General features: G+C 36.6%; 1 protein-coding gene across 1 annotated transcript; it reads left to right on the top strand.

Moving 5' to 3' along the window:
* Nucleotides 1–25,414: 25,414 nt before the first annotated feature.
* Nucleotides 25,415–132,056, top strand: MAN2A1 (mannosidase alpha class 2A member 1). The gene is made up of 22 exons (XM_030968006.1): nt 25,415–25,549; nt 37,894–38,154; nt 45,536–45,680; nt 53,721–53,892; nt 55,640–55,767; nt 57,127–57,300; nt 58,234–58,420; nt 63,898–64,075; nt 68,093–68,295; nt 72,242–72,427; nt 73,752–73,866; nt 76,658–76,725; nt 93,422–93,587; nt 95,468–95,698; nt 95,784–95,906; nt 102,634–102,748; nt 106,285–106,418; nt 107,514–107,655; nt 110,527–110,660; nt 123,573–123,767; nt 128,227–128,337; nt 128,679–132,056. Exons 1-22 carry the CDS (start codon nt 25,415–25,417, stop codon nt 128,829–128,831), a joined length of 3,456 nt encoding a protein of 1,151 aa, XP_030823866.1. The 3' UTR covers nt 128,832–132,056.
* Nucleotides 132,057–144,179: the final 12,123 nt, after the last annotated feature.

Below are 144,179 nucleotides of genomic sequence, written 5' to 3'. Positions count from 1 at the left end.
TACCTTGGGATCAAACTATTCTCTCCTTTATTGTTGTAATCCATCAAGATGAATGATGAACTGTATTCAACAATTAGAAGGATTGTTTAAAATATCTTGTTCTTCTAGTAAGAGAGAGGAAATTGAGTGCAGAAAGAAGAGAATCGTGGCATGTGATATACTGAGAACAATGAGTTTAATTTTCTCTCACTTTTTCTAGGTGCCTATATCACTTGCATCAATATATGAAATGAAAGAAATATTCTGAGTCCTACATAGATTACTGCCTATATTTCAGTTCTGAGAAATAAGGATCTGAGGGGAAAATTTTAAACATGTTTAATGTGATGAATGTTGAAAAATGTCTGAAGCCCCTGAATTGTTTGCTCAGAGTCAATATCACTAAGGCATAGCAGCACATAGAAGATTTATGGGACTGTAATAGAAAATTAAACCTAAATTGATTCAACAAATTACTGCATATAAGAACAAGCTGAATAATTTAAAAAATCAATGTGAATAATTTGAGTAACTGGAGAGTATAAAGGAAAATTGTTTCATAGGTTAATGTTTATTGCACATCTATTTAGTGACTATCTTAAAGCAACAGTTATGGAATTAAAATATGAATATTTCTAAGTGCATGACAGGAGAAAATGTAAGAAAAAAAAGGCATATAATTCTCAAATTTCTGAGAACTGTGCTATACTGTGCTAATATCTGAACAACATTTTTGAAGAGGATCATAAACAAATTAAGTTTCTTACTATCTTTCATGCTCCTTCTGTGCAGTAAGAGAAACATTGTAAATGCCATCTTAAAAATGTCCTGGGATGTAAGATCATTTGAATTAAAAAATATTGGACTCTATGCAAGCATTAGCATAATTTTAGTAACAAAAGTGTAAAAAAAAATTCTTATAATCCTTGCATTTGTTCATTCATTTCTTGTAAAGCAATTGAATTTTTAAAGTACTTTAGGAATCAACTGCAGAGTAGGAAAAACAAAATGAGACTCATTTTGTAAACACAGGAAAACTATAAAAATAATAATTATAAAAATGTGTCTTTATTTCCTGAAAAGATAGCTATAATGCTTAGACAAACAAAATTGAGATAGTTTTGTATTTTAGAAAAAATATTAAAAATATATTTGCCATCATAAAACTCTACATGTGTTCTGACCACAAGTTGCCAGGTGATTGCTTTTATTTTCTAGTCCTTATTCTCTAGGATTATCTAAGGCCCACTTAAGAAGGAATGCTATATCTTCTGTGCACATTGATTGATTTAAATAATTTTATTATTTTTGTACACTTGATCAGCTAATTCAGGGTGTTTTGTATCTCCTGAACTTAAAGGCTGATATTGTCCCTTTTGTGCACCCTCCAGAAAGAAAGGAAAATCAAGCCAAATCATCTTTCTCACTTTTTTTTTTCCCCCTGTGGAGCAACCACATGGAATTTGTGTGCGCTGTGCTTTTAATGTTTGGGAAAACCAAAGGAAAATAATTAGAAAGCTTTATAGCACTCTAATTTATTGATGAAAATTCATTATGAATTCCTGAAGGGGGAAATAAAGGTGTCTCACTGTTATGCTTGAACTCTTTAATTTGCTGATTTAGTGGGGAAAAAAAAAAAAAAATCTATCCCTATAGATTCTTTTTTTTTGTGGTTTTTTTTTTGTTTTTTTTTGTTGGTTTTTTGTGTGTGTGTGTGTGTGTGTGTGTTTTGTTTTGTATTGTTTTGTATTTGTTTTTTGACATTTGTTCTGAAAGAAACTCTGTAAAGGCTGCTTTGAAGGGAAGACCTTTAGGGGTAAGGGGCAATGTTTATTTTCAGTGAAAAATTTCTCGACGTGTAACCACTTATTTTTTTTCTAAATAACTTAAAATGAGTAAGACATTTACAGCCCAAACAGACCAGTCATTTCAGGAATGAAACATTGCATCTGTTTTTCTGGATTCTGTCCACTGCATAGAAGCCTTATTTTTCCATAGAAATATGGTTCATGTTGGGATCCATTATTCAAGATGCTTTCTGAACATGGTGACACACTGTGGATTAGGCGAAAAATAGCTATCTTTAATAACATTTATCTCCCTGAAAGTCCTTTCATATTGATTGTTTCTCCCTGCAGCTTGGCCAGTTTCCACTCCTTTTCCCTTTCACATCTACCATGCAGCAACAAGAAAAGAAATGCATTGAGGAGATGGATAGAGTAGGTTTTTTTGAGATTGAAGCTTTTGTTGCCATTGCACAAGAGTTACATAATCAGGTTCTCCCAATGGCAAGCACTCAGGAAGAGATTCCACAGGTATTCTTGCTTGAAAACCAACCAGGGAAGGACATTAATTTATTATTGAATTACGAAAGCTAGGCCAAAGGTCATGAAAGAATGCAATAAAAGGAAGGAAAATCACAAACAAGACTGAAATGTACCATATGCCTGTTCTAATGAATCACCACGAGGTGCCACCTGAGCAGCTCTGTAAGGTACTGTATAGTGCTTCTGTTTCACAGGAGGTACAAGGTACATTTCAACTGTGAGTTAATTTAATTGCTTTCATTCTGTCTCATTAATATTCTTTTATTGCAGGTTTCTTTGAGGACATAAATGACCTTGAAGGGAGTATGTAATTTCAAACGTACATAAATTTGCTGATAATGCTAAATTAGACTGGATTGGTAAATAGAAGAGGAGAGAACCGTTTTAAAATTATTGGATTGGATAAGGCTTCAAGGCTGATAAAGTAGCTCATTCAGTTTAGCAGGAAAAAGTGTAATATAATGAAATGGGCTACTAAAAACATAGTTTCCTTGGGTTAAAATCATATAAGCTTCAGAATTTGGAACCAACAGACAATTCAGTTGTGATTGATGGTAATTAAGACTGCACTTTTGCAATTTTACATGCTTGCTTTCAAGTCTCCTCAGTTCTTCTGAAAACAAATGAGGAACAGGAGTCAAAATAATTTCTCACAAATGAGACTGAAAATGATGTATTAACAGAAAGCATCAGGTCTAACATCTTAGTTATCCATTGTGTTTTCTTTAACACAATGGATTTAATTAATTTACAGATTCATTTGAAACTCTGCGATTTCCTCCAGCAGTACCACGAGATTGGCTTGCTCTCAAAAGAGCATGAAGGTCTTGGTCCCGCAAAGATGATTAAATAGCTTGATCTAACAATAAGGAAGAATATTTCTAGTTTCCTCATCAGATTTTCTGTGCCACTCCTGATTCTACAATCTGCATGTTTGGCAGCAAAATCCACTGTGCCTGGCAATGGTTGCTATTTATATTGCAGCTCTTCGGAATCCTAGACATGAACCAGGTCTCACTTTGCTGTTCACAACATATGCACCTGCACCAATTACAAATGACCTATTAAAGAATATTTTACTTATAGGTGTGGCTTTCAATGACACAGAGGGTCAGGGGACAGCTCGTTTGTTTGACAAACATAAGGAAACGCAGCTGCCATTCAGCCGGCATGTCTGTCTCCCACAGCAAAGCCAAGGGAGTTGAAAGAATCCCTCCGCTTCCCCTGTCTCCTCCTGCCCTTGCATTCCATGTCCATTTTCCCAGCCACAGGATTTCCCTCCCTTGTTCAGGCTCTCAGAAATGCCCAGAATGCCTTAGCTCACCAGCCCAGCAGCAAAGTTTCCACCTGTTTCCCTGACTTTAGGCAGCCGAGCTGGCGCCGCAGGAGCTGCGGAGTGCTGGGGTGTGCAGGAGAAAACCTGCAGCCAGGAGCCAGGTGTGAGGGATGCTGCTGCCTATGAAAACCCATCCCACTGCCCCAGGCCACAGAGGACAACTGTGCTCCCAGCGCCTCCTCCAGCTTCCCTGGGCAGGATTCTATGCGCACCAAAAAGACGGGTGTAGCACAGCACCAGAGGATACACCACAATGCTGCGCTTCCCGATTAAATAATGCACCCCATCTAGTACAGAGTCAAGTGTTAGTACTCCTGCTGGGCTCTTTGTATGTCACATTTAAATTATCAAGTAAAACAAAACATTTGACCCGTTTCTTTTCATCTGTGAAAGAAATGCCTATCCTTCATTTCTCCTAGCTGCTCATATACAAAAAAACCACATTTAATATTGTCTAATTTGCATAATTTCAATAAAAGAAATGTTCTCTGTCAATCAGTGCTATTCAAATTATTTGGAGGAGTGGCAGGGGTTTAAACAAATAGAATATAAGCTTAGTTGAATTAAAATAATGCATTCAGGTTGTTCTCTTTTAGTTTATTACCAGGCCAACAGTTAAAAACATTAGCTGTAATTATTTATTTTTAAATTCAGCCCTGCCATATTTTAATTAATTGAAGAAACTAAAATGAGATCTTCTTCTGGTGTTAATGGAAGACATTCTAGGATGTTTTGGTTTATTTATAATATAGTTAAATGTATTAAAAATACCCAGGATGGGAAGTGAATTATTCTTTGGAGAAATATAGGAAAAAAAAATCTTATTTAACAGAAGAAAAAACTCCCAAGGGTTTTTCTTTGTTATCTTTGTGTTTTCTATGTGTATCTTTGCAGTTATATGGTCAGACTGACTTCTGCACCCTTCATTCCATGGAATTTCAATTTTTTTTGGCCAGCATCAAGATCGTTTACTGCCATCTGTTGCTGTCGCCCTCCCTGGTGTAAAACATAATGAATAGTATTGACAAGACAAGACATATTATATAAAGATCCAGAAAGTCCCAGATCCTGACTGATACTATGCCTGAAACACACTTGGAATGACAGGGAGATTTAATTTGTGTATTTGTCTGCTTCAAAAGTTAGTGATAAGGGCAGGTAAGAAAGCATCTGTCCCATTTTATCTGCCAGGTGTCTGATGCTGGACTGCAAAGAGGAGGTGAGCAGCTTTTGGTGAATGTGCACAGTGCCAGAGCATTCTTTGACCTGATCCTGAAAAACAATTGACCCAGCACACCATCTCTAAGGGAATTGGCTGTAACTCCACAGGAAAGGAGCACACAAGATTTTAACTCTTCTACTCAGCGCGGAAAATTTGGGAAAATTGCTTCTTATCCTCAGAAAAGAGAGTAATACTTATAGCCCAACCAGAGTGCCTGAAACAGTGGAAGTCTCTGCAGAAGGGAGGTGCCTGATGCCCTGGGATGGGCCTGTCCTGGGGGAACATCCCCCAGCCCATAGGGGACAGCTCAGGATGATCTGTGGGGCCAGTGGAGACAATGGACAAACTTACACAAGAGACAGACGTAAAGAGAAAGAAACAATGAGGGAGAGGTGAAAGGGTAAGTGTTTGCAAAAGCTTTTTTTTTTCTTCTGGATACATTTTTCAGAATACATTTCAGCTTGATTGGCTTTACCATGCACACTGGTATTTATTAGATGGGCTTATGGGTCTAGAACACAGATTTGCTGTGGCAGGGGTTCAGAGTCATGTAAATCCAGGTGTAGTGTTCTTTTATAACTTAAGACTTTGCCGGAATTCACAATTTAACTAAGACCTCCAGACTTGCTCCATGGTGACCTATCAGAGATTTTGGATATCTGCTTGTGGGCCTGATGAATTGTCTGGAAAAATAAGATGAACAGGCAAACTTGTATAGAATGGATCTGCAAGAGGCTCCACTACAGAATGCATTGAGATATGACTGTTGAACCTTAATGCATTGACACCTTCATTTGTATTCAAGGAATTTGAGAGAAAGATGTTGAGAAAACATCTTTACAGATTCATCAGCAATATTAAAAGAAGGGAAGAAGGATACATTTTGAAATTCAAAGACCTTGTAAATTAAAAAAAAAAAAATCACATGCTTTTCTGAGAGATAGTGTGAGGTGTAGTATGGAACTCAAAGAATTCAAATGGAATGTTTGGTGCCAATTTCTTACTAAATAATAATAAATTGATTATTAAATTTAAAAAATTCACAGATATCCTTCTTGAACTTGAAAAACTATATATTTTGCTGGTGAAATAGAAAGTTTAATTCAAGAAGTTTTTAAATTCAAAGTTTAATACAATAATTGTATTTTATTTAATTTGAACATTTATTTTTGAAATATTGAAACAAATAATATTTAACTAAATATTTAACATGTTTATTTTGTTCTATTACATAAATAAATTAACAAGCAAAATGTATGCTAATATAAACCAGAAAATAAAAGGGCATAAAAATTTGTATAAAAGTCAAATTAAAAATTATAAAACATCATTACTGAAAAGCCAGAAGCTGCTGAACATTAATCCTGGTCTTCTTACAATTGCAACACTTGATGGAAGAGGCCCAGATGTATCACATCCCTCAGGAACCTGCAGCAGCACTGACCCTTTAAGGCCATGGTAAGGATGGGATGATCCAGACTATCTGAGTAATTCCCAGCACAAGAACTATTCTGGGCCATGCTTTTTGATTGGCGTGTGCCTGATGTGGCAGGCTGCTGCCAAGGCTGCAGGGAGAGAGGCAGTGAGGAAAAGGGAGCAGGGAAAGGGTGGCTGGAGCTGTGGGAGCCTCCCTGTGCTCGTTTGCTGGCCATGATTTGAGTCAAACATCTAAATGGTGCTGTTAGGGGATGGCTGCAAAGTGAGGCATGGTTTCCAGAAAAAATAGAGTTGTGCTGACTTGCATTGTTGCTGATGATTTTGCACCATTCAGCCCACCTGATAAGGCTGTCTGGAAGGTGAGGCAGAGGTTGGGGGTGTGGGAAGGAGCTTTGGGGTGAGGAGAGGGAGGCTGAGAAGGGACCTGGTTTTGTAAGTAATATCCTTGAGCTTGAGCTAAAAAACCATTGTGAATAGTTAAAAGGGGTTACAGAGAGAAAAAACTGCTGCACTGGATGCATTTCTACACACCATGTAAAACAGATAACACTTCTAATTTTTTTTTCACCTGTCAGCCCTGAGTCACTTTCAGAGATGTATGCAAGAAAGGATCCTTGTGCTATGGATGGAATAGCCAGCACCACCCTCCCAGGGAAGAGGAGGATCACTGAGTGTGGGGCACACACAGCCACATGTACAGCTTCGCCACTGTCATTCTCATTGGGTCGACAAGTTAGTTGTGCCAGGTGAGGTGTGGTGCTAGGTGTGGTCTAGCTCAGCTTAGGAGCTATCTTGCAGCATCTGGTGCTTTTGGCTGCTCCAGTTGCTGTGGGAGGCAGTGAGAAGAAAATCTCTCAGAATATCGCTTCTGAAGACCCACTTTTCTTTGGTCTGGGGGAGCCCATGGACTGGAATTCAGCACTGAGTCTTATGGTATTGGCAACAACAGCAGCAACCTCCATCCATTGCTGTTGTGATCTCACTGGAAGATGTTACCTTGGAGTTGGAGAAAAGACTCCTAAACTGCAATCCCTTGATTTCCAGGCCTTGCTTATCATTTGGGATACTCTGCAAGATCCAATTTAGCAGAGCTTAGTGGAGATACTTATGCTGATCTGTGGTGCATGCACAGTTCTGATCCTAGACCTAGACATAAGGTATCTGGAGTATCTTTTTTATTTTTTGTGTCTACACATGCTCTGAAACCCCACCACTTCCACTTAATTGGAAACTTCATGGTAAAAAGAAGGTCTTAGAGCTGGATAGCATTGATCCTGGTCTAGTTTCTCAGGGATAAAAAGGACTATCTTTACATGTTGTTCTATGGTCTATACCTTTTGAAATACCTGTCTTGGAGAAGATGACTGCTTTGCAGTGGACTATAAGCACTAAGGTGTTAAAGCACAGGCTGCATGGTGTGAAATTATAGAAGGAATGGGAAGACAGTAAAAAATGCCAAAATGGTATGCTCTCAGATGGAATACTGAAAGGAAATGTTCCCTGGAAGTTGCTTAGTTATGCCAGTGAATTATTTAGAAAGTGAAATATGCCAGTAGAAATATGCCAAATCTGCGCCAGAAAAAATAAGAGAAGTTTATTACCACACACTACAGAATCAGCTTTTGGGAAATGTTCCTAAAAATACTGGGCATGTCCAGGGGAAAAAGGCAAGATAAATCCAATTTGATACTGAATGGTATCAAGGGATATAAAAGAATGCTGTGAATAAATTGAAGACTAGTATTGTAAGAGCCTTAGAACAGTATGTTATTTTGACACACTTTAGATTGCTAATACACTTAAGAAAATACAGAGTGGATTAACTAGGGCTATTTTAAAACACAGTTTTAGAATGAGAGCTCTGCATAAAAGGGGAAAGAAATTGAGCGTGAATCTTGAATAAAACAAAGGCTCAATCTGAGCACAGGGTTCTGGATGGAGAAGCACCTGACCTCCAGAGAAGAGATGGAAATTGGTTTCTGCCTCTCCAAGGAACCTTCCTTCCTGATGACTCTCTTTCCTTCTACTGAAGAGGAAGTCACATACTTGAGAGACTTGGATCATACGTCTAATCAATTTTTTATGGATTGCTAGGATATACTGTTGTTTTTGTAAGGTTAGCATTTAAGAAAGATTTAATTGTATTTTGCTGTCTTCAACATGTTATATGGTATTGTAGCATTTATGACAGCTATAGGCATAACAACTATTCCTTTTGCTATAGCCCACAGAAACTAGGATATGCTGCTGATAGGGAAAAGAAAGTGTTAAGCATCAAGATTCATTCAGTCCTAATTGGATTTATCCTAATTGCATGTATCTTATGTTGTTCAATAAGCACTGCTCCATCATTCTTCCACACACTTTAGGCAATGCTTCTCTTTCCTATTAGGAGAGAATAGGTCTAACCAGAACTGAAACTCTTATTATATGCGTGATAGATGTCTGTCTTGGCCTACATAACTCCTGTCTTGTTTAGTGCTAAAATAGGGCATGGCTAAAGAGAGAAAAGAATTAGGCAACAAATGGAACAAATATCTAAAAAAAAGTGCCTCTGAAAAGTTTCCATGCACTTCTTTGGATTTTGAACCAGACTCTGGAAAGAACCCTGTGGTCATGAAGGTATATTTGACAGAACTGACTTCGGGGGTGGGGGGAGAAAATATTATATTGTCGTTTTTTATGATCATTTTTGTAGGAGAGATGCATGAGTGGGCTGCTGATCACATCCTCCTATGACTGCTGAAAAGGACCCTGGAAATTGTCTGAGTGACTTAAGCTGGCCAAACTACTACAGCCAGCACTGCCAATGATGGTATCAATTTTTTCAAAATCATGACTGTTTAAATTAATAAGTTATGTCATAGATTTCAAAAAATGAGAGAGCTTATTCTACAAATGCATGATGATATGGCCACTCATAAAAAGAACAAAAAAAATCCTTCAGAATTTTAAATTAATAGTTAAAATTTAACTCTATCCATTTTTGTTACCCATTATAAATTCAGTGTGAATAAATTGTATTCATTATAAACAACAGTACAACAACTGTTAGCAAGAATCTAGTTTAAAGAAAACTTCAGCTAAATCCTTCCTTGCTTCCCCTTTTATCTTCAGTTAACAAGATTAAAACAGGAAGCAAGTAGTGGATTTCAGTGTTAGTGGATCAGCTACTCAAATATGTGTTTATTTACTTCAGACTTAAGAGATCTGATGGAGGGCTGTATCTCTCTGACATCTGTCTGTGAAAGTCCAGCTTACTTAGTACTGAATGGGCCTTTCTTTATTATCTACTCTCTTGGTAAATGATACTAGATGGCTGAACAAAAAAGAAAAACAGATGATCAAGATAAAGTAAAATCATTAAGCACAAGCCAGAAAATGTTCAAAAGCAACACAGGTCAATGCAGTACGCTAAGATATTATTTATCATCTTATAAAGTTAGTGCATCTGGATCACATCCAAAGGTCTGAATTGCATGACAGTGCCATTTCTGCTGACCTTTTGAAGCACAGCTTAGTTTTCAGAATTCAGAAGTATGAGAGTTTAATATCAATACTGAATAATTCTGTTACAGTGAAGGCACAGGTATAGTAGATTGTTGTTTGAACATAAATGTGATGCACTCATCTATTTCTACAGCCTCTTCAAACCATGAAAACTAGTGCATTCTTGCTTACCATATAAATTTCCTCAAATGACACTTTTGCTGATTCAAAGCACCAACCTTATAAAAAGACAGTTATGCTAACACATACATCCCTATTGGCTTCCTTGAATATTGAAATATAATAAGGAGATAAATAAGTCTCCTTTTAACATAAGGATTTTTATCAGGTAAACTCACCAACTGTTTAAGCTCATCAGAGATTGTGATTTATCTGTCTTGCTCCCAGAATGAATATTGCAAAGCAAGTAAAAAAATTAAGGAAAATTATCCATAACCTATCAGTTTAATATTTTGCCTTCTGCCAGCTGATTTTTAATGCTGATGAAAAATGGAAAGAATATAAAAGAATCATTTTCCATTGCTGCTGGGATTATACACATTTACTTCCATCTAAGAAATGCTTGTCTACTGTCTAGGAGGTTTTATCAGCAGACACAGTGAAGCCAGTTACAGGTCTTCCAATCAAGTGTAATCAGAGCAGGTGGAAAAATACTATAGCAAAAGATATGTGGCTTTGGGTAAAGGCATCCTTATACCTCATAGGAGAGCATGTGAAGCAATATCCTGTGGATTGTCTTTTCTCTATTTTAGACTTGGCATATTGTATAGCACAGCACCACAAAATCTGCCAGAGCTCTTGGGCAAAATTCCAAGAAATCTGTCTGGTTTTACTCTTTTCAGTGCCATTTTTCTTTCTTAACATGACTTGCTGCTAGTAACATGAATGCTATATTCATTATATTGGTGGAACTATCTAATATATATTGAGAGGGTGGGAGCTGCTTTTCTCTTGCAGAATGACAGCATCAGGAGGACAATCAGCATTTTCAGAGGCTATCACCCCACTCAGTGCAGGTTGTGGTGTGCACCTCTGGGACATAGAAGGCAAGCTAAAAATGCCTTACACCTAGGACAGTCATTATTACAGAAAATATCCCTCATGATATTGTGGCAGGATTGCATTTCATAACATTTGTGAGACCCAGAGGACGTTCTGGCTCCAAGGCTGATAGTGAGATTTCCATTTGCCTGCTGACTTTGAGCAACCTGAGATATGCCAATATGTTGCTAAGTGGCCACAGTAAGATTTAAAAGTGTGGTTTGACAGAACACGAAATCATGCAGTGTGAAGAGAAATAATTGCTTTGGAAAATTTCAATGTCTCTGTTTATCTTAGTACAAAGAAAATACTTTTTTCCTTTTTTTTTTTAAGTAGATTTGTCTGGAAAATATTACTTTAAAAGTGGGCTGTCGCAGGAATTGCTTTGACTAGGCTAATGAAAAGACTGGAAGTAAGGACTGTAATGATAAAAGACTAAAACCAAGGCATCAAAACCCAATCAAAGGCATGTCTGGCACACAGGTTATCTGACAGGGGCTGCTGCTTTTGTGCTACTGGTGCAAAGCCAGTGGAGTGACAAAGCAGCAGTAGAAACAGCTTGGGCCCCCATCAGTTGTTTGGGCTTGAAGGCTAGCTTTTATTTCTTGCACAGTTTGGTCAGGTTATCAAGATGTAGGAGCCTGGCTTCTGCCAGAATGCTATCTGACATTCAATGGTCCATGCAGAGCATAATTGCTACTGACAGTAAGTTTATTCATAGAAGTTCTTATTATTTTCTGCCAGAGTGAGATTATAGGTATACCTCTAGGAAGACTGGAAGCCTGACAAGGAGATTTGCATTACATGGACAGAAGTAATTTTTTTTTTCTGTATTGTCAAATGGCTGCTGTGCTGCAAGCCTGCTGATATTTTGATCAATAGTGCACTCTTGACATGCAAGTCTTTTGAGATGAAGGATGCAAAATCTCTTTGAGTGCTAAAGATCAGTCTTTCCTACTCAGTTTTACAGTGTAACATAACATGACTACTTAGCAAACATCTCTGCAAAATACGTCTCATTTTTTGACTGCTATCAAGCACCAGGTTATCATGAAAATAAATGTCCAGGTTTCAACAAAAAAGTACAAGCAGCTATCATTTTGAGAAGAAGGTGGAGAAAGGATTTTGGAGAAAGTAAGCTGTCTATATTCATGAAGAAGCCACTTCTGCATCACATCTACTCAAATTCCTTTTCTTACTGTATCCAGACACATTTCCAAGCAGTTAGTTTTTGCTCCCAACATCATTTGCATGAACAGCTCTAACAATTTCTCCCACAGGCACCATTTTAAGGACCTCTCTCAATTCAGATTGATTGCTCCCCATTAATGCTTTCAGGAAGGTATCAGGTTTCCAGTTTAACATGTTAGTGATGAATACCTAAAAATGCATATCTGAATAGGCATATTCAGGCTTATGTTAATCCTGGTAAACATGGCGCATTTAATTTCTCCTTAGTTGGTGTAGACCTTGTTCTCCTGTACCTTTGAGCTTCCCTACCTCCCATTCCAACAAAACATCCACACTCTTGCTGATACAATATGTATATACAATATCAGTGTTTTAAAGAACGAGAAGACTTTTCTGTCAGCATTTAAGAGCATAAATGTGAGTCAGAGTAGGCAACATTCTCAGAAAGATGCACTGGGATTTGACAGCCAGGCTCTCCACTGTGTTTTGCTTCATGAAGAATTAAAACATTGTAAAGTTTCTTCTGCTGGATGAGCTGTATTGTTGGCTTGCTTTGGGAGAACTGTTTAAACTGTGATATCATTCTCTGTCTGCTTAGGCACTGCATAAATGCAAATATACTAACAGAGCTTTCTTTTTTTTTTTTTTTTTTTGAGGAACACGTTTATATTTGCTGGAAAATGAATGGGAATTACATAAACAACTTTATGCATACAGACAGATTGTGATAAAAGAAGCCAAGTGCCATTGATAAATCTTTGTAGTAATGATCAGACCAATGGTAAACACTAGGAAATATCATTTGGATTCCATAATGTTTAATTCTGCTGAGGCTTTGGGCAAGGGCACCAACCATAATGACCAAATACTTGGTTTTGCTTTGCTTTAATCAGAGACAAGCTGCAAGATTACACATTTAAAATAATTCACTGCAGAAACGTAATATAACCGTGACATATAGTCCAACTGAGAAAAGACAGGTCCAGAAAAGCTCTGCACAGAGTAACAATAGATTAACTCTTTTAAAAATTATTGATAATCTATTCATCTGTTTAGACTGTGTTTTTCTACTTACTGATATACTCTTCTGCTACATTTGCCATTATCAACACTAAGGAAAGGAAAGGCAAAGATGTTCTAACGTGTGTTTGAATGTATAGCTTTCTAATTGTCAATAGTTGTTGGCTATTGAAGTATATGTTCTTTTCCTCTATTTTTGCTAACAACTCAAGTTGTTTTAAGACAGATTATCTAATTTCATTCAGTTTCACAAAGTTATAGACCTTTTGGATAGTTAGACGGATGATTTATAAACTGCATGAGTAAAACAATCCTGAGTGTTCAGAACAATTCTGTTGTTCGTTACTCAGCTTCCTTCAATTCATTGTGGATGCTTTCCAATATATTGTATTTCTTTCAAAGAAATAATACAGCTCCAGAAAAGATAATTCTATGATTATCCATTATGACAGTTTGCCTCGAAATTTCACATTGCTTTCCTCTTTGGTCCTGGAGAAGTTGTCCTAAAAGCTCTGGAGAGGCAGGATGCATTCAAAGAATTATTGGTAGCTTTTCATTTGTCACACAAATCCAGGAACTGGTAATGAATTTCAGTATTGCATGTTTGATTCTTACACACAATCCAGATATGTGTGAAATTCATATCACTGCATCCCTGGGTTAAAACTGTAAGTAAATGTACCTTTATTTGCCACTTGAACTGCTTTACAACAAAAGGCATTGTTTTAACATTCATCTTAAAGCAATACAAACTTATGCTCTCTTGCTTCGGCCAGCATGTTTCTGCAATAAAAGGGACAGCTGGATTCAGGAACTCAGCTGGCTCAAAACGGACTATTTTTTATTTCCTTAGGTATCAGCTTCATTGACTGCCTGATTGCACTGACCGTGAAACACCCTGACCTCAAGTGCTGCAGCATGAGGCAGGTCATGTGAATTCAGGAGCCGTGCAAACATAAGACCGGCTCTGTTAGCATTAGTGACAAATAAGGTAAATGCAAACTGTCCCATTAAAGGCCTGAATTCTCGCTCTGTGTGAGCTGTTGTTCAGTAAACCCTAATTATCATTCTTTTGAGATTATGTGGAGGTGGAAGGGCTAACCCTTGAATATCAGTTAGTGCATTGATAAGCATTGGCAGCCATAGAAACAAAACACACACAAAAAAAGCAGACTGTCTTCAAACACAGAGAAAGAGAATTATTCTGTTGAGAAATGTACTATTTAGCCAGAAATTTGCTGCCTCATCTGAACACTGAAATCAGTTCTAGAATACAGCTATCCATTCTCATCTCAGAAACTATTTTGAGGCAGTACCCTCTAACAAACCTTTTGTGATGAAATTAAAAAGCAAGGTTCTTCCTTCTATGTCTGGTTTGAAGTCCAGAATCACTGCTCTGCATCGTCCTAAATATCAAAAATGTTCAGCAATTGCCACGATTACCCTCTTTCTTCCACAGAGGATTACTGCTATACTATTAAGTAAATGACAGTTGCAGATCATGTATGGTTTTCTAAAGTAGGAACACCTGTCATTTGATTTAGTAACTTCAGAGCAGTTTTCAAATGTTTACCTTCTAGATTACTGTTTGTGTGACTGAAGTAACAGTTTAAGTCTCCTTTAAATCTTAATAAGAATTTTTATTTAAATCCAAAGTTAATTCTAGAATTATCCCTAATTCTATTACTACAAAATACGTTAATAAGTGAATAGTCTGTTGTGTATTTTACATCATATAAAACCTGCTGAAAAGAGAAACAATACATTAATGATTTATATTATTATTGTTTAGAAAATTACCATATATTTTCATCAAGTTATGTGTTCAGTTTCTTGACATCAAAGAATATCATCAATGGCAAAGAGATAGGAGTTTTTAGTTTATAGGACATCGATAAACTACACATGAAATAGAAGGCAATAGCCACAGTTCATAATATACACAATTATACTGAAACTGGAAGCAGAAAAATATTCTACGGTACACCATAATTCAGTCTCAGTGTTTTTGCTCTACAGTTCAGATGTAGAAGTATGAATATTATCTTAATCTGCAATTCTATCACAAACCTTCAATGCCTTACAAAGTATTCTCATTCAAGCTAGCAAGTATTGTAGAAGTTGTTTGAGGTACCTTCTCTCACTATTGGTACATAATTAAATGATTTCTTATCCACTTGATACGCATCAAAATAAAGCTTCACCTGAAAGGCAGCAAAAGGTTTAACTGTTTCCTGAAAGTAGAGCAGGCATGAACCACTAGTAACCCTACACCACCCAGAATTTTCTAGCACCTGTCTGGTCTGAAGTCTCATTTGTCAGTACATGGAGCAGGACCTTCAAGACCTTTACCATACAAGCCTTGCTCATGTAGGAGCCTTGTGTCACTAAAGCAGTCAATATGCTCCTCATAAAAGTGTCTCATAATTTACTTTTCTTCATTATAAATTTCTAAGCCCATACCTGATAATTTTAAAACTCTGTCATTTTGCTGTCCCACCTTTCTCTGAGGTCCTGGTCTACCAGATCTATATATTCATTCTCATCTGCTTCATTTCAGTTGCTGCACTCCTTTAAGAACAAGATTTTTCATGTCCATTTTCTCTTTCTCTTAAGGCTTCAAAATTTCTGCTGGTGGTTTCTAGCAATCAAATAAAGAAAGCTATGAAACACAAAATCAACAGAGAAACCTCAAAACTGGCTTCCTTTCTGAAAGGGAGACCTTGGTCCTAATAATTATGAAGTCAAAGATTTGTATCTTCAGCATGTTACTGCAATGAAGAGACTTGAATAGCTTCCTCCTGTGATGACAACAATAAGCAGGAAAATTATACCAATTTCTTAAAAATGCAACAAAAAATGATACAGTGTGAATTTCTGTATGCAGGTCAGACACCCATATTACTTTTTGCCACCCCATGGAGACCCAAGAGTTTTTTTACCTTGCTAATGTTGGCAAGGAGGTCATGGAACAGACACAGTCATCTTGACAAGCATGTGTTGCTTGTGATGAAGTTTGCATGCTGCGAAGAGAAAAACTGTAGAAGTCAATCCTCTCACCGTTGCCTCTAGCAGAGAGGAGAATAGGACATAATTTCTCCCCCTTTGTTGATGTCTTTTTCCTCACAAAAGAAAGAAAGAGAGGAAAGGGCTAAGGAGCCGGTAGATCACTGTCTGAAGAAAGGCAACATCACGAAAAGAAAAGCAAAGATACGATGTTCAGGATGTTATCATAACTACTTAATGATTCCTGCTTGATGCCATTTCATAATAATCTGAGGACCAAATGAGTTGAGGATAGTTGTGATACATGATAGCACATATTTCTATGAGTATTTGTTTCAAATATTATCTGCTGTGGTGGTGAAGGACACTACACTTAATAAATCTTTACATGACAAAGGTCACTATTTTCTCAAAAATATCAGTACCATTCCTTATTTAATGAGGAAAAATAAAATTCAGTAATAAGAATGCTCATATGTCCTGTCTCTTCTATAACTTTAAAAAAACAACCAGCAAATATCAATCACATGTTACAGAAAAACAATGATAAATAATCTGTGGTTTTGCAGAGTTAATAAAAATGGGTAACCAGGTAGAAGACAGACGTCTAATTCATGTCTTTCTTTTTGAGAAGTTTCGCAGTTTGCTTAACATTATTAGCAACTTATTTAAACATACCTTTTCTCAAGGGAAATATAAGTTAATAAATGCCTCCACAGTGAAAGATGGTGCTTCTCCTTTATTAAATTACTGGAAATCAAAGAAGAAGGATCAAAATGATAGGAAACTATGTCTTACTTGTTCTGCAGTCAACAGAACATCTGCTCTTTCTTCTTCTTTCCTTTTTGGCTTCCAAACTAAACTTCTAAAATGCTGTAACTGTGGGACACCATGTGACAAAATTCCTCCTTCATGCAACTCCCACAGGAATTGTGGGGCCATCTACAGCAGAACTCTATAAATAATGATGGAATATTTTTGTTTTTCTTTCTAAATTGTAACATGAAACAGTGGAGTAATGCAACCAAGTGTTGTGCCTCCCTAAAATGTAGATCATGCACTGCACGGGTCATACCAGCTTGTTGCAACAAGCTCCACACTGTAAAGTTGCTGGTTTGGGGGTTTTGTTCCCTTGCAAGGTAACTCATCAGCATCCTCCAGAGACCTTGCACAGGGGCACTGCTGCCCAGTAGCCTTTAGCAGGCCATCTATCTCCCTCCTGTCAGAGTTGGATATATGACAAATCAATTTAAAGTCAAAAACAGGCTGGTGGGAAGAAGTTGCAATGTACTCGACACAGTAATGGGCATTCTTTCTGTTTTATACTTTATTACACTATCCTCATCTTGATAAAGTTTATTATTTTTCTGTATTACTGTTCAAGTATTCACTACTTTATAGTGCTCACAGAAATGAACACATTTACTGCAAAAGTTTCCTTTGAAATCTCAGCCAGCTAAGCAGCATCAAGGCTGCCAATGCCTCTGTCAACCCCAAAGGGCCCAGAGCAGCAGCCACAGGGTGTGAAAGCACTTCCCTTCCAAAGGGAGGGCTTGGGGAAGGTGGGGGTATGCTGTTTATCACTTTGCTTGGTGTAATATTTTTGGTTGTTTAGTCAGAATTAATCTTTAGCATGTTTGTGAGATAAATGTGATCACAAAAGCTAGACATTTTAAGAATTACTAGGGTAACTTAGGAAGGCAAGAAGGATTAGATTGGTCAGAAGAAAAACACCTAGTGGAATATACCGTGATGTTTGGGGAGGTTTGTCCATTTTTGTCTGTCTTTTCCTTTTAATAATATAATTTCTTTATAGTTGGGCTTCCTACAGAAATTTTTTTTGGTTGTCTTGTACAGACCTCAAAGATTAATGATAATTTTCATAAGCTTTTTTCTTATAGTCAACTGTATTAACAAAGAGAAAAAGGTATTTCTCAAAAGGTAAAGTTGATTTGTAACATTCTTTTCACAATATAACTTTCAGTTGATTTGGAAAGAGATCAAAGGGAAAAATAAGAACCAGAATATCATCTGAAAATACACCATAATTTTTTCTGCAATTTGAAGCTTTATTTTCAATAGGCAGAAAGCAACAATAGACATATGCAAATTTAGTTCTTTACTGTCAACATTATTCCAGGAAAAGTATGTTTGTATATATGCTGTGATTCAATTAGTTTGTATACTAAATGTTAGAAATATCTACCATATTCTTAGGGTTGCTTGCATTTGAAGTTACAGTGACTTATCTCTTCAAATAAAGATCTAGGACTGCTGTAGAAGTGAACAGTATTAAGGTGGGTCATGAAACTGCACATCCCCATATACTCACATATACTCCAAGGCATCACTTCCAAACATGGTAAAATATTCACTGTCAAATGTAGTTCTGGGCCATCCTGGCTGCTTTGGCCATTGCTGCACAATGTGAGAGAGAGTTGTGGATATGTCTGGCTTCTTTCTTTGAGCACACGTTGTCAAACTTGTGGATTGAAAACACGGATAGGAGCAGTAATGACGTTCCATAATAATTAGATTTTTTTTATCCCCAAGGTAAATCCTGAAAAAGATCAAAACATGTCTCTAATATATTTAATTTTTGAATTAATATAGGTGACTGATATTTGGTCAAATTTTTATGCTTTAGAGGCTAAAACATATGTTCAAACTTGCATTTTAAACAAATATATCACAGCGAAACAGAAGCTAAGTTTGGTTGACACTTATTTCTCTTACTAGGCTTACAAAGATAAAATAGATTTTCTGAAGTAGATACTACTAATTTTATACTTCTAACTGGCTTTTTTTAAAAGTATAATGTTTGCTGCACTGATGAGGATTTTTATTACTTTTTTCTTTTTAATATTCATTAACATTAGTTAATTAGAAAACTAGACTGATATTTCTATCTAACTTTATATGACATATCTGAGTCATTGCTCTTTGCTTTGATGTTGTTAAACAGAGCTTTATCCCCACCCATTTTTTCTTGCTTTATTCTCTTTAGACTATATCTGCGCTTAAATATTAGCAGTTCCCAGCATGGTTTCCCAGTTGTGGAAAATTTGGACAATAATCAGGATAATGCTATATTATCTATCTTTAATTAAATACTTCCCTCCTGTTGTGCTTTCTAGAGGTGGAATTTAATACTTTTGCGATACTTAGAGGTGCAGAAAACTGACTGCACCCGTTTTGAGGGTGCAAATCTAGTATTACATAATAGCAGTGATGACTGTGTTTCTTAAGAACTAGGAGACTCTGAAAGAACCCCCACACCCAAAATATTCAGAATTTCTTTCCTTGGCTCAGCCTATGCTTTACTCTTAGAGCCAGTGCTGCACTGTTTACAGGAGCTTCTCTTACCATACTTCATCTCTGCTTTGTGCTGAACCAGATTATATTTTGAGGAAAAAAATACATGCATAGCATTGTTAATTCTTTTTCTTGTGTATTTATTCTCATTTTATTTGGGAATGACCAAACAGTTAAAGACATGAATGAATGTACAAATAGAAACCACACATCCAGTAGTATTCAGCAAAGAAAGAAAGCATTCTTTTACTTTGTAAAAATACATTGATACATAACATAACGACGAGATTAATCATGAATGAACAGCCTTGTCCAATAAAAATTTTTTTGCTGTTTGGTATTTAACATTTTGATTTGAGCATTCCTAGTTATAGAATGGCATATATTCAGTCTGTAATAACTTCAGGAAGCTTTCATAACACACATTTAGCCAGACTTAGCAACATGTGGCTTGTCACATCTTAGTTCTAAGACCTTTTAAGGTAGCTTTTTGATTTTTGTCATGCCATGCTCAGTAAATTAACACACGTTTGGAGCTCTCTGACCCTTGGAGTCCAGGTGTTTCAACCCATCCAAGATTTAGGGAGGAGTGCTCAATTCAAAGTTCTCCAACAGAAAAGGGCTTTTCTACAGTTGGTGGGAAAGCTGGCCATCCATTAGGAAGAATTAATTCAGCACTCAAGGAAAATATCCTTTACACAGGTTAAGGCATATGGTTCATGAAAAAGGTGCTAGCTCTTGGTGAGGGGGATCACAGAGTTCTGAACGAGCTGATAAGTATGGTTAGCACTGCTTGTAGAAAAACAAAAGGTCTTCCATGGGTTTGAAAGAGAGATTTGTGAATCTTCACAGACATGCATTCTGCACTGTTTTATTCTATGCTTTTGTAGTTTAGTGCAACCTAAAATAGATTGGTATAATTACTTTAGACTATCAGGATAACAGAAGTAATTTATTGCCAGCTTCTGTGTTAACTTTCTGCAGACATATAATTTCAGCATTCTGATTTTAAAAGAGAAGCACCACACTTCTTTTCTCTTTGTAAATGATGTATTGTTAAACAAAGACATAAACTAAACACACATTTAATACAATGCACTCCAAATGCACCTGGAGGCAAGTTCTGTATGCAAAAGAATACACATATATAAAGGCACATATATATATATATATATGTTTATGTAGAAGAAGCTTATAAAAATCAAATTATTGCAGCACTTCAGTTCTGAAAATGCAAGAGGCTTTGCTAATTGCCTGATACTCCACTCTATTATATAGTGTTTCAAGATCAATATAATCAGAATGTTTTGAAATCTACACTAGGTCAATGCAGTCTAATTCTTAAGCCATGAGCATTTAACATTTAGTTATAAACAAAAAACAAGCAAATAAATTCAATGTAGGTGAAAGCAATGTCTTATTTTCCCTCACTAGTTCCTAATACTTTAGGGAAGAATGACCTGACTGCTTGGAAAATGGATTGATTTTTGAAGTCTGGAGCCTTACACCTTCAATAAATGCAAAGACTGGCAAGGATTGCAGCATGATACTAATAGTAGGCAATGAGGCACTGCTAAACCATTTCCTGGTTGATTTTTCATTTGTATTTAAATAAAAATGATTGATCTGACATTGAGGAAACATCAAAATTAAGTGGTTTTAATATTACATCTTTGTCAAATGTAGGTTATTGAATGCAGAACTTGAGAAGCTACTGAAGCAGAAAACAAAAAAGGAGTATATGCTCACACAAGCTAAATTCCTTAAGAAAATGAAACTAAGAATTTTTTCTCCCTATGTCCATTTGTATCAAATCAGATTTCTAAGAATACATATACTTAGCACTGGTGAAAACAGCAAACTAGGGCAGGAAGGATCCAGCACAAGGACAATGGAACTGATAAAGGGTCTGGAGCACAAGTCTGATAAGGAGCAGCTGAGGCATCTGGGGATGCCCCATTCAGCCTGGAGAAAAGGAGGCTCAGGGGGGACCTTGTCACCCTTTCCAGCTTCCTGTAAGGAGGTTGTGGCCAGATGGTGGCCAGCGTCTTCTCCCTGGCAAGTGACAGGACAACAAAAAAGCAGCCTCAATTGTGCCAGAGGGTTTAGATTGTACATAAAGGATAATTTCTTCCCTGAAAGGGCAGTCAGGCATTGGAACAGGTTGCCCAAGGAAGAGGCGGATTTGCCTCTCTGTGAGCATTCAGTAGGCCTGTAGATATGACATTTGTTCTCTTAGTCACCTGACAACTATGTGGTACATTCTGTCAGATGTGCCACAGATATGCCGCCTTGCCCTATCTTTACATGACCTTGTAAAAAGTCCCTCTCTAGCCCTCTTGTAGCCCCACTTTAGGTAGTGGAAGATGATATAAGGTCTCCTTGGAGCCTTCTCCAGGCAGGACAGCCCCAGCTGTCTCAGCCTGACTTCATAGGAAAGGCGCTCCAGCCCCCTGGCCACCTTCTTGACTGTCCCTTGACAGCTGCAGGAGGTCCATGTCCCTGTGCAGGGCACCCCAGCACTGAATGCTCCAGGTGAGGTCTCACAACAGCAGAGCACAGGGGAAGAATCACCTCCCCAGACCTGCTGGCTACTCTTCCAATGTAGCCCAGGATATGTTTGGCTTCCGGGGCTGCAAGCTCACATTGCTGTGTTAAGACAACCTTCTCATCCACCAACATCCCAAATCCTTCTTCCTGGAGCTGCTCTTAGTTGGAACATGAGACATGTTAGCTGTCAGTCATCTCTTTATTTTCTACGTGCCCTACCATGATTTTCAGAAGGGTCTGCTCTGTTGCTGGGTGCTGAGGTGACTCACTGGCCTGTAGCTCCCTGAGTCTTCCTTATTTCTCCTTTTAAAAATAAGATTGATATTTCCCCTTTTCCAGTTATGGGAACTCCACCTGACCATCACAACTTCTCAAATACAGTGGCTTTGTCCACCAGTTGCTTCAAGACCTGTGGATGCAATTCATCAGAACCCATGGAATTGTGCACCTTCAGTTTCCTTATATGTTCTTGAATCTCATCTTCTCCTGCAGTGGGTAGTTCTTCATTTTACATATCCCTGCCTTTTCGTTCTGTGACTTGGGCAGGGAGGCTGGAGTCATCTGCCAATAAAGACTGAGGCAAAAATGTTATGAAGAACTTCAGCTTTCTCCATGTCCCAGGTAATCTCCTATATTCTTCTGGAGAGGCCCTCACATTTTTTCTATTCTTTCTTTCACCACTGACATACCTATAGAAGCTTTTATTTTTGCCCTTTTGTCCCTGGCTAAGTTTAATACTACCAGTGCTTTATCTTCCCTAGCTGATCCCTGGGTACTCAGACTAGTTCTCCTTATTTCTCCCAGAACACCTGTCTTTACTTCCACCCTCTGTAGGCTTCCTTTTAGTATGTGAGTTTCCAGAAACCCCTTGTTCATCCATGAAGGTCTCCTGTGGGTTTGCCTGACTTCCTTTTTGTTGGGATGCATTGCTTGGAAGAGGTAGTCCGTAACTATTAACCAACTTCCCTGTGCCACTCTCCAGGGCTTTATCCCATGATAAAGCAGATCCCGGGAAGATCAAGTCAGCTATCCTGAAATCCATGTTGGTGAGTGCTCCCTCATCATTGCCCGAAGCATCTTGGACTCCACCATTTCATGGTCACTGTGGCCCTCTCCTTGCTGGTGAGAATAAGGTCCACCATAGCACCTCTCCTCACTGGCTCCTCAATGACTTGCAGAAGGAAATATTCACCAAGGCATTCCAGGAACCTCCTGGATTGCCCGTGTTCTGCTGTGCTGCTCCTCCAACAGACGTTGGGCTGGCTGAAGTCCCCTGTGAGGACCAGGGCTTGTGAACATGAGGAGTCCCTCTTCTCTGTCTGTGGAGGGACTCATCTCCTTGGCCTTCCTGGTCAGGCAGCCTGATGCAGAACCCCTTCGTAATGTGAGCCCTCCCCTCCCTTTAATCCTGACCTATAAGCCTTTGGTTGGCTCCTCATCCATCCCCAGATGGAGCTGCATGCATTCCAATAGCACAAGACACTTGTGTACACAGAGGCATTGCCCTCTCTACTACCATAAGCCGACTGGCAGGCCAGAGTGGCTGGAATTCCTTTGTGCTGCCCTTCAGGGGCTTTCTTACTGACCTGGTATCCCTCTCTAGGCCCTGAAAATCTCTTGTTGGCCCTGGCATCAAAATAGTAAGAGATGGATGGACTGAGGTTCCCCTCCCCTCAGCAACTGCAGTAGCTCTTAATGTTCATGCCCAGCGACTGCAGCAGTCCTCACTGCTCTTCAAAGATGGAATCCAACACTTTGACTTTTTGTCTAGTAGGAGAAATTGAAAATCATGAAGAATGTCACCTTGAAATATGTTGTCTACGGTATTAGAAGAATCTCCGAACATGGGAAACCTTAGCAATGATACAAGCTTCTTGACTCCAGCAAAGATCCACTGAAATTTACTGGCCAAATTTTTGTGTACTATTACAGTTTTAACTGTTGAGAACAGGCAGGGTAGGAAAGGGGATGATATTCTTGGCTAAAGAAAACAGTGGTGCTAACACATACATCCTGACTTTAAGGCACAGGTGTATGTCTCAATGACAGTCATTTATAAAGAAGCACACACAATGGTAGAACATGTTCCTAGGATGTGCCTAAAACTCAGTGGCAACCAAGGCATCTTTAAATATTAGAATTTCAAGCAGTACCTTGAAATATTGGGCAGAAGCAGACACCGGGGATGCACGTTTTCAGACCGAGCAGATTAAATCTGTCAAAATGAGGCGCTAGAAGCTACCAAACAGAGGGCACAACCTGCATGGCCTTCCATGAACCGGCCATTTCAGCTGTGACCCATTCCTCTAGGAACATGCGCTACTTTGCATGAAAGCACCGCGAAACATTCTACTTCTTCATGCCTAGAAAAGCTTGACCCAAGCTGGAGCTTGGCAGAGGCTCACAAAGGCGCCTGACCATGCTAGCGGGCAACAGGGATCCCACAGAAGAGCGGACGGGGCTCTGCCGAACAACGCGGATGCCGGAGCCGTTCGGAACCGGAGGTCTCTCCACGCCCCACGCCCCCTCTCTTCCAGTCCCCCGCCGCCGCGAGGCGCGGGCAGAACGGCGGAGTCCCCAGCCTGCCCTCCCTCCCTTCCTCTCGCTTCCTCTCCCAGCCTCCTCGCTTCCACGGCGGAGGCTGCCACACACCGACCGCCGACGGGGCGGCGGTGACAGCAGCGGGGACATCGGTGCGCGGCGCCTCCGAGCGGCCGCGGGGCAGCTCCCGCCGCGCCGCGCCGAGCCGCGCCGAGCCGCGCCGAGCCGAGCCGAGCCGAGCCGGGGGCGGGCAGCGGGGCTGCCCCGGCTCGAGCAGAGCGGAGGGGCGGCTGCCGCCCCGGGTCTCGAACGCCGGGGCGGTGCGGCCGGCGGGGGGCGGAGCCGCGCCCGTGACGCGGCGCTCCGGCGGCGGCGGCGGGGCTGGCGGCGGCGGACGGGCGGGGGCTCGCTCGGCGCGGAGCTTGTGCGCTGCGGCCCCGGGAGCTCCGGCGGCGGCGGCAGCAGCAGCAGCAGCGCTCCGGCCGGGGAAGGAGGTGCCAGACTCCGGCGTCGCGTGCGGGCAACGAGGGGGAGCGGAGCGGCTGCTGAGGCGGCCGGAGGAGGAGGAGAAGGAGGAGGAGAAGGAAGGGAGCGGGGAGCAGCGCCGCTCGGTCGGCCCGGCGGTGCTGCTGCCGCCACTTCCCCGCTGGGCGCTCTCCTGCCCGCGAACTCGATCCGCTCCCGGAAACTCTCGGCTCTCCTCTCAGTCGCGCCGGCGGGGTCTCGACACGGCTCTCGGTCCCGGCGAGGCGGGCGGGGGGCAACTTCTCGCACTTCTCCGGAGAAGGATTTGGGCCGCTCCGCTCCGGGGGCGGCAGCGCCTGCGGTCCCCGCCGCGGCGGGAGAACTTTCGCCTCCGATCGCGGGGCGGCGAGAGGGGCCCGGGTACGCCGGCCGCGGCGGGAGCAGCGCGGCGGCGCCGGCCCGGCAGCCGCGGAGATGAAGCTGAGCCGGCAGTTCACGGTGTTCGGTAGCGCGGTCTTCTGCGTGGTGATCTTCTCCCTGTACCTGATGCTGGACCGCGGCCACTTCGACCACCCGAAGAGCCCCCGGCGGGAGGGCACCTTCCCCAAGGTGAGCGGGGCGGCGGCCGGGGCGCGGCGGGCGGAGGTGGAGGGGAGGGCGGCCGTGCCGCCACCTCCGTGCCCTGGACGTGCCGCTGCCGGAGCGCCGAGGCGCGGCGGGGACGAGGCGCGGCGGCGGCGGGGCCGGCGGGGCGGGGGCCGAGCGGGGCCGCCTGCGGGCGGCGCTGGCGCTGGTGCCGGCCCGGCGCGGGCCTGCGGCGGGAGCGGGCGCGGGCACAGCCACAGCCGAGCGCGGGGTCTGGCGGGGCTCGCCCGGCGGGACGGGGCCGCGGCGGCTCCGCGGGTGGCGGAGCGGGGTGCGGGGCGTGCGCAGGCAGGACGGGGAGAGCTGACAACTCGAGACCGCAGCCGTGTCAACAACAGGTAGACTTAGGGAAATGCTGACTTGGTGGCTGCTTTCCTTTCCGCTGAGCCGCGCTTTGGAGCTGTAGCTGGCTGACCCGACTGCTCCTCATGGTTAAACGACGCAGTACTTCAGTTCTTCACTTTCCTGTGTTCGCTGCGTGGCGGAGAAGTTTAAAAGCTGTGTGTCGTGACTGTGTTCTAATAAGGAATGTTTGCCCGTGAGAAGAAACATGAATTTCAGAGAGGACGTGGTTTGCTGTGCAGAACGGCACAATACTGCTGGCTATACACAGCTGTGTGTTCTTATAGACAAAAAACCCAGCAAAACCCCACAACATAGAATACAAAGTTATAACCTATTTATGCTTGCACGGTACATGTTTTTATTTTTATTGGAAACAAACCGAAGGAAAGTATATTTTAGTACTGGAGTGAGACTTCCAGTGAATAAAAGAACTCTAAAAACTTAGTTAAAAAGTAACAACTATTTCTCTGTTAGAACCACTCTTGTTTCATTCAATGCAAAAGTAATAGTTGATATAATTTTTTAATAGTAAAGCCAAAAACCTTGACTTTAATGTAAAGAAAGTGAGCAGATCTGTTCTGCCTTTATTGCTTCAAGTTACTGTTCAGGGGTCAGCCTTCAGTTTTTGCAGGAAGGAAGAGAACAAGAGGAAGAGAAGAGGAGCAGGACCAGGCTGCTACAGCAGCTGTGTCTGTTCAGTGTGTAACTCCAGCAGGACGGTAATGCCACATGCCACTCTTGTAACAGCCAAGTACAAGTGCTGCTTTGGGAATATGGGCAGTATCTTATGTGAGAAAATCACTTAATGTATCATTATTCAGTCAGCTGTGTTTAATACAGGTATGTTTTAAAGTCTAATGTTGGATGTTGGGTTGAAATACTTGGGTGAACAAGAAAGATTTATTAGACGTGTTTTGTCTTCCATTGTCAGTGTCTTGCAGTGGTCTGTTCCTGTCCTACAGGGTAATCCTGGTCAGAGGTGTAACATGGTTTTACCTCTTGTGACCATGAGCTTGGTACCTTGATCTGTTTTCAGGCCTATTCCTTCTAGGTGGTGTAGTCAGCTAGAGACAAGTGTTTCTCCTTTCATCCTCCTCCTTCCCTTTGGTCTTCTAGAACAGTCTGTCAGTGTTTACTCTTTTTGTCTTTTCCATGCCTAGATTTCTTTGAAGCTTCTGATTCTTACTGGAAAAACTTCTGCCTTTCGAGGGTCCTTCCTCTGGGTAAAACAGTCACCTTTTCCTTTCTTACTGCTTTGTCTTTTGAGGAAGTTACAGATGAAATTCAAATGTTTCACTTTGTTACAACTGTGAAGCCTCTGAGCCTAGCAAATGCTTTCAGAGTTTTTATAACATCAGTTTGAAAAAAATGCAAAAGATAAAGAGTAAAATAGAAACCTCTAGAAATATATGAAAGAAATATTTTAATACTACTACCTCAGCTGACAAAAAGTTGTTTGTGTCAGTGCAATGTTGCCAGAGCTCAAAGTACTCTTAAGTGAAACTAGCCACAGATGTGAAACCTTCAGGCTGTTTTTGGTTGAAAAAAACTATGGCAGCAGACTGTTGATTTAAGAATGCATTTTCTTTTCCGATGACAAAGGCCAGAATTTTTTAGCTTGGAAAAAGGAAGTAAGAAATTTTTTTTCTTTCAGATGTTATTGGTTTGTTTCACCTCATACTTCTCTGATTTGGCAACGTGCTTTGCTGTTTCTCTCTGCAGCTCTGGTAACAGCACACGTCACCTTTCATGTCCCGGAAGTTGCACATTGATTAGTTTGTTCTTTCTGACCTACGTGGCTTACAATTAGCTCAGAGAAGTGGGTACTTCTGGAAGCAGTCCCTTGTTTAGCTTATAAGCATTTGCTACGTAGGTATTCTGTTTGAATTCTACCAGAACAAGAGATGGGATTTTTCACCTGGTAGCATCCGTTGAGCTGTATTCACCTAAAGTGTCATGGTAACTAGTGCCAGTAGTAAAATAAATTATTAGAACTGCTGCTCCGTTTTCATTACCACGTTTTTTCCAAAGCAAGGTGCCTTCTCTTTGTGTGGTCTCAAGGTAGCTTGCATCAGACTCAGTCCTCTTTTAGGCTTCTCAGTGTAGGCCAGTGGGGTCAAGACAGTGTCCTCACAGAACTTGCTCACTTGTTTAGGAGGTCAGGACACAAACAAAAATGTCTTGCAGAAATAATTTGTGGACAAGAGCTTGTAAGATGGATAAATATCCATAGACAGATGGCTTAAGCTCTCTTTGACCAAGAATTTAAATGCTTTTCACTGTGGTATAAAACAGAACCCATGGTCAAGTTTGTGACACAGCAGTAACTTTGTGTCTTTTTTGGTATTTGTGTTGCAAAAGCTGGCGTCAGTACTCAGTTTCATGGTGGGTTTTTGTCATGCCTATCTATGTCAGGGTTGGCATCAAGGCAACTATAATAGAACTTTAGTTAAAGTGATTTATATCCTTGTCATCATTTAAATTATAATAGCAGAATATCTCTATGTTGCCACAGAATGGAAGCTACTGTTAATTTGGGGAAAAATAAGTACCTATAATACATGTAGATCAAGCCTTACTGACCTCTCCTCTGTAATTCCTGCAGGTATCTTTGTGGATCCTGCCTGCTTGTCAGGTGTATATTATTCTGGTGATGACCATATCACAGTCTTTATCTGAGCCTGTTCACAGCTCCTGTCTCAGGACACATATCAGAATATGATGAGCCCTAGTGTCCTGTCTCAAGGCTTGGAACCATGTTACAGTGCTGTGCAGAGACTAGCTCAAGCTGCAGGGAGGGCCTTAGGTGCATTTTTAATTTTTATTGTAGCAGTTGTCTGTACAGATTATGGTGTTAAATTCTTCTAATTTAATATAGTGGCAAAAGAGCTGAATGAATTATTTTTGTTAGCAATAATACAATATTCTCTTGGAGATCTTGTGTGGCTGCAGAGTTGAGGAAGTCTCAAAGTGGTGTTCAGACCTATGACATTGCCTGTGCAGCAAGTGTCATGTATGACTGATGTGTGGGCTAAATTGATAACAACTAAGTGGAAGCTACATTCAGATCAAATCTGAGAAGACATCCATAACTTACAGAACTTGTGTTATTGTATACAGATGAATAACAAATACTGATAAACCCATATTAAACTGTTCTGGATTTTGGACTCATATAGAAGATTAAAAATAGTGTAATGGCTTGTGGACTGTTTATTTTGATGGTAGATCAAAGTAAGGGTCCCACCTAAGCATGCATGGGTGGAGGTTTTGTTTTTAATAGTGTCTTGCATCAGAAATATATGCTCTTTATGTAGTCTTATAATGAAAGTTAATTTATAGTGAATTTTATGGCTAAGCAAGGGGAAAACAGCATCACATTGAATCATCCTCTGTCACTACCTGACAGGTAATGCTTTGAACTTGAGCTTTCTCCTCTAGCCACTTTTTTACATGATTTATCTTTTATGGGACAATATCTCTGCACTGTGTTAAATGTTGTTTCTGGAAATACATTTTTGAAAGTCAAGACTGCAATGATTCTGGAAGGTAAATGGACCAGCACCAAGGAATGCTTAATTTTGTCTTTATTATTTTCTTTGAACTTTATTAAAAGGCAAAGCAGGAACATACAGCAACTACCATGCTTACCATTTCCTTTTTCCTAAACAACTGTTATTTGAATAAGATCTCCTTTCCACCTCTGTGTATTTTCCCTGCCTCTCTCTTCGACCACCATTTTTTGAAGCATACTCTCATCTCATGTTTGTTAACTGCTTTTATGAACTCACCAATTGCACTGCATCAAAGAGAGAGGTAATCAAGGACTGTTCCTCTGTAAGTAGTTGGCTTGGTTTTTTAGGTTTTTTTGGTTGGTTTTTTTGGTTCCTGTCTCCTTCCAGCAAATCATTAAGTGTCCTGGCAGTTGGTACTGCTAAAGGTTCTTGTTGGATTCATGCTTTCAAGTCATCTACACAAATGCATCAGATACTCCAGCATAAATCCCACAAGTAGTTATTCCTGTATGGGGTGTTTTTTCATCTGAGTTGGCCAATAATTTGACAGTAGTACCACTTGGCCAAAACATGAATCACAATAGGGTGGAGCATAGTGGCAGGAAATTAGGACCAAATCCATGGCAGAAACACCAGAATTCTCTGATCTGTGTGGTGAGCTTTACTCCAGGGTTCTGCTGAAGTAGCCCTTCCCCTACTGCAAGGCAGCTCTGCCTTCAGTCAGCCCTGAGTCCCCACTGGGCTGTGGGCTTGGTGGGAGCCATGCCCCACAAATACACTCTACACACCTTTTCCAGCTACAGCTTTGCTGTATACCTTGCCCAGAGTGAAGTAGCTGAAATAAATTAGTCGCATGCAGTATGAATACACGTGTTTTGGTGCTACATGTTCTTAGTAGCTGGTGTGTTTTAATGAGCTCATTTGGGAGCCTTCTGACCGTTGTTATACAACAAGGAACAGGACTTCTGTTTGTAGAAGTATTGGAAGCAGCCTGGTCAGGTATTTTAGGAAGTGTTTTGTAGGAATATTGTGCCGGGATGGGCTGTTTGGGTCTGGTCTGACTAGCTGCTGACCCCAGCCCACACAATCTTACATGGACAAAAGGCAAAAGAGGAGAAGCACTCTTCTCCACGGGGGGACAAATGTCCTAAGTTCATTTCCTTGACAGGAGACACCAGATCCACGTGACCCCCGAGATGGAAAAGAGGGCAGGCCAGCTGCCCCTAGGGGGTTTTAAGTACTGGGAAAGGGGGCTGGAGGAGAGGGGCTACAGCCAGTGGGTACAAATGATCGGAGGAGCGAGGGGAGGAACTGACCAGGGGAGAGACCACCACCAGGAGGTACTGGGGAGAGGGGTGTGTGAGGGAAATACCGTGTGGTAAGAGAGAGGAATCCCATGAGAGGGGAAGAGCAAACTGTGTGATATAACATAAACTATTCAGTGCAATATAAAGACTACTTAGTGCAAATCTCCAATCACCCAGTGCAAAGCAACAACTAAATAAACTACTTAGTGCACTACAACATTTGTCTGTCTAAAATGTGAATAGTGGTAATTAAGGTGGTGCATCATTTTGAAGTACTCGTTTTTTGACCTCTGAGCACTGGAAAACTGAGGGCACAGTGACTTTTACTAGCATTCATGTGAGTTTTGCATCAGAGGAGATTGAGAGTTGAGTGAAGAAATCCACAGGAGGAATCAATTGTTCTGGTTTTGAAACACGTTGACTTATTTAAAAACAAACAAATTCCTATTAACAACACTCAGTAACTTCACAATCTAAAAGCCTTTGAATATCATGGAAATGATCTTGAGTGCAAATAATGAAAATCTAGGATTACTTCTGCTGAGTTTCTAGTAGTTTGCAAAGGAGGAGCAGCTGCCTTTGTGAGCATAATTACAGGTCAGTAAGAATTCTTTGTTTTCCTAATGTTCACAGAGTGTATTTGTTGTTTTTTTTTTTTTTTTTTTGCTTGCACATTTTGTGTAAAATTCTGGCTAAGTAGCAGTCAAGCAGAAGCTATTAGCCTCTTTCAATTACAGTCTTTAAATCTGGTGCGAAATGTGGAGCAAAATGTATTTTACAGAATACATAGTCTACAAAACAGTAGCTCTTAACTATAATTGAGCACATCCTTCTGCTACCTAGAGTCATTGCCTAACTTAATGGTATAAACTAAACAGAGAGAGGTTTTCTAATTTGTTCTTACTTAAGCTTTTCTTTGTCTAACACATTGTTTTGACTTGTTTGAATGAAAATAACCATTATTAAAGTTCCTACTCTTAATGGCAAATAAGTTGTGCTTCTCTTTGTAGAGCTAGACATTTAAATAAAGATTCAGCATAGTAGGGAGGAGAATCAACAGATTCTTATCAACAGGTGAACACAAAATGTATCAGTGACAGTAGTAGTGAATATTTTTCAGTTTAATTGACTTTAAACTGAATATGACTGGATTTCTTTTTCCTTGCTTTCAGGTCTCTGATGGTGGTGTCAAAACTAGTCCCTAACAGCATGCCTTATATTTGTCTCTGTAAATGCCATGAAACATAAGTCTAGTGTAATAGTGCATTAAACATTCTTGTTATTGCTGCCCCTGGTGATAAAGCAAAATGTGAAAGTCTATCAACTTCTTAAAATCTATTTGTCAGGCTGTTGCATCTTTGAATCAGAACTTTATCATTCTGCTGAAGAGAACAGACTTTTGTAGTTATTTAACTCAGAAGATCTCCAGTGCCTCTGTAAAGCGAGCTTTCTTAGAATAGTACTTTAAGGGTAGGAAATTACTAACAAGGTTTCTTATGTTCTTTTCATTGTCACAAATGCGCATAAGCCCTCCGCACGGATCAGCAAAGCCTTCAAGCCTTGATTTGTCCTTTAACCGATACATTGTATGCTTGTGTTTTGTTCTGTATCCTGCTTTGCAAAGAAAATATGTGCAGAAACAGTGTACTCAAATATTAAGCTTTGATCGAACATTGGGTTACATTTTTAACTTCTACCTGCTCTTTCTGTGCAGGAGGTGAGTGTTTAATTGCGTATTTAGTATGTTCTGTTCACTGTAGAGTGCTCTGATAGCGAACAAAGAATGCCTCCTGGTGTTACCATCTTGATAAGCTGGCATCTCATCAGAGTTTATATCAAGATTTTGGCAAAGATAGCTCATGATTTCTAGAGATGTACCTGGATATAGTCGCTGGCAAGACTGGTGCAGAAAACTGTTATGATGACTGCCATTCAGTGCAGCCAGAAAATGAGACTTTGCTTCCTCACTGCCTGCTGCAGTGAATGTGTATAGGCAATGACCTCAAATTACACGTCCTCTGGAGAGCTCTGTCCATTGTGGTGCTCCGCTTTCTTCACCACAGTTCTTTGGTGCACCAGAGCCTCTAATGCAGGACACTGGGAGCTCCTTTGTGGTCTCCTTTTTCTTCATGTGGGTGAGAAAGGGAATGGGTTCTGGCTTGTTTTGAACCCAGCACCCAGTGGTTGCTGGCTGAGTCTGGATGCAAATAACCAAATTCCAGCTGATATAACATCAGAAGTCTCTAATTTGGATTTCTCCTCTGCCTGCCTGTTTCTATGAGATCTCCTCTGTGGCCCTGTCATACTCCCTCTTCAATTGTTTGAGCTACATGTCTTTTTCCTGATGAAGTGATCACTGGTGGTCTGTTGGTCTGCATTTAGAGGAGGAATGTGCATTCACTCAGGAAATGAAAATTCCAACTACCACCTTTTCTGCAATGTACAGTGTTTAGATAGGAGAAACTGAACACTCTCTACTTCCTCAGAATGAAACATGTTGGACTGTCACTGTGTTACTGGGCTTCCCTCCATGTGTTGGGTGTCACTGTGCTCCTTTCCGGAGAGTCCTTGCTGCAAATCAGGCTGGTGTCAGGAGCAAACAGAGAAGGACAAGCAGAGGGCAGTGGGAAAGCAGACTGCCCTGGAGTATTTGGGGCATGAAAACTGCTGAAGGGTTCAGAGTGACTGAAGCATGAGGAGCTGTTTATGTAGCTGATTCAGTGGTCATAGTGGCAGGTTTCTCAGGGCAGCTAACAGGTGTGGACACAGGTGATCCAAGTGGGAGGAAGGTGTGTGGATCTGTGGTGCCTTCATGTGAGAAAATTCTGTTGGTGAAGTCCAAGCCTGCGTAATCACAGTGGGGGTGAACAGGTGTGCTGCTCATGTGATGCCATTCTCCTACCAAAGCAGCTGTAGCTACTTTTTGGTAGATTTATTGGCACTTTGCACTTCTTGCAGAAATGCTTCCTATCCTGTGAAGTAACAGAAGGATTGGCTTCACTGCTTTTTAAAAAAATCTTTATTTACCCATTCAACAGTGTAGATTAACAGATCATCCTTTAGTGTTCACTTTAACTAGGGTATACTTCATGTATCTCCAGTTTTTGGTGCAGTTAGGCATTTCTCAGTCTTGGATCAAGGTTCCTTTTTTTCTGAGAAGACTTGGTGCTGTGAAGTCAGGAATAGTTCTGCTGACATTTATGACTTGTGTACCTACTAAAGTTTTGCTATTCAGTATCTACAAAGCCATACAGAACCCAACATTTCAGACAGAATCAGTTAATGTAAAATTGGTGCATCTCTGCTCAGATCAAAAAAAGGTTAAAAAATCTCCCTGCTAACCCTCTAATGTATGGAAAAATTGAAATTTTGATTTAAAAGAATACTGTTGGAGTACGGTTTTAGTAATGGCGAGGATCTCTGTGTTTTGTCTTTTAATTAGTGTCCCCTGTAACATGCTTCTAATCTGTTTTTCTAGTAAGACAAGGTCTGTTACTAGCAATTAATAAGATAAAACAGCTTTTGAGTAAGTTCAGTTTGGTACTGTTTGGGCTTGATATTTGAAGTCCGCTGCCTTCCTTTAAAAATGTTGAAACTGAATTTATTTTCCTCTGTTAAATTCATTGTTTTGAAGAGTTTGCTGTGTTTTTCACGTTCAGCTAATATTTTAAAATAATTTTATTATTGAACAGGCATTATCTATTTAAAATTAATAAAAAAGGTGAATGTACAATGAAAATAGACCAAGCTTTTGCATAATTGGGATCCATGTGAAATTTTCACCTTGATAATGGATTCCTGACATAAATTATTTTCATACTGAATGGAGGCTGGGATCCATTTCTAATCTGAGATGCCATTGTTTCTTAAAGTTAATTCTCATGGATCTGACATTTCACAACAAAAAGCAAAGCCATTTTGATGATCTCAAAATTTGTTTTCCTGTTTGAAATTGGCTATTGCATGAGGTCTTGGTTACATGTTAGTAACTGTAGCTTCTTATTTCGTACTTTGCATTCAAGCTGAGCTGGCACATGGATGTTTAAAAGCTTTAGAAGAGAGGCATGGTGTATCTCACAGTCTCCAGAAAAGAAAGCAGACTTTTCTATATTAAAGTCCTCTGTTAGGCTGCATAACGGGACATCTTTGTAAGGATTTCTTTCTCCAAATAAGCGAAGATCTACCTCCAAAGTTAAAGTAACATACTTTAACAGACTTGTGAAAATAAGTGTCCTAGGTAGGCTGAAACCTTGCAGCTTACAAATCATTGCTAGGTGTTTGTGGCAACATATGAAGTTGTTGATGTTTGAAGGTCATCTGGTAACAAATTGCTGTTTGTAGACAGAGAACTTGGTTTACAAAGAAAAATATTTTATCGCATAATAAACAGTAAACTGGTAGAATTGTTATAGATTTTTCAAGATTTAATGTATAATAAGTTAAATGAAAGGTACGTCTTAAAGATATCAAATACGACATGACCTCCAAGTTTGGAGGAGGTTTATATCTGTCTTCTAGAGACTGGCAGTATATGCTGGGGGAAGGATCAATCAAACACTTATTTTATGAGGTTTTTATTTGTTTGTTTTCCACTGTGTCTGTCATTTTCCTGGAGGGCACATAATTGGCTAGATGACATAAACCAGATGGGTGATGTATTCTCTGATCAGGTAGCTCACAGGCTATTGCTAGGCAATGTGAAACTTTTTGTGGAAGAAGGTGTAAAATACTTCTACAGCCTACATGAGTGAGAATAAAAATTTTAAACAGTTGTCTGATTTTACAGTTGCAGAGACAGTGTTGATAGTGGTGGGATAGGTGTGAGGAGTACTTTAGCTCTTGCACACTTGGTAACTCTGAACTGTAGTCATAAGCAGTGAAGCTGGGAATGATTTGTATGGGTGGCAGCTGGCCTGTAACTTCCTAGGAATCTAAAGATCAGAGCCTCTGTGGGGCAGCCTGTAAAGCCCCTATCAGGTATTGTTTTATATATGTTATTTTTAGATTGAGTGGCATATTAGGCTACTAGGCTTCATATAGAGAAGCCCTTCTTACTTTCAAAATATTACAGATATTGCAAAGGAAAACACTAATTTTACATAGAAATGTGTACACAGTATCTTTAACATAGCATTTGGAAGATTTTAGTCTGGTTGTCTCTTTTGTGCCACCAGGTGGCATGGGACTACAGTCTGTTTATATTTATTTTTTTTTTTCTTTCCAGTATTCCATCATCTGCATATTGATTTCTTTTTGTTTTCAGTTCATCAGTTTTATATGTTTCTAGAATTTATCTTTAAACTGTTGGGATTCTAGGATGTTGCTCCTACATCTCATTTAGCTTAATCTGGTTTTGTTGTCACAATGTATTTTTGTCTTTTTTGGAAACAGTAGCTGTCTGCCTGTGTTGTATTTTAAAACCTGTTACTGTTTTCAGGATGTATCAATCTAAGAAACAGAGATAACAAGCCGTGGATCAGCACTTTACACAGCCCGTAAAACGCAGAGACAAACCAGTAGCATTAAAGAAATACTAAAACATATTGTCTAAAAATTATTAAGAACTTCCATAAAAGTGGAATTATAGTAATGGCAGTTTAGAATCCAAAAGCATGGTTGGTAACTCTTGGTGGGGGTTTGGTTTTCTTTTTTTGATTATTTTAATTCCTGAGGACTTTGCAAAGCCGAGGGAATTTGAAAGAATGCACACATCAATTTAGAAAGGAGACCTAATCCTTGCAAGCTACAGTTGCTGAAAAGAAAAAGGTGAATATTTCAATTATATTACTGTTGAAAGGGAAAAAAATTGTCATGTAAATATGTTGTTTCTAATATTACATTACAGTCCTAAGAAAATAAGGCAGTGGTGCTGGGAAAAAGTCATTAAAACCATAAGTCACAGAGTAACTGTCTACTGAATCAATAGTATTTGTGTTGAATGTAATGGTAAAATGTAGATGCCTGAAACTGAAGCAGGTTTTGCTGTTATGACAGCTGCTTTCAAAAATATCTAATAATGTGTTGTATATTTTCAGATCTGAATTCAACTTTAATAATAGAAAGTGACTGTTTTTTTTGTTCTCTTGTCACTTCTTGTTACATTAAAGTCATTCTGAGGAAATAAAGAAATTACTGTTAATGATGATAGATATCCCTAAGGTCATATTAAATAATCTGGCCTTTTTGATTCTGTAAAAGCTAGCACATTCATGCCTGATAAAAAGCATCCCTCAAATAATTTGGAAGGAGTGGCTAGTACATGAGAGAGGGCAATTTTAGGGTGTCTTGATTGGCTGTGCTCCCTCCTGCATCCCAACAGTACAGTGAATAGATAGCATTAATTTGCCTTGTGGGATTTGTCTCTTCCTTCCAAGTTGCACTGGAAGATGCATTGACTTCTTTCAATTCACGCTGGTGTTGTTCTGCAGCCTTCCTCTTGTGGGGCTCTCTAGAATATCTACAAAATCCTGTTGTTTGGCAGTTGGAGATGACCTTCTGGCTGAAAATGCCATTAGCTTGATATCTCTTTTACAGGACTTGCTTGATGATTGTAATGCTCCAATTATACAGATTATTCCTGTGATCAGGCTGTTAAGGGATCTCTTACACCCATGAAGTTCTTTTGTTAATTTCTCTCCAACTTCTGCTGAAAATCAGAAAAATGGTATTTATATTTTACTTGTATGGGAAAAAACCTAAAATGTTTACAATATCCTCTTAATCCCATCATGATGTGACTGACTTGTAAAAAATTGCTTTCTGTTTGATGTTCTGATAAATGAAAAGATCAGATTTTTTGAAATGAAAGATGTGAAAAAAGTTGAATTAGATATAATTGCTACTTGACACTGTGAGACTTTAAAGAGTATCTTTGTATCACTGATTAAATCTTGTGCGGTGAATTCAAGTTCAAAGAGGAAAAATATATCTTTTGGTATTTTCTCTTGGGCTGAAAAGAGAAAGTTCTGTGTGTTGCATCAATTCCTTATTAGTTTGCCTTTGTGTAAAATATAAAAATATATTTGAATTTTCTGTGTGATCACACACTATTGTGAGTTTTTTGTTGTTGTTGTTGGGGTATTTTTGGGTCTGTGAAGAATTTTTCTGAGAAATCATTAAACTTTTTATTTCTCTCCCCTAGGGCCAGCTTTCAATATTGCAAGAAAAAATAGATCATTTAGAACGCCTGTTGGCAGAAAATAATGAGATTATTTCAAACATACGTGATTCTGTGATCAATCTGAGTGAATCAGTAAAGGATGGACAAAAAAATCCAGAGGCTGTAAACTTCGGTCAAGGATCTGTTTCTGAGCTGCTCCCTTCTGCTTCAGCTTTGCTTGCAGTTGATTCTGAGGATTGTTTGTTTGCTTCAAAAAGTGGAAGTCACAGTTCAGGTGTACAGGTAAGCAGTGTGCCTTTCTGGTTCTGCTGGAATATTAGTTGTCACTAAATGTTTAAATCTAAAAATGTCAAGTTGCTGCTAAAATCTTGGTACTAAGGCATAATAGAATTGTTGAAGTGACTGCTGTATTTAACAGATGTTATGAAACTCTTCCTTTATATCTTTTTAAAAAATTCTCTGGAAATTGAGTAATGATTATGAAGAGCCAACATTTGAGAAAGCTTAAAAGTTTTTTGTAAAAAATAATAAAACCCCCACAGTGATTATTGTCCCACCAATTCTTTGGAAACAATTTATTTGAGTGTTTCTTTGAGTTTCCCCAAACTCTTCTAAAACTGATGAAAAATAAAACTGGAAATAGTGGATAGACGTGGTTTAAATAGATTTTACTTTTAGGGATGTATGTGTAGATGGGTAGGTAAAGAATGTGCAAGAATTAGTAATTTCAAAAAAATCAGAATTTCATAAAGGGTCCTGTTTTCCCTTTTGAATGTCAATTCTGTATTTCAGCATTCCTGTGTGTCTTCAGTTTGTATAGGCGCTTTGATCAGAAAGGAGGAACATGTACCATGTTGACTGCTTGGCATAAGCTATGGAGGTTGAAGTTTTTAAAGTCAAACACTTCAAGTTGAATTTATTTTGCTTTCTGGTGATGCTTTTGAGTTCATGGACTCTTATATATTCAGTTTTAATGGAGTGATTCAGGAGCACTGAGAATACTCTGTGAAGTTTGTGATCTGTACTGTTTTTGTGAGTCTTGTGGGAGTGCTATAAATATTCATAGTCCTCTAAAGCAAAGATTAAATTTTGAAGTCCAGCTTTCTCATTTTAGAATTTGAAGTATTTCTCTTGCAGGAGAAAGACAGTGGACTTCAGACAAATAAATGCACATATTAGAACAATTGTAACCTCTGATGTATCATGCTTAATACTTTTAAACTCTTCAGGGATAGGCACTACCTTAATGTCTTTTATAGAGAAAGTAGGCTTTTTAAAGGCAGTATCTGAACACCTCTTTTTGTGTCTGATATGCATTAAGACTTCTGTGCAGGGAAGTGAAACATCTGGAGCTGTGGATACAGGCTTTCAAGTTAGTGGATTATTAACAGGTTATTCATTGTACAATCTGTTACTATGTTAGGTGATGTACTTTGTTATGTGCATTAAAAATAAGTTCCAGTAAATGAATTTTGAGATAAAATATGTTACCCTAAATTCTGGGGCATGTTAACCTGTTATGAATGGAAGGCAAAACATGTTTTCTAAAACTGCTCTTTGTTTTTTGCCTCACACGCGAAGAATACAAGAATATACACCTGCTATCACCCAACTACCTACTACCTACCTAATGGGGGTCTGTTGTAGCTGTACTGCTTTTGGATAGTTTTCTTTGTTTTTATGTATATTCACACGTAGATAAGAAGCAAACACACTGTTCCCCTGCTCACACTTTCCTTTCTTTATTGTGCAGGGAGGAGGGATTTGATGTTCTCTGTGTCATTGCATTGCACCCTCTGCTCAGCAGGTTATTCACTGCCATCATTAAGTCACTTTAATAGTGCTTCTGTACACAGTTTCTCACCCTGTGAGTCTGAACTGCATTTCAGTTATGGAATCTAAGACCTTGGCTTTAGCAGAATTCCTCTAGCACCATGTTAACAAGCTGATCTAAATCACTGATCTAAACAGTACAACTAAAAGCAGTTTCACTATTCAATACTTTACCAACCCTGATGTATTCTGCATGCTCAGTTAATTTATTTGAGACATTTTCAATGATTATTTTGAGCACTTTTTGAAAGAAATATGTGTTAGTTGCTGCTGTTTGTAAATATTAACTTAAAGGCACAGATTTTTACATTACTTCTCCCATGTTTGTCTCTCAGGTGGGCATATGAGAGACTGGAAAGTAGTAAGAGCTAATATAGGTGAGATTAAGTGTTTGGATAAAAAAATAACCTCACAGAATGAAGGCAAAAGAGTTTCCTCTGAATAAATCATGGAAGTGGATTGTAGTCTCCCATAACAGAGAAACCGCTGTAGGAAGATATTCAAATATGGATTAAAAAACCTTGTGATGATACAGTGAGATATTGCTAGATTTGTTACTCAAAGATACGTGATTTCATAAAACAGAAAAACCGAGTTGCTAACAACATGACACCAAAGGATTCTCATATGGGACAGCTGAAGGATGTTTTTTCCATGGAGGAATTATAAATCAAGAAATTGTTTACTTCTACTTGTGCTGTTTGTACGTTGGTAGAAAACTAACATAACTGGAAACTGAAAATAAAGGTGATTTGAGAATGCTGTAATTTGAGTCAGGTACAAGACTAATGTGTACTTTTTTTCTCAAAAGATAAATAATAGAGACAGGTAATAAACCCACAAAAATGAAGATGACTGGGTTAAATATGGATATGACCTGATGCTTTTTCACTTTAGTAGTTCAAGAAGTATCTGGCATTTGTGCTCAGAGAAGATGGAATTCTCAACAGCCATCATGCTGAGCTGGAAGGTCTTTTAAATAATACCGCGAGGTGTCTCCTCCTCTTGTCCATTTCAACTACTGAAGCATCTAACATCAGGCTTAGTAATGTTACTCTTTTTGAAATGAGACATGAATCACTCTTTGAAAAGGTGATTTTGAAGAGGCACAATATATGCTTTTATTTCTTCTGAGCAGTATTTAAGTATTCACTGTTAAGATGTTATGATGTTTTCATGAGGTTTATATAATTTCAGCAGTTTGAGTCCTTCAGTGTAGAGGAAGAATAAGCCCATGTAGAAAAAAGACAATGGATGACCTTCTCAATGTTTTAATAAAAATCTTGTAGCAGCATGGCTGTCTTCTGAAGCAGCCACAATGGAGACAGGCATCCTTTTTGAATTTCTGTCTGTACTGTTTATAAAAAGTTCTTTATTGCTATGTCAGTATTTTATGCTTAGGTGTGAATCTAAAATATCTCCGTGAAATACTTTCTTTAACATCTTTTGCCTTTTGCTGACTGGCTTGGAATTTATTCGTCACTTGCAATCATGTAACTTGTTCGAGTGGTGATGCAATTTGTAATTAATCATTTGGACAATTCCTACTGAGGATGATGTTGTATGAAAGACAAAAAAGATTTAACTTCTGTCTTTTAGATTTTTTTTCGTAAGTGTAGAGATTTCAGCCTGATCTGACTTTAGTTGATTTCGGTGGAAGATTTTGATTTTTTTTCTTGTCTTTTTTTTTAAACTGCTTTTAATTAACCTCTGAATCTGAATGGTTGAGGTTGCCAGGGAACTCTGGGTGTCATCTGGTCCAACCACCTGCTCAAGCAGGGCTACCAAGAGTCAGGTGTCATGGATCATGTCCAGGTGACTTTTCAGTGTCTCCAAGGATGGTGAGTGCACAGCCTGACTGGGCAACCTGTGCCAGTGCTTGGTCACCCTCACAGGGAAAAAGCTTTTCCTGACATTCAGGAGGAACCTCCAGTGTTTGCCCATCACCTCTGATCCTGTCTCTGGGCTCCACTGGACAGAGGCTGGCTCCACCTTCTCTGCTCGCTCTGCCTTTGGTTTCCTGGGTGCTCCTTCTTGCCGTTCTTGAAGACAGGAGTGATGTTGCTTTCCTCCAGTCTTTGGGCACTTCTCCTCATCACCACGATCCTTCAAAGCCTTTTAAGTGTGGCCTTGCAGTGACAAAAGCCAGCACTCATGGGTGCATCCCACCAGGGCCCATGGACTTAGATCTGTCTGGCTGGTTTAGGTATTCCCTGAGCTGGCCCTGTTTCCAGAAGAGACAATCACTTCCCTGATTGTGCTGGCCACATTGTCACTGATGCAGGCCAGGATGCCTTCAGAGAGGCGCTCCAGCATGCTGATTTCCCAGGAAGGAGTTTGGGGATTTCTGTGTGATTGTGCCTTGTAGGTACTTCCTTGCTTGTCTACAGATGTTGGAAGTGATCCAGGTTTATTGATTTCTTATATTATGCTTTTTGTCAAAATCCTTCCATGTCACATCATTCCTGGCAGTTACTCCCTCAAAGGGCTGCTGTTGATTCTCTCAGTCCCCTTTTATTTTTAGCCAGAAGATCCTTAATAGTTCAGCTGTCTTCCTGGCAAAGGTACCTCTGCTGCCCTTAGCTGGCTCTCATCTCTCCCAAGCAGACACAGATCTGAAAACAGGGTCAGAGAACCCCAAACACCAACTCTGAGGCCAATTATTTATCTATACTAGCAGTGTCCTCCTCTCACAGTCTTATCCCCCTCTCTGGTAGATAGAAGAGGACACCACCTGTGACCTTGATTACCTACAGAGTTCTGCAGTCAGTTTTTATGCAGTCTGTGCTGCCTCTGGCAGTATCACTGATACCCACATGGAAGTTAACAAGGGATAGTAGCCATTGAGTTGGATAAGCTTCAGCAGTTCCTCTACAATAACCAGGATTTGGGCTTTGCAAGGCAGCAAACATGTCTAGATGATGGGTCAGGGACTCCCAAGTCTTATTTCCTGAATCACAGTTTCTGTCTCTTGAGCTCATAGTCATATCAGCTTGGTTTGAAATCGCTGTAAAGCGGTAGATGTCAGGGAAAAAAATGATCAATGTTAAGACTGTAAAAATTAGTATCTTTAAGAGTGCAGAAAGTTGCTTGTTAAATTCAGACTACATCCATAAGAAAAACTCGTAGGAATGTGTGGAATTAAATGAATTACTACTTTTTAATCAAATCATATTTTCATGGTTGGAATGTCCAAAAAGTTTATCAGTATTAAGGCCATTTATTTTTAACTGGCAAATTTACAAAGTATGCACTTACATTTTCTTCAGAACACTGTATTGCACAGAAAAAATACAGTTCTTCAAACTGAGGCTTTAGAAAATATTAAATAATGAAATATTATCTGTATTATATATTATTTGTTATTTATCTAATATATAAATTAGCCTAATAAGTATCTAAGAATATATGCTATTAGGCTAGCCAGCTTCAGCATAAACCTTATTTGGGCCCTTCAAACATCTGTTCATTCTGTACAGAATGAACAGATGTTCAATATTGCACCTGTGTTTTCCACTTATCAATATTGTCCAAAGATGGAAGCAATCCTGGGGAGCCAGTGATGTGACAAGATCATCTCACACAGGCCATAGATGCCTGGTGTGCATGGAATCCCTCACAGGTTTTAGGCATCTAGCGCACATTGCAGGCCCAGCTGCGGCTCTGCTAGATGTAGGATTACTGAGTTGTTTTCCCTTCTTACATTACTTAGTTTCCTTTATACCTTAAGCTAAAGGCCTGTGGTGGATTGACCTTTTCTGGCTGTCAGATTCCAGCCCATCCAAGGTCAACCCACTGCTCTTCCTCTAAGCACCAGAATCTGTGTCTTGTGGATTAAGAGATAGGGAGTGGTATGGCCAAAACTTGGACTGAACATTGCCAGAGTGAAATAACTATGGGGATTCTTTCGTTGTTCTTATGAAGTGAAAGGGCAAGGAGTGGAGATATTTACCTTATGTGTGGATGTTGTAAAAAATTCCCTTTCTTAGGATTTTTACGTCACTTTGATTTTAGTATGGGAAATGTTGGGGATTTTTTGTTAATGTCAATGAAGTTTGTGAAGAATAAGTGATGAATATATATTTTATTGACTGTTCTTAAGTAAGCGTTTCACAGAGATGAGGGTGGAATGCTCTGGGTGCAGGTGTCCAGGTGTTGGCAGAGAGGGTCTTCAGTATCTATGAGGAGAGGGCAGACATGGCCTGAGCCACACACAGCTCCAGACCCACCAGGGGGTACAGCCTCCATCAGCAAAGTATGTCAGTACCTCTGGCAGAATGGGTTTTAAGAAAGGGTGAAATGCTGCCTGACAGTCTAAATGCTAAAAACAGGGGAGGAACCATCCTATGGACACCCTGGTCCTTGATGAAGGAAGCAGAGAAAGCATTCTAGTCACTGGAGCAGGTTGGGAAGATCGCAGTGGAGAAAGAGTTTCCCTGAAACCTGTGCAGGATCTCTCCATATTAGATGGATATTTTCAGGAGGAACTGGAGCCTGTATGGGATCCACACGGGAGGAGTTCCTGACATGCCATGGCTTGTGGCTCTCATGCTGGAGCAGGCAAAACATGTGAGAAGGAGAGAATGACAGAGAGGAAACATCATGAACTTATCTCTCACTGTCCAACTCTATTTTAATTGGCAACAGATTAATTTAATATTCCCAAAGTCAGGTCTGTTTTTCCTGTAATGAAAATTGGTAAGTGACCTCCCTGTTTTTGTCTTCACCCATAATATTTTATATTTCTCCTCATGTTCTGTTGATGAGGAAAAATGAGAGATCAGCTGGGTGGAGGCCAAAGTCAACTATTGCAATTAATTTCTTTAGTTGGATATTTGTTTCAGATGTCTGTAGTTGTTTTATGTTTTCCTAGCAGGACAGGAAGCACCTTACCGCTGGGAAGGTTTAACTCTTGTGGTGTTGAAGTAGTGAATGACTGCTATAGGAGTCCTTTTTTTGTATAGATGTATTGGGTTTTGTAGAAAGTTTGTCAGGTGTACAATTGTATTCTAACATAGGTTTGGAACTGATTAAAGTTTAGTTATTGAATGGGGATGTCAGGAATTGATTGTCTGATGTCAATTCATGTTTGTATGTTGTTTTCTTTCTTAAAAGCAAACCAGAGCCTTACAAAAAACATTTTCTTGAATCTCATATTAGTAGACTCTCTTTGAAGCTATATGGTGTTCCCTAAGTTTCCTAGGAACTTGTTACAGTAATTCTAGAGTTGCTTTATTTGTCTGTAACCTTTTTATTTGCATTGACAAGTGAAATATGTCCTTCCTTGAACACTTAGTGTACCGGGGAACAGGAAATTTATAAGAAGCTTTGTTATAGCAGTTGGCTGTAGTTATCGACGTTTTTGCTGATAGCTTCTTTCAGTTCCTTTTTGTGATTTTGATGTTTGCCTCTATCTCTCTCGTGCTGTCATTACTTCTTGCTCAGTTTATTTCCTTCATTTCCTGCATTCCCCTGTCTAGTGTACTGTGTTATTCTGTATAATCCTCTTCATATCCTCCTGCCCAATACCATTGTGAGCTGCCATAATTTTTGTGACTTAAGCCTCTTAATCCTGCTGTTTATCTAATCAATGTCAGTTTTCTCAAAACAGAGCCTGCCAAATGCTCCTCTTCCTGGCAGCTGTGTCTTGGGTGTCCTAGTGTGATTTCAAAGTTGCTCTCATTTGTCAGTTTTCTATTCATTTGGCACATCATCCCTTCCTCTGTAATGAACAAGCTGATCCATTTTAGGTGAAAACAGCTTTGTTTTTTAATAGCAGAACTGTTTCTGTGAATTCATGTTTTATATTCCTTTAATTTTTCTTTTTTAGATGCTGGATGTCTATGACATTCTTCCTTTTGATAATCCAGATGGTGGCGTTTGGAAACAAGGATTTGATATCACATACAATGAAAATGAATGGGACAGTGAACCACTTCAAGTTTTTGTTGTGCCTCACTCACATAATGATCCAGGTAATATGTTAACTGAATTGATTTGAGGATCTAGAGACTTTTGAGTTAGGAAATGCATTGCCATTTCTGTTAAGATTTGGATTTTTTTGAAACATACCAGTTAATATGTTAGATTTAAGTCTAGCAAGGCAGTGAAACAGATGTTTAATTTAAGTGCTATTGACTTCCAATGACAACTGTTATGATACAAGTTGTATGTCTACTCAATTTATCAACTGGAGCAGAACTTCAGTGTTGAAATTGAAAAGTGATGAATTTCTGGTAACACTTTCAGTTTATACATTGCTGCATTAAGTACCATCAGTTCTTATTTTGATTTTTTGGACTGTCATAGATATTTAATCCTCAGCCTGTGCTAAATGTGCTTTTAGAAGTGTGACAATGGCAAATCAGAAGGTTTTGACACTTCCTTCACATTTTTTTTGTGCACACCCCCAACTATAGTGGGATAATGAAAAGTCTAGATTTAAACAGAAATTTAGGTATACCTACATAATTTCATTTCCACCCAAGTGGGTTTACTGTGTAATAAACAAATGCAGAAATGTTCCTTTATTTTGGAATGATTTCTTGATAAAATTTACCAAGAAGTGAATTATATTGCTGCACTGTGGTCCTGGTACATGTACACTGACCATGAGAGGCTGGGAGCACTGGTTGTTGTCATAGAAAGCCACAATTAAAGTGATACTAAATTTTACTACTGTATATGTCTCTAAAATTTAATTTGTTGTATGAAGTACTGTGGATCTGAGTGAAGGTATAAACATAAATGGCTTTTATTTGCACGTGTATAGCATTTTCAAACAAAATGAATGCTGGAACGTGTAATTACTATATTACTGTCCTGTTATGGCGGGTAAATTAATGCAGTATGGATATGGTAAAAATATTCAGAGCAAATAATCACAGTATAGATGTAGATTTGCCTATTTATTGAACTATCTTTGAGCCCACGTCTGTCTATTTCCTCTCTGGCTGGAGTTCTCCTAAAGACTTCCCTTGAAAGAAGCAGCTCTGGCGCATAATGAATCAAAGCAATCCAAAAAGCAATATACAGAACTTCTCATTCGCTTGGGTCTGCTAGAATAGGGTGTGGAGTTTATCTGTCTCCCTTTTTTCTGCTGAAGCTGTTGGGATCACATCCTGACTGGTACAGGACTGTTGGTAGTCCATGAGAGGCCAGTGGCCTGGTGTCACATCTGTCCTCCTGGAATGTCTTTACCTGAACTGAGCAAACACCCTGTGCACAGTGTAGGCTGAGGTAACTGCTCAGGCACATGAGGTTTAGGAGCTGCAGGGAAATATCCTGAGGTAAGCTGTGAAGAGATTTGCTGATAACTTCACCAGTGTCTATTCAAGTCATCATGAGGTACTTTTTCTGCAGGTTCTAGTGATTTCAATGTATGCGAAAGATATTTACCAAGAAATGGGGTCAGTAAAGATATATTAGCTGCAGAAGCTTCAAATTCTCCTTAGACTTTATGTTTTCTCATCTGAAGCTCCTTCCTCTTCAACTTTTCACATAACCAGTTATGCTAGTGAGAATGCGTAGCTCAAAGGCAAAGAAAAGGCCTTGAAACAACTTTGTCTAGGGGGTGGCATCCCTGCCCATAGTGTGGGGTTGGAAATTGCATGGTCCTTTGCAATCCAAGTCACTCTGTGAATCTGTGAAACACAATCAGTAGGGAAGGTGGTGGGTTTAAGTTCCATCTTCTTTTTTGGATGACTGAATGTGCCAGTGCTCTGAAACACTTTGTGATGCTAAATCTGGGTTAAATGCTTCTGTGTGAATTTAACCATGACCTGCAAACTTGGGATCTTTGTGCTTCTCTCTGCAGTAGCTAAAGTGTTTCCCTTTTGGAAAATGGGTTGAGAGTGGGTCTCCTTCAGACTTTTGATCAGTAGTGGCACAATTGCTTTAGTTGCTGGCAGCTGATAGAGATTTGAGCGCCTCAGTAGCGTGGCTTAATCCTAAATCATGGAGAGAGGTTTGGTTGTTGTGTGAGCTATCACAGATAGGTGGCAATTCTGTCAGGAGCAGATTAAGGAGTGAGCATATAACCTACTGTGCTGGCAGAGCCCTTATGTTGGCTCTCACCTGCTTCAGCTCTGGTGTTCTGTCGCTGCCTGGAGTGGAGGAGGCAGCTGAAATGCAAAGGGGAGAGCTCAGATCAGGGCTGGCAAGATTGCCAGCCAGCACAGATGGACTTGGAAGACGAGTTTTGGATATGACTGGAGGGAGGGAAAGTCACCTCTGGCATCTATTGATCTGTAATAATTTTGGTAATGGCTACTCATTAAATTATTTTAAAATTGAGACGTGAGCTTTCTAAAATATGTGTGTACCAGTATCTCACTGCTGAATGTGGTGGTTACAGATCTAGTATAAGCAGCACTTAAGTGGAATTGAAAGTGACTGAAGTAGATTTTTCTCCTGCTTCTCAACCCACATGCAAGTGTATGGGCGCAAAGGTCAGAACTAAACACTGCTTTTTAGCACTTCATCAATTATCAATGACATTGGTAATTTTGCCTTACAACCACTCATGTTAATCACCTTTTGTTATTTAAGACAGTCTCCATTTCTCAGGAAGAAATCTATATAGACCCAAGTCAGTGTTAAGATATAAGAAAACTTAACCATAAAATTTGATGCTGTTAATACACCGTGGAGTTTCACGTACATTTTCTGTTGACCGGGTCTGGATGTGTTTTTCTGGTGACTTCTTCACCAGGAGAGACATTGCTTAAGCTCTTGTCTGACCCACCAAAATACAAGAAATGGGCAGTTCACAAGTTTTTCTTGACATGCTGAATGAGGGAAATTAGAGCTTTATTCCTGGCTTACATTTCAGTATTTCTGTGTTTGCAGAAGAGGTGCAGTTCCTTTGGAAATCAACAGAACTGTTACAGACAGGACACTTTTGACTGCTCATCAGTAGAAATTTCCTTTTGATCTTAGCTATGATGGCAGCAGATTTGATATGTACAAAAGCAAAACCAGATCTTGCACAGGACATAAAATGTAAGAAGTCTAATTATAATTTTGCTAGTACCTCATGGATCATGGCAGATTTTACTTTTTGTGAAATGTGCAATCATTTGAGTTTTTAGTTATGCTTATGAAATTAAGCCTGATAAATCAAATCATTCTTGCTTTACCTTAAGCAGAGATCTTTTACAAGTTAAGGTATGCTGTTGGAAAAGTAAATACAATGTCTTACTTTTTTAATTTCAGTGTGTTTTCATCTACCTTCATTATTTTATTTTAGTACATATTTTGCAGGAACAAGAAGCTCATCTACCTAATTCCTTTTGAATCAGAATGAATGCTCTAACACAATGTTTCAGGGGACTTTCTTTCTCTGATTTGACTATGTGAAACAGAAAAATGAAAAAAACAATCTTACACAGCTTTCAGTTTTAATTTGAGATTGCCTTACCATCGGGTTTTTCAAGCTTTTTTCACAGTCTTGGCTGTGAGTCTTTGTTGAAAAGATACTTTTTGGTGAAATTAGCAGTAAAGTGTTATGTCAGAAACATCCATAAAATATTAACTTATATGTCAGTTCTGTATTTTACATCATAGAATGATGCAGTACTTCTAAATTAAAAAAAAATTATGTGTGTGTTCACTGCTTTAAAATAAGGACTTATAAAAATGCTGAATCTAGAAAGGAGCTAATGCCAAATTATTTTCATGTGTAATCCTAAAATGTAAGTTGAAACTTAGCTTTTGGATTTATTTCTGGTATTTGCCTTGTTGTTATTGCCTGAGTATGATCAATTAAACACACATGCACATCATGATAAGTTCTTTAGAGCTCTTTTAGAGGTAAGAAGTTCATGGCTTCATGTCCTTTTGCTTGTTTGTGGTTTTTGTTTGTATTTTGTGGAGCTTGGATGTAATTTTAAGAACAAGAATATCCTCACAGTTTATGACACTTTTTTTTACTTCCTCAGCTGTCAAAACAGTCACTTAAGTCTTCTCACAGGAGCTCTATTTAGTTGACAATCAAGCATAAATGTAAAAAAAGAAGAAAAAAAATTACAGATACTTTTTACTAACTTGGGTGTACATTTTGAAGACCAAGAACTGATGTTCCAATAATATATTTGCAAAGAGAATGCTTTTCTTTTCTGGAAAACTGTATAGTGCTAGCTGAAATCTATTGGTTTTATTTAATACTGACATAAAATAAATAAATTACTCAAGTTTCTTCTGTTGCAGGAAGTGTCACTGATGGGTGAATTTTAGACTCAGTGAAATTAATTATGATCTCCTGAAAAGTAAATCAGAGATGCAAACTTCTATAAAAAATGCACTAGTCTAGTATATACTGGCATAATATTTCAGAAATTCTTGAGATGATCTGCCTCTTATTAAAACAGACTTCATCAGAAACAAGAAATTTTTCTAAAGGCACATTTCCTCTTAAATAGTGGAGGGTGACTTGTGGAAGTAAGCAATTAAAAAGCCTATTTGGTTTTATTTCAATAGTTATTTAAAACCAAAAGACAAAAATGCAAATGTAAAAAAACCACCCCAGGGGTCTTACAGGTGTATGTAAGCAGCACCTAAATGCTTTTGCTAGAAATGGATTTGTGATCCCTGTCATGATCAAATTGTTAAGCGCTTTTGCTTAATAAAGTTACTTTTTGAATAACGCTAATTTGTCAGCTTCTGTTCTGATTTTGTCCTGGAAGGTTCCCTTTATCTCTACATCTGTGTCAACCATGCTAAGACACAAGACTGCCTTTCTCTAGTGCAAGGAGCGGATAGAGCTTCAAGAAAGAATTTGAACTTGAAAATGTAGACAGGAATAGTGGCAAATCAGTTAATAAAATGTTTCAGGATTTTTTTGCAGAGCAATGAGTTGTGTTGATATTCAGACATGATTCTTGTAGTCTGCTGTCAAGCCAAGTAAATTTACATTACAGTGGGGGAAAAAATCGATTAAACAAACAGCTGCATAATGATGATAAACCTCATGGAGATGGGGAGAGAGAGCAAGTTTCCACACTTTTGAGGACAGGCATGAGAGAGAGGATCAAAAGGCAAGCAGCTCAGCAGTGTGTACCCTCTGTTGTTGTCACATAGGCTGGCAGAAAATGAAAGTATCCAGCAAAGTCCTCAACATGTATTAAGTCAAGCCTAGCATAATAATATGAAAGACAATAGTATTTTTTCTCTTGTTTACAGGGTTGTTAAACATTGGAATGGTGGAGTCACCATCCCTGGAGGTTTTAAAGGAAAAACTGCATGTGGCACTCAGTGTCATGGTATGACTTATAAGGTGGTGGTTAGTCAGAGGTTGGACTTGATAATTTCAGATATCTTTTACAACCTCAGTGATTCTGTGATATTGTGATTTTTGTGTTGACAAAGGGCTTTATGTGCTTTTAAACCACCAAGTGTTATTTTGCTGTTAATAGCATACTTAGTCTTGGTAATCACAGCTTTAAACTATTGCAATTTTTCCATGTGTAAACTGCCTTTGTATTGGAAGTTTCCTGTTCAAAATGCGCTGGTAAACCTTTTCTTTCAGCCTGGGAACAAATTCTTAGTTTGTGAATAAGCACAAAATGAACTTGACTTGAAGAGTCTTATGTTGTATTAGGGACTGAGATGTGAAATAATACTCTAGCTAGCAACTGTACAGTGTTTTATCCATTATTTTGTTTATCCTTTTTTTAAAAAATATATTTTAATTTTTATTGTATGTCTCCATGCAAACTTGAAGAGTCTCTGTAAGTCTTGGGGTTTAGAGCAGCACACTTGAGGAAGGGTGTGCAGGCACTGGGATGCACCCGGACGAGGGCAGTGGGGCTGGTGGAAGGGCTGGAAGGGCTGTCCAGTGAGGGGCAGCTGAGGAGTTGGGGTTTGTCCATTTTGGAGAAAAGGAGGCTGAGGAGTGACCTCACTGCTCTCTGCAGCTTCCTGGGGATGTTGTTGCAGAGGCAGCTGGATAATGCTCTTAACAACTTTTGTTTTTTGGTCAACCCAGAAGTGGTCAGGCTGTTGGACTAGATGATCATTATAGGCCTTTTTCAGTGCAGAATGTTCTGTTCAATTCATAAATAACTAGATGTATGGTGCTTACATTTCAGAGGGCTTTCTGTTGGCTTTCAGCTAAATCTATGCATACCTGTAAAAATTTCCTAGGACTCTCTGGAGTGTATTCAGTTCAGTGTGTTTACCATGTTACAATCTTCCTTAGCTTAATAAACTGAGTATGTTAAAACAAAACAGTCATTTCATTATAACACTGTTCTTCCTGCATCATACTGTATTGTTTTGTCAGCTACTTTGACATTTAAATCAATGTTTCAGTTAGGCTGTTGTATTAATGTTTTTAAGAATGTTTCAGAAGAGTAATTTAATGTAAATTGCTTTCATTGGTGCAATATAAATATATTTTTAAATAGTTTATTATGATGATATTTTTCTGTACAGGAAAATCATAGGATGGTTTTAATTTATCCTGCTTTAGTTGTGTGCTAGGATAATACTGTCTTGCAGAAGAAATTTCTAGCATAAAGCTATAAATTGGTAGTCTAATACATGTGGATATTTTTGATGTAATTATCAGTAAAATATTCTCTTGATTTGTTGAAAAGTAAATGAGAATTGAGAAAGAATAATTTGCTATGTGATCTCAATTCTTTGAGTGGGAAGCATCTATTAAAAAAACCAACCCAGACTGAAGTGGGAAGAGGTCAGAAAGAAGTCTGATTACAAATTCAGATTATTCATCATGTTTTTTTTCAGTCTTTAAACTATTGCATAGCAGTAATTTACTGCTTTTTTTTGTATTAAGCTGTTTCCATTCCTCTAAAGAAAGTATGTTTTGATTTTATGCTTTAAGCCCTCATATTAAATACCTTGACATAATGCATTTTACCCCTTTTAGACAGATTAGACCCCACTTGTCTATCTGTACGGAAATTTGTATCAAAGGTGATGAGTCCTCTAGATGATAAACATCTGTAAAAGAAAAAAAGAATGACCTAGAACTTTTCCACTGGAGTGTTACAGTTTTATTTAATCTTTTGCAAATTAAAAGCAGTATTTCTGCATCTACCTAAGAAGAATGTTTGGGTTTTTGTATCCTTAAAAGAAAGTACAATATATCCTTTCTGAGTCAACAGTCAGACTTTATTTAATTATGAAGGTTTTTTAAACTAAATTTGAGAATTATTTTTAGTAGTAAAAGTTTCTGTACTTATGTAACTTCTTTGAAACAATATAATGTCATTGCATAACAGCCTAATTCTGTATTCTATAAGCAGACTGGCACTATTAGAAAGGCAGTGGCTCTGCAGAAATGAATTGGTAAATCAGAGTGGAGTTACAAATAAGTGTAATTATTTGGAGTGCTGTCTTCACATAGTGTGGAAGCTTTCACAAAATCTTAAAATGGGCATACGTGACAAAAGCTGGTAGGAGTAGGAATGTGACACTCTAGAGTAAGTAGTAAGTAACAGACTTAATTTTTTCAGCTATAGTTGAAATATATATAGAAGCTATATAGAAGAAAGATTTTATGTGATTTTTATTTGAATAAAAATTTGTGAGTTTCTTTTGTGTTTAAGTACAAAGGGTTTATATATACTCTCTAATGCCAGGTATTATGAAGAGGATGAAAAATTGTAATTTAAGACCGTAAAGTCTGAAAATGTGGTTAAAATTTCTTTTTCCTTTGCATCTCACTGAAGCACAATTATTTGAGTCCATGTAGTCTCTTGATGAAATTTTCTACCATGCAAAGTATAGAAAAACTAGAAAGTGAAAAGTCTAATAATTTCCATATGTTTATACATTTAGAAAATAAAACATGTAATCGTTTTTAAGAAGAAACTCCTTGGAAATTTAGCACTTCAAGCTGTCCATGACACATAAAGCTTTTTAAGAATAGTCTTTACTTAGCTTTTTCTGGGGAGTGAGAAGAAGCCAGTTCTCTCAGGGTCTGTTCTCTAAAGAGACTAAAAAGCTAGTTCTCTAAACAAGCTGCATTTATATTTTCTTTTTCCTAGGTTGGCTGAAGACTTTTGATGATTACTTCAGAGATCAGACACAGCATATTTTAAATAACATGGTTATAAAACTGCAAGAAGACAACCGAAGGAAATTTATATGGTCTGAGGTTTCCTACTTTTCAAAATGGTGGGACGGAATAGATAGCCAAAAAAGAGATGCTGTTAAAAGGTTTGAGTACTGAATTTATCTTCTGTGTATCTTGTTTTAAGAGTTTGTGCATTTGACTACACTGTAAACTTGAGATTTCACTTGTGATGCGGAATTACTGGAAAAACCAACTGACTGCTTCAGTTCAGACTTTTTGGGCTTGGTTTGGTTTTCTCCCATTTGCAAAATAGGAATCTGCTCAGGAAAGTGGAGGCAAATTCTGAGTTGTCTAAAAATTTCACTGAAAGTTCCCATGTACAACTATGAACATATCATTCAAATTGTAAGGGAGTAGCGAATATAATCTTGATTTGAAATCTCACTAAGGAATTTTCAATAAAATAAGTACGTCTTTCATTCTAGCTATTTATATATGGTATTTTTTTTCTTTTATAACACACATGAAGATTTGATGTGATTTTTATTTGCATAAAAATTGTGAGTTTCTTTTGTGTTTTAGTACAAAGGGTTTTTAAAATCATGCATCTGCTTTAATGGTAAAGTACTATGTACTCTACATGCTTGCTCTTCTTAGCCATTTTTGAAATCACAAGTCAAAATGGAATATAGAAATAAAAGGTTTGCCTAGGCATTGAGATAAGGAAGCAGGCTGCTTGGATAAACTTGCACTATGGATCTAGTTTGGAGTTTTCAAAAATTGGGGATTTTTTTTCTTATTTTTGCTTGGCTTTTTTTTTCTTATTTTTGCTTGGCAGTTCTTAGCTGATCCTTGTGATAGTCTCCTTCTTGTGCCCCTCTTTGAGATGCATTAAGTCTGTGAGACCTTCACAGACTCAAAGGTTAGGTAAAGGTGGAAATTTTGGAATCTAGGCAAAAAGCTACTTATTAAAAAAAATTATCTGCAGTGGATGAGTATTATAGCTCCGCTGTGTGGTTTTTTGACGTAAAAATATCTCTTGGAACACAGTAAAGAGTAAATGACAGTAAAGAGTAAAAGACAGTCACTAGGGAAGTATGTCCTCTCTTCAGACGAGTCAGGTATTGGTTAAGCTGCACTTAAGACTGGAGAAACTTGGAGAAGCTGCTCTTAAGATTATTTTTGTTGCATGATTTTCATTACTCTTATGGGTGCCATCTGTGATGGGACTGAATTTTGATGAGTTCACTGTTGTTTTTTTTCTTGAATTCATTAAACACTTCCACACTGATGAACAGTGTAAGAACTGGAACTGTTGGGGCAACCTGGTGCTGGGAGTGTGATCTTTATGTTCACTGGCAATGGAGAGGCTGGGTCACCCTGTGACCTGGTTCAAAAAGGCATTTTGATGAGTGAGTTGTTCTGAAGCATTTGTAAATACAATAAACTTCCAAGATCTAACAGCTCTCTAAAACTCTAAAAAGAATATTAGATCAAAGGTGGGGAGATATTAGGGGAGATATTTCGAGCAGTGCTTGAAATGTGCAGTGTCTAAGCATCTTGCTCAGTTGGCCTTCAGTGCTGTGGTGCATTTGTTTTATTTTTGTAATCTGTGCAGGAAACAGCTTTCTTCCTGATTTTTAAAAAAATCTAATGTATCACATGCAGTAGAACTGGTTTTCTTTGCACAAGGACATTAAATACTTCACTGTTCAGCAGTTCATTTTTTCCCTGTTTGATTAAAGAAATAGAGCCCAGTGATGGAAGTAGCAAAAACAATTTAGATTTTGGAATCACATTGCTGTTGATTGCCTGTTGAGTATACTGAAATTGATTTTAAGAGTGTGTTTTCATATGGAATATTCTGAATATGATTTATATATTTGTCAGGTTAATAAAAGATGGACAATTTGAAATAGTAACAGGAGGATGGGTCATGCCTGATGAAGCTTCTTCTCATTATTTTGCTATAATTGACCAGCTGATAGAAGGGCATCAGTGGCTAGAAAAGAACCTTGGTATGTACATTAATCTAAAATTTAACTATGTTAATACAAGAAGTCAGTAAGAAAATACTTTTTTTTTTTGTTAAATTTCTGAGGTGCTTAGAAGGCTCTTTTTGCTCAGCTTTCCTGAAACATTAAATCAGTTACAGGAAGCTTTTGGATCAAGTCTGGTATTTGCTATTCATGTTTGGTGATAAAAGTTCCTGGACAAAGTTATTTGAACAATTTTATGCCACAGCATTTTGTCTTGATCAATGTAAGACATGCATATAATATTGTCATAACCAAATACTAACACTAAGTTATGCTGAATTTTAGATCCCGTGTCTGGTCTAAACAGCCTTTGCCTTTTCTGTCTTTTGAATATCATGACAAAATTCTTGAAATGACTTAAAAATTGATACTGCTTTTATGTGTTTGGATCTGTTCTGCCTGCTCTGTGTTCATTATGTGTTCATTAGATTCTCTTCTGAAAGGCTTTAAGAATATATATATATATATATATGTAGCAGCAGTAGTACTTGTAGTTATAAAGCCTAAACCCGTCGTAATGTCAGAATGGAGGAATTGCTGACTGCAGTTACATTGGCTGAACTGTTTTGCTGCCTTTGGGATGCTCTTTTGTTTAGTTCCATAGGAGGAGAGAAACCTTTTTATATAGAAAATATTTGTACAGTGATTTAAATAATAAATTGACATTATTTCACCCAATTAACTGGAATGATTTTGGAAAGCTGTTTCACTGTTGTTCTTAGATTGCAATTTCCATAAACACAGCTTGGCATAATTGGATGGGGAAGGGAAGACCTAATAAAAGGCAGGAGTTAGATGTAGCTCCTTTATTTACTTAGCATGAAGTTCAGTGAAAAGAGAGTATTAATAAACAAGATTCTATTGATCAACAAACCAATAAATTTAAAAAAATTAGTTCTGGAAAAAAAAAAGATTAACATTATTTAAATAACAGTGAAATTTCAACAAGCTATTGCATTTATCTATCCACAGCTATTAATTTGCTTTCACATTTCTTTTTTAATTGTAATATCTCTTAATATCTTATCTACTTTAAGTGAAAGAGAATTTATATCAATTAATGATTCTGAATAAAGATATTTGATGCAAATTTGAAACAGTGTAGCAGTGAGTACTTTTTTAAAGTCTTTAACTTTTTTAGAATGCCTTACTTATAAGATATTTTGTTTGCTTGTTTGTTTAACTGTTTAATTCTAGTTTTTTAACTCCAGGGCTCTGCAGAAGGTTTAACACTTAATTGGGTATATAATCTTGGAAATGTCATCTTTAGTACTCTCATTTGAATTATTGGAATAATTTTCATTGAGTGAAAATTAAAGCTTTTTCCTTTTTTAACAGGAGTAAAACCAAAGTCTGGATGGGCAATTGATCCATTTGGGCATTCACCAACAATGGCCTACCTTCTGAAGCGCACAGGATTTTCCAAAATGCTTATACAGAGAGTGCATTATTCAATTAAAAAACATTTTGCAACACAAAAGACACTAGAATTTTTTTGGAGACAGAACTGGGGTATGTGTTCTTCCTTTATGTCAATTTATTTTATTAATTTACACAGGTAAAATATGAAGACAACTTGAATAAGTACTGTGGAAATATTTACAGACAAGATTTAGCAGAGTTTGTCTAGACCTGAAAATTTTAAACTTGCAATTCTGTTTAAAAAAAAGCCTTTCATCTAGCTTAAATTTATGAGATTTTTTTTCTTTTTTCCCCCTCTTTGAATAACAGAAGGGGAAATGAGAATATTTGTGAGTTAGGAAAGGTACTAAATGCAAAACTGATATAATTGCCATTGTTCCTCTGATCTTCCTTTCTTTTCACTTTTATTTTTGCTTTTACCTTCTCTTATTTTTTCCATTCTGTCATATTCCTTGCAAAAGTAAAAAGGGTGAAAAATTCTTTTATTTAGTTTTACTTCTCTTCTTCCTCCTACTCCTTTATTTCCTACTATGTGGAAATAAAGTGTAGGAGGAGGAACATTTCAACTGATTCAAATATTGTATTAATGAGGCAATGACAGGCAGGTGATTGGCTTTTGGTTTGGTTTTTTCTTTGTTTCATTTTGATGTTTGGTTTTTTAAAGTTGTTGTTTTAATCCACTCAAAGTTTAAAAGATGTTTATTATTATTGTGTCTTATTACATCTAAAATTCTGAAAATGACAAGTTTTATCTGGGTAAAACACACCTAACATTTATTCCTGTCCTTCCCAATCAACTGGTGCTTCACTAGAACATTCTGATCTTGTTTGTATGTCTGTTTTACCCTCTTTATACACATAAGGTACATGCAAAAATAGATTCAAGCTATGGATATTCAAAATAAGAAATTGTCTTTGTGTGGTAGCTTTTCAGTACAATCCTTGGACTAAGAACATGGGAGTGATTTACTTTCAGCAAATCTGAAAGGGTTTGTTTTAAAGTTTTACTCTATTTAATTCCAGATTTGGGATCCAGTACAGATATTCTTTGTCATATGATGCCTTTCTATAGCTATGATGTTCCTCATACTTGTGGTCCGGATCCAAAAATCTGCTGCCAGTTTGATTTCAAACGACTTCCTGGAGGAAGAATAAGTTGCCCTTGGAGAGTCCCACCAGAAGCCATTCATGCTGGAAATGTTCAACACAGGTACAGTTTTAACATAGTCCTCGAGGAAATAACCTTAAAAAAATGTAATTATGCTAGCCAGAGATGGCATCTGGCGTAGCTTGGTGAATTTAGTTCTGTTGTGGTTCAACCCCAGTGAGCAGCTCAGCTCCACTAAGCTCACTGCTGCCCTGGTGGGGGCGGGAAAGAGAATCAGAAGAGTAAAATGAGAAAACTCAAGGGTTGAGACAAAAAAAACCAACCTGAGTGCTCCTAGTAAAACACCTCACAAAGCAAATAGTTCATTTGTTGTCTTCTTTTTCTAGTAAATTGCTTAAGTGAAACTTTTAACTTCTCTCCAATTAGCTGTCCTTAAGTTTGAGGTGAAGTCCCCAAGGTCCTATAAGGTGTCTTTTTACCTAATTGAGGAGAGAAACTTCTAACATTTTTTCCTTTTTATGGAGACAAAAGATAATTTTGTCATTCTCTCAACAGGAGACACACTCCTACAGTTTAGATGCAGGAGAGGCCTTGGCTCTGTGCAAGCCCTGCTCAGAAATAACAAAATCATCTCTCTGTTGCCAACCCTGTCATCAGAGCAAATCCAGATCACAGCGCCATACTGGCCACTGTGACTCTAGCCCAGCCAAAACCAGCACAAGCTTTTAAAATAAGCTTGTCATGGGTAAACAATACCTATTACATAACCTAGTGTTTGCTTCTTGGTTGGGAACGTTACTGTCAGTGAAATTAGAGGAAAAGTTATTCTTAAGGAAGTGGCATTTTAAAAAATTTTCTGTTCGTAATACATGAGTCCATCTCTAAATGACAGTCAGAGTACAGTCATCTGTTTGGAGCTGTGTTACTGGTTTACTGTGTTTTTTGTGAATTTTATGAACAGTGATCTGTCCCCTGCAAGTGAAACACTTCAGGGGCAGCACAATGTAGTGTGCTGTACAAACAGTGGGATATTTCCTGTGGTATATCCTTGAAAAACTTGGCATCCTGTGGCCTAAGTTTCCTGAAGTGTAAAACTTAGGTAAATCTGATTCCTGTTTTTTTGTACCCAGGGTGAAAATTTGTGGTTTTTTGTGCCCAGGGTGGAAATTCCTATGAACCTCAGTTTTCCTTTTCAGACAGAAACACTGAGTTGTTTTGCCACAGTTAAGAATCAAATTTACACTTCTACAAAACTGCTTCTCAATTCTGGATGACGAGGTGGGGGGTGGAGGTAGCGAGTTGGGGAGGGAGAGTAAAGGAAAGAAAAAAGGGAAAAAACAAAAGAAAGGGAAGTGAATTAAACTGCCAAAGGTGTTTCCACAAAATAGTTGTATTCTGTGGTCCTATTGCTATCTTCAGGCTTCACACTACATCAGGTTTCCAAAGTTAAAAGTTGAGGCAGCTGTTTATAATTAGTGTAAATTACTGATCATAACAAATGTATTAAGGAGAGCAGGGTGACTTTTTGGTCCTTGGTGCTGAAGTTTTAAAGTGATGATGTGATTATGTTGCACTGCTTGTCTACATGTCATGTATGGATCACTTTTTTTCTGAGTATAATTTCTGACAAGCATCATGAAAACTTCACTTAAACAAAATTCAGTTACAAAATATTATTGAAGATAAAACCAAAATTAAGCAGAATACCTTACAACTGCTATATTTAAAGGTAGAAATTGGTATGATGATAGGAAAAAGGGGGTTTTAATGAAGCAGAGAAAAGAAAGATGATGGTGACAGGAGAAAAGTAGAAAAATTGTGACACACCCAGTGCCTATTGCATGTGAAGGAAAATTCATATGTCATTACATCAAAGTTTAAAAAATAAAAATCTTGACTCTGTATCTTAATTAGCTGAGACAAATATTTCCTGAAGAGCGACAGCTTATATAACAAATACCTGAAACACAGAGGCAATAAATATAATTTAGAGTGTCTGCTTGAAATAGTCTTTTTAAGAGTCTTGGTTTTTAATTATTCTTAATCCCTGCACTTACCTAGATACAACTTTTGCACAACAATCTAAATTAGATCTTGAAAAAGAAATGGGTTTTTACATGTCAAAAGATATTTAAGAATAAGATAAATGGGGCAGGGATGTAGTGAACATATGATCAATTTGAAGTTATTATTGTCTCAATATGGTCTCTGAAGCTCAATATTTTGCATCAGCTTTTTTTAGATAAAAGCAGTTTTAGTGCCTAACAGGGAATTGAAACATCAGTATTCGGTATGATACCTATGGGAAAAGTAAAAGACTACCAGGTGATCTTTGAGTTGGAAGCCTGGATTATTTACATTTGGAACACTCAAACCACGCTTTTAGTATCCAGTTTCAAATAAACTCACTAAAACACAGGATGTTCTGATGGAGAATGCTAAAACATGCTATGTGTGTTTTTTGAAAAAGCTGGAATACTGTAGGCAACCAAAAATGTTATTGATCTGACCTCTATAATCACATGTTTCACAGTTGTTATGATGAGGAGATATATGAATTCCAGAATTGAAAAGTCTGTCTTTACATCATAAGTTTTCCAAGGTTATAGGTTTGCAGCACTCTAATTAATCTACCTCTTATCTCTGATTGCTTTAAGACTAGAAAAATACAGGACATCCATGGGTCAGAAAAAAGTTGATTAATTTAATAGACCAGGTTTAGATCACTGACCTTCTTTCGTGCCAAAGCTAATCCAAAAGTAATAAAACCCAGATCTTGCATACTCAGCTGGGACTGTTGCTTTTGATTTCAATACTCTTTTGGCCTTATATGTATATTAAAGAGATGCTGAGTTGAAAACTTTGGTCTAGTAGTTTCTAGGATTTCTCATTGCCTTGCCACTTAAGTTGTGGCTTGGTAAGAAGGAATGAAGCGGCAGCCTAATTGAAAACCTGTACTTGTGTAATTACATTTCATAACAGCTGAGGTTATAAAGACTACTACTGCACTTTGCACTTGCTCTGATTTGCAGCTGCATCCTTATTCATATGTTTGAACTCTGAAGTGTGATGTTTTTCACACTAGGAAGAAAAAGCAGCTGTTGGTTGTTGTTGCTGTTGGGTTTTTTTGTATTTTTTTTTCTGGGTTATTTGCTTTTTTTCCTTGAGTGTAAATGAGTTATTAGCAGAAGCACAGTTTGTTTCAGCGTGTCTCTCTCTCCCAAGCATGGAATAGGAGAGAATCTTTGCTGCAAGTTACGTGCTTCAGAGAAGTAGAGAATGGACTTTCCTCTTCACCAGCTGCTGTTCAAAAACCCAGTTTTGCCCTTCAGCTTTTTTATCTTTATGGTTGCGTTGTATGGTCATGTGGTGGTTAATGTTTGTGATTGCCTACCTCAGGTGGCTGTTGCTCCTATTCCTTTGAATAGGAGGGATCAAAACCAGCCATGTTTATTGTTTTGGTACTTATTTACTCAAATACTTGGTTTTTTTTGCATTAAAAGAAATTGTGGTACAAAAAAAATTTTCTTTATTTGTGAAAGGTCTCAAGCATTCAGTGATAACCTGAAAGCTTGAAAACAAAAAGATTATTATGGCTGATCTCCTGTGTGGTTTTCAGATTTTCATTCAGGTAGGCAGGATAAACATATCAAAATGCACCTACTTCTATTTAATGGGGAAACAATAAAGGGGAAAAAAGTGATGAGATTCAGTGGAAACTTTTTTTTTCCTCCAGAGGTATTTTTTTGTCTTCACTGTGCTCTGTCTGGACCTTTCTGCAGGCACTTTCACACTCCTGTATGAATTAATGATTTGGGAAGTTATTTGAGATAAATGTAGAAGGATATCCTAAATTGATGTTCTTTGGTGGTTTTGCAATTAAAAGTGGTTTGCAATTGAGGAAAATCTTGCTGTTCCCTTAAAAACCACATAATAATCCCACAGCTATCAGAACTTTAGGAAAGAGAGAGCAGCAATACTGATGAGTTTTGCTGGATATTTGGAGAGAAACCCAAGGAGGACTTTGAAGAGAGATGTCAAAGTCAAATATCCTGTTACCTGTAACCTGTATATTTCGAGAGATTCAACACTAAAATATGTTTTCAACCATAGCCTATATGTGGAAAATTTGAGTTAGACAGGTTCCTTAGAAGGAAGCATTGCCAAGTCTTGTGTTATGCCAGTTGTTCTGGCAGCTGTGTGGTGAGGAAACTTCTGTGTTTAAATCTTACAAACTGTTGAAAGTCATGGAAAGTATTGATTGGCAGGCTGAACTAGAAATCCACTAATAGGGGACAGGGGGAAGACACCAGGCGGGTAAATTCTAAACTTGTTAGAACTCTGTAGATCCTTAATTAAAGTTAATATTGTGGCCCCTTTCTCCCTCCAGAACACAGTCAGACCTTGTGTCTATGCAGTACTTCCGCAATCAGATAAATAAGTAAGCTTTGACATGCTTCACAAAGAAAGAGGGGTTTCAAATATATTGGACTATAAATTCCGCATAAATGTTTAAATAGCAATTCTTCAGGAGTGTCAGTTGAAAGGTGATTTTGCTAGATCATCTATTAAAAAGATTTGAAGAACCAAAAGAACCTCATTAGAATCTGAATTTTATGGTATTTTTTCTTTAAAATCTTGGAATTTGTATTTCTGTTTTCTTAAAGGTTACTACAGTTTTTATGTCCTATGAGAATTTTAATTAGAGAGTATCAGCATCTGAAGATGCTGATAATAATTGTGACTTGGAGGGGGAGGGTTGAAAATGGACTTTTTCAGTAACCTAGATACCAGTCTTGTGATTCTTAATACATTGCTGATGTGGAACTGATAGTTTACCCATCCTAGAATTAGTAGGTGCCAATGTGTAATTCTGCATTTTTTTCTCTGTGTGCATGTGTGAGTATTTTGTTTCTGGATTTGGTAGGTTAGGGTTTGTTTGTTTTTTTTTTTTAAGGCCAAAAGCATAAAAACAGTGGGTTTAATTTAAAGATTCAAGGAGGAAGGCTTTAAGACATTTAAGAACCTGGCTGAAGGGAGAACAGTGATTTTTAGCAGCAAACTTCCTCCTGCATTGGTTTTTTTTTTTTATTTGCAAGGCTGGAGTTCCTCAGAGATTAATCTGTGGGCAGTTTTTCTGCCAAGGACATGAAGATATAAGCAAAGTATCAAAGGAAGGTGCCAGAGGGGATGGAAAGAGCTTGCTTATTATGGTAAATAGGGGCTGGAGAGGATTAGGATTGTTATCTAAATATAAAGCAGGTAAACATAATTTGAACTGGAGGTTAGTTTTGGCAGAGGCACAAATTGATCCAGACTGCCCTACTGCTTGAGATGAAGCTTGATAAGCTTATTGAAGGATTTAATTAGCGTGGTGTTTGCAACAATAGTAGGTTGAATATGGTGTCCCAACGGGGGGAATTGCATCCAGCTTTTTGTTACGACGTGAGATAACAGAGTTTTGTATGTCTTGTTTGGTGTCATCCTAATACACAACTTGATATCTAAGAATTGTCTTGCCAAATGCTGACTTTTTTCCCTCTGTCTTCTGAATTGCTCTTCTTTTTTCTCTCCTCAAGGGCTTGGATGATATTAGATCAATACAGGAAGAAGTCAAAGCTTTTCCGTACAAAAGTTCTGTTAGCTCCACTTGGGGACGATTTCCGCTACACCGAGAGCTCTGAATGGGATCAGCAGTACCAGAATTATCAGAAGCTGTTTGATTATATGAATTCTCGTCCTGAGTGGCATGTTAAGGTAACTACAGCACATTTTCTGGTTTGTTGAGAAAACAGTATTTCCCAATATTCTGTGATTCTTCATGGAAAAAGTAATTGTGGTTAGGTTTGGATGTTTTTTCAAATGTGAATCTTTATATATTATTTAACAGCAGATTGATGTGTCTTGGTAGCTTACATTTTTTTTACCTTTACTGCCTTCTCTCCCCCCCAAACAAAAACGTTGCTATTAATAATATTGGCTTGAAAACTATAGATAGCTTCCAAACTAGATTAATTTGAAGAGTAGCTAGTAGGTTTAATTGTTTTCTCAGATTGTTTTCACAAGCTTCAGGCATTGTTACTTAAGACTCACAGACATTGTTAATTCAAACTATTGTATTTTCTTATTAGAAGTTGAAGAAGGTTTTGCTGCTTTATTTGTGTCCTCTTGGTTTTACATCCCAAAACAAACCAAAAAGTCTTAAGAGATGCCATTGCTGGCACATGTTGTTGAATATGATAAAATCTGAGACTGAGCTGGCTACAGAAGGACTGAGTATATTAACACAATTATCAGAGGAGGTGCACTTCAAATCAACAATTTTGTGTAAGAGTTAAAACACACATTCATATGCCCTAATGTGTACTTCTTGAAGTACGAGGAGGCCCTAGGGACTTCTGGTACTATAAATATTCTCTGTATTCTGACAGCTTCTCATCATCTTTCAGCATGACATTAACAAATGGGGGCCACAACCTTGGGTTTTTTGAATGTTACCTGAGAGTGCACTTTTGCTTGCTTTCACATTTAGGCTTTTTTTTTAACCTGGTCTGATATCTTTCATATGGTTTGTGCGTGCATCTGTTTTTCCTTATATTTTCTGAGACCTCCCCGATTCTTCCAACTGTCCATTGGAGTAGTGTCTGTAGTATGTTATTACTTTCTGCTGACTTCTGGACTTGTATTCTGCATAAGAAAGATGATTTCTTGGGATTATATTTTATCTGAAAACTCAATTTTATGTCTTTCCTGTGGGATGTGGATGACATGATGTATGGTGAAGGACCACTTTGTCCTGCTGGAGGGAGGCAGACCTGCAGAGTACTCTTCAATTTTCTTTAATCTAAAGCCTATCTTTGAAAACTTAAGCTTGCTGCTATCACTACCTTTACTTCTGTCAAAAATGTGTTTACTGTGCAGGTAATTACTCTTTGAATACTAACAGCAACATATTTTCTGTAGTTCTTACTAACCTGGGCTGGATGATTTTGTCTCTGGGGCAAAAACTGAAGGCTCTGAAGTCATTCTTCAAGAACCAGTGCTGTCCTAAGATCTCTGAAAGTTCCTCTTCTGAAAGGTTCTGCTCAGCCCATTGTCAAGGATTCTAGCAGTCTACTTCATTAGGCTGGTCACATTAACCCTTGGTTCCCTCACGGAAGTATCTGACCCTTTTTATGGTTTTTAATACCCAGACAAAAAGAAACAAAATCCTCTGTGTCTGCTGCTTCACATCTAGGGTATTTTGATCAGCTGGAACACTGTTGGCATCAGAGCATTTCTCCTTTCCATTTTGTTCAGATACTTAGGTTTTCCTCTCTCTGTTCTTGTTACTCTTTTTTTTCTTTCTTAGTTGTTTGTTGCCTGTCTGTTGGGGTTTTTTTTGGGTTTTTCTGCTTTGGTTTGATTTTTTGTTTTGTTTGAAACTGATGTCATTTATTCTCGAAAATATGAGCTTAAATGGAGACACATTTTCTTTCTTTCACACTCTTCTGCACTTTCCCTAGTGGAATGTAACTCCACAGGCAAGCAACAGGGCATGCTCAGCTATGTAATAATCTAGATTATATAAAGGAAGAGTTCACATTTCTTCCTGAAGTGCTGAGATGCCTGGGATATTACTGCTTACACAAGGGAGTGCCTACTCTGCCTTTCTGATCTGAAGGGAGATTTACTCTTTCAGACAGCTCTTTGTGATGTTTATCTAGTGGATATGTCTGTTAGCACTGAGATTCTCCTGCCAGCCACTATTCTGTTCTAAAAGTGTGTGGTACATCACTGTAAAACATACCTATTTTGCTCTTGAGGAATTCAATCTCCCATTCAGAGATTTCCTTTACATCTATTATACATAAATTGAGCTGAGTCTTTTACTATGCCAATAGAAGACTCTACCTGGTTATTCCACTATTTTCATTCACCTGACTTCGATGCTTCCTCTGGTGAGGGTTTACTCCTCTGATTCAATGCAGAAGTGAGATCGTCTCTGTGTCTTCTCTTGGTGTGTTGGTTTTGTTTGTTATTTTCTACTTGCAGGTGCCTATGATAGTGAGGGAAAAGAGCAAGTATCCTAAAAGAGCCTGATAAGACAAAGTTTACTAACAGTGGGATTTCAGGGGCAATATGTATCTTTCTTTGCTTTACTGCCATTTAAACTGGCAAGTTACTATATTGTCTCCACCTAACGAATACTTGGAATATGTGAACGACTTTGAAGTGAAAGTGTTTGGGGTTTTTAAAAGATTAAAAAGTGTGATTTTGTTGTCACAGTGATAGTCTGATACTCCTTATATTCCAAGTAATTTTGAAAAAGATTTTTAATAAAACTTGATTTTATAAATTCCAACATGCTATATTGTATACTTGTTGTTAAACATAATAATAGTAATGGGAAATAAAGTTACTTGATATTATCATTATAGTTTACGGTGGTGGTATTTCTGGTAACATAATGTGGTCTTCTGTCCTGTTCCAGCTTCCATTAATTTTTTTTATACCTTCATTTGAAATCCATTTTGCCATCTATGCTTCTTTAACAACATTTCTCAATAGTAACAACATTGATGCCAATCATTTATTTACTCTTTTTTTTGTTCCCCTGAATCTTAAGGATACCAGTCTTTGACCTACCCTGTCAAGATCTGCTATTACCATGCCACAGCATTTTTAAAAATGACCAGAAGATAATTAATTAATTTTTTTTGCTCCCACATGTTACATTTCTTAATGCAATTTCTTTGTACAGAATTTAAGGAATCAACTTCTGAAAACAAATGCTGATTTCTTTTTTTTTTGATGAAAAGTAATCTTTTGGGTTAAGCAAGATCTGGAGCACAAGAGAGCTAATTTTGAAAACAGGATTAGGAGAACTATGTTTTTGTTGCATTACAAAAATTTCTTCCTTAGCCCAGACAGCTACTTGGGTAATATTGAGTTGTTGCTTAGCTTGCGTATCACTGACTTACTCGTAAGATATGAAACAATGCTTCACTTGTTTGTTGACATTTAGATATTATTTTATATATCTATTTAAATAATAATAGTAAAAAAATAACATATCTTGAGTTGTAGAATGGTTTTGGTTGGAGGAGACCTTTAGAACGGTCTCGTTCAACTGCCCTGTAATGAGCAGAGAGAAAGCAGAGACACTTTCAAAGATTGCCCCAGAGTCCCATCCAATTCAGCCTTGAGTGTTCCCAGAGATGGGGCATCCACAGCCTCTGGGGGCACCTTGGGTGTATCGCCTCTCTCTCGTATTAAAAGTTGTCTTCATATCTAGTCTGAATCTATCCTCTTTTAGTTTAAAACCATTACCTCTTGTTTTAGCACAAGAGGTCCAACTAAAAGCCTGTCCCTATCTTAGTTGCAAGGGCCCTTTCTGTACTGAAAGGCTACAGCAAGGTGTCCCCAGAGCCTTCTCCTCTACAGGCTGAACAACCACACCTCTCTCAACCTTTCCTCAGAGGGAAGGTGTTTCTTTGGCCACTTTTGTGACTCTTCTCTGGACAGGCTCCCACAGATCCATCTCTCTCTTGTACTGAATTGATATGCCTTTTTTGAAAATATTTCTTGTATTGAGTTTTGAAATGCTATCCAGCTTGTCTGAAAAGTGTGCAGGGGAACTTTAAAATTTTTTAGGATAGGTTTTCTGCTGTAAATCTGCTGGAAGAGTTGTGTGTTTCTGAAGTGTATATGGAACCAAGCATATTCATTGTCTCTGTATTTTCTGCATAATGAAAATGGAACTTTGTTACAGTAATTTTAATTTTCATTCAGGCCCAGTTTGGAACTTTATCTGATTACTTTGAAGCTCTGCTCAAAGAAAGCAATTTGGGTGAAAAGAGCAGCAATTCACTTTTTCCCGTTTTAAGTGGAGACTTCTTCACCTATGCAGACAGAGATCATCATTACTGGAGTGGGTACTTTACATCACGACCCTTTTATAAACGCCTGGACAGAGTCTTGGAATCCTACATAAGGTAAATCCTGCCATCCAGTACATTCATAATGTGTTTCTTGGCACACAGGAGAGATTAATGTGTAAGTATTTGTCATGGTTTAACCTCAGGCAGCCCCCTGCTCGCTCCCCCACCAGCAGGATCTTGAGCAGAATTGGAAGGGTGAAGGCTACAAAACAGCCTGGAATGTTGAGTACCAAGTGGTCTAAGACTACTGTTCTTCTGAAAGCTGTCTGCATCTTCTTTAAAGGAAAAAAATTGTTGCTGAATTTTGGTAATTGAGTATTTAAACGGTTCTCCCTTGTAGCAGACATATGATGATTTAACTGCGTTATAGAACTCCAGAAGGAAATCCAGGGCAGATGGATGCGATGTAAATCCTGAACATTCCATGTATAGCCTTCCTGAAGGATTACAATTTTTTTTGCTGTAATGGATGCTGCAGTATCCAACGGGCAAGAAAGGTGTGGAAAGTGGCATTTCCAAGCAAGCTTGGAAAGTAGTGTTTTGGAGGCAGATACGAGTACCTTTAAAAAGAGGAACTGTATCTAGCAGAGCTTGTTTTATTTCTTCCCAGGAATCCAGTTTTTACTGTGGTAATGTGGATGATTCATCACAGGAATCTTTAATTTTCAGTGAAAATAATGTTGTTTAATACTGCTGTTGGAGAAGTCAAGATGCACAAGAGAACAGGAATAGAAGGACAGATAATATTTTTATAAATTCAATTATCTAGCTAATTGTTTTTTTCAGTTTAGATTAATTTCCTTTCTGTTTCTTAAAATGCACCAAGGATTTAATTTCATTCAGCTTCATCATAGTCTATTTTTTCAAGATTTTTAGTTTTGGTTACTTAATTGTCGTTTTCCTGTTTTTTATTACATAGATTACAGAAAATTTCATATGAGTTTGTTTGTAGTATTTAAAACTTTACATTAATAAAGAGATTCCTTAATTTAAATGTTTCAGTTGCCTTCAACTTCTGAAAAAGGTATAGGTAAAGAATCTCTGGAGAAACACTAATCTGTCAATGCTCTTATGTATTAAAGTATAGTTTTAAAAAGTACCTGGGAAGTTTTTAGTTTTTCATTATCCTTTGTAAATAAGATCTAAGGAAAAAATGCATAGATGTGTTCTCATTTTTTTAATATAAGGTTTTTTGTCAGTGTTGTTTTCAGAAACCATGAGAATCTTCATGAGGGTCGCATTAGCTATGAGAACAGCAGGAGTAGGGTTTTTATCTTTTTTTATTTCTTTAAAGTCAAAGGGAATACAGTAGGATCGTATTTAATCCTCAAATTCATGATAATTATTTCCATAGTATGTTTGAGCTCACATCCCTCTATCTGGTGTATGCTCATGTTTGTGAGAGAAGGAGCCATGAACAGAAGGTAAATATGTGTGTGTGTGCTCTTTACCAAGGATGAAGGTTTTTAATTTCCAGCAGTACCTGAATTAAGCAGCACTTCCCTGTTACATAATAGCCAGGAGATAATGTTCAGCCCCAGGACCCAATAAGAAAACTAACCATTTAAGCAAGAGAAGAGTTGGTTGTTTAAGGTTTTTCCTGTTTGAAAAGAGTTTTTTTGGGAGTTGTGTAGTAAAGAAGTGTAAGAAAGCTTAAGGATTTTATAATGGAGATTGACAGTGATTTGAGTCATTACTGACTTTTTAATCTTAAGTGAGAGATGGATGGATGGATGGACGGATGGATGGATTGAAGGAGTTTAAAGAGTGATATAATATGTGACCAGAAGTTTATTTAATGCAATGAAAAGATTTAAAGAACAGCAGCATAGTTTGAGACAAGTTAGGGACACAATTTTTTGTTTTATTGGTTACTGATGTGAACAGGGAAAAATTACAGTAAATCTGCAAAAAAAAAAATTGAACTAATTTATAAGGTGAATACTAGTGATACTTCTAACTATGCAGATGGATAGAAAATACTACACCTTGAGAGTTCAAAATCTCTTGGAAATATTATTTATTTAGGTTAAATAGAAGCTGGACCTAGGTAAGGTAAGTTAGTGCAGGCCTTGACAAATAAGTGAAGCAAATTTTGGTCTATTTGCTGTGTCCTATCAGGGACAGGTGCTACAAATTAAAATGAAACTGAAAATTCCTGAAAATTGTATTAGGTCATCTGCAGTAGTTTGAAACAGATGTGAGAAAACCAAGGCTTTATACAGCTTATATGAAAAGGTATTAGATGCTTACCTATAAGCCAAAGTGTTCTCTAATACAGTGTGTATTTCTGAGTGTCTTTCATCATTGAACATTGAACCTTTTTAGCATTTAGGATATGGAAGGAAAATTCTGCATCTGAGAGATGTCCCTATTAATAAAAAAGAAAATTAAATTAAAATTATTTGTGGGGAAGAAAATCTCACTTTATTTAAAGGACTAAAATTTGTTGTGTTCTCTTCTTTATAGCAAAGTTAGGTCAGTGTTAAGTGACTAACTTGATTTTTTAAAAAGAGGTAGCATGCTTTAGAACAGGGCTTATTCACTAGATGAATGAGCGTCTGATGACTTTTTTTCAACTAAAATATTTTCATTTTTCTTTCAAATTAAGCTGCAAGAGGACAAAGTAGCAGGGATTTGTAGAAGTAGGAATTTGCATTAAGTAACATTTAAATTACAGTGATTAAGGTTAATCTAGCACTGGTAATTAAATATAGGACTTAAAACTTCTTAACACCTTGATTTTGTATGTAGTTTATGAGCAATTATCTAACTGGTAGGAGCAAAATCTTCACCTGCTCATGAAATATTGACAATATGAGAATAATTTAGGCTGCTATATGTATAGTGCACCTTTCAGTTTACTTGGGTACATGGTAGCTGCAGGTTTTAGATAACTGTTACCTATGTGTTGTATAAAGATGAAGAGAAAATTAAATTGGGAGGAATTTTTCATGTTAACAATTAATACCATGCATAGTCTAAAAACCAAGGGGTTTTTTATTAAGTTTTTTGTTTTATGTAGTTTAAAATTCAACACATGCCCTCACTGACAACTTTGGTAAATAAAAGATTTGACTTATTTTTCTTTTCTTTTTAATTTATTACTTGCAGGCCTAGAAGTTAACATTACTAGAAAAATATGTTGTTGTGATTTCTTCACTTTTTATGTCATTAACCTGTATCATCTTTGTTGCTTCAAGTACTCGAGAAATGTTCATTAACCTCTAATAAATTTTGAAAAATAATCTGACACTTTTCAGACTTGCAAAAAGAGAACTATAACGTTTTAGGAGAAGATAGGAAAAAAGTTAACAGATGTTTTCCCAGAATTTATGCAGGCATTTTTGTCAGTTAAATATCCATAATAACGGGCAATCATGGGGATATTTTTTGAAAAATAAATTTAGATTCTCATAAAGCAAGTGCAAATCTAGTGGCAATATTTTAGTGCTAGGTTTTTGCGGCAGAAGTAGAAGAGAAAGGCTCTGCATTCTGTTCAATGTAAGGGTTTTGGAATCCAGTGTTCTCTCCAGGTGACTACGTAGTGAGCAGGTGCATGAGATGGTTAAGCCTTTAGATTAGAAGAATTTAGTTTGCTTTAAGTGCAAATGACAGAATAGATATTCATTAGTATACAGATTAATATTTTTATTTAAAGCAAATTTATTTGATTAATAAGTCGTTTTTTGAAATGGAAATTGTATGCTTCTTGTAAGGCACTCTATCCATGCTGTGAGGTTTTAGGACCAATTCCATATACCTCTCACACATTTATGACTGTGTATTTTAGTTTGCACTGTCATATTTTTATTTTAAAAATCCATTTTCCACCACAGAAGTCTGGCAGGAAGCTACAGTATGGAGATATGATAAAATGTGCAAGAACAAGGTTTATAGAGCTTATGGAACTATTTACCATTTATTCTTCAGATGAAGCATGTATTGCTTTTTACATTTTAACTCTGTAAAAATACTTGATTATTCTCTGCAATTCCAGGGCAGCTGAAATTCTCTATTCCTTGGCTTTAGTACAGTCCAGTAAATCTGAGAAGATGAGTGTATTTCCTTCTGTGGATAACTATAAATTGCTGACAGAGGCTAGAAGGAACCTTGGACTCTTCCAGCACCATGATGCTATTACAGGAACAGCCAAAGATTGGGTAGTTGTGGATTATGGCACCAGGTAATTTATTATATATACATAAACTTAAATCTTGATCTCCTTTTGCATTTTTAAAACTGAAGTGTTTATTTCAGACATACAGATTTGATACAGACACGTACTCCTCTGAAAGTGTAGAGGTGCTCTACATGAGAAGTAGATTTGATTACCCGTGCTCTTCATTTACAGTATTTTTGAACCCTCTGAATAAGAATTTGGTGTCCAAACAAAATTTTGATATTTCAAAAGGTAGACACATTACTGAGATTTCCTTAATGACAGAATTTTTCTGCAGTAAGTAGGAGAAGTTTTTGTATTTCTCTGCCGTAAGCAATAATCAAAGATGTGCTAATTTAAGCATATATTCTTTGGAAAATCCCACACCCTCTGTAGTCTACCTATCTTAAAAGTGGGAAATCTTTTTTGTGTTGAAAATCTTCTACTTAACTTGTCTGTCATTGTTTATTGTCTCATCTGGGAGGTATTTCTAAGTATTGAGAAATTACTCTGCTAGCATCTTCATAGAATTTTTTTGAGAACTTTGCATGATATATGTATGTCTGTGTATACACATGCTTTAATTATGGGTTTGTTCAGAAAATTGATTCATATTGGAAGGTTAAGAACTAGTAAATTTGATTAATTGAGGTGATGATGGTAGACTGATGATAGAACATGTTCATTAAATAAGTAATTGTTTTAAATGCATCTAAAATACTCTTGTTTAAAACTATTTCATGACAAGTATTTTTAAATTCCATACTTTTAATCTACTGTATCATAAGTATTCACAATGCACTTAGTTATGAGAGAGTGAAATAAAGGCTTTTTTCACTTTACAAATAAAATTATCCAGCTCTCTGTCTTTAGTAATTTGTGGGCATCCTGGTAGTTTATATAGTTTATAGCTTATATTTTTTGTGTTTCTGATTGTTCTCTTAATCCTGTGTAAACACAGTCTTGACTTTCTGACCAATGTTTCAGGCTTGTCTCCACTATAGAAACTGAAAATCAAATATACAAATTGCAAACTTTCCTAAGATTAGCATTTTGAAAAAGCACTTGGCATTCTGAGAATACACCTTTGGTAGCACAGCATACAGGAGGAGATGTACCTCACTTTCAGTATGCAAGACAAGAATATAATTAAGAATATTTCTGCATTTTTCAGGCTGGTCACCCATTGCTACTAACTGTTCTTAATTTCATGCTATATTGATGCTAAAATTCTTATTTATTTTTCTCCAACTCATATTTTTGAGTTCTTTAATGTTTTTAAATTTCGATGTTACAACATTGAATAAAACCAATTGAAAGCTAATTATTATTTTAAATGTTTTAACAGGCTTTTCCATTCAATAATGAATTTGAAGAAAGTAATAATTGACTCTGTTCATATTCTTATCCTAAAAGACAAAAGTGCTTATAACTATGACACAGCAACTCCGCTCCTGAAAATGGTGAGCTCTCTTCCTTGATTTTTTCCAAAAATGAAATGTGAACTATGTCAAACTAAATTTACACCTAATGCCTTCTCAGAAATGTGCTACTTATCACTCTTCGCATTAACCAAAGACATTAGAAATTAAAAAGTGAACATGTCAGCAGTTGATACTGAAAAAAAACCCCACACAGCTAAAGGAAAGGGACTTATTTTGTTGCCCTTTTTGAGTTAGATAGTAAAAGTGGGTGTTCTAATTTTCTTGTGGGCATAAATGTGTTGGTGACTTAAGGGATATACATAAGTGAATATATAACATTATGCAGTCCTGTAATTTGACTTCGCTTCACAGAGGAACTTAAGAAGTGTGGGAAGAAGAAAATTCCCATCCCTGACAGAAATCTAACCTTAGTTTGCAAGATTAGGTCAAGACAATACCTTGTGCTCTTTTTACTTTGCGGAAATTATTTGAAACAGGAGTGTTAAATGAAATGGATGATAAAGTCAGCAATGGATCCTCATGTATCATTTTGAGACCTATTTTACGGTAAAGAACACCTTGAAGAAACACACTTGCTAATATTGCTTCCTTTCAGAATTCTTAGTTTCTTCACTTTCTGAGCAAAATTGCTCTTCTGTGACAGCTATGAATTTTTAGGAAGTCTACTTAGTGCATTTACCCTGAAGGTAGACAAAATGAGATGCTTTAAGTTCTTTGTGCATAAGCACAGCAGAATTAAGACAGTCTTTATGATATGATTATCTCACACTTCTGACATAATAAACATGACATACATTCTACTGATTTAGTTGTGCCAGGTGTGTCATATCTTGAACGATTCTTCCAGTCACATGTATACATAAAAAAATTTTGTTAAAATAGTTTTTTATACTTTTTATTACTTTTATATCAATATATATGTATAAATATATGCTGCATGTGTATGCTACATGCTTGTGTGTCACAAATATATTAATTTTTCTCCTCTTTGGAAAATGAATCTGCACTTTTATAAAGTAGGAATATTTTGAAGGCATTCATGGGATGAAGGTTTTACTCCTGCTCTGAAATATATTGGAAGATGTTGTGATGTTACATTTTACTAAACTTTTGTTGTTCCTGTTCTTCATCAGTCTGGATTAACACCACTGCATTGTAGAAGTACTAATTGCTGTTTCAACTGTATATTGCCTAGGAGCATACTAATTCAATAAGCTATTATTACCACTGTGAAAGCAGAGATTAAAAAGGAAGTTGTTATTGCAATGAATTTATTGTGTCTATATAAAACAAAAAAATAGGGTGATTACAAAAGCAGATTAAGATTTATCCGTTTGCCACACAATATCTGCAGTGTATCATTAATCTGGTATCTCCGCTATGCATTGGAAATAGCAACAAAAGCTTTTTAATGTGGGATTTGTAGATTGCTAACAGGAGAACTTCAGGATACTTACAGAACACCTCTGCAATAAAGTGGAAGTTCAAAGGCATTCATTTTGGAGTTGTATTTTGGTGGCTGATGGAAGCTGACATCAGGAATTGCTCAGAGATGGGCATTCGGAATGAATGTCAAGAGAGTTGAGGAAGACAAATTATGAAGACTGTAAGACTGAGAGTGGCTGCTGTTTTTGAGGGGTAAAGAACTCCAAAACACTTAGAGGAATGGAGCACAAGACCATAGCAGCAGCATTCCAGCAGGTAGCAGGGACAACCAGGGAGAAGTTCCCTTTCTTGGAAGTAGAAAAAAGGAAGCTGGGAATTAGACGCGATTGAAGAACTCTGCAATGACACCACTTGCACTTTTTCTACTCTTCTTAATTATTAATTCCGCCCAAAAGCATCATGGTTTTCTCATTAATAGTTTGTACTTCTTATGTTAAGTTTTACAAACTCTACACTAGTAAGCAAACAAAAAATCACTTGGAAGGTAATACACTCATAATGAGAAGAACCTTAAAGAGCCCAGAATGATCCAGCTTTAGTTGGATCATGGATGAGATTCAAAATCTGAAAATAAAACTACAACCATTACACAATTCCTGTACATTAGTCTTAGTTCTTTCAGTGCAGAAAGAAAATGTAAATGTAAGTGACAATTGCTAGACTTGAAAAACATGATTTTAAGGATGTTTTGAGGAACTGAGAACTCTGCACTTCCATTTCAAAGTCTGTAGTGGTCACCATTTTAAGAACTGACTGGAATGCACTGTGAATCAGCTGTTTGGCTGTTTTCTTAGGCTATGCAACAGTGACAGCAATGTCTTGTCTCTACCTTTCCTCAGTGGAAATGAGCCCTGTACCACACCCCAAACTGTGTTTTTTGAAACTTTTCTTTTTGTACAATATAAAGTAACAATGAGAGCTCGCAGGAGACTATACAGTGATTGCTTGTGGTAAGTGCACAGGAGCATATTGTTTCAGAGTAAATTTATAGTAGGAGAAATTTAATAAAAATATGTGATAAGTATTTGCAAAATTTGAAAGAAGTTGGTGATTATGAAGGCTTGTATGCAAAAATGAAAGCACAGGTGTAATAATTTGATAATGGAATCTAATAAGATCTTTAATGAAAACAAATATTTCCCAGTGACTTGGTCAAAGTAAGTGTCTTTCTTTAGACAGTGTGAAGTACTTAGTTTATTAAATTTTGTTGTTTGTCGTCCTCAGTAACAGGCTAAAATAAGATTTGGTTTCTGGTGTTGTTAACGTGGTTTTATACTCCACAAAATGCATATAATAGGCAAAGCTCATATATTGCTTACTGAAGTGTATTCAAAAGCAAATTCAAAGATGTTTTCTCTTGTAGGATGATGTTCAGGCTTCTCAAGATTCTTTGCCACGCAAGACAGTTTTAAAGCTGACATTGCAACCAAGGTAAATAATTTATATATTATTCAGTGTATGAGATTCTTTTATGTGGTTTCACTATCTAGTAAGTAAATTTTTTTTGCAATTTCCTTTTTTTTCCCCAAATTTTGCTCAAAGTAGAGCAAAAATTAAAAAAAAACTAAAGTTACTCTGGGAGATTATGCTAATATTATTATGTCACAATGAAGGAGGACACAGCATGTGAAAACTATAGGCATTTCTCACATACCACAGCTGAAGTAAGTGTTCTGTTTCTGTGTGCTTTTACGGCATTGTAATACTAAATAGATTGTGCTTGAGAGAAGCAATAGAAGATTCTAAATAGGCAGAATTACAGGTGCCTCGGTTAACCCTGTGAGCAAAATGTTGTTTTTATAAGGCCTAAAAATCACAATACTGAATTGACTTTAAAAATCAAGTAGAAGATAAACTAGGATACTGTTCTCTCTTAACTCCAACTCCTCTGTGCTATTAAGAAGAGTTACTTTTTATTAATATGTAATTGTAGGGTATTCAGCTGAAATTGGCATCCTGCTATGTCCATGAGCACTCAGTATCCCACTTGAAATAATGTACACATTCATTTAAAGTGAATAAGATGTCTGGGTATGAGAACTGCTGTCTGTGTAAATCAAATAATGCAAGGTTTTTGCTTACAGAACAGAAGATTTAAGATTCATTTAAAAAGCAGTGAATGCTGTTTTTGCTGATGTTAGTATCTGATTTCTCTAGTTCTAGTGGCAAGCTATTAAGACTTACTTGCTTAATTGATGCAGATGTCCAACTATTCAGCCGACTAACTAATGAAATATATATATATATATATAGTTAAAGTCTTTGAAAAAGTGAGTAAAGTTTAGTTCTTGTGACCTTTTGGGGGAAGCTGTCTTCAGTCTTCCAGCACTTAATATACATAATGTGTCTAGTGCTTTTCTCTAAATAATGCTTTTTTAAAATAGGACTTCTCGTATTGGAGTGCTACAGAAATGCTAATAGATTATCTTAAGCTTGTCCAAAATGACCAAGAACTCAGGTGCTTATTTGTTTAACAAAAATGTTTTAGCTTTTCAAAATTTTCTCCTCAGGTTTCTTCACTGGAAGAGAATTGTGTTTGTAGTATATAAGCACTTGGTTGGAAACAAGTTATGATGTAGATTTTCTTTGCCATTTGAGGACAGCTTTATTGCTTTGCTTTCCTTACCTAGGTTAGCTGTTGAAATTTTCCCTGTGCCCTTTTCATCCCCTAATACAGCTTTTGTTTGCATACAGTGTTCCACTTTTGTCTCTGCATAATATGCTAAGTAAGTTTTCCCCTTTTTGATCTTAATTCATTTCAGACGTTTGCCTTTTTTTCCCCTTCTGATTTGTAAATCAAATAGATATACATGACATTACAAATAATATTATTCTGGCAGACTACTGCTGCTATTCTCTAAACTGGTCTTAGCTTACTAAGAAAATAGTACTAGTAGAAAATTGACAACTTTGTTATCTGGTATTGTGAAGATACCGTACAGTCATATAAGGTGTGATATATGTTCCAAAGACTGCAGTCAGAAATATGGGAAATAGATTGAAGAGGGGAAAAAGGAGACAGAAAGGGCAAAAAAAGATTATAAGAGAATATTAATATTACTGACTAAATCCCGGGTTTTTTTACATCTTTTTTTTGAAACGCTTTGAAAGTGTTTCACATAAACGTTTTACTTCAGTGTACAGTACTACATGTTTTATTTGTTGTTAAAATTTTCATTTGAATATCTCTATGTTAAACTGTTTTTGCTTATAAAAATTAGCTTAGTCTCTTTAGGCTTCTAACTTTATCTCTTGTTGTAGTCCACTAAATTTATCACCATTGGGAAAAGTGGTATGTAAGCTGTCGCTGTAACTACTGGTTAAATCTAATATATGATTATTATGATTGCGTCTGAATTTTCTTTTTGCATTTCATGAGAAATGTTATTTTCAGTAGAAGCTTAAACTCAACTCAATAAATCTATTATTAATAATTATTATGCTTGAACTTTTAAAGTTTAAAGCTTTTAAGAAAGAAACTGGTTTTTTTCCATTTAAAATTTTGGGGCATTTTCAGCCAAAACACTGTTATTTGCTTATCTTCTGTTCTTAATCTTCTTTATTATTCATCTATGTGTAATTGAATCACTGGATTTCTTTCTGCTAGTGTGTTCTAATATGTCATTATATGGCATAGAAATTAAATCAGTGTAACTGGCATGGTGTTTGATTTTGATTGGCTATTTAGCTTTTCTTTGATTGGCTGTTTAGCTGTTCATATTTTTGCATATCTGTGTCAGAATTTTAAAAAATATCTGTATTCTAGCTTGGTCATTCTTACATAAGTGTGGGTCATATCACCTGCGCTTTTAGAGGGACATTGCTGATGGGAAACTCATACTGGCTTTTCAAATTTCTTTTTTTTTTTTTTTTTTTTCCTTCTTTTACTGATTGCTAATATAACCAGCTTTCTACAGGACTATAGTTGGTAGTGTCCTTTTTGCCTGTTTCATCCATCCTTCCTTTTGGGTATTTTTTAGTTAAGTGTTCTCTTCGCTGCTCATGGAAGTTGTAGTTGGTAGTGAAAACTGATCTGACAGACTGTACAGGAGAGCTAGGACAACTCAATGACATGGAAGAAAAAGAAAGCAGGAAGAGATCTCTCTTTCAGTTGTTAAAGTTCTAGTGTGAAGTATCTCCATATTGTTGTGTAGTTGAGAATTATATTTCAAACTGCCTCTAAGCAGGTGCCACCTGTAACCTCTTTGGTATTGTTTCTGCCCCTACCTGTGCATCTTTTCTCTGTGGTGCTGTTGTGATATCTCTATGAATCCAGAAATGTATTTTAGTAATGTGTTCATTTTAAATGTATTAAAGTAATGCGTTACTTTTGATGAAATAGGTGTACAGGATATTTTAGGTCTTTGACTACATGACCTCAGGATGACTAAGTGGGCTTATGATCAGGCTTTTGAATACTGATATTATGGGGTCTTTAATGATACTAAATCCCTTTTAACTGATAAATGAAGTTGCATGCTTTTTAAAAAAATATTTTTTTAGCTGAAAAATGGAGCTTGCACAAGATAGTATCCAACTAGATATGGAATTGCTTCAGTCTTATTCTGAAGTTTCAAATTACTGCATGTCTTGGAGAAAAAGCCCATTGAGTGTGCTGATAAATTGGATGCTGGCTCCTATTCTCTTACTGCCCAGCTATTTAGTATAATAATAGGTTTTCAGGAACAGTCTACCAGAGGTCATACTTTCTGAATGGCAGAAGACTTGCCCCCACTGGACTTGGTGGGTGGGGGGTGTGCTTGGAGCTCCTGCTGTTTAGGCTGTGAGCAGCAGATGAGGGGCATGCTGACTGTGAGGGGAAGGGTTTTCCAGCTATTCCTATCTGTGCTGTTTTCTGGACACAGCATTGCAGGGGAGCACGGTACACGACCAAATGCCTGGATTGACTGTCTGCACCTGCTTGCATCTTGTAGTGGTCTTGTTTGTCTCGATATGGTGAATCATAGTGAAAAGGCCTAACAATGACAATTAGGTTTTATCTCTTCTTCCCCCTTCTCGTTTTAACTCTTGAATCTTCACATACCTACCTGGGCAGTTTCAATACTGAGTTCCACTGCACTCTATCCTATCTGAACTGAAGATACTATGGTACTGAAAAATTTAAAAAAAAATCATCTATTTAGGATTTTTTTGGTGCTAAACCAGCTATTCTTATAATTTACCCACAAAAAACTTTTGTCAACTGACCTTAGAGGAACAATATGATATGCTAACCTTCTTATCAGGCCAGTTTTATGGCTTAGTAGACTATAAAATAGCTTAGCTAACTATTTCAATTAGCTGAAATATTTAGGTTGCCCAGAGGATTAATTATGGGAGGCTACCCATTATTTCTTCAAAGATCTGTCAAAGCAGTTTAGTGATATCCACGTTATAAAAGAATGTTTCCTTTTTTCAAATAGAGGCTACAGAATAATCTTGGCTATTATCCTGACTTTGTTATCCATGAGCAGGTTTTGGCATAAAGTTGTATTTAATAAAGTTTTGGCGTAAGTTGTGTTTGTACCATTAGGTCCAAAATGCGTGGTATTCTTTGAGAAAGAAAATCCCAGTTTATGTCTATAATTTTTCAACTTGATAATATTTTCAAAAATTTGCTTGGCAGGGTATTCACTGCCTTCTCAACACAGCACTTTAATGCAGAAATTAAAGCTATGTTGCTAACCTTAATATACAATAGAGAATAATGTACCAAAGTAAAAAAGTCTTGACAGAGCAGTGGGTATGGTACCGTGTTTGGTTGGATGACTACATGACTACAGCAAGAATAATTTGAGAAGGAAACTGTGTTAGTCACATGCCATAACTTTGTCTTTGTGAGCTTAGAATGTGACTGGATCAGGGTAATGCTCTTAATTTGGCAGCTTTTGCTTTGGTGGTGATTTTTTTTTGTTTCCTTCCACCCCCCTGCCTTTAGACCTACGTTGCCAGTTTTGGTATAATCTATCTAAACTTCAGTTCAATGTATTTACAAGGAGAAGACTCTCTAACAGCATTTGACATTTTAATAATAAACTTCTTAAATGTCTTTTATGCCTTGCATGATTTCAGAGGCATATATTCCTAATTATACTCCAAAACTGCTGCAGAAAAAAAAGACAGTAGAAGAAAAGGTATTTTCGAAGCTCAATGAAGAAAAAAAAACAAATTTAAAGAAAAGAATACCATAACATTTAAGATGTGTTCATAAATATTTGTGGCACTTCATGCATTGTTAATATGCACACCTGTTCCCCAGAGAAGAAAACAGATCTTGAAAAAACAAGCAAACAAACAAACACTAACCAAACCAATACTTTTAAGTTTTAATTGGATGAGCTAGTGATTGCAAAATGCACAACCTTGTGTGTTTAAGTGAAACCTCTGTATTAGTATCTTTCAGGGAGGTGGGCAGGATGAATACTCATTCAGTCAAGCCTTCATACTCACTGCTTCTATTAAGAAACAATACTTAATTAAACCCATCTATTAAGCACACAGTAGTGCAAGTAGGTGAAAAATTAGAAAACACTTTAGAGGTGATATATGAAGCGCCTGCATTTAGTTTCCAATACCCTGGCTGCTTAGGTTGGATACAGCCTAATGGTTTTTTGAAAATTACTTTAAAGTGTTAATCTCAGTGATCAGCTGCCTGATCAATTTACTAGATTTCAGGTGACCTGTAACCGCCAGGAACATGTTCTGTTTGTAGTGAACTCAAGGTCATTTTGACAAAATTGATTGGATGTTTAAAAAGCATTCTCCTTGGTTTTCATGATGGAGGAGCTGTTGCAGAGGCAATGAAATGCTTGGCTGACTCAGGATAACTCACGCGTCTGAATCTTGAAATGTTACTAAATGTGAACTTGAAATAACTGTTTCAGTAAAAATCACTCTGGTAAAAGTGCTGCTCGTTCAAATTGAACAAAAAAGCATGATACATTCATTCTGTTTTTTAGGTGGAACTTAGCTGTGCAAATATCTTTATGACCAAACCAGCAAACTCTCCATTGACAATGTCTAATGGGACAGGAAGTGAGGGGTATGGAAGAGTTTCACAGCACCTTGATCTCTTTATTCTCACTCTTTGTGTAAGGTCGTAATAGTTTTTCAGAGGTTTCTGTATTTTCTGTGTGAATTTTCTTTTTTTGTGTTGAAAAACCATTAAAAAATATAATTCATACAGGCTTATCTCAGAACTGACTCCAGGCGCTGGTAATTGACATCTCTTTAAAAGTTATCTATGAAGTCTAAAAATAAAACAACAAATAAGCTGAGAGATGAATGCCTGGTTTTGTTTAAGGGCTTTAAAATTGGATGGTGGTACATTTTTTGAGGTATGATAAGTTTTCATTATGAAGAAGAAAAAAGCAACTTTGATTTGCAATTAATTGTACTTCAAAGCTTTTTTGTGGAAATAATTTTAGGGTTTTAAATCTCAGTTTTTGAATGCTATGCTTCTGAATTCAAGTTATTCTAAAAGCTGTTACATTTCAAACTTTTAAAGATTAATTTTTAGTGTATAAAAATTCTTATACATCAAACTTTTTTCAGTTTTTGGTCTGTCTTACTGTGGATGAACCAATGACAGTCTGTTCTAAATGTTTTTGTCTACTGACTGTCTTTGAAATCGCTGCTGCAAAATTAAACCAGTAAATAAGTTAATAGTTTGTAGGACTCATAGGATCTTTTCTGTTTTTCTAAATTGCACAAATTTAGTCCTTTCATTTCAATGCATGGAATATCAGCATCTTTTTTGGGGTTTGCAGTACCAGTACAATCAGACAGTGAAGGTGTTTGATGCTTCAGTAGCTATAAAAAAATAAAAGATTTAAATAAAATATTTAAAAAATAAGACAATTAGGTCTTACAATAAATTTCTGGTTTCCTCTGAGACCACTGCAATGGAAATATTGTGTACTGCAGAAGAAACAGGTGAACTAAAGATGCTCTATGGGAAGGAAAAGCCTGAGCTTGTTTTCAAAGCACAGAAAGTGATCATTATGAAGGAGCATGGTAGTGAATGGTTGAATACAGCTGAAAGATCTGCATCATGATGCATGTACTTGTTGAAGAAGCTTTGGAAAGAGGATATACATATTTTCAGTATATTAGTACATTTGTGTATTATTTCTTTTTTTTCCAGGCACTGGCCCCTTCAGCCTTTTTACTGGAGTTACCTTGAGGCAATATTGTAGTTAGTCCAAGGCTCTCAAGGCACAGACTGAAGTGATATGGAATACTTAAAAGTCTTTCTGCTCTTCTGAACCAGATTTTTTTTCCCTTCTAAATGCAGATTTATAAAGCCTGCACTACAAGAGGAACAAGGAAAGGATTTTAGTGAAGGTACTTCCTGATCCTGAAAAAGTCAGGGGGCTTCAAGCCCATCTTGGACCTCAGAACATCTCACAACTTTGTGGTAAAAGAAAAATTTAAAATAGTGCCTTTGGACTTAATCCTTTTATCCTATATTGGAGAGTAGTTATGTGCTCCAGATTAGGATATATGTGCCACTACAATCCATCTAAATCATAGGAAGTATGTGTATCTGGCATATGTAGTAGGTGCATAACATTTTAAAGTCTTGTCTTAGGTTGATGTTGATTTTTTTCGTGTTCTCAAAATATATAGTTCTTGCTGTGCTGTTGTCTGTGTTTTTTGTGAATGCTGTTTTCTTGAGGTTGTTCCATGGTTTGTTCCTAAAAAAGCCACACAAAGGTCCTGTTTCCTGTGAGAGTGGAGGGATGGATTGTGTGCCTATTGTCTGCCTAATTCTGCGCCTTATACGTGAGCAATGGATATTGTAAAGATTTCTCTGCAGAGTTATAAAGGAGAGAATTCATAGAAATGCATGTTGTCTCAGCTTTCTTGAGTCTGAAGTTCAGATTTGGGAGTGTCATTAGGAAGGGTAATCCTACAGTGATTCTGAAATGTCGAGCTAAGATTATTTTTTTTATAAGCACAGAATCGCTGGTTTTATTTATTTGTATGTTAACCAGAGCTGTCAGACATTACTACTTTTGGAAATAATGTGTAATTTTAGCATAGCTCTATTTCTAAACTACATTTTTCTTTTCAAATGCTGTTATAATTATGGCATTATATTGTGTTAGTTGCAACTCTACTGAGGTAGATTCTTTGAATTTACTTATTTATTGGAAATATCTCTTCATTTCTTGATGTCACCAGTTTAGTAGTGTAATGAAAAGCTGATCCCTGGATAATAGGTTCTGTTTCCAGCTTTTTACACCTTATGAAAGTAACACAAATTTATGTTTGCTGGTAATTTGAGGTTAAGATTACCATCCTATTAACTCTTATGAATGTTATTATTCATAAACTTCAAAATATGTCTTATTTAAGAAGAGGGAAAAATCCCACTATTTCTTCATATATGATAACATTTTATTATACATATTTAAGATTAATATTCTACTCTAGAATGAACAGATTAAATGGATTATAATTTGCTTCTTTGATGTAAACTGATCTTCTTTTCTTGTTACATCTGTGATAGTATTGATGAATTTATGAGGTGCTTATCTGAATGTGATATAGAGGAATGTTTTAGCATTTATTTTATATTGTTAGGTAAACTGATAAATCTCCTTTGACTTTATCCAGTCAATTAAAAGACCCTTGGGGGAAGATATTGGAATCTTCTTTTGGGGAAGAATCTGCTTTTCTCTGACTTAATAGAAAGCTGTTTGTTTAACTTGATTTTTAATAAACCACCCATATTCCTACTGCTCCAGATTTTGTGTTTACAGCTGACACTATATCTGAGAGCAAAGGTCCTAATCATAAACAAAAGACTTTTCAATTTAATTAAATGTCTAGGATTGTATAGTTATGCATGCAAATGGTTTCAGTATCTACTCTATCTCAGAGGAGGTATGTTTAATCTCTAGAAACTATTGGAATTATTTTAATATTATTAGGTGTGTTGATTAAGCACAATTCACTGTAATTTCATATGTTGCTTTAACCTTAACTTTGTGCTACTTCACTCGGTTAACAGACCGACTTGCTGATTGCCCAGCTGTTTTCTAAATGTTCATTGATAAATGTTTGTTGGTAAATGCCCGATATCACTATTATTCAAATTAAATCCAATCTGAAAAATCTAAATCCAAATTAAATCAATCTGAGTAGGGTAGAATTTTTTTGTGCAAAGTAAGGCAAAAAAACAAGTAAGGATTTCTTTAGGCAAAATATTAAAGTCACAAGTTATTTTCTATCTCTCATGCTAACAGAGTAGAATGTAAATAGATTGTAAAAGTTGATGTCATACTGGCAACAACCACTCTATATAGGATTAGTATTTAAAACTGTCTTGGTAAACTGGAGACATTTTTTCATAATAAAAGAAGCAGGCAAGTGGAAGTATTGCGCATCACATGGAAAAATAAGATGTGGACTGACCAAATGGACATTAGTGAAGCAGAAGAAGACTAGGTATGACAGAAGATGGCATTGAGAGAGTTACTTGTATGGTATCAAAGCCACTTTTGCACTTGGATGATTTAAATGGAAATGTTCTTTGTAAAATGCCGCTGAAATAGTGTGCTGTACTTGAGTCATGAAGGCTTCATCAAAAATATGGGGTGAGAAGCTGGAAAGAGTTAATAGGAAAACAGGAGCACTAAGTCAAAGAAAGCACCCAAAACCATCATCTGTTTAGTTTGAAAAGACTGATAATAAGGAAGATAAGTCTATAAATGCATGCAGGTTTGTTACAAACAGTCATTGTACATACAGTGGAAAATAGGAAGACTTAACTGGAGAAAATGTTGTTTAAAATAATTAAAAATTTAATATTATATTAGAAAGACTGGTGCTTGAGCTGCAAAACAATATAATCAGATTTGGACTTTTTCAAGAATAGCAATTGCAGCATTTTTCAAAGTTTGCCCTTCTGATTTCTCATTTTGTCTAAGAGGTCAAGCTACAGCAACCTCCTAGTCTACAGGGGGTTTTGTTAATATCTAGATTTTCCTTCGTCTCCTCAGTTTACTCTTGGGAGTCACAGTGGAAAAGGGGTATCTTGTTGTGTCTAATATGATCTAAGGTTATAGAACAGTCTGTTTTGTGCATAGACCTCTGTTTGACCATGTGGAATAAGGAGAAAAGTGGACTGGTTTAAGACATGTAAGACCTTCCAGTGATCCTAAAAACTGCATGATGTTTGTATAAGAGCTGGTAGCTCTAATGAGAGAACATTTCTGCTTAAGAGTTGTTGTGCACAAGAATGGCAATTTATTGTTTATTATACAGAAAAAATGGAATTTTCTGTTCGGGACAAAAAGGTTTTTTCCTCTGACAAAAGTTATTTTGTCACTTGGCAAATCTGTTGTAAAAGCTGGTGTGTTTTTGTATCACTTTTGATGAAAGACTGTCTGAGTGCTGGTATTTTAACTGGTTTATGCATTAAATGTTTGCAGACTGATGTTTGTGGGCATTGTGGAGGTCTTTGTTGGTGATTTTTAAAAATTACTATTACCGTAGATAGGTGGGTTTCACATCTGGTGAGGAGTATTGAACAGTGCAGTAACTGCTAGTACTAGCTGTGTAGATTGGTAGCAACAGATCAGTTCTCTGTAGGAGTGCCAAGGGTCAAGAAATTTCATGTTACTGGGAAATCCTGCATTTTACCTTTGCCTCTCTACGTGCCTCCTCTCCTCATTCCCCAGAAATTCTGTTTCTATATCCCTAAATCCCTAACATCAGACTTCTGTAAATTAGTTGGTATGATTTAACATTGGAAGTGTACTTCCCCTTCTGGAAAAAAGACCAGAAAAACCTCTGATGTATCTAATGGGTATTGCTGATTTTGTTTGCTTTTGAAATATGAACTAGGGAGAAAATTATTTTTGTATTATTGGACAAATATCCATGCATATTTGTTCCAAAATACATTAAGTAATTCCTCAGGGCTTATGGGGTTTTATCTCGAAATTAACTAACAAATTGATTTTGATACTTTTTGTTTCCATTTTTTTTTTTTTCAAGTAGTTTCCCACTGTTGAACGAAGGTTGTGGGTCAGATGTCACTGATAATAGTTCAAGGTACACAGAGACATAAAGTTCAGTATTTGCAATAACATGCAGTAGAAGAAGTATGATTTGGGTGAAATAATGCGAATATTTTACATTTGAGAAATAAATATTCATTTCACAGGGGGGGAAACAAGGATACTTTAAAATACCTGCAGAGTCAAATTTTCTTTGAAATTAGTATGAGTCAGGCTCAAATACTTCCAGAAATTGGAGGACATTGGTCAGAAGATTTTCATGCGTGCGGGTTTGAGTAACTTTGTCCAAAACTTTCTCTGTTACCTAAATTTCTTACAAAATGAATTTTGAATAGAACTGAAAAGTGTCTTGAAATGCTGTGAAACACACAGCTTCTGAAGCTCAATTTAGTAACTGATAGAAGAGCTGTAGGAAAAAAAGCATTAATCTGCTGCCAAGGAGAGTGTCACGATCATGAGCCTGCACAGTTGGCTTTTGATGAGTTTTGTTCCTAAAGGAATGTTAAGAACAGAACATGGATTGAGATATTGGAAAATGTCTAATTTCTGTATTACCAGAGGAGCACTATGAACAGATAATATCCCGAAGATTATATATATGACATTTATTTCCAGAACAATTATTTTATAGGCTCTATAATGATATTTTATAGGTCATCTTTAGTAATTCCTGCAGAAAAGCATACAAAATGGATGAGGAGACCTGTACTTAAAATGTCATGTTATTCATACTCTTGACTGAGGAGGCCTTGACCCTTTCATGAGAGACCATTAGAGCTTTGAAAAGAGCTACGTAACTTGACATAACTTTTTTTTTTTTTTTACCTACCAGTTGGAGAAAGTATTCAGTAGAGTTTTCCTTCTTAAGAAAAAGGAATGATTAATGTTAGGTTTTATTGTATGTTTTTCCCCATGCCCCCCAGCAAGGAGAGAGCTTTATAAATAACACATAATTTTTGTGCTCAGGTTACTTATGGTTTTATTCTGTATTTTTAAAAAAAGGAGGAAAAAAAGTATCTTGATGTTTTCTTGGGCTTCAATGCAAGAATAACAGTAGTCTTTTCTTCAGGGGAGTTTGTACATATTTGCACAATGAACAGATAAATATCTGGTTCAAATAGATGGTCTGGATTATTTTCCTTCCATGTACCTCCATCCCCAAGGACATGCATCTGTATAATGGCAATTCATGACAGTTTCTTAGGATTCTCATTTTCTTGGACTTTTGGGCATTTTTTTTTTGGTTGAAATTCTGCCATACATCAGAAGTCTTGTCGTTTTGATTTTTTTAATGGTATTTTTGGAAGCTACCATGGCTAGCAGTGCTTTATGCAGTTTAAATATTAAATCCGAGTTTGTTTCTACCTTATATACAGCAATGTTCAGTAATTAAATGTTACTATCTACTGACTCTTCTCCCATTTTCAAAGCAATTTTTCTTGCAATTTTAAGATGTGAGACAGTTTTGATTCTATTACCCAATGAGATTATTTTGTTTTTTTAGAGAATTTCAGTGTTGTTTACAATTTTAAAGTTCTATCAAAGTCCATCGAGAGTCAAGAACTCAAGATACACTTCTAGCTGAATTGTAGTTTCTAACCCAACAGCCTCTCTGGTGACTATTATCATATGTAGTTACTTAAATTCCTTTTCTCTATATCATAAAGCCTTTAAATCTGTTTTCATTACTCCTCTCTTGTTCCTTTCAGAACTCACATGCATCTTTTGGTTCTCATTTGTTCTTCACTGGAAGACCACTGATATAGTATATAATTTAGCTTCATGGCTTGTATCTTTTCTCAGATTTGGATGTACTTGCTGCATTTTTTTTCACCACTTAGGTGGTTTTTACCTTGGCCTTTATAGAAGAGTGGAAGAAACTAGTCAGCTTTGAAGGTTTTGTTTGTGTAACTTTGCATTAAACGTTGTGCTTATGGGTCCAAAGAACTGACTCTGATGAAACCATTTGTAATGGGAAATGCTCCTGTCCATCTCAGCAAGTTTGCTGTAGAAATTTTAGTAAAATTGGTCAGTCTGAGCTAGAGGTCATCAAGGAATTGGTTCTCCAGATGTATTAGAATAAAGTTACTCTGCTGAATAGTGAACACTGTTGTCTTGAGCTGTAAATCCCATGTGCCTTGAAGGTCGTTTTGGATAAGCCCTTATCACTTACGATGCTCTGACATTTACTGGTAGTGAGTTGTGGTTTCTCACCTTAGTTGAATGCATCCCTTGTGAAGGAAGGATGAATGAATTTCAAAAGGAAGTGGTAATTATGGTGTGTTGCAGGTGTTACCAGTAAATGTGTGTATCAACATATATGCCTATATGTTTATGCACATTGGAGAAACAGAAAACAATGATCTTTTGAAATACTGAAGCTTTTCTGCTTAAGAAAAAATATTATTTTAGGAGGCAGAGATTAGAGTTGTTAGAGATCTAAATAAATAATCTTTATTCATATTTTTATCTGTAAATATAGCTACAGTAGTTTACATATTTTCTTAATTTAAAAATGAAAGTATTTAAAGTAAGAAGCAGTGGGGTGGGAGGGGAGGGGTGCCTTCCAGCTCTTGCTGAAAATGTTCCACAATGAGTTAAATGTTGTACTACAGGAAAATCTGGTCAAAATATTCTTGTATGTACACATTTAATAGAGTTTATTAATGTTATTGATATTAGATTATCTAGGGAAGGTGGTCATGCTTGTAAAAGATACCTGATTTGAATTCCAGAGACCTAAAAAAGTATGGGGTAAAATAATTCAAGGTAAATCTTTCCAAAACTGTCTGAAAAGGTGTCAGGATTTGCTTTTCTTAAATTTCAAATATTTGTGATGCATCCAGTTTAGGATTAAGGGCTCAAATCTACAGTAACTTCACTTTTTTGCATGGGCTGGGAGCAGTTAACTTCCTGCTCCCAGTGCAGTGGTGAAATATGTGGTCTCCGTGTGAGAGGTTTAGTCATGGTTTTTGTACCAATGCAGTTTATTTTAGCATAGTTTTAGCATTCTTAGATTTCCTGAATAAACAAAATAAATTATGGTTGACTCTTTGACATAATGGTGCCTCTAAAGTAAAATATTTCAGATAAAATTTTTCATATTAATTTTTACCAATAAACATTAAAACCCTTCACTCTTTAACTGAGCGAAGGATGTAAACTTAAATTATTTTATTGGTGTTGCCAAAGACCAGTGACCTGAACAATTGAAAGATAATATTTGCTTGCTTTTTTTGAAAGAGAGTAATATTCATGTTTTTGCCTTAAGATAAGGAATAGAAAACTTTAAATATAATCAGATTGCTTCTCTCTCTAATGCAACCACAGTGCATTAAGCAATTGTACACAGCTTTTCGTGTGACAGTCTTTGCAATGATACAGCTTAAGTGAGGTACAGCTCTTTTATTTCATATAAAATCTACAATTTTTATAGTGGGATATTATTAAGGGCGGGAGCTGAATGGTACTTCAGACGTAATGTGATTTAATTATGTTAGTGCTTTTGTATATGCACAAGAATTATGTCTTGCTTTGTATAGCTACTATACAAAAGTCCTCCTGAAATAGTATGTCAAAACAAAATATTAGTACCTAGTCAAAACTCCTGTATTTTAAGTGCTGAAAATCTACCCTGTCATTGCTAGCCTCCTCTATCTTATTACTCTACACACACATAATGAACTGAAAATACATTGATTCAAGAAGTTAAGAAATGTATATATTTTGATGCAACAATAGATCTGTTTAATCCAAATACCATTTTTTTAAAAATAGCCTGATAAAATATAATAATAACATGACAGTTCATAAGACTGAAGGTTATGTTTACCTTTACCTTTTAATTAGTCATGCAACTAATTAAAGTTGTGAAATATGTTTGTAGCTATGGGAAGGTGAACAAAGTTTCTGGAAATATTTTTTGCACTAATATGTTCTTTGCTTGGCAGATAATTTAAATTTAATGAGGATGTGTAGCATTACTGAAAAATTATTATATGCATAAAGTCTCCTTTTACTTGGAAGCATAAGAATTGAGGAATTCAATTGTATAAGAGGAATAAAGAAAAAAAAAATGTGGTGTTCTGTTGATGGATGAGAATGAGGATTTATTTTGAGCTATGGTGTTCAATCTTCTCTCAATCTGTATTGTTTCTGACAGAGTTCTTTACACTCTTTTTTCACAGTACATGAGGAGTTCTTAAAAAATTTGGTATAATTTCTATTCTCTTCCTAATTTGTAATGGCTTGAGACTGAGAGCAGGGTTGGTTTAGCTAGGTTTTTTTTGATTCCACGAATGTCATTAAAAAAAACCCAAAACAAACCAACAGAGACACCTATTGAGATTAACCTTGAGAAAGAAGACAGCTCCACATAAGCAGAAGTGTGAATTGCCCTACCCAAGTCTAGGGGAGGTTCTTAAAGACTCTGGAAGCCAACCCAGAATATGGCTAACTATTATATTGTCTGGTAATCTAGGAGTCTTCAGCATGAAACAGGGCAAAAGAAAGCATCCAAAAGCATTCTTGGTTGTGATCTCAAATGCACGTTAAAAATCATTGATATACTTGGAAGTCATGATTTAAACAATACTTCAGGACAGGAATTTAAGGAGTTAAAAGGAAAATATTTTTTTATGGGAAACTCATTTGATATATGGCAAGTCATCCAAAAGTTCTTGATATAAAAAGCTAATAAAGCCTCTGATTTTGTTTATTCAACTAATGAGAAGTTGGAGTTGACCTTTCATTTCATACTGATTGTGAGGTAATAGGGTAGCGGTGAAGTGCTGGGAAATTTGCTAGCCAAGTTTGATGCAGGCAGACAAAGGAAGCCAGTAAAGAAGATAAGGGGGAAATGGTGGCCTGGTCAGGATTCTGCATGAGATTTGTAGAATGAATGGGTGGATGGAGACAATTCTAGGTGGAATGGTTTGGTCTGTGAAGGGGGTAATTGAATTTGAGATTTAAGATGTGAAAGCAAAAGAAATAAAACCACGGACAGAACCCTGAAGAATCTGCGTAGAAAACACAGAGCAGAGAAGAAGGAGAATCTACTTAGAAGAAATATGGAAGGAGTGATTTGATGAGTAAGCAATGGATCTCATGGGAACTGGTGTGAAATCAGATCCCGTGAAGAAGTAAACTTCTTTACAGTGGGGAGTGTTAAGGAGGTTGGAGATTGAGTATTAGTTCTGCTGTATATAGTTAAGAAGACACCAGAAGTTTTGGCAAGAGCAGTTTTTGTTGTAAAAGGCTTTCTTCTAAAGGATGACACAAACAATGGGAAACTTCAGGGAACAGCTGTAATACTGCATTCTTTCAGCTTGTCAGTGAAAACACAAGAAGAACAATGATAGTCCTACAAATGCATGAACCATAAACATTCTAGTATAGTTCTGTTTTTCTATACCTTAAAATACATGAACCTGTAGTAATAATAAAAATATATATAAGCTGATAAAGTCAGTCTTCAGCTCAGGGCTGATTCTTTTGGTTAATAACATAATCTGTGTTCAAATGGAACACTATGGAAAAAATAGTTATTCCATATGTACCTATTAAGAAGATATGCAAACAGTTGCCATAGTGAATGATGCTAAATTATAATTTAAATAATTTTGTACTTTCCCTTATAGGAGAGAGAAACTAGTTCCTTTAGTGAATATATATATGTAGAGCCAGTTTTCTTCCCTCATTTTCTCTAAGCTGTCTTAAAAAGATGCAATTGTGGATGAGAGCTTGATAGTTCAGCCTGAAAAAATGCATTTAAAATGCCCTTAAGTATCTTGATTGTGCTTGCAACTGTTCATAGCAATTCTTTAGCAATTATAATGGGAAATAGATATATTTTTAATGAATTTTCAAAATTTCTTGGGCAAATAATAGCATTAAGAAAAGATCTGAGCATAATTGATGTTAAATATCCATTGTTTCTTGGTTATGTTTTGTATATTTATTTGTTGTGGTATGTACCCGTTGTTCTAACATTGTTTTAATCCTCTGTATGTAAAATTTGTGTGCAGTAACATTAAACCTGAAGGAGGAAGCTTGGTTGCCAAAAGGTAATTTAGTACATATGTTTTTTTCAGATACCTTTTGATACATAATCCTACGGAACAAGAGCGATTTTCAGTGGTTTCAGTCAATGTGAATTCACCCAGAGTTAAATTATTGTCTCCTTTGGGAAAACCTGTTAATGTCCAGATCAGTGCTGTTTGGGATGGAGCAACTACAGTATCACATGAAGCTTATCAGGTACCTTACATTAAGTAAAAAGCATTAAAATATGATTTTTAATATATACTGTAGCTTCATAGTTGAAGAAAATGGAAAGTGTACTTCATATATTGGCAATTCTATTCTCTGTAGACAGTACTATAATTCAGTAATTTTAAGTTAAAAAAAACCAAACAAAACCCAAAACAAACACAACAACCCCCTAAAACTCAACATACATGTGTTTAGCATTAATGTTTCTTAAACTGATAAGCTGTTAAAACTTTGTGATATAATTTACTACATTTAAAGGATCAGTTTCAGCTGCATGACTGAAAAATACTGGATGTGTGTCTTCTCCCCTCACTTTCTCAGTTGAGCTGCTTCTTCCTTCAAGTGCCAATCTGTACACAGTCACACACATCGGTATGTTCTCAAGGACTCTAGTGGGAGCATGAAATTACTTTTCTTGTACATGAAATGGCTTAAGCGTTTACATTGAGATGTCCTCTTCCCTTCCAAATACTTAAGCTGGACAGATATCTTCAAGCCCACCTCCTGTTTTTTATTTGAAGCAAAACTTCTAAGAATTTTTGAGTTGTACATCATTATAGAAGATTGTCCTCAATGGTCACATCGCACATCAGAAATTTATTTCATTAAATTTTTAATGAAACTGTAATAATGTATGACTGCAATAGTAAAATGGTATTGCTTTCAGGCTTATGTTTTGATTCCTTTTGACATAGGAACTTGTTTCAGGATAATATTTCTGTGAAGCTGATTCAATAACTGTCTCTCAGTTGTGTTCTAAAGGGATAATTATTGTGGGTGAACCTTGCTAAGCAGCTCAACCTCACACACTTCCTCGCTCACTGACCCAGTGGGGTGGAGGAAAAAATTGGATGGGCAATGGTGAGAAGGCTTGTGGGTAAAGCTGAAGCTGTGCACACGAGCAAAGCAAAATGAGGGATTAATTTGCTGTGTCCCGAGGCTGGGGAGGTGGTCAGCCTTCCCCAGCAGAGCTGGGCTCCATCACAGTGACTTGGGAAGACAAACACCATCACTCCAAACATCCCCCCTTCCTTTTTCTTCTCACAGTTTTTATTGCTGAGCATCGTGTCACATGGTCTGGAATATCCCTTTGGTGAGTTGGGGTCAGCTGTCCTGGCTGTGTCCCCTCCCAACTCCTTGTGCAGCCCCAGCCTCCTCCCTGGTGGAGCAGCAGAAAGGGCCCTGATGCTGCATGAGCCCTGCTCAGCTTTTGCTGAGATATTTATCTCTGTGTTATCAAAGTGGTTAATACTGAAACTGAGCACCAAAAATGCTGCTATGAAGAAATTTAAGTTTATCCTAGCCAAAACCAGCACAATAATTAGTACTTTTATTGCTTGAAGAAGAGGAAGTGAAATTACTTGTCTGGACTTCAAATTCTAAACAAATTGCTTTGGAGATGTACCTTGTATACTACTCTTCTCTGCATATACTCTTCTATGCAGATTAAAGCTCCTAAAAAAAGAGACTGAAAATGAGACACTTGCTTTATACTTAGTTATTTAAATTCATGCATTTTTAAATTTAAATTTCAAAATCAAGTGATAAGTAGAGTCTGTGTGCACTTGATTCAGGACATGCATCTTCAATGAAAAGCAAATGTACTCAGTACTGCATATCACAACTAGCATTCTTAAGAAGATTCAAAATTGTTACTGCATGAATATAATGGTAATCTTGATGCTAAGCAAATAAATCATGCAGATGTTTCTATTTGTTAATTCTTCATATTTATTTATGGACTATGGGAAAACTCAGCCATCCTAAAATTATTCAAGCAAAAGTAGTTGCTCTGAACATGAATTCAGTATAAAAAGTTGATATTCTGCTATTTTTAATAATGACTACTTATTTGCTCCCAACAGATGTCTTTTGTGGCACATCTGCCTCCTCTTGGGATTGGAGTTTTCCAGCTTCTGGAGGATGAGAGTTCAGAAGCAGTTTTAGCTGACTATAACATATATGTAAGGAATAGCAGACAGGAGAATTCAGACAGAGTTTTCAAGATAAAAGAGATGCAGCATTCTGTGGATAATATAATCTTAGAAAATGCGTACATGAAACTATGGTTTTCTGGAATGTCTGGGCTACTGGAGGTATGTTATATTTTATTTCAAAACACTATATTTTACTTTCTTGTGCTGGTTTATGGAAACCTAACATGAATCTCTGTCCTTTTAGAAAATAAACACCAAGGAAGATGGTAAAAATCATCAAATGAAGGTGGAGTTTGCTTGGTATGGAACTACCAGTAACCGAGATAAAAGTGGAGCTTATCTCTTCTTACCAGATGGAGATGCCAAGGTAAACTTTCTGTTTGCAAAGAAATTCTAATCTTGAAGTACCTTGAAGTGTTTGGCAAATACAGATTGGAAGAGCTAGTTATCCCCAAAACTGGAATAAAAGCTGTGTGGCTAGGCATAATGACATGGACTATTGAAATGGTTGGCAGAAGTTCATACTTCCTAACCCTACATAAGAGTAAAAACACAATAGAAATTTGAAAATGTGAAAATCTAGAGAATATTTATTATTCCCCCCCAAAAAATTAAGATGTGATCCTTGCCAGAAATCCAGTGAGATGTGACCATTCATTATCGACGAAATAAGTTAATTTTTACTTTCTATGATGAAAATGTGTACTGATTCATTTCTACATCTTCACTTTTCTGATTTTTTTTTAATTGTGAATGGGTTGCTTCTGGTTCAGAGCTACTTTTTAAGCTGATACTGGCATACTTAATTAAGATACTGACTCCCAATTGGTGAATATAAAGACAGAATAGTAAGGAACTGTTCTGATTTAGTTCTCTAGGGTTATCTGTATTTTTAGCTGTGTAATTATTGGAGAGCAACAGCATACTCCTATTAGTTTTCAAATTGGAAATTGGGAAATGGCAGTGTTCTTACAGTGACTTCATTACCATATGGAGTCTACTACTTCCCTTTTGGAACTGGAAGGGTGATATTTCAGAAAGCAAAAGATAAAATAATGAACATTTATGAAGCTGGCTAGTTGGCAGCATGTTTCTTCTGAGTTTCTCTTGTGTAAACTCAAATTGCATACATAAGGCAAATGATGAGCTCTATGCTTACCATTTTAGGAAATATACAAGATTAATAATTCTACTTTTTTGGCAAGAGAGAAAGGTGTTTGGCTTTCTTTCTATTTTCTTTTTTTCTTTTCCTATTTCCCCCTTTTATCTCTGTAAATCAGTCTGAAAGGAAACAGAACAGTTTCCTTTTCTTTTAGCAATCTTTCCAAGAAGCACACCTTTTGAGGTCTGTGATTTGACAGGTTTAGTATATTTAGTCCCATAATAATTTATTTCAGATATGTTCATCAGGGTTTCCTTATCCTTCATTTCATATGCCATTTCATATTTCTTCATTTTATTGTGTTTTTATCTGTGAATACTTGAACAGTATCACTTAGGGTTTTTAATTCTTACCTTTCACTAGCTGCGTGGTCACACTTTAATTTCATTTTATATTCTAATTCATCTTTGGCTTATTATTATTTAAAAATAATCACTAATCTAGCAGTTACGTAATTTTAACTATACATTTAAGTAACTTGCTTTATGAAAATAATCTGGACAAATTGAGGTAGCAAAATGTTACGGTTTAAACAGAAAAAAGTGTCACATGTCTGCAAGCACAATTAGAAAAGAAAAATGAAATTAAACTGCATTTTAAGTTAACATTAAAAGGGTGCTGTTCAACTTTTGTAAAATTTTATACAGCAAAAATGAAACTGTTATACTTCTGAAAATTCTGCTTCAGTAATATTTTGCTTCACCATAAGGCTCATTTGCCTTGCATTTTAATAACACTAATTAAATTGTCCCACTGGGAATAACAAAGTAATTCTATAGTGGCTTCTGAACCAGTTTGAGCTAATGCTTTCTGTCTTAAAAGAAATGCCATCTGTTCAGGGTTCTTAGTGTAATGTGGATTGACTAACTTTCTAAGTCCATGTGTGAATTGGCAATAGGATAGATGGCAGGCAGTTTTCTTGATTTTTGGCTAGGTGTTTTGTTGTTTTGATTTTTTTCTTACCTCCTTTACCCCATGTTTTTCAGCAAAAATTGCAAAGAATAATTGCTTTTTATGTTGGACTATTTTCCTTTGGCATGAGTAGAGTTATACGCTTTCTTTGCCTTTGTTAACTAATTAATTTTACGTCCGATAAGTCTTTTGGTTACTTTATTTTCAGTTCTGCAATACTCGGAAATTATTTTGTTTTAATAATAGTGCTGAACTACAACAGCGCAGAGTCCAGAACAGAGGCACAGAGTGGGGGCTCCATCCTGCTTGTCTAGAGAGATAGGACAGTCCCCCACCATGCCTTTGTTTTTCCTGCAAAACCAAAACAGAAAGCAAGGCACCAGGGAAAGAGGCAGAATCTTAATTTTTTAAATGGCAGTGAAGTGTTTGACTGATTGACAGTGTTAATGATTAAGTTTGGAAGGAAGGGATTTCCTTGGGCCTCACAATAAATATAAGTAAAATGTCCTGTTCATTAAGAGAAAACATGTTTTTTAATTCCTGTGACTTCATGAAGAATACCCAACTTGTTTTTCTGTAGATCAGTGGGAAAAAAACTCACAGTACTCAACAAACTTTGAAACAGTTATATGTCTGTATTTTCTTCTGTATATTCACGACAAGTCAATATGTGATGACTTCTTACTAGCCCTGCTTGGTATCAATAGGGAATAGATAGAGCAAAGCAGTTTTTTCCAAAGCATCAGATGCTAAATGTTTGTGGGATCAATGTGAGTACTTGATTTTTTTGTTTTACAAATAGTTTTTTTCAGTATCAAAGTGATGGTTTTTGGTATACCTGGACTAGGAAATTTTGATTCTCCCTCAGGCAACTGGTTCTGTGATTCTGTGTATGTACTAGTTCCCACAGGTACTTAAGTACTAACAGAATATCTAAGAAAACAGATTTTTTCTTTTTTCCCCTTGCAGGATCTCTGGTGCTAGAGCTGAAATACATGATATTATCTCAGTCTAACCTCAAACCCTGCCAAATAAGGGGCAACCTGCTACTGAGAAACACCTTTTCCTGCAGGCTTTGTCTTGTGATTTTCCTTCTTTTAAAATTTTAGACCAGTCCAGAACATTTCATGTGTGGTTGAAAACTTTCCCTTTATTTTTTTTGGCATCCAGACCAACAGTGTGCTGCACTGCCAGAAGTTTCCTGGCCACTAAAATGGTTGGGAGTGCTTTACTTGTCTACAAGGGGAAAAGTTAACTGCCCATGCTTTGTGCCTCCAGGCTCCAATATACCATGCCATTTTCTATACAAGCCAGTAAATATTTTGGTGAAGGTGTATCTCCAGTTATTTTCACCCTTTGGCACCTGTTTTGATGTTAAGTATTTTAATATACTTTAGGGATCTCTGAGGTATTATTTTGTTCCTAGTATTCTCCCTTAAAATTCCTAGCTAGCTTCTCCCCAGGCCTCCTGCCCAGTATCTTTCAAAAACATTATTGTCTTATTTCTCTTGGAGTACAGAAAAATGATTTCTGAACCCTTTGATCCACAGTTCTGTTGTCCTGTTTCTGAAAAATGCTGATTTCCAGGCTCAACAGAAGCTGCTTCACTAGGCTGCTGGATCTTGTACAATGGAATTCATTCCACTGGAGCTGAGGGGAACAGATATTACAGCAGCTATTTACTTTACCTCTTTAGAAAGTGGAGTCTTTAGCCTAGCCATAGGATATGAAAGCAACATATTTTTATTCCAATTCAAGGTGTGAGTCATCACAGATTATTTCATGCTGGAAGATCCTTTAGTCCATGATTGTTTACAAAGCAGACTTAACACTGGATTGAGACAAAGACTTTTGTCAAATCAGTTTTGCAAATATCTATCATTGTTTGTTCTTTCCACATTACCTTAGACTTTCACATCAAAAATACCTTTGTATTTCAGATCCAGGACCAGGATCCTTTCACAGACCTGTGCATCTCACCAAGGATCTTTACAATGATACTAGAATACTTGCATATTCAATTCATAAAGATATTTTCCTGTTTAAAAGCAAAAGCCTGGTTAATTGAAATGTTTTTCATGAGGCAAACCTGGGCAATTATCTCTTTATAGGTTCTGAACTCCTGGTATTTCTCTTGGTAACTATCAACAAATAAAGTTCTAGGATTAGTGCTTTTCTAAACACTAAATATGAATTTGAAGGCTCCTCTTTTCTATCACTGCCATATTTTTACTTCATTTTCCCTGCTTGCCCAATAATCAGGGAACATCAGTTGTCCTTGAGAACTTGAGTATGTATCATATTGCCACTCTTTCTATCAAAAAGAACTTTTCTGATCCCCAAAACTACATGTTACCATCTGACTTTGTAAACTACCTTCCTCTTTTGGGCCTTTTCTAGCATTGTGACTAAATTGGAGGCTTGCAAACTCAATGCATGTCCTAGCAAAATTAAGAACTATTATTTTTTAAAAATGTATTAGTTTCAGGCAATATCTGCAAAATAACTGTTCCTTTTCCATAAGCCCATCTTTCTGTTTAGTTTCTAGCGGTCTCTAATAAGTTGCATTTATCTTCAGAAAAGGAGCTAATTTGGCTACATGTGCAGCCTGGAGCCTCAGGTGTGTGAACTTAATATTTGTGGCAATATCCCAGAATCTGAGAGCTGATATATCCATCTCATTTCAGCTTTCTGTGTATTTTGATAGCTGTCGTCAATATCATGCTCATGTTTTGTACTAAAAAACTCAATGGAAAAGAGTTCCTCCAAATGTTTGGGTTTAGGTGGTTTTTTTTTTTTTATTTTGAATTTTTGAAATTTACTGCAGGTAATTTTTTCTAGCAAGTGCGCAGTGTTTTATATTCCTGTCACTCACCCAGCATCTCTCCATTTTGCTGGCTAGCTCCAGTGAGAACGGAGCAAGAAATACTCTTAAAAACTACACAAGACCATAAGATCTCTTTTAGTCTGATAACAGAATATATCTGGCCGTCTGTTGTCTGTGCAAGTGACATTCTCCTAGGTCACAGGTCACTGGCTTGTCCTGATGACCTCTGGTTTCTCAGTTCCTTTCTGAGAGTTCCTTTAGGTGGTGTTTTAGTCTGTCTTTACTAGCTTGAGTATCTTCATGTTGCTCTGCCCTGCAGGGAGGATTTTGAAGGGTTTGATTACTCCACCATTTGTTTGGTCATCCAGTTCCTCCTCTGTGGGATTTTTAACTTCTAGAAGCCAGGTAGTCACCAATTAAATTAGTTTGTCTTCTCTGCTTATATGTGATAGAAAAGCAAATATCAGTCTCTTCTGGCAGAAGGGGAGAATTCAGGCTACAGTTATGGATATTGTCAGTTTTTCGTGGAAATAAGAGGTTCTAACCTAAGATCTGGTCTTCAAATTTCTTTTATTTCAGTGTATTAGCTCATCTGTCTAATATCCCCCCTGAATGCCATAATCCTTCTGTATTTCTCACCTAGCAAATGGATTTTGCATAACAGATAACATTTGTCTGTCTTACTGACAAGATGAGATCCTATGGAAGTATTCCATAATTTTTTCATGTAGACTATCAAGAAGTCTAAAACACTATTTTGGGTTTTTTTAATGATTAACTGGATAAGATTTTCAGTAGGAAAAAGCATTTTCTCCCTAAACAAAACAGTCTTCTTAAAGCATAAGTAACTGTGAATTCTCTTCCAAACTCCTGTACAAAATTTTCCTGCAGTTGATAACTGCAGAGTTGCCTCTGGTAGCTCTGGCAAAGCTTTTAATAAAGAATATTCTGCAGCTCTAAGAATAAGTATGTGAATACAAAAGGTGGGCTTTTTGCCCTGGAAGTCCCTTTCAGTTTTTTCTTTTATACAATACTTCTTGAAATCTTCCCTGTTATACATACAGTTATATGCTCAAAGAATATTGGATATTTACCTGTACTTGCTCTTCTCTAGTGTGTTTTGTCTGTATGTATTTGAGCTTGATCTCTGTTCTTCCTCAAGCTGCATCTATTCTTTGGTGTCATTGCTTCAACAAAGACCGTGCTCTGTCCTTGTGGCCTTGCTATATGCAGAAATAAGACAGCCACCCTCTGAGAGCTTTCTGCCTAGATCCCTCTGATTAACGTGTTTTTCAAGCAGTTGGGATGTGTTTTTTGTGAGTGAAGTCTTTATTTACAGCTGTTTCCCTATTGAAGTAGTTGCATGTGTTGAGTTTTCATTTTTGGGTTGTACACTCTCAATATTTAATTCATTTTTACCTTTGCAGCCATCCATTTATTTCCATCTGGGGATGAAACACACATTTGGGATCAATGGTTTTTTTAAAAAAAGGTCACTGTTTGCCTAGCCAAGACTCTAAATACTGTGACTACATGGAAAAATAATTTTCTTAATCTCTTTGGTTTGTTGTGAATATGCAAAATTTGTCCTAGTCTGTGGGAGCCATGAGTAGTAAGCCACTGTCCTTATTGACATTTCATAATGATTCCCAGCCCTACCTTGCATTCCAGAGAGCTCCTCTGACAACTGTGTCTGCTTCTGATGAAGAAAAAGCTTTCTCTTCTATTTTCAGAGGATATGCAAACTGATCTACACCGCAGAGTAGGGGAGGCTTTCCTTGTGCAGTGTGTACCACTGATGGAGGTAGTCAAACCACCTGCCCCAAATTTTGAAAGTACAGTATTTAATTGATGGTTAGCAGTTATAATTTTTCTAGCAAAAGAGCTCAGTCCATGTGCAATATCAATACATTCATGTGCTGGTCTGTAGACCTTGTATCGCTTAATCCTCATAAAATACTTGTGAGATGTGTAATGAGACTTAACCTAATTTTAGCTGAAGAGAATAAAGGACTCTGAAGAGAAGTTGCTGAATTTCAGATTAGGAATAAATTTTAGTTTCCAGTCCTTTAGATCTAGAATGGTTTAAAAAACCCACTCTTTTAATATTTATTAAATACTTTAATTTATTGACACTACATTTATTAAAAACTTCCAAAATACTCACTCTGACTTTCTGTTTTCTTTTTGTAGCCTTATATTTTTACAGACCCACCTACCATAAGAGTTGCTCATGGAACAATTTTCTCAGAAGTTGTTTGTTTTTTTCACCACGTGACACATACCATGCGGCTGTATAAAGTCCAGGGTAAGAGTTGTGAAATTCTGTCTCTCTTGGCAGTTATTTTATCACATGATCACAGTGATACTGGATCCTTCCTGCCTTTTTAATGTTTAAATTCACCTCTGCACGGGTGCAGACTGAGGTTGTTTTGACTCCAATACGTTTTGCTCTGTGCACTGTGATTTCTCTCTGCGTATCATGCTAGACATTAAGCTGTTATACTTACACTCCACAGATTTGTTAGAAATACCTCTCCAGACTTTACTGGCTCATCTGAATGCTGTAACTAGCTACACATTTTGAAAATCAGAAAAAAAAATTGAAATACCTTGGAGAGAATGTAAGAACATAGTTTCTTTCATAGTTTCACATTTACTGATGGAAGTACAATATATATCAGTGACCTTAATAGAGATGTCTGGTTTACTTCACAACTTTAGGCTTTAGTTATTTATTACCTCTCTTTGTATGTCCTTTTTCTGCTTGGGAGAGCTCATGACAGAACTTTCTCTGTCTGTTGATAGGCACCAGCAGCAAACATCAACTTTTTGGTTCTTAGGACATAACATTATACCAGTTTTCCTTTGCTTCCTTCAGATTTCTTTTTAAGTTGCTTCTCTACTGTTCAGCTTCTGATTTCCAAGGAAATTCTAAGTAAACAGTAATTTTGGAAACTCTCTGCCCTTCCAAACTTGATGGAATTGGCCACTGAAAAATGTAAAAGAGGGAGGAAATCATAGTGCAATTGTATAAAATTATTTTCATATGGAAACTTGAGTTAACATGCTTAAGTGTATCTTCCTATAATTGAGAAACATACATTCATTATTTATATTTACTGGAATTATTCTGAAATAAAGAGGCATTGATTAATGTTTTCAGCTGAAGGAACTTACGTGTTTTGTATTACCAACTTTACTGTAGAAGTCAAAATTGTCTTAATGTTTTTTAAAATCCTATTTATCATATTTAATTATTTCTCCTAAACAACTTCTAAAAAAATAGTTATCAGTACTTTGAAAGTCTTGCTTGCTCTTCTCCTTCTTTCTTTTAGGTTTCAAAAATAGTAATGACATTATCTGTTTGATTTTTTTTGTTTGTTTTTTGTTTTGTTTTAGTTCTAGTGTATTTTGATCTAGAAATAAAATTGATTCAGATGCTTCATTTTTGTGATATGTGTACATTGAAGTGTGAAGTTGCTGGAATTTATACATATGCCAAAAGCTCATCAGAATTCAGTTCCCAACTGATACAGTAATTCTGGATGAAACATTAATTCACAGTCCTTAGGAACACAAGCCAAGAGTTTGCATTCCTTGCTGAACATCCTAAGAAAACACAACTTATATTCAAGACTATATATATATATATAGCCTATATATTTATTTTATGTGATAAATAATTAAAATCATCTTATGATGAAAAAAGATACTTTGAGGTCAAGAGATACCAGATTGCCAAGAATTTGGAAAAAAATTCCATTCCTCTGTGAGTTTTAGTAAATTAAATTCTCAGCAAGGGAAAAAGCCTGAAAAACCTTTTTTTTTTTGTTTGTTTTGTTAGGGAGAGGTTGTTATTTTAAAGTGGATTATTCTGTAGTACTCCTTTTTCTTTAATTTGCTACTAAATACCTGCTAGAAGTATTTCAGTTCACAGAAAATGAGTTGTCAGTGAAAATCACTTGCTTGCCAGTTCCTAACAGTTAAATTTATCTTTACTTGTGAGCGTACTGTCTACTTTTTTGTTTTGGTTTTTCTGACAATTCATCACAATGTTTCAACACTTACAACATTGCAAATGTAATGTGTACATGGGTAAGTCCTGTACCATGTTTCTACTTTGACAAGAAAAGATTATGCAAAATATATTTTATATATTGTGTGTTTGCTCTTTGGTGTGTTTTTATCTAAATTTCTTTAAGTGTTCTTTTTCAAAGTTTAAAATTTGATAACTTTGTGTCATTGTTTTGCTGAGCTCTATTTCCTTGTCTTTGTAATTTATAGTTATTAGTTATATTTATTAGTTATTTATATAGCATTACTTCAATTAAAATAAGATATTTTGAAGTCTTACTAGGCATGTACAGTAACAAAGTATGTGGGAAAAAATCACTATGTGATTTTTTCAAAATGCATTTTCAAAATGCATTTTGATTTCAAATCAGGATCTCATCTCCTGTTGTAACCTACCTCCTTGCCAAGGGTAGGAAGACTGATTGTGTGGCTAATCCAGCTGTTGGATAGTACTCCCAACTCCTACATCTTCAGCAATATTGGGGAAAATAGCTTTTACCACTTTTGGCTTTAAAATTCTGTTGATTTTGGGCAGAAAATACTCTGGGTTGACAACTCTGTTCAGTAATTGACAACTAAGTGATTTTTAAGTTCTGCTGCCATTGGCATCTGTTTTTCATATTAGCATGATTTGGTTAATCTTTTTATCAGAAGCCTGTCATACTTTATTCTCTTCACAGTTGTATTTTTATATACTCTCAAATTATGCAGTACAAAAATGATGACAGTCTAAACTAAATTACTGTATTCTTCTTCAATGTACTCATGCTTTTAAATATTTGGGAAAGATACATAAAATATTTGGAAAATCAATTACTCGGAGTATCGAAAGTGGAGCATAAAAATCCACATTTTCCAGACTGTTTGGGAAAATAGAAGTAATTAGCTGAACCAAGTGTTTTTTATTTAGCACTGAAGTTTAATAGCCATTGGTAAATGCTAACATTTTAACAGTTGCTGTACTGCTGCAGGTGGCATTTAGATTTTCAAATAGATGTGGAAACAAATACATATCTGTGTTCTGCTTGGTGCAATTCTTTTTGCAATCATTAGTCCCATTAGACTACAGAAAGGGTAAAGTGGTGGTGCTGAATGATGGTATAATTCCACTCCAGACTGTGACTTGAACTGTTTGAAAAGGTCAGGTTATTACTAAAGGTATTTAATTTTCAGTACAAGGCACTGTAGGAAAAAAAAATCTCACTGAAGAACTCGTCTGACTTTTCAGACACCTAATCCATCTTTTAATAAATATGAAACCTTTCCCTGTCAACAAAATTTTGTGTCATGCTTGTGGTTGTATCAGTTCAAATTTCTTAATACACTGTCCTTAAGGAAGATTCTCATTTGATTAAAGGAGCTGCTCAAAGTGTCCTGCTCAGTTGCACAGTTCATTCTTGTCTGGGAATGGGGACAGCTGCTTAAGAGTGAAGGGGAGAAGTGACTGACCAGGCCTTGCTCTACCATATTTATTTAAAGACAGCTCTTAACAGCTGTGTGCTGTTCCCTACTGGTTTGCTGGAACCCACAGTTGTTCTTACCATTTATTGCTCCTATTCCCCTTCAGTGCTCTCTTTCAGACTGTCTGTTCTATTTGTACCAAATAAGAAATATTGCTCTATCATCTGTTGCATAACTGAACTGTCTTCCAGTATCTGGTTAGGTAAAAGAGAAAACAAAATCCAGATCACTGTGTCCTGGGAGCACAGTCATCCTTATACATGTGCAATCAGTATCAGAGATTTTAAATGCATCTTTTTCATGTAGGTTTGGAAGGTCAGTCTCTTGAAGTTTCCAATATTGTGGACATAAGAGGAGAATATAATCGTGAACTTGCAATGAGAATTTCATCCGACATAAACAGTCAAAATAGATTCTATACTGATCTTAATGGATATCAGGTAATTACCATCTTTTAATTGTAAAAGCTTAGGGTGTCAGGTTTTGACTGTCTAAATGTAAAGAGCTTATATTAAACAAACTCTCGTGTTAAACTGCATTAATAATTTAAAAGGAGAAATGCTTTTTAAATGTACCTGTTATAAAATTTGACGTAGACCAGACTAAGAAGTAACTGTGTGCTAAGGAGTGCACTCCTTAACTGTGTTTAAGGAGTTTGTTGACTATTCCTTTAAATTCTTTTTAAGAGAAGAATTATATATAAGAAGTTATGACAAGTCGCCATGTAGTTAGTTGCTTGTATATATGCATGACTTCTTTTCCTCTGCTTTGTTTGTTTAGTTAAAACCCATTGGATAACACAGTGTATAAGGACCACACCTAGTCAACAGCTGCTTACTGCTGTGTTGGAAATAAATGATGTTTTTGATGTATAATGCTTTTCTATTGGTAATACATCTGAGGAAAGGGCTATTGTCTTAACTTGAACTGTGCAGCACACACAAAAGAGAGAAAATTGGTTTTCCTTACCTTCCTTTCTTGCTAAAAATAGTTTTGCAAATGCAGAGAGACTATGACTCCTGCATAACAGACTACTGGTTTTCCAGTTACTGTACTACTGCATTTTGCTGGAGACAGTGAATATTTAAACATGAAAATAATTTTAATACTACTACTCATTTGTCATGTACCATTCAAGAATTTCAACAGCACTTCAATAAGTGCTCATTATAAATCAACAATTCCTTTTCTTGCTACCTTAAATCTATTCACTGCTCCCTCTCTAGAGGAGAAAATTTTTTCTCTCATTTTATAACTGTGATTATTCCTTTTTATAGATTCCCTTTTTGTAGGTTCCCTTGATGAATCTTTCAAATTTTTTCTTAATGTTGTTTGATCTAAAAGTACACTGAAGCTACCATTTCCAAAGTGGTAATTTTAGCCACAAATCTCAAAAAAGCTAAATAATACAGTTGAGTGAATGCTTTCGTGATGGCTGTTCTTCCAAAGCACGTGGGATAAATGTCTGAAAATGTCTTTGAAATTTAATTGCATAAAAAGAATGTATGTTTTTGAGTTTTGTGTTCATATTGCAGATCCAGCCTAGACAGACGATGAGCAAGTTGCCTCTTCAAGCAAATATCTATCCTATGACTACCATGGCTTATATCCAAGATGTTGGTGTTCGTTTGACACTTCATTCAGCTCAGTCTCTAGGTGTTGCAAGCTTGAAAAATGGTAAATATAAGATGAAAGATATGACAAAGGTCTTTCCTTCATGATATTCTAAAATAGTTCATTCAGGCATTACTATACTTACCTGTAAGCATTTGAAGAGAGGAAAGAAGTTTCTCCAACTCTGACAAGTTTTAGAGTATGTCCATAAGAGAGGAGGAAGAGGTTGGTCCCACATGAGATCCTGTCACCTTCAATGAAAGGTCTCTCTCACCTTCCTGTCTCTCAAACTAGAGACAGAGGAAAAAGATTGCAAAAAAGACAGAAGGAGCAATAAATTGTCAGAACCAGCTATTTTTCACTCAAGATCTCTGGTGGAATGAAATAGCAGAACTAAAGAGTTTATTCTTTTTCATACTGCCCTGGCAGGAGGGGACTTGAGAAGGATGCTGATCATGTTTTTTGTTCTGTTTGTTTGCTTTAGTGTAGACAGCTCTAGTCTTAAGGTATATACAGCACAGCCTAACTTCCCTGCCGAGGAAAAACAACAGCAGCTTTTTTTGAAGATTAGTATTAGCGAAATAAAGGATAAATATGACCCTGGGTAAAAGTGAACATACTTCTGAAGCAAAATGATACCTCACAAATTTAATGGAGTACTTTGACAGAGGTGATGAATATGTTGACAAGAAAAATCAATTCATATTAAGAATTCCAAAAGAGACACAGTCTTGCTCCTTGGAGCAGAACAGGGTATGATGAATGGCCTGGAGGACTGGAAACAGAGGACAGTTATTCATTCTATCAGAATGGGGGAGGTATTCAAATAAAGCTAGAGGTAGTGGGCAAAATAAGGTATATAATTTATAACTTAATATGTATAATTTCCTGCTGTAATATATGTTGTCAGTTTAAATTTATATGGTTTTGGACAATAATGGAATGAATACTCAAAAGAGAAAGAGTCCATCAGAAACTGCACCAAAACCTACTTCACAGTTTCTTTTAAGAAAAATGTTATAAATGCTCTGTTCTTACAAAAGGTGAATACCATGCTGGATTGGTGGCAGCATTAGCAAACACTGACCTATAAAGTGATGCTGTAATAAAACCACAGTGGAAAATACCAGCCTTCTGTACCAAGTCTACCAGATACAAGACCCAAACCACATTTTTTCATGCCTCCCCTTGCTGGAAACCCACTCCTATTGGCCTGATCCTGTGAATGACCCTGATGCCACTGATGTTGTTAAGCACTCATTAAATGGGTATTGGAGACTTAATTAGTCTGCAGAGGCTTTGTTACCTGATAATAGTATCTGTATTTGTTTAACAATCTTTGTCTCTGCATCACAAGATAATGCACCATGTAAATCCACAGACACTCCCACACTCTGCCATTAAATTGGGGAAGTTAAGCCTAGCACTGTTCGACATTTTGCAGTTAAGCATCAGGGAGAAACTGACCTTCTGTGAGCACTTGTTTCAAATCTGTCTGAGGACATTATAGGCTTTTCACCTACTCCAGTTAAATAAAAGAGCAACAGATGTATCCCATACCTGACATGACATTGATTTCTTGACTGTTTCACTCTTTGACAAATTGTATTCTGTAATTTAAGATATGTGAAGTATCTGTGCCCACTAAGAAAAAAAGGAGAATGAATTAATCTGATTTGTTATCATTAAGTAATATTTCATTAAATTATTAAATTGGCTACCTTGTCTTGAAGGCATGTTGGATTCCTCAAAAAGAACAGAAATGAAGCTGAAATTTCAGAAGTTGCAGAGTATCATATGCTTCATGACATTTTTTCTGAAGGTCTTTCAGGAGCTCAGAGGGAAGAAAATTCAAAAATCTTACAGTTTAGGCAAGCAAACATCAGTAGCTGTGTGCCTGTGTGTCAGACAGATGTGTCTCAAGGCATAAGCTACCATCTGAAAGTTACATGCGCAGTATTTTAGGTCAAAATAGCAGGTTTTTTCTTACTCACTGTCAGCTGATTTCTGTCCTGGATAGACAAAATCTGTTTGTTCTCAAGGGAAGGGAGGAACAAGTATTTGAGAAAATCGGGTAAGTGTTTGTAGAGCGCTGAAGTATAAAAAAGACTGCCTTAGTAAGCAGCCTTTTCTAGAAGTTAAATTGTGAGCTTCTTATTCAGGATACAAGCACTTCACTCTTCCAGTTTTATTTAGAAAATATGTACACTTGTTTGAAGATTCAGTGTGCAAAAAACATAACAGCCTTAATTACGTGCCCCAGCCTGGTTTCATTCTGGATATAGACACTTGAAAAATAGTGAACTTCATTGTCCAGGTTATATATAATTTAACATCATGCTTAAAGAGCTATTTTGAGTGGCCGTGCTGCAGTTCAGTATAAACTCAGAATTTCATGCTCAGTGCTTATCCAGTGCAAAGTTCTTTCCTATTTCCACAAGTGAATTTTTCTATACAAGAAGTGATTGTATTTATATACTCCTGTTGATAACTTTCTTCCTTCTGGTTCAAATGTGAAACAAAAGAATGGAGTACAAGGTGAAGATAGTTCCTCTACAGAAGTTCTCTCCTACTTGGGAGTGATTCTTATCTTGGATGTTTGATTGCCAAGTATCCTTGTTGCAAATAGTAGTTAATAGTAATGATATTTCATATTAAACTTTATTTATATAAACTCTGAAAGTAAAAACTGCTGGACATTCTGCAGAAAGACTTGTGACAATTTTTTTGAAGGTTGTAAACAGCCACAGTCTAGTGGTATTAACTGTTTTTATAATCAGCTGTAATGATATTGATCAGCCCTAGCTCTTCCAAGCTCAAGAGAAATATTATGATTTTTTAAAAATAAGTTAAATTTTAAGGGTCGGTTATTCATGTTTAATAGAACCCTTACCTGTTCTTGATGCTAGTGCAATCCTCGTGTTGCTCTTTCAGGTCAGCTGGAAGTGATCATGGATCGTCGGCTTATGCAGGATGACAACCGTGGCCTTGGACAAGGTGTTCAAGATAACAAGATTACAGCTAATGTCTTCCGACTGCTGTTGGAAAAAAGACATGGAACAGATGTGGTAGGATTCACTGTCTGGAATTTTTATGCCAAATAAGATGTAAATATTAATTTCTGTGGCAGCAGTGAAGAACTCAGTAAAGAAATTATTCCGTGAGCTGTAGAACTAAGGAAATGTAGCTTCCAAGGGAGTTTTGTCATCTTGCTTTCATATTCTGGTTGTAAAGACTTAATCTCTCACTATTCCTGCAGTACTTACTTCCTCATTCACGCTTCAACATATGAGTGGGGGTTACTATTGTGGAAGTCTCTTTTTTCTTTTTAAATTTCTTTTTTACTGAACAACCTTTAAAAAGCCTGCTAATCAGTGTGGGTTCTGCTTCTTTACAATGTTAACTGAGTCTAAACAAAGGTTGACAAATAATTTCAGTTGAAGGGGTAGAAAGAGAAAACCTCTTATAAATATCATTTTCTTAGAGAATAAGATTCAAGTGGAAATATTTAGATGCCAGACATAAAAACCTTTTGATTTCATTATGATTCTTGGGAAGTTGAGACCATTTTGTTGGAAGAGTTTTTTTTATTTGCATGTATCTTATTTTGCCTTTTTGTATCCTAGTCTTTTGAATAACCTCAATTTTCTTTCCAGTCTTTGTATTTTCTCTTTTTTTAAAAAAATCAGGTTTGAGAAGGACAAAATTAGAAGTACATTTTTGTACTGAGGAAGAATCATGATGACAGCACTGAGTGTATTTTAAAACCATTGCATAGCTAAAGATGAGAGGTTGTATACCAAGCTTCTAATGAATATGCAGATAAATTGGAATTAATTCTGGTTTATAATGGCTATCATTAACCACTGTGAGAGGATGATAATATCAAGCTTAAAGCTAATTTTCACCATTTAATGATTGACAGTGGAGTTTTTTTCAGGTTGTACATGTCATTATGATTTTCTAGTTCCTCATCATGTATAATGCAGACTGCATATTAACTGCATTTATCAATATGATGTGCAGCTACCCAAGCTAACCTGAGGTCAGCAGCAGTCTGACTGTGACAGCAATAAGCATTGCACAGGTTACTCCATCCTTGCAAGAGGAAACCTGCAGAGGCATCTATATTGCCACCCAAAAAATTCCTTAGTAACTAGGGTAATTTTTGTTGTGTTAAATTAGAATGTGGGCGTGGTAAGTAAGAGTCATTGGACATGCAAATCTGTGTTTACGTTAGAAAATAATTTGAAACAACAGAAGCAGATCAAATCAGTTAGTGCCATAGTGCTTGTAGTGACATTGTGTGCAGCCTTGGTGCTTTCTGCAGAACCATAAAACAACTTGCTAAAAGGCGCCTCTGGAACGCTTCCAGTCCAGTCCCTGCTCAGTTTTTCTGTCACAACAGACATAAAAGGTTAGTCATCCATTCTGACCATGATCAAGATGTGATGGGCTAGGGTGTGCTTAGTGCCATACCTCCAGGGGAGCTCCTTGTTTACTTCCTTCTAAAAGGAAACTGGTCCACACACACTGAGATTGCTCTGATAAGTAACACAGTTCCCCCTTGAGTGGGGCTGGCCACAAATTCAATTTCAGAACAGCTGCTGCTTCAAGCCAAAAGACTCCATTGGAAAACATTTTGAATTTACCTCAGATAAAGGCAGCCTAAACAATGCTGAGATTTTGTAGTTAGTGCAGTATTTACACGTGTCTTTGCATATGTTTGCCAACTTTTTTGTGATACAAGTCAGATATCATCTCAGCAGAATAACAGTATAATTCCCTTTCTTTGTTAAAATCATCTGTCCTAGAGATTTGAAAGTTTCTGTACAAGTTACTGAGAATCTTTCAAAGGAGAAGGGGCAGTTACCTACTACAATCAAAAATTTCTGAGCTGCTTAGGAAACCTGTGTTCCAGCATCTTTCTTTCCCTATAACTCTTCATGCTGAGCTTATAATGGTTTTAAATGGCTGCAGAGGACTTTAAGGGCAATTCATTCTTCTACACTCTTGAAGGGACTTCACAGAAAGCAGAATTAGAGCTGTGGGGGAGTAGGCACAGTCCAAGAGGTGCTGATCCAATGTACAAGCCCCAGGAGCCAAGCAAGATGTTTTAAGGAAACATTTTCTTCCTGTTGCTGCGCCTGGAATTCCCCTTTCATATATTTAGAATGTTCTAGAATTTTGTTTTTCAAAATGTATCTGAACATTTGTAATGTTTTCTGATTCATGTTACTATTTCAGTGTTAAAGTAAGAGTAATCCTCTTTCTGTTTCTTAGATGTGCAATCATACTTTTTTTTTAGCCCAGTTATTCAGAAGATAGTTGTCATAATAGCTTAAAAATAACCATGTCAGAAAAAGTTATGGTGAAATTATATGTAGTTTATATATGTAATCAGCTACAGTGTGACTCATACACTGACCCTGATTTTGTTGTCAAGCCCTATTTTATTATTTACTTCAGGAGCCACTGGAGGAGAAAGTTTTGACCATTTGACATCTTTGGCATTGCAAGCTTTTCCTAATGTATGTTCCAAAACATTTCATTCTATCTTTTCTCAAAAACAATTCTGAAGAACAGATGCTTGTTGCTTTTTGTGAAACTTCCCCATAAAAGGAGAGTATGTGAAGCGTCACATGTGCAGTTTAGAAAGAATTAAAATAATTGTGCATCACTAGTGAAATTACTGTGGAGAGTTTTTGTTATCACAGTATCTACCAAAAATTTCTTTTCATTTATATCTCTAAAATACTTCTTTCCTTCCCCAACTCCACCCTGATCAGTAAATTTTAGTGGCAGGGTCCAATGAAACAAATGTCCTGAAGTGTAAGACTCATGTGTGCAGTGAGTGGGTAGAGTGAAATTCCTAGTAATTCTTAATAAACGTTGGTATACTCAGTCTTTATTGTAATAGTTTCTTAATCCTAACACTACCTGGGTTTTGGCTCTTGAATTCTAACTCATCTAATCAGTCATAAATACTCATTCAGATTTTGTCTCTGAAAAAGACTTCAGGTTGATGTGTTTTGCTGAAGCTTTTTGGTATTTGTGGGGAAGGAAGAGACTTGGGGGGGGGGGATTTGTGTTTATATTTTCTGTTTAGTTGTTGGGTTTTTGTTTTGTTTTGTTTTGTTTTTTCTAAGATGGATACTAAAGGTTTATTCACAATGACAGTATTGTTTGTTAAGGGACCTGTGTTTGTAGCAAGAGCTGGGAAAATCTCATTTCACTTTATGTTACACTCATCTCATTTATTGATAGCTATGTTCCTTAGGCTTCAGATTTTTTTACTGTATTTTTGATAAAATTTCCACATACATATTTTTATTCTTCTAGATGTAACTAATGCTTCTTATATGCTCATTTTCTCCTTGCAAGCAGTTTTCAGCTTGAATATCTCTTTGAATAGTCTTCTAAGACTGTCTTCTCTTTCTTCAGATTTTTAATGAAGAACTGAATTCATGTCATTTTTAAATTGAAGGGATTAATATTTAGCTGAGTCTGAAACTGAATACAGTTTATTAATACTTGTCAAAACAGTAAATGTTTCTGTCTTTTTGAAAATACAGACTACTTTATATTTATTGTAAATTTTGGAAAAATAATCATTAATACCCTTTTATTTCTGAATCCCAGTATGTTATATCAGTGTAGAAGTGAAAGAAGTAGTAACATATTATTTCATCAAAGACGTAGCTGGAGAAAAGATGCCATGCCAGGCAAACACTTCCTTCTTCAGACTCCTATTTCATACCTTGTCTTGACTAAGCTAATTTGTATAACTGGGTTTATGGACTAGGCTTGAGCAGAGAGCAGAGGATTCAGTGGCTCAAATGGCTCTTACTTTTCGGTGAGGTTGTTGAGAGGAACAATAATACAGTTAATAAAATCACAAGTATGTTGGAGATAATCAAACTGCCTTTCTTCCACCACATACAACTACTCTTTTTTTTTTACTAAATCTCTATAAGTGCCCACTTTTTCTGAAAATTTATGGTTGGTGATACAGCCATTTTTGTCTGATTATTGTGTTGATCTTGCTCCTTATTGATGTGCTTATTTATAATGCATGTGCATGTTTCTTGCTGTAGCAAAAAGCATACATTATACTGTGCATTGCTATGCTACATGTAACCATACCTTAAAAACTGATAATTAACTTGTAATTAACTTGATGTTTTAAAAAAGCAGAAATTTGACATTGGCTTAATTATTACAATTTAGATGCTTTTTCAAGCCCATGTGTGACAAGTTCAGATACTCTAATATAATTTTTAATTGTAAGTGCCACAGTGAACTCATCAAATATGTATAAAATTGTTAGGGTTTTGGGGGTTTATGGTGGCCACAGAAGGAAAAAAAAAAGACATTTTCCTCTTGTTTTCACACAAAATACTATGGATCTTCTTTAGAGACTTACCACCTGTATTGACTAATGGGTGAACACTGATTTTGTATTTCATTTGAAGAGATATTCAGGTACATGTTACTTTCCAATTTTGCTTAAAACACTACTTTTAATTCATTATTTCTCCTACCACTGTATAGTTCATACTGTATTTCTTATGGAAGAACTTTGTGTTTGCAAATCAAGAGTAATGTTTCCATCCCTTATTTATCTACAAATACCATCTGTTTTCAGACAAGCACTGTCATTGTTTTTATGTCAGGGCACCTTACAGCTTAATTTCCTTCAAATTTTTTTTATGACACAGTGACAAAGATGTGTTGCAGAAAGCTATTAAATAAAGACTGCTTTGTCTGCAGGCTCCATCCCTGTGTTCCTGTTATGCAACATTCTCATCCTGTAACAGGGCAGCAGCCACTTGACACTTGGGTTGAGCAAATAGTACAGAGGACTGCCTTCCTCTGGTTTCTGGACCTACAGCTATGTCGCTTTTGTGTTCTTTTTCATGTAATTATGTACATCTCAACAGTGAATTATTTTCCTTGGTTTGGTTTTACCTGTCTTCATTTGCGTGTACCTGTCTGCTGGCCGTGGTTAGAAAGAAATTTACCTCAGTATTATGCATAGTATAAAACCTTGGTCTCTCCACTTGTAGCTCATACAATTCATCAAAGGATGAGGGTAGGCCTCTTTATTGTCTTTTGTGAGCTTATCTGAGCTAGTGCTGTTTGAGGTCTGAAATTTGAACCTTTCTGTATCACTACTTCTAGGAAGGGTTAATTCCTGCTGCAAGATCTGACTGCAGGGCAGAATCCTTCCTAAAGTAGGGAGAAAGTGTACAAGTCTTCTTCTTGTATTCTCAAATGAAATTACTCACTGGGAATAACCTCCTTGTACATGCAAGGTTCCTCCAGCAGCAAATTTCCTCCGCTTTGCACAAGGAGCAGAGTTCCAGTGCCTGGAAATTAGCGGGTATCACTGTGGACTTTCTGTCCTTACCATCGGTTGTTTAACTACTTCCTCAATCAAAACTGAACTCCAGAAAATTCCTGATTGCTATTTTCTACCATCATTGGCAACGGGATAAGATCTTGCCAATCTTCTGGGAAAATCTAGCACCAGGTCCCTTCCCCAAGGCTCGGATGGGGGATTTATTTAGGCATTAAGCTGCTCCTCCTGGGTCGTTATTAAATGATAAACTCTAAGGAGAATTAGAATAGAAGAAATAAAACTGGCAGGAAAGGCTATAACTGAAGTATAAAATACTTTTATTGCTAAAGAAGCATCGCACGTTGTCTATCTACTTTTCTGATCACTTTCATCCAGCTATATTGATGGCTCTCTATTTATCAGTCTTAGTAATTGTGGTGGTGATGTTCTTATGATCATGGTGACTGGATACTTTCTTTACCATCTGCACTCTTCCATAGACCAGTGAGCAATGTTCTCCAAATGATCTCTTTCTAGAACATGATTTCTGTTATGGCACCTGATTGAACATTAACTATACTAAATGTAGTCACCTTAGAACAGTGATAGGTGGAACAGTGGAGCACTAGCTGCTCCTGAGACCATGAAAGGGAGAAAATTAGATTGTTCCTGGTGTGAAACCCAACAAGATGGATCAACAGAAATTGCCTTGGACTAAGAAAATTCTGGATTTTTAATTTTTTTTTTTAATTTTTTTTTTTTTTTTTTTGGTAGAACAAGGGACTAGTTATGGGATGTTCAGTAGAACTGACACAGGAGGGGAAGGAGAAAGATTGAGGAGTAACAAGTGGGAAAAGTAAGGGTAAAGGGTGCATAAAAGGCTCTGATGAAGTCCAGTGCTTGACCACCACAGCTGATTCTAGATTATTACATCTGATTTCTGTGCAGCCCAACCTTTTCTGAATCTGTGTGAGCCATTAGCCATCTTCAGGTAAGACTGGGAAACAGAGTGAGTGGTGTGTGTGATGTGTGTGACAACTATTGGAGAGAGATACACTATTGGACTGAGGGACCAGTACAACTGGCTTCCAGTTGCTGGCAAGACCTCTATTTTCTGTGTGTGCCTGTAGACAGCAAACTGCAAGCTAACAGGTCACAGGCCAGCTCCTGGAAGAAGATGAAGTCTGACCTGGTGAATCATTAGGAAGCCTAAGGTCCAGACCTGGAGATCAGAAGGGCTAAAAGTCCACACTGAGGTATCAGTGGCTGTTGAGTGTTCTTGTGAATCAAGAGCATCAAGGTCTTGAACTTCAGACCTGGTCAGTTGGAGGGCACAATCAGGTTTGGATTGTTGTTCTACTTCTGTTTCCCAAGTGCTCTACTCATGTAGGTTCTGGCAAAAGTGCTGTCTCTACTCACATGTAGGCATGGCTATGTGTTTCCATATATGCCTAACAGAAATAATGCTCTTCCTTACTCCTGCATGGTCTTGGAGGAGCAGAACCATGGCAGGCTCCCATCTATCAGCCTGGAGTGAGAGGAATCACCACTTGTTGGCCATGATCAAGTTTGGCTATAGCAGACTGGGAAAAATTCCTCCTGTGGATGCAGGTTTCCCTGGGTTTGGTTAGCTTCAGCAATCCCAGGTTTCTCATCTGTAGTTTTAGTGTCAGCTAAGGATTGGTACAGAAAATATGTGGTGATTTTAGAGTCACTGAGCCAACACCCTTGTGGATATTTTATGATGCCTCAGAATTTTCATTTCTTCTATAATCAGCCTCCAGGAGCCCCTTTCAGCTAGTGCAGCAGACATGCATTTCCAATGCATTTTCATTAGCAATGACCAGGTGAATTGATAGAAAATTTTCCATTCCCTGGGGTAAAGAATTAAATTAGATTTACTCTGCTCTCATGGGTTGTCTTTTGCTGGTCACTTCAATAGCTATTGAAAGACCCTAAGCACTCCAGACCTTAGTTCTCAGTTAAATGACTTGAAACCTATTGCAAAAAGAAAAATATGCTTTGATGTGCAAAAGTGTAACATGATGGATTTTTAAGTGTAGACAAAAATATGTATGCAAACAATTCAAATCTTTATATATATATATATCTGTATTTTTTGCCCCCAGCATTTCAGGAAAGCCAAATTCTCTGATTTAGCAGAAAATAATCTGGCATCAGTATCCTTGTTTATAGTCTTTTTAAGATTCCTGGAATTTGCCTTTTCAGTACTCACATTAATGACTGTTATTTCTGGTTGCAACTTACCCACATTTTCCTAAAAGTCTAACGGGTCTAAGCCTGGTTTTTTAGCTTCATAGATTACCTGAAGATTATTCTGCTGAAGATTTTTGTGCAGCTTTGAGGTCTTAGATGTTCTGAATCCCACAGCACAGAGATCTTCCTATCACCTTATTTGATTCCCATGCAAAATTTCCTCTGCAATCACCAGTCATTTTCAAAGCTGCTTGAAGTCTTGGTCACTGTTTTCTTTGACAGATGTTTACTTTACCTTGCACTCTTGGACACTGAAAAGGAATTATTCAGCTCAGAAGAATTAACCCAACTTATGTCGATCATTAATTGCTGTTTGTTGTATTAGAGGTGTAAGACCCATCATCTTTCTTCTTTCCTTCTGAAAATCACTAGGAGTTGTTACAGGCATGCAAAAATCCAGCTCCAGGTATCAACCTCAGACGAAAGGGAATGAATCATCCATATCTGGAAGACTTTCAGAACTTGTCAGACTTTGATTATTCTTTCTGTATTACAGTGTGCAACTTTGAATGAATTTAAAGCAAGAACGTCTGATTTTCACTTGGTGAGATAACAGCCAGGCAGTCTTGCATGCAAAGCCTGTAACTTAAGTTGAAGCCCTTTACTATTTGATGTCAACTGAATGAACTAGATTAGGGTCAGTCTGAAACAAAACCTGAATTTCTCTTCTAAGTTGTGAGCCTTCTTAGGGCAATGTATGTATAGAGCACTGTGTGTATTTCTCACTCCTTCCTGCTTAAACTCCACCTTCCACAAATAAGGAACCACTGTAGTTAAGGATTCAAGCTGCTTGCATTTGGTGAAAAATGTAAGTAATTTTAAAACTTAGGCATCTGCCCTTAACTGTCACTTATTTTTGTCATGTGTTGTAAACCTGTTATTCACATCATCAGTGATATTGTCTGCTGTTTGTTTCTCACCTATGAGCAGCCTAGCACTGTATTACAGAATCAATTTCTCATATAGAAGCAGCATCATGTCAAACATACTGATGGATTGTCAGTCTTTGAATTGTACAGAAAGAAATAATTGCTTTACCCTGTATTTGTCTTTGGAATTCTTTGATTTACATTCTTGATTGCTGTCATTTGTTAGTTTATGATTAAGATATTTTAAAATATTTTCTCCATATTCTTTGGTAATAAAGATGCTCTGAAAAGCGTTTTTGCTCCACAGGTTAGATTTTTCAGTCTAGAAACATTCCCCTTTGATGAGTGCTGCCCATTGGTTTTCTGAACCTGTCAGAGAGAAAGTTGATAAAAATTGTTTCTTGACACATGAAAGAGAATGAGAAACTTTTTATTTCCAGCAATAATCCAAGTGGTTTGGTATCAGACTGTTTTAGTCTCCATCCCTTGATTTAGCAGGCCCAGAATTATACCTGTTTCCAGATTGTATTTTATTGTTCTTACACACAGAGTCAGCATCCACATTTCAGCATGTTAGATTAAGTAGCGTGTATGCCAGTGGGGGTTTACTGTTATGATTAAGGTTTTTTTGGGGATGTTGTCACTGCAGAGAAGACTCTGGAGGAGAATAAGATAATGTGACTTGATAAACTGTCTGCCTCAGTTTCCTTTTCTTGGTTTTGTTTGGGAAATTTTAGATTACTTATCTGTGTTGAAAAGTTCATTCGTTCTCCATTAACTAAATTGGTGTCCAATTATCAACTCCTTCAGCTTTACTTTCTTCTCTACAGAATTTTCCATTGATTTCTTCTGTTCAATTACAAAACGATTTCTGAAGAGTCTAATTAGCATTTTCCCCCTCTAATTAAGGACCTTAGTTAGTTAATTTAAACACTTGGCAGAAAACCCTCTGAGTCTCGGAGGCAGAGTGGCTTTTCCCAGAGGCAGTGGCAGCGCAGGAGCGGCAGTGTCAGGGAACAGCGGACACAGCACCGAGCTGGTTTGTGGGAATGGTGAGGCAGGGCAGAGCTGGTTTGTGGGAAGGGTGAGGCAGGGCAGAGCAGGTGCAGGCAGGGAAGCCATGAACAGGCAGGAGAAGGCAAGGGAGGGGAGGTGGTCAAGCTGACCCTCTGAGTGAACCCCTGATCCCTCCGAGTCCCGTGTCCCTTTATGTCGCATTACCTGCTTGTATGTGCTGAAGTCCCTCCCACAGCCCGATTTCCCTGGCATTTTTTCCCAGGGTTATGGCCATCTGCCCCACTGGCAAGTGGTGGGGGATCGCTTACAGCCCAGTCGTGGAAGCTTCTCTGCCCTGACCAGCTGCCAGGCAAAGCTTTCCCAGGGACAGGGCTGCCAGCATTTGTACAGCCCCAATAGGAATCCTTCAGCTCATGCATAACACATAAATAAAAATCATATTCGTCCCCATCACCCGTCCCTGGAAGTGTTCAAGGCCATGTTGGATGGTACCCTGAGTAACCTGATGTGGTAGGTGGCATCCCTGCCTGTGGCAGAGGGGTTGGAACAAGTTGACCTTTAAGTTCCTTTCCAACACAAGCCTTTCAATTATTTCTGTGAGTATCAATAAAACAGCTCATTTCTGATGTAAAGGCACTTTTTATAGATGAAGGTATTCTTGAAACTTGTTGCAAATTGTGATCTAATACTATATTCGATTATAGTTTGTGTCTCCTCAAAACTGAAAATTTAGAATTATTCACCTTACTTTTGATGACAGAGGAAGAACCTAAATGAGGCTCCATTTATGTTTACTGCACAGTCATTCAAAGGGTTGTGTGTCAACACAGTTTCCAATTGGATAACTGTATGTGGATCGTTAAAAATGCAGTATATGCTTTGGTTTGAGCTCATTAAGCCAGCACATCATCTGGCATTCATCAGATCCTTGCCAGTACTTAATGTTTGTAAGGCAGCCAGAGGCGTTCCGCTCACACTTTGAGTGATAAATGCTGCCGTGGCAATTGGGGAAATGATGTCACTTTTGAGAGAGCAATACTTCAATTAGATGGAAATTGTGGGACTAGATCTTTTGATGCGCATCAGCAGGGCACTGCCGAAAGCCATCCACATGGTGAAGTTGTGCATAGAGTAAATATTCTTCCCATTACATTGTGTGTGTGCAAACCCTTCTCATCTCTGTTTCCAGACAGTCCTGTTTAAATTCTGGATCACTAGACTTGAGGGAAAAGACATACTCCAGCCCTTAAATGATTGTGATGTACCTAGGGGACAGTGTGATTTGAAGAGTCCCCTCCCAGTCTTCTGTGAAATCATTGTCTTCACCATGCTTGCAAAACACTTTTTCCCTTGGTCTCCTGGCAGCTTTTGACACCCTCTGTATGCTCCATTCCCATTGCTGTTACACAGATTCAGGGAACGACTGCACTTTTTCTGCTGGTGCAACCATCCAGAACTGACTGTCGTTCCAGATGTGGGAATACAAGATTCAATATAAAATCTCCACCTAAGTCTTAGTTCCAAAGTGGATAATGCATGAGAACAATGTTCCAGCTGGTGATATGACATTTAGACAACAGTGAGAGCAAAAATGAGCCGCGGTGAATCAGTTCTGGATCTAGCATTTGCCAGTCCTTCAAGGCTGTGCTTATCTACAATATTTTGTTTTAAATAGTGTAAAAGGATGAATAGATTATTTTTCTGATTCATGAGTGATTTGTAAGACGTTTTAGAAGACCTCATTTTAAGTTTTCAGATGCAAGCAATCAACTAACTTTACATGGGGAAAAAAAAAGGTGAAAGATGAGAAAGTGAATGGCAATTAAATGTTTTGACTGACTTTAGCACTTCTATGGCAACAGAGTGAACAGTGTTCCTTTTGGGGTGAGAAAATGAACTCTTCTTTGAAATAACATGGATCTGCACATTTTCCCTGTGTATAGGCACTTGAATGGAAGACTTTTCTATTAAGCTGTGCATAGAGCAAGATTGCTCATACTGTAATTAGAATAGAAGAAAATCATGGCAATGAAGGCTGCCAATGATACTGAACTTTTCAAGGTAGTGAAAAAAAAAATCAAGGCTAAATTGAGGAATTAGAAGACTCAGTACTGATTAAAGATGCCATGAGATGATAGATGGAATTCAATAGAAATAAATGCAATGACACACGTGGAGGAGCAATCCTTTGCAACAATCCACTTTTATCATTTGGAGGTTATAATAGATTCTTAAAAATTCTAAGCCTCAATGCTTAGTAGATACCAAAGAGCCAGAGTGTTATTTATTACTAAGGAAAGCACCAAGAATAAAACAGAAATTACCATCTTTCATTGATTCGGGCCTGGAATATTTTCAGATTCTTCACTGTCAGCTGTATTTCGTGCTACTGCAGAAATATAAATAAATATGCATACATGCAAACACCCCCAAGACAGAAATTACTGTTATGGTTTTCTGTTATAGGCTGAAAAATAATCTTCCCCTTTGCTTTAAGTGTCTCCCATTTGTTTTTTATTTCGATGTTTCCAGCCTATCATAAAATGCAAATGTAATGTATCAGTGCTTAAGATACTATATTTTCAATAAACTTTCCACAAAGTTTTTGCTAAATATCACCAACAAGCGCGGATTCATCTGATTAAGAATGCAAGGCAAAAATAAAAGCAAAAGAAGTTTTCACTTCCATTTCTACTCTTGTCTTCGCTGACATTCTAAAATAGAAATTGCCAGTTTAAAGTTCTTTTATTTTCTTTTCTCGGCTTCTCTGGAGCTTTAACTGGTTGTTGTGAATATGTAAGATTTGGTTATCTCAGGTTTGTAAGGCAACCTCTGCAGCCAAGTAAAAACAATGCAGATATGAAACTTTGGAATGTACAATATTTGTAAAATATTCGATAAAATACCTTTGGTTCCTACTGGCATGACGTTGAAGTAAAATTTCTGGAAGAAATCTTTTGCAATGCAGTCCAAGACAAAGATGCTAGCTGCTATTTCTTCCAGCAATAGTTTGAGAGAAATAGATTTAAAATAGAAAGAGGGATTTGGGATACAAGTTGGAGAAAGCAAGAAATACAGGTCATAAAATAATGTGGAAAAGGAGGCCTGCAAAAGGCTGTCTGCCTCTCCATAGACAAAGAGCTACTGAATAAATGGGAGCAAATTTCTGAAGTAGTAACTAATTTCTTTTTTCCAAACTGTATTGTTCAAACATCAAGGGCTAACACAGAAGCACGAGGGATTTTGTAAAATTAGGTGTCATCATAATTTTAAAAGATTATTGTTCATAAAAACAGCAAGTATATCTATCAATAGAAGAAAACTAGTGGATGACCAAAATTTTTCAAAAGTGGTTGAATGGGCAGTGTAGAAATTAAAATTTTCTGTGTAATTACTGGAAGTATGAAGTAAGTGAATTTCAAAATTTAGACATGTTAGTGTGTTAACTTGAATCATTCTTTTGTATTTTGCAGAATGAAGAGAAGGCACCAGTCAGTTTTCCATCACTTCTTAGCCATATGACTTCTCTCTTCTTAAATCATCCTGTAATTCCAATGACAACAAACACAGATTCAGGTGTCCCAGAGCTGATAAGTACTTTTGCTCCACTGATGTCGTCCATGCCTTGTGACATGCATATAGTCAATCTGAGGACAATCCAAGCAAAGGTAAGGTCAAACCACTGATTTTTGCAAACATATGATGTTGCTTATTGATATAGTAAAATAATCTATTCTTGTAAAGTACTTTGTGAGCAGGTTAATATGGCATGATAAACTGCAGCGTGATGATGAGCTTTTCTTAATTCTGCAAGAACTGGAGACTTGTGTCTGTTTGAATAACAAGAAATGAAGGGATTGTGTTTTTTCACAACATATTAGCACACATAATGCAAGATTCTTTCTCTGGAGGGGGTTCTTTTCAATAAGTTCCCAAAGTTTAAGAGAGAACCATTCATATGCCTCAGCCTTTTCTATACTAGAAGAATTAAATTTAAGGTCATTAGAGTTTGTTCTGAGTATGTTTTTGATAAAGAATATAGTTTTAACCCAAAATTTATTGTTAAAATGTTTTTAAGCTTAGTTACAAGATCTAATTTAGCTATTCTAACAGCATCTCATGATTGGTTCCTGTGAAAATATTCTCTGGTAAGGAAACCAAAACCAAACCAAACAAACAAAACCCAAACATCTAGCCAACACCAAAAAAACAAACTAACAAACAAAATACTAACAAAAAATTGAAACAAAAAAAGCTCTTCTGTACTCAGTGTTTTTCTCCTTCAAAGGAAAGAAAGGTGTGTAACCACCACAATGTAATTTTCCCTTTGATTAAATGAGGGACTGGAATTCATTTTGCATTATTTTCCTGCCAACTGTTCTATAAATTCTTTTCAGTTTTCCAGCTCCTTTTAAAATGTGATTGTGTTAACTTTATGTTGCATTGCAGGGCTGTTCACCAGTGCTGCTAGCACAGTGCAATCCCTTTTTAATTCTGGCATAGTTAGATACAAACTATTTGTCCCTTTTCCTCTAGAGTCTCCATGATGGCTGGTTTTGTCTGTATTAACATGAGATTATATTCTGTTTAATCTGATCTTCATTCTGTTTTAATCTGTATTTTAAACAATGTTTGCTTTCTCATGCTTTCTGTGTAAGTAGCTCAATCTTGTGTAAGGCCCTTCAGCTGCGGCTGATTCTTATTCTGAATTTCACAGTGGAAGATTTCTTGATTTTATGGGTCTTGTGCCCTTGAAAAGTTAGGAATACCTTGATGCTAAATTAAATCTTCACATGAAGTGAATATTCCATACTTCGCTGTGTATATTTTTATTTACTTCAACCAGGTCAGCATTGCAGGTTTACTTCAACATACCAACTTCAGGGGCAGACCTTCATGAGCATCTTCCCTCTCTTTTTGAGGTGTAAATCCCATCCCCTGGTTTGTATGGTCTGTATATGAAAGCTGTGAAAAGACAGGCTTGCTCAGTGCCCGCTTTCAGAATTCAGTGTTGCTACTTCTGAGTGGATTCTCTGGTTTTATCTGGGCTGTTGAGGCCCCGCTGTCCCAGCTGATACAGGAATGTTTGAGGCTGTGATCTCTTCTCTGTCCACAGCTGTATGTTTCATTGGTTACTGATCCACGGCTCTTGAGCCTGCAGCATTAATGGGCCCGCTTCAAAATGAGAGCTTGCAGCAGTCATAGAGATACAGAATGTCCTTCTTCCCCACAGCAAAAATGCTGCTATGCCATGCAAATAATTCTGTAAATCTCTCCTCATTTTCTGCTTCCATTCTCTTGCTTCCAAGAATTTGAATGACAAGTGACATAATTCTGGCTAATTGACACAATGAATTTTTTCCCAGAAATTTATGCCTCTCCATTGCTTAAACTGTTGAAGTTGATTTTCCATAATCCATTAAAATGACAGAGAAGAGGATACCAAATTAAAATAATTGTTAAGATTTAAGGTAGAAATCAGAAAGAATATTGTTTTTGTTGTAAGACATCTCATCTTGTCATGGAAGAGTCCAATCCATTGGGATTACAACAGTTAAAGATTTTTTTCTTAACAGAACTCCAGCTTTTCAGAATACAGGTATTTTACCTTATGTAAATAAACTGGGATTCAAGATCTAGAGCACAGTAGATTTGTCCCTTTTTACTAAGCATAAACACATAAATTTGCCGTGTTGCCTAAACTTTTCAGTGTGTGTCTATTAGCTTACAGTAATTGAATTTTAAAAGAGTTTAAATGCTTTCTCTTTCTCATCAAAATTTTAGAAGCATTGCCCTGGGATACTGGTTATGAGAAAGCCTAACAATTAATTTTTTTTCTTTATTTTCTTTTAAGGTCACATTTTAATTCTCAGAGATCAGAATCAAATCAAACTTTGACATCTCTTCTAAGAAAGCTTGTTAGAGATTTAATAGCACAGTCTTTAGGGCTTTTTTGTTGAATATCAATGCTGTGAAGTTTTACAATGTTAAGAATGTTGTAACTTGTTGAAAATTGAGGAGATTGTTACAGGTTTTCATGCAGTTAGCATAGTCATGTTTAGAAGGTGTATTTGGTATAAATTAAGTTCATCCTTGCTCAGACATTCATAAACCTTAAACATATTGAATCTAATTTGCATAGTGATGATATAAGAACAGGTAAGTTAAAGTAGGTGTGGAGGCTGTGACAACTTAATCTTTCACCTGCTTTGATAATGGGTTAGAACAGCTTTATTTTTTTACAGAGGTAAAAAAATATTTGCGTGTTAGAAGGTGGAGTACTAAATCATAGATATTTATACTGGCCAAAACACTTTTACTCAGGGTATCATTAATTGTGTGTTACCTTTTTGTTTTAAATCTTTTGAATCTTAATAAGGATAATATTTAATTCTAAAAAATTGGGAGATGAAATATTCATGCCATCATTTGAAATGCATGCATGCATTTTTTATGCAGATTACTAGAAGATAATTTAAGTGAATTAGAGGAAGTGTTGATACCCATTACTGGCTTGTCATTTCTAACATTAATTTACCCCATAGGAAGTCAGGCTTTTTCAGTATGAATTTTAATGTTTCCCTAATCTGATGTTTAAGGAGACAGTATTATTTTGTGTGCATAAAAATATCTACTTTTAAGTGCAACTGTCACATCAGTGACAATGAAAATCAAGTGAGGTGTTTCATAGTAGGAGGGGGAAAATGTCACAGCTATTACCTCACTTCATTTAGAAAGTCGTGCTGCTGTTTCAGTAAACAGGACAAGAACTTATTTAGCCATCAATGTTAATAAATACTGAATGTAGGCATTATTCATAAATTATAAAGTTGATTTTAGGTGGTTATAAGCCATTGTTCACAAAATCTTTTCAAGCAGAGTTTTATTTGTGATTTGTAAACTATGTAAAATTTCTAACTGTTACTGTTTTACTAAAAAGTATGCAATTTCAACTCCAAATACTATGTAATAGATTTTTACTATTTTATGTGAGGAACCTAAACCCATAAAGTTTATAATTTTTATATTATATGAATGAGTACTTTATACTATGAATTTTTTGTACTTTGATTCTTTGTCATGCTGCGTTTCAAAGAAGCTGGTACAAGCAGATCCATTTTTACCTTTATGAAAAGAAATTTGGGTCTGTTAGATTAAGACCTTTTGTTTGGTACACCTTCAGGAGCTAATGCATCACAGAGGGCCTAATGCTTGTTGGCATTGCTTTCTCCAGGCAATAGATGCATTCTGAAGTACCAGAAATGAACTTTACTCATGGCTGATGCTTTTGTGAAAAAGCACCAGTATAAGAGTAAGTAAACCAGAAATAAATAAGAGAAAAATAGCCTGAAGAACTGGCATGGCTTTGGATAGAACCATCGTTTTTATGCTCTTATTATATATATAATAAGATTAAGAGCAGAAGAATGTAAAACAGCAATAATTAAAGAAATAAAGTAATGTATTATATTAAATAAGTGACTACAGTGAGTTTAGGGGTACAGCCACAAGAAAGATATTGAGGGGCTGGAACATGTCCAGGGGAGGGTAATGGAACTAGGGAAGGGTGTGGAGCAGCTTACTCTATAATGTCTCATGAGGCTCAAAAGCACTGAATATCTTAGAGATAAACATAACTTTTTTTTCATGTGTGGGTCTCAGTGTACATTTTTCTGGACACCTTAAGCTGAGTTAGAGAGCATTTTTGCTGTATGAAAGTTTGTTCAACGTAATGCCATTGAATTAGTAGAATTAAGTATTGCAGTTAACATAAGATTTCTAGTTTGTTTTCTGTTTTGCCATATAATTTTTGTGGGGAACCATTTAATACAGGTATGATAGCCATGCTTCAGTCGTGAGTCATGAGTACATGTGCATCTGATGACCTTTAAATTCAATGACTTATATTCTGCAGTGCATTATATGTTTCAACTCTTTACCATTTACTTCTTTCTATGTTTAGCTGTATAAAATTTTTAAAAAAGACACAACTGTTCAATCTAGGCTGAACATTTTTAAGGTGTAAATGTCTCTATCTGCTGTATGATAAGGATGATTTTTTTTGTGTCCTAAAATGTCTTCCTGACTGATATTTTGTGAGTAATATTCTGTAGTGTTTGTTTGTAGGTAGATACCAAACCATCTGATGAAGCTGCTCTGATTCTTCACAGAAAGGGATTTGATTGTAAATTTTCAAACAGAGACACGGGTCTGCTCTGTTCTACCACTCAGGGAAAGGTATGGTTATTAATCTGTAGGAATTTTTAAATAACATTTTAAAATAAGTTTGGGATTTTCTTTTGGGTGGAAGAGTAAATGCCATTTTATTTGGAAACAAGAAGAGTTCAAATCCAAATATTTCTAGTAATTTTGAATATACTAATTAAATTACATTGAAACGTAGTGAGTGACTACTGTCTAAAAGGATCTAAATTATTGCACAGAATTTAATCCATGACATTTAAAAATATTCAAAATCTTTGGCATGAGAATTTCTGGTTCCTGCAAGGAACTGTACAATTTTATGGTATTTACTGCTTTTTCTAAATGTAGTTTTTTGGTTTTCTTTTTCCCTCCAGATAAAGGTACATAAACTCTTTAGCAAATTCAGAGTGGAAAGTCTTACACCCACATCTTTATCTTTGATGCATTCACCTCCAGATGCCAGAAATATAAGTGAAATAAATATGAGTTCTATGGAGATAAATACGTTCCGGATTCGGCTGAGATGAAGTCCTGCTTTAATACTCAGAAAAAGAAGAATCTGCAATTGTATCTCCTCTGAGTTTCATGTGCAATAAGAGGCACATTAATGTTATTCCAGCTTCTGGATACTGTGAGAAAAAGATGCATTCTATAATTTCTTTTGGTTTTGACCAACACAATGAAAAGCCATGTTGCAAGCAACTTTTTTTTTGGTTCGGATTTTTTCCCCCATAAAATGGCAGCATCATTATCAGTTAATAAACAAGTGAAGAGATTTCTATGGATGTTAACCTCTCAACAGATTAAATCTCAGGTTAAATGCTAATTAATGATGTTTCTGGTGTTTTAATTTTCATAAACAGGGGATTAGATTTTAAACAGCCTTCTTTTCCTGATTATTGATGAATTTATGTCTGAATAACTCAGTGTAAAAAGTCCTGATGCAGCTTGGAAAAAAAAAAATGGAATAAAATGTTCCTGTGTAGTAGCTAATGTCCAAATATTTGCAATCATTTATATAAATGACAATAATCTCAATTTATTCTGCAATTAATTTCAGTTTATTCAACACAAAGGGGATTATTAATTGTGGTAAAATGAAAGCCTGCAGTACTTGTGATAAGTGATGGTAGATTTTAATACTTCTACCATTCACCTGAGTTATGTAAATAGAAAAACCTGAACCTACAAAGTAATTTTGCAATGGAATTGTTTAATAAAACTCCCATTTTGTTACTTGACACACTGGGATATGTGCAATTATTCCATTACCATGATGAGAAATGTCCATAATTATCATGAATACAAGATTTTTTATAAAACTCATTTAGATACCAGTGTTCTCTGAAATGAGTTTTCTATTTCAATATTACCATATCAAAATAAATGTGCCTTATTTTTGATATGTCTTGTTACAATTTTGGTGTCTATGTTAATGTTTTCGGGGAAAAGGTAGTTTATATAATACTTAAGCTGTGTATCTCCTATTTGACAATGCTGGCCACACTGATCTATGTACTCCTGCACCAAGTTTGTGCTACCTTATTCTGAACATTTTGACTATTTGAATGTATTGATATGATGTTATAACATGAAACACCAACAAAAAAAATTACTGTAGAAGCTAAATTCAGCTGCTTTCAAGAAAATTGCGACTTGATGCAAAGAGTTGATAGTAAACAAGATATAGTTTGCAAACCCATCAAAACATGTGCTTGCATGTCACAGACTGTGGTGACCTGTTAATTCCAAATCATGTGCCTATATTTTAAACAACATTTTACAAACTTACAACCTCACTTACATTGCCAGTGTTCATGTTACTGAAGAATGGAGACTTTGCTTTTTCCCATATTAATTCATATTTAGTACTTAAGCCATCCAAGTGTGGAAAGCATTTCCCTAAGTAGAGCTGCTGTTTACAGTTAATATATATAAACATTCACTTGAGTATGATCCCATTTTATAGTTGTCATTTATTTTCATAGCTCGTTCTTCTATCTCTCACTCGTGCTCTACTTTTCCATACCCTGTTGCTTATCCTCAATACTAATGCATGAAAAGTCATCATAACTGGTAAAAAGATGTGCTAGCTCTAATATTGCTTCCTGTATTTCATCATTCTTGTTCAACAATTATATCAAATATCAAAATCTATCGAATTATTTCATGTAGCTACAGGCTATCTAAAAATATAATGAAAGTCATACTTAGATTTTATGCATTGTCACAGGTTGGATCTCTGTTGAGATTGTAGATTTTCTTAATTCAATCTGCTGTGTGTTTTGTAATAATGGGAATACTTCAGTAGGATCTGGTGCAAGTTACATCAAGAATACAGGAATCTCTAACCACAAATGGAAGAATCAAATAAATCCAATAAATGGATGTTTTCATGCAATAAACATGTACTGTAACTTCTTAGAAAAAGTATTTGAAAATGCTGGTTTTCGTTGGAGCTGAAAGCTTAGCAGACTTGCCAGCAGAAATTTCTCATAACACTTATTTTGTTGCTTCTTCAGAATTAAAATGTTTAAGATACTTTAATGTGTTCTGTGCAGGAAAACATTCAAAACACTGTTTCGGTTTTGCCAGGCAGAAAAGGAAAATTTTGATGCAATAAAATTTTAAAGTATTTTGCCTCTTGGAATTGCTTTGAAAGGTTTTTCTTATAGCATTGGTTCTTTACTTTTATCATCAGCTGTACAATCATGGTGCCTGAATCTTCCTTAACCAGCAGATGTAATCCTTGTTCCTTTGCTTTTTTTTATTGTGTCATGACAGCTTCAATTTAAGATCCTTTCCTGAAATCCCTTACTAAATCAAAACTCCAGTCAAAGTCTCAAAAAGAATTTTGCTTGAATTGGTTCAGAATGTTGCTGTCGAGAGGTTGTGTTTTCCTTGGGTAGTGTTTTTGTTGGATTTTTGTTTTGCACAAGTCTTAATGAATTCTTATGTCGTTTCTTTGTGAATTGGCCATATAATTGAATTTTATTATTTTGGGGTTTTTTTCTGTTTTTATAGCTGCTGGGTTTGGAGCTATTGGTTAAGAGAAGCAAGCATCTTTACCTTGCCAGTATGATTTTAAGTACAATGCTGTGTAAGAAATGGTTTGAAACCTTGTAATTACTTTCCATGCAAGAGTTGTACCTGTTCTGATTTTATGGTTTGGGGTTTTTTTACATTCCTTTCTCTTAATTTTCTTTGGTTTATTTGCTCATATTATCTGAAACAAACTGATTTCAGCTGAAGGTTTTTGATATTTTCTCTTGGAAGGTTTTATATCTTATGGGGATATGTAAAATAAGATCTCTAATAAAAGGTAATGTTATTGTGAAATGTGGTCAGTGTCATTAATGCCTTGGCTTTAACAAACTGTAATTAATTTTTTTTTTACATGAGACAAACAACAAACATAACTTTGAAAAGGTTCATATGTCAGTATCTGTTGGGAATGACAGTTATCTGCAGTGAGATCAAAGGTGCAATCTATTTCACAGCTGCTGAAGAGAAGAGGATAGATGCTAGCTTCAGAGATGTAAACATGTGAGATTGCACAGTGTGGGAAGGAAATGGGCAGGTCTTTTGCAAAGGAAGTTGTGCACTGACTTAATAGAAAATATTAGAATGTTTAAAATTCTAGATTTTTTTTTTTACTTGAATTAATGTTTATCTTTGAAGCGTTGGGGAGCAATGAAATGGAAGCTGTTCTTGTAAATTAATAAACACACCATTAGAACATAGCAAGTCAAAATAACAGTTCAACTGTAATTAGACTGAACACTTTTTTAAAAAAATAATTTAATGGTAATATAATGTTCTGTAATTGCGCGGGGCAAATTGAACAGGCATAGATATTTTATGGGTTTGCTTCCCAAAGTGATGGTGGAGCTTGAACATAATGACTTGCAAAGACAATAAAGGATAAATTTCAGTCAATGCCTGAGGCTATTTAATGTTTGTCTCGATAGTGTTAACTATAAATATAAAAGCATATACACACACAAAGTTAATCCCCATAATTTTAAAGCTGATGTTTCAAGATAAAACCTGAAAGACAACAATGGATATGGGTCTAATTTAAAGAAGCCCTTCACCATTTTAAGGTCATCCTATTTTGGAATCAATTAATATCAGCATGTCCATGTGGATAGAACATATTCCATTAATTCCAGTAATCAATAATTTATTCTTTTACTATATGAAATTATACTAACTATAGTTGATGTATGCCCGTGCATTGTGTTTTAAAAACATGCAGGATCTCTCTATATATCTTTACTGATAGTGACGCTATTGCTCAGATTAAGTGGGTTGTCTCATGATGGGTTATATATATCTGTGGTAAAATATAAAAGATTCAGTCATTGACTGTTGTTATTTTTGGATAACTATTCTGTCATAATATAACAAATTTCAAAAATCAGCCAAAGGGATTAATTTTGTCTTCTAAAAAGGGAACTTATAAAAATAATATATTGTCTAGAATAAGCTCAAGTGAATGGAGAATTATTAGGATTTTTCAGACAGTTCTGTTACTGATAAAAATTTGGCTGTCTCCAATTCCTCTGTGAATTAAAATATTAAATTTTGGACCTGTCAGTCTTTCAATATAAATATTTTAGGAATGAATAGATATTTAAAGTCTATATTGCATCACCTAATCTTAGTATACCAGAATTTCTGTGGAGCATCAGTAGTGCATGATTTCCATTACTCCCCTTCCTTTAGGTAGATCATTTAATAGCACTAAGAATAGTAAGAAAATAATTAAATTTTTTAAAATATCCATAATTGATATAAAATTATGCTATTTGGACTCCAAAGGCAAAGACATTTTTAATTACACGTTTCAGAGCTTCTGGTTTTCAGTATAGCACATTCTTCCTCATATGCAGTGCCTGTTAATGTGATGCCCAGTATACAAAAATCATTCATATTATGGGTATCAGTAGACTGGAGACTCCAGTCACAGTTTTACCTCCACCATTGCCACTCCTTTTGCATCAGAGACATCCGTCATATAGGAAAGCAAGGGAATTTGTTCCTTTCAAATCATGACCTGCAAAGTCTCATGGTCTCCCCAGATAGCTGGTCTACTTTTATTTCTGTCTTAACTTACTCCTTTTGTCTTTTCTCCATTCTTGGCATGCCAGCTAAAGGTGTGGGCATTTGTAGGCTCTGGCATCCGCATAGCTTTCCAGCTCTGCTTATTGCACATCATGGAACTCTCTGGAGCTGGGCTATCTGCAGTGTCAGCCAGAGCATGGGGTGTGATAGATTCTTCAGGAATTACGTGTTCTAAGTCTACCTCAATGGTTATGCAAATGCTATGCATGCCCTACTTGCCAGAACTGCCTCGCATCACTGGCCTGCTCCTCAGAAATACACACCTTTGTGTCTCAAATCCACTTAAGCGAGGTTCAGTGCCATTTTCCCTTTTTCTCTTCCTCAGTTTCATGATATAAAACACTTCATTTCAGGACTTTTTGGTCATCCTGTAACCTACCTTCCAGAAGTCCTGCATATGTTCAGAATGAATAACTGTCTGACTAGCAGTTCAAAATGTCTAATGAAGATAAAATAGATCCTAAGTAAGCTGTGCTGTCTGAATCACTTGCAGTAGTATAGAGACATGCATCTTTGCAAACACAAGATGACCTTGTTGTCACAAAATGCTTTAATACCTATGACAGTAAAAAGATGTATTATCCGTGTTCGCTTTTGTTTTGAATTATTTAAAGCTATTTATTTTACAAGCTAAAACAAACAGTACGAGTTTAATGGAAACAGTTCAGATTGATAGTGATGGTGTCAAAAAATTGAATACAGCTGTCACAAACATTCTTAATGGAGCATGTTAGTGGAAGTCCTTCAACCAGATAAAGAATTAAGGTTTGCATGGCAAAAGGAATTTGTTTGTTTTGACAAACAAATCAGTCCATTTGACTGACCAAATCAGTCTCATTACTTTTTCTTGTATATTAGTAAGACTTGGCTAGTAGACCTGGGAAAGAATCTGCGAAAGCTCAATTGGAACTCTAAGGCAAACTTACTCAAATGGCTTACACAAGGATTCACAAACTATTAGCCTAATTGTTATTCAAATACACAAAATTAGTTGGGAATTTTCATTCATCAAATATTGGGCCTTTGAAAGATAAGTCAAGGGATAATAATTATATTGCGTTGGGTTTTAAAATAGGTAATCAAAATGTAATTGCTGATAGGAAAGGTACCTTACAATTTGAATTTTTTTAGATTTTTAAAGATACACTCTATGCAAAACCTCATGATTTGCAGCTCTTGGTAGCTTTCCAGAGAGGACACGTGAGATGTAGCTGAAATGGGAAACCTGTAGTTTGGAAAGTTTTAGTTGTTAAAGCTCCTGCAGATGCAGATGAGAAATGGAACTCTCTTCATTTTCTGAATGTTTTTGATAACTCTTCCCCAGATGGTAGGATATTTTGGTTTTAATATATGAAACAGTGAATCAAATATGTGGCTAGGCAAGAAGGAAAAGTGGTCCATCCTTGATGCTGAAGAGCATTCCTTGATGATGATGTACATTTAATAGGGGAGAAAAAAACAGCTCTTCCAAGATGGGATTCAAGAGCATTCTTCTAAATCCAAGAAAAAAAGTCTGTGTTTAACTGACCTAGCAGGAGTTTGATAGAGGTGTAAGTGTGACACAAGCTGAATAAGCATCAATAGCTAAAGAAAAGAAGAGATATCATTCCACAGGGCTTTGTCAAAATCTATGTAGAATCTTAGAGCAGCCCTCGTCATTTCCCCATGTTTCAATTAAAAAATTAAAAACACCAAACAAGCCCCCGTCTCACCACCCCCAACACACATCCAGACTCTGAGAATGCTGTGTCATCTCTGTCATGGCTTTTAAAATTTGGCAACATAATGTCTGTAGAATTCCAGTTCAATTTTCTGTTGCAAACTGTGATAAAAATATAAGTTTTATTGGGCTTTCTAGTCACAGTGTTTTCACAGTGGCACTGCCTAAAGCATTATGTGCCCAAAGCCTGGTGACTGTGGTGACAGGCTGTATTTTGGATATGCAGGTCACCAAAGAACAGGATTGCAAAAATGCTGGCTGTGTTGTGATGGGAGGTGTGGAACTGTGGGTGGTCAGGGTGTGAGTTTACAGTCCCTCTAAAAGTGAGAGCAATCAGTAATTTAATGCTGCCTTACATATGGATCAAGTTGAAAACTGAGATTAAAAGAATTTTTAACAATTGTCATTGATGCATAGTAACTTGGCACCAGTGTTTTATTTAATTTTGTGTTCTACACTTGGCTTTAAAAGTAGGTACTGGTAAATCAAAATTTATCCAAAGGGCAAAGGGGAAACAATTTTGTGATGATGACAGAGCTTCGATAGAACAAAGGGATTTGTCTGAAATTATGCTTCAAACCATGTTTGAAGGGTCTTGCTTGTTTGCTGAAGGTTGTTGTCTTGGTACATGTTGCAGTCTGAATAAGAATCAATAAAGTTTTATTGATCTGTGAAAACACAAAGTTGTCAGTATGATCAAATGGGAAGAAATGTGAATCATATTTTAAAAAGTAAAATCCACAAAGAGAAATTTCCATGGACAGAATTGGAAGTGAGAAAGCAGACAGCCCTAGAACACGATTTCCCAGACAGACATAAATGAAAGGAGTTTTGTTGGACTTGGGTTCACACATCACCTGCTTATGGATTTGCCAGTTTTTCAGAAGAAACACCAATGTATACTCTAGTGGTCAAGGTTGGAAAAATTACAATGGCTGTTCATATACTTATCTACCCACTTTTTCTTTCACACTGGACATAGGGTTAGGGACACAGAGCTTATTTTAAGAATTTATTGGGAGAATCAAGTAGATAGTAATTTTCTCTACTGTGTGTATTGCTGTTACTATGGGAGAAAATCTCCAGTTACTACGCTGTTTTTTGGTTCAATCTAATGAACAAGTAAACACTTGCTAATCAGCAAATCTGAATTTGCTGTGTTCATTTTGAATTCAATCTTTGTTGATTTACTTCAGAAAACAGCAACACATTTCCTGTGAAAAAGAATTGCTTTGCTCTGGGAGATCTATGTCTACAGTGCAATGATTAAAAGAAATATAAATATTTAAATTCCTACTGATGGTAGAAGGCTTTAAGATGCCTTGCACTCAAAGATGGCTGATTTTTTTAAAGGAAAGAGACAATGAAGTGGATTTATGGACTTGGAAAATCAACAGGAAAGTATGTATTCTAGAAATATTGTTCACTTTCAAGTTCATGATAAATTGTTCCTGATCATGCAGAGAATGATTGAATGTCAAAAATAAAGTGTTTGACAAGGGAGAGAAAAAATGGGAGATGATCAGAGCATGTCTCCACTGCTCATCACAGGCAGATAGATCTTTTAAGATTATTTCATTATTTTAAATTGTTGGATATTCTACAGTTCTAGAAACTTCAGTCAAGGTAAAACAGAATGAAACTGGGGAAAAGGGAAATTTGGCATTGGGAAATGTGCAAATAGTGGGACCGAGAGAGCATCTAGCCAAGATAAGATCAATGGGAGAGCAGCAAAGTACATTTGTGTCAACATATCTGTGGCTTGGAATTGTATGAAGACTGAAACTTAAAAAGAATAAAGAAAAGTTCATAGTGAATACACATCTTCAAGTCTATTAGAGGCCAAGGGAGAAATGTGAACCTATAGTTCCTTGGTAAGGTGAAATATTTGGAATCTAAAAATTCATACTATTTTAAGAAAGATTTGTCTTCTCCCATTATGGAGGGGACAGAGGGGATTGGCATGGCGGCTTTTGTGAGATATTTGTATAAAGATGAGATCAGTTTACAACATCTGCTTGCCTAAAAACAGCCAGTATTGCCCTGGCTGACAACAGCAACATTTCTTATAGCCAGACCAAAGCAAATAATCTTAAAAACCTCTTGTCTGGAGATCTTGGAAAGGACAGGTGGATTTCTGTCACTGGAGCAGTGTGCAGGTCCGCCAACACAAGCTGATAATGGTTCCAGTATGAGAAGATAAATATGACTCTGACTTCTGGCAAGCCAAATGGAGAAGTCCTTGACAAAAAAAGCTTATTTGATTTGCCTCACTCTGAGAATAGCAGCTGATACAAGCTCCTATCTGAAAATGGGAAATAAAAAATCTTAATGTTCTCACCCAGGTAACAAAACAGTGTCTAAACTAAATGTAGATCTCAACAGTTTATCTAAATGTCTTCAATTTAAATCTGATTAAAGATGTTTTAACATGAGGGTCATGCTACTGAAAGCCAAAAATTTGTAACTGTGAATTCAAACAGAAAAGACAGAAAAAAGAGGTTAAAAAAACCCGAACAAAAAATATTCCTCAGTTTTACTTTCAATGATGGCTTAGATTGGTAGCTAAAACCAGAAGGTGCTTTGTTCAGTCTCCACCAGGTGTTTGAATGTTTCCTCTTGATTGAAATTATAAGTTTCTTAATAGCATCATATTCCCATGTAGTAATTTATTTAGATATATGTTTTTAAGTCACTGGGATTTTGAAAATTAGAACTGATATTTTGATCATGTCTCTCTGAGATACAAGGGACCGGTTCATAAAACAGAAGATGTGTTTGGATGTGTTTGTAGCAGATTTTGTCAAAAAAGCAGAAATAATTAAAGCATTTAGTAATCTCATGTAGGAGCACACTCAATGGCAGCAACCATGCAGACCAGTGTGGAAAGGGAATCAGTGGCCATGGGAGGCTTTTTCCTTTGTTTTTCTGTGTTCAAGGAGAGCAAATAACTTTTCAGTGTGACTCAGAGAATTGTGTTCTTAGGTGCACTGAAACACTCCCTTCACAGCCCTTTCCAACGTGGTTATATGGAGATTATTCATTGGGGGCTCAGCTTTATCATTGGAATATGATCTCACATCAAGAGATAAAACAGATTTTACGCAGCAGTCCTGGAGCCAAAAGGATGTCTAAAAAAAAAAAACTTAAATTAAAAGAAATGTAACAGGATATAAAGACAAATTCAAAAATATATGTTTTGGGAAGTGGTGATCTAACAATTTAGTGCCAATAACAGCTGTAAGATCAATGCTAGAAGATAGTCTGTGTGTAAGAATTCCAACTATTTTGTTTACACAGGATGCTTTCCCAGTTGATGCACAGGTGTACAAGTAAGGATGACATTCATGTGCTGTGCAGATATTGATTATAGTACAAGACCACTGTGCTCTTCTCAAAGCCTGTTCAAATTTATGTAATCCTCCTTTAAAACAACAAAGGGAGAAAACACAGTTACAAATCAGTACCTTTTCGATTTAGTGAATGCAGTGATCTTATTTCAATTTATGGGTTTGCATACTATAGGGCGCAAGGGAACATATTTTTGGCTTATATTTTGAATTTCAGGAAATAATTTTATTTTAGGACAGACTCTCTGGAAAATAGAATATTTTATCAACATAAAATATTGTGAGACAACGGTTCGTAAATTTAAAATATTGATTTTTATATAATACTACTGCACTGTTTCACATTCTTGAAAATTATAAGATCTTTAGATTAATTAGTGCACAAATCAGTTTAAATATTTTTTCCTTGAAATTTATATGGCTTAATTAATTATAATTTAGAAGTGTAATCAAGGAATGTTGCACTTTCAGTCTAAACTTATACTATCTTTACCTATGTACTAAAATATGGGCAACCAGAGCATTCACATCTGATTCCTGTTGCCATGACAATGGCTTTAGTCCCTCTTTTGTGCATGGAAGGGCTTGCTTTCTTTCTCCAAGCCTGATGCTCAGCTGCTCCAAATTCCTTACATGAAGGAAGATAAGATAAGGCTAATAGAAGACTAACAACAAACAAGATAAGAAAACATGTGTGATTGTAAGTATGCCTTCGAATACAACTGAGGGAAAGTTATGAATGCAAAATTTCTTTAAGCAAACGCCTACACGTGGCCAAGCTTGTCTGACTGTACATCTCTGCTTTTGTAAGAAAACTAATACAGTTGAGAAGAGGTTGTGTGAATTTTGATACAGCCTACACCATAATTTTGGACGCTATGAGGTTTGTGTCTGAAGCCAGAAGGTCAAAATAAAATGTCATTTACATTCCTGAACCTATAAATTCAGTGTCTTGTCAATTCAGACAAGAGAGAGATTTGCTGTGGCAGATAATTTTCTCCATTGTTCACTATTTAAGTACTTCTGTTCATCTGCACAAGCAGTCCTCTACTGCATCATGACTGCATCAGAAAAGAAAAACATGTCCAAAATTATTTCCATGCTGTTTACTCCAAGACTGTAAATACAATTCTGAGTTTAGGAGAGAAAGTGTCACCATTTCTTCTTCATTGTCTTAAGAGTTTTTTTATTTCAGCGTCCTCTACCTTTTAGCAAACGGTGTAACATTTCACTGGAAGAAGTCTCTGAGTCTTCCCAGTAGCAGCATTCAGTACATGTAACACCGTTTCTGACCTTTCAGCAGCAAATAATGGGAATTCTTGCTGTTGTGGACCACATCCACATCTTGTATTTTACCAATTATTCTACTAGCAAGCAAAGACTGCTATCCAATTTTTTATTATCAGTCGCCAAAACTTTCATAAGAAAGTTTACAAGTTAAATCATCTATGTAAAAAATATTCACCTAGTTTATGTATAAATCATTCAGAAAATTGTTTGAGAGTTTAATAATCAGTTTTTGCAGCTATCACCATGAGACACTGGATTCACAGAGAGGATATGTTGTGTAAAAACAATGCCATTAACCTTCTGTTCACTTCCAACAGAAACAGAAGATTCTTGCTTCCAAATCATTTTTATATTGCTTTATCTGATTGCCTAGAAGGGAAAAATATAACTAAAACCTATAGCTTGCCATAATAAAGCCAGAAAGGCCCTGTGCATTATGATCATATTCACTTGCATTATAATGAGTCAGTTCTGGTTCAATGAGAGTTGGGAGCATTCATTGCACATTCATGCAGTGTCCTGCAAAATGTTCTGTCATTTCCTGTGTTGGAAAAATGTTATGTTGGGGCAGCTAGTTATATTTTTCTCTCCAAAATCAAGTCTGATGTAATCCATTACAAACTGTGGAATGGAACATGCTGCCCCTCAAAGAAATGAGAGGCGGAGACCATTCTCTCTTTGCATTAAAGTTTTCTTGGCTTCTCCTAATTTTAGATTTGTTGTCTCTTACAGATCCCAATCTTTCATGATGATGCAGCCTCAATTGCTGTTCTTTTTCAGCTGTGTAAAGTTCATGTGCTGACATTGACTGCTCTGATGGAGGTTGCACTGTGAGTTGGGTCATTAGGGAAGTGGTCTGGGAGAACATACCTGCTTTTCCTTATCCTAAAGAGTGTAAACTCTGTGGTCTGGGTTTTTTTTTTTGTGAGAAATTTCAGGTCACTTTCCAGAGAGCTCCTCCTGTTTGATATTCACATCAGTCTGTAGTAAATATAAATTGTAAGTGTTCAACTATTTCAACCAATCCTTTTTGATTTTAGGATTCTCTAGCTGCACACTGACAAGACTGTCTGAATTGTTCTTGAAACAGAAATTTGGTATTTAATTTCCTCTCAAGATACCTGATGGAATTTCTAGGGATTTACAAGGGCACACTATTAACTTTAAGGGCTGTAGGGGTAAGTAAGCTGCACAACCCTACAATTCAGTTTAGGCATCTCAAAAACTTAATTCTCACTATTTATTCTGCTTTTCTGTGTGCTTTACAGTAAGCCTAATTGTGCTATTCTCCTTTATGAATACCAAAGGAAATCACATTATAAAACTGCTTTAGTGTTTTCCAAAGGAATATTTTTTAGCAAGAAACAATATCTTTATGTTATACATTAGATGCAGAATATATTTTTAGATTTTATGAAGAACTCATTGTTGATACAAGTAATAATAATTATCTAATAAGCATTTTTATACAGTTATTAATTTACATTAAGATAAGCAAGATAACAGAAATGCCACACTAAGAGGAAGTCGGTTTCCAGTGAGCCACTAGTGTTAGGAGAGAAGCTGTTTGACTGTGAATTTTAAGGTTCTTCCTCTACACATCAATCAAATTCCATCCCCATTCCAGTATACAAAGTTCTAACACATCTGTTGGCCTGTCTGGTACCAGAAAACAACTGCACAGAAATTCGATAGTACTGATGATTTTGGAGATTCAATTGACTCCTCGCTTTCTTGGAGTATTCTACTTTCCAAAACAGAGTAGCTTTTGGCTTTGTAGAACCAGATATATATTGATATCTATTGCAAACCTTGATTTTGTTTTTTTTTTCTTACAGCCTTTTAAAATAATATCTATTAAGTTTTTAGACAGTGGAGCTTTAATTTTTTGTCAGTTCAAGTTAGAATATTGCCTGTTGTAGATGATAAACCACATCTGTTCCTTAGCTGGGAATACACAGGATTATTTTAGGGTTGGAGGGAAAAGGGGATAATATAACAAACAAATGTGCACATGTAGCACAACTGTGGGAGGCATTCTGGCTCAGAAATCCACATCTGCAAATTTTCTTACATCTAGATGACTATGCAAAAGAGATACTTTTTTTAATGAACATTTTCCTGGGATTGAATTTCAAACTATATGAAATTTTAAAACATAAATAAAGTCTGGATGCCCCCTGCTTCATTTTGTCTTGCAGCTGTTGAAAACAATGAAATCCAAAAACTTACGTGAGCAGGGCTCAAAATAACAGCCAATTTTATGTCTCCCAGGAAGGCTTTTTTATTCAAAATTGATATATTATTGAAAATTGTGTTCTATGAAAATTTGTGCTGGCCAGCATGATGGTGGACTAGAATAAGTAGGATATATATTAGAAAATGAATGTGAGCTAAAACAAATTTATAGATGTTCAAGAAGACTCTCCTTTTCAGCAGCCCCAAGTATCCCTTGGTTATCATTTATATTTACTATGATTTTAGCTGATGTGACACGGATTGATGAGATTTGTACTTGTTTGCCAACTATCCAATTTAGCTGGGATGTTTGTGTTGAAGGTTCTTGAATGAGTCTGAGACAATGACAGAATCTGGGGATGTTAAATTAAAATATATAAAATGGATAATCCTTATTCACCTTCCACTAGATTGGTGAGTAGGGTTTTTCTATAGGTAAAAGTGAAAAATATGGCTAATCTCTGATGTCAAAGGGGTTCCACCCAGAGGAACCCAGTGCCCAACACTTGCCTTTGTTGCTGATAGTCTGTTTGAGTTGTGGTGAAAAATTATTCTCTAATACACTCAAACGTGGATGACTTCTTCGGGTGGCTTTCTCTGCTGCTTTTTTTTTTTTTTTTTTTGCCAGAGAATGCTTAATTAAAAATTCTTTTCTTAATTTTTAAATTTCTTAGTAGTAGTTCTTTTTTCTCTCCACAATTTTATACTAGCCAACTTCTGGTTTTAATAGATCAAATAAAAAATAGGATTAAACTGTTGAAGATATGCTAGATAACATCAACAAGTGCCTGTCTTTTTGCCACAAATAATCCCCCAATATCAATTTTTGAGGGCTCTAACCTGGAGTTTTTGGGATCTTCCCTGATGTGAATACCTCCAGAGATGATCACTTAGAGCAAGAAAAGAAAAAGAATGGCTGCTCTCTTTTTAGAGATATTTGCAATATGTACATTTATAAGTTACCTTTCTGTCTTTCTTCCTCAGAGTCCCAACTTTAGATTCTTGGACTGAGAGGAAGTGATTGGGAAATCTACTCATTTATAATTCTATATACATTGGAAATAAGAACAGGAGTCTTGGATTGCTTCAGGATGGGAGTGCAAAACTCCCTGCTGAACAGTATCTTTACACTTGTACCCACAGCAAAGATATCTATAAATGGATGCAAATACAATGTTTGGCTTATTTTAACAGTAAGGACAAAGCACAGGGACAGTTGTATTTACATCTATACTCCTATTCCCTGGTAGTCTTACCACCTTCAGATCCTCCAAGAGGTGTCTGTTCATTTGTCTGATATCGAAGTTATTAACAGCAGTTAACTTCTCCTTTAGAAAACTAAAAGAATTACAGTAGTAATTCTATTTTATCACCCCCCCCCCCACCTTGTGTTTCATAAGATTTTCTCTTAACTGCTTATTTCTAATGAGATGGGAAGGAGTTATTTTGATTTTTTTTTCCTTTTCTTTTTCTCCTGTTTCTTTCAACATCTGTGTCTATTTATCATTAGACAAGACCTGTATATTCAAAAAGAAAAGACTCTAGTACCAAATTAATCATATTCAGAAATTATTACAGAGCAGTTCTATTTCTGTAAGATTCATGACTGGTTATTTCTGAGTTCATCCTTTTAGAGGCATAAATAAGCAAAAGCACTTGTATATGATTGATCTATAACCTAGCAAAACATATCTGCTAATGTTTTTTCAGGCATCTAGCTAGTAATTAGTCTCAGGAAAAAATCTGAAATGAGAGAAAGGGTAATACCTTATTTATCATATGAAACATTCATTAGTTCTCCTGAAGGCTTCCTGCATAATTCATATCAATATTTGAATCACCTGACTAACAGAGACACTGCAAAGCTAATTGTTTTTATGATGGTGCACTTACTTCCTGGTATGGAGATAAAAGTTTGATGGAATTGATCTCTTCTGATTGTAATTTGTTTGAAAGATTTTCTTTTCAACTAGCTCTTCTGATACAAGAAATTCTCTGGATTGTCTTGAAAAGGAAAACACCTTTCCCTAATTTTTCTGATTTTGTGTTATTGCTCTGATATTGAATCCTTCTTTTTTAAATTTTTTTGGCTTTCAGTAGCCTCAGGCCTGCAGGAAGATTAAAATCCTATTGGCATTTCCATAGTC

Source organism: Camarhynchus parvulus, chromosome Z (assembly GCF_901933205.1).
Source record: "Camarhynchus parvulus chromosome Z, STF_HiC, whole genome shotgun sequence".
Taxonomy (NCBI): Eukaryota; Metazoa; Chordata; class Aves; order Passeriformes; family Thraupidae; genus Camarhynchus; species Camarhynchus parvulus.
Note: the sequence above shows the minus strand (reverse complement) of the source record. Positions and strands in the feature narration are given on the sequence as shown.

Coding starts and splice junctions, on each gene's coding strand:
- MAN2A1 (XM_030968006.1), top strand. CDS start 25,415: ATGAAGCTGAGCCGGCAGTTCACGGTGTTCGGTAGCGCGGTCTTCTGC. Junction 64,076..68,092: donor GTCCTGAGTGGCATGTTAAG/GTAACTACAGCA, acceptor ATTTTCATTCAG/GCCCAGTTTGGAACTTTATC. Junction 68,296..72,241: donor GTCTTGGAATCCTACATAAG/GTAAATCCTGCC, acceptor CTGCAATTCCAG/GGCAGCTGAAATTCTCTATT.